At 37.4% G+C, this 128,551-nt stretch overlaps 1 protein-coding gene across 1 annotated transcript; it reads right to left on the bottom strand.

Moving 5' to 3' along the window:
- Positions 1–9,996: 9,996 nt before the first annotated feature.
- Positions 9,997–126,768, bottom strand: Snap25 (Synaptosomal-associated protein 25kDa). Its single transcript, XM_083118557.1, has 8 exons — positions 126,627–126,768; positions 45,300–45,396; positions 39,692–39,733; positions 38,262–38,310; positions 34,367–34,484; positions 32,046–32,174; positions 12,125–12,269; positions 9,997–10,600 (listed from the first exon to the last, which is right to left on the bottom strand). The coding sequence occupies exons 2-8, from the start codon at positions 45,387–45,389 to the stop codon at positions 10,535–10,537; spliced, it is 639 nt and encodes a 212-aa protein (XP_082974683.1). The 5' UTR covers positions 45,390–45,396; positions 126,627–126,768; the 3' UTR covers positions 9,997–10,534.
- Positions 126,769–128,551: the final 1,783 nt, after the last annotated feature.

The following is a 128,551-nucleotide window of genomic DNA, read 5'->3' as shown; positions in this document are numbered from 1 at the left end:
CTTCCACGTCGGACCACTGTTGCCTCGCTACTGGCGCCGGCCGGGATCTGTCCGCCTGGCATATGATTGATACGTCTTAGCTCTGCTGTGCTTGCGCAATTTACACGGCTCATTATCTTTACTTTCACGGGAAAAACATAGGGAAACTTATTTTCTGGATGCGTTTCGTAATTATCAGTAGAACCAGTCTTCTTGAGAACAACTTTAATCTTCACCAACTGTTCATTCCCTACATATCTAACACACAATGTGAGAATTGACTTTTAAGTTTGTGTCAAGATGCAGGAATTTGAATTCTTGTTGGAGGTTCGGGTTGAAACTTCATACACTCTTCTTGGCCATGCTTCTTTACTGCTCTACAAGTAACTGGACACGCACAAAACAATACAACCTGTGATGCGATCTAACATATGCTGTAAACTGCTGTCTGCTCAAACATTCTCGATTGTTACGAAGTGCTTGAAACACACTCCATCAGTTTTGCCACAGTGTTAGGCTTGATTCACATCTATGCTCAAGTAACGCTCAGATCACACTCTGCTCGTGGTCCTGCCAAATATTGTTGAATGATTCTTAAATAGAAGCATTCACACCTGGTGCTGTGGTCAAGGTTCGTTCCGATCACGCTTACCTTGGGGTCCGGTCATGATAAGGTGGAAAGAATATTTGACCGAAGCAAATGTTGCCGATTTCAAACCGAAAGTATATCAATAAACAGTATATTTTAATTGCCGACCTCCGTGGCCGAGTGGTCCCGAGTTCGAATCCCGACCTGGGCATGAGTGTTTGTGAGTGTCCATTCATCATGTCATCACCCGTCCCCATCTTCGCAAATTAGCCAAAAGTGGCACAAAAAGCAAAGTAAAATAAACTAAATCAATCAATCCGTGGCCAAGTAGTTAGCACAATGCGCTACGATGCGAGGTGCTCCGAATTCGAATCCTGGCCTGGGCATGGATGTTCTTTGTGATGTCTTTTCATCCATTTCATCATATCACAATGCATCCTTATACTCGCAATTAGTCAAAACTGGCAGAAAAGTGAAGTACCAAACCATTCAATCCCTGTTTTCGCAATTCTTTTTCTTCTTAATTTTCTTGTAATTAATTTTAGTGCTGTAACAGACGAGTCCGTCATTGAAAATCTCTTAAACAATGTACTTAGCACAATCGGCAAGCTTTTTATAAAGAAAAATTGGTTCACTCTGAAGAAACTCAACAGTGATTGAACCTTGACTAGAGGTATGCTTCACCGCTAGTGTGGATACCCCCTGACGGTGAGCAGAGCGTTAGGCGACAGTGATCTGAGCGTATATATGAATCAAGCCTTACAATGATGCTAGTTTTAAAATTTCATGAAAATTTTTAAAATTTTAGAATTGGCTTTCAAACTAACTCCTATAATTTTATGAAACAGGTGAAGTAGTGTTTTTTTAATAATATCGACGGGATGACTGGAACATGCCTCTGAAACGGGACTGTCCCAGTCAAAATGGGACTATGGTCACCCTACAAAAAGGTGTTGTGATGATCGAGCAGTATATGCAGTAGCTCGTACAACATGGCCGCTCCACTGTTGACTTCCACGTAGAAGAGCAATGAAGTGTTGTTCATTTTTTCGTGGTCAGAGGGAGTGAAACATCCTGAAATCTACAAATGTCGTGATGGAGCCCAATCAGCCTCTTAGAAATGAAGCCGGAGGCACATCGCTGGGTGGGGGGTGGCGAAAGGCTGCTGGAGTGTCGTACGGACCCCACCACTCCGTACGGTGGATGACACAAATGGACAAGGTCGGAAAATGTCCAGCCCGATCACCAGGTCCACCGTCACCATACCTGACACATCTGCTTGCTTCAGAGCCCAACCCCAGTTGAACAACTCGAGTCCCTCTTCAGCCGCAGCCTCCCGCTCCGAAACGAACCGTGGCCTCACACCACCGCAGCCGCACACTGCCAGGTGGGTGTGAGACCATGCCGATCGAGGCTGGACAGACGAACTGCGTGGGACAGCCATGGAATGAAGCTACGTGGGGGTATGTACGTCTGTTCAACTTCTAGGTCACCCCACATTGGTGTACACAAACACCATACGATCGTACGTAGTGTTCCCCGTCGGCTTGAGCAAGACGGACGAAGTATGTGTTGTGGATGAATGGGGCAAGAATGAAGGACGCTACATGTGTTCCACGATGACAACCCCCAGAGTACATGGCGCCACCTGACGGCAGTGGTCAGGTAGTGAAGAGCACAGTCACGGTTGGCTCGTGAACATCAGCTGATTGTACCACAGCGCCATGCGGACGTGTGGGCTGCAGGTGTCTGTTCTGCGTACACAGTGCCAGATTGGAAGTGCAGCATCAGGGAGCATGTCAGTGAAAGAGCCGGTGCGGTGGTGGTGTGCTTGACGTACGACAGTTGAGTACATTGTTTCGAAGCCGTTGTGACCAGTGTGCCTGTGTGTGCCACCTGTGCACTGGAGTACAGTATTCCATAATTGGCACTGTCCTCACCGTACCATGGAACGCTACACATTTGTAGAACTGAGGGACATGCTTTTTGTCCACGGCCTTGCAGATGGCAGCTGCACACCTGTATTGCGAACGGTATTCGGACAGACGACACCCCGACAGCATGTTGTTTTCGAACGTGCACCGTACCCTTGATGAATCGGGTGTGTTACGTGCAGGCCATCATGTCAGTGACCCAAGACATGTGCGCACCACGGCAGTCAAGGAGGACATACTTGCTCACGTGGACAACACACCGTCCACTAGCACCCATAGCATTGCACGTGCAGTGTGAGTATCCCAGTCGACAGTGTGGCGTGTCCTTCATGATGATCTGCTGTATCCTATCATCCACAGCGAGTCCACGTGTTGCTGGCTGGGGATTTCCCACGACATATGGAATTCTGTCAATGACTGTTGCAGTTTTATACCGATGATCCCCGTTTTTTGCACCATGTGATTTTCATGGACGAGGCATCATTCACCCGTGAGGGTATCTTCAATTGCCGAAACAGCCATATGTGGGATTATGAAAATCCACATGCAGCAGTCGAGGTGCACCATCAGACCCAGTTTGCAGTGAATATCTTAACAGATTATTATCAGTCCATACCTGCTGCCACCACGTTTAAATGGCTGCCTCTATCGCATCCTTCTTGCATCAGTCCTTCCAGAGCTGCTAGAAGATGTACCCCTCAACGTGCGACATTGCATGTGGTTGCAATTGGATGGAGCGCCTGCACATTTTGATGGCACAGTGCAAACCCTTTTGCACCGTACCTACCCACAGCGCTGGATCGGCAGAGTGGGCCCTGTCCCCTGGCCTGCATGTTCGCCTGACCTCACACCAATGGATTTCTTCTTGTGGAGCCATGTGAAAACACTCGTCTACGAGACCCCGGTGCCTGACCAGGAAACATTGGTAGCGCGGATACTTGCAGCATCAGCCGAGGGTGTGTACCATGCCAGGGATTTTTGACAGAGTTCGCCAGAATTTCCTGCAATGCTGCAATGCCTGCATTGAATGTGGTGGTCGTCAATTTGAGCAACTTTTGTAATAAACGTCAGTCCAGGGTACGACTACGTCCTACATACTATTCCTATCTGTAAGTGCACCTTTGCATGGCAATAAACCTCCTGTGCCCGTAGTTGCTGTGTTTGTCCTCCTGGTGCACAACCTCTGTGTGACATCCCCTCGTTGCTGCTATGGGGAATCAATCGTCCCACATTTGTTGTCTCCTTGGCAGGTACCATTCGCCGTCCGGTCCTCTTTCTCTTTTGTTGCACCGTGCTTTGCTCTTGCTGCGGTGTCTCCCCACTGTGTTTTTGGACTCCCATTTCTGCCCTGAACCATGTACGCGCCTGTTGCCTGTTGAGTGTCACAGACCACTTTGCTTGCATTCTCTGTGTGTTTCTTCATTCTACGTCATCCTCCCGTGGTTCTGCAACCCCACACTACTTTTCTCGACTGCACTGCTTCAGTCATGGTGTTTGTTTCCCGCTGTGCAATTGTTACTTCATGCTTCATTGCTTATTTTGCCCCTACCATTGTCGATCGCTACCCTTTTCCTTCACTTGTCTTGCGGGACACTCCTATTTTGTTTGTGGAACCCCATGTGCATGCGTTGCGCGGATGTCGCCTGGTGTTTTTCGGATGGGCGACTTTGGTGTTCCTTTTGACTTCTTTTGTTCCGCCTTTCTATCTTCACTGGTACTGGCTGTACAGTGGTGTGAAGTTCATTTTCACACTTTTTTGGCGTTGTCTAGCTCCTCACGGAGGCATCTTTCTTCGCAAAGTGGAAGGGGCACTTTCGTCTCTATTTCATGGGAGGTATCTGTGGTTTTGTTTGTACCCTACCTTTAGAATCACCCTGTATGTGTGTGTGTGTGTGTGTGTGTGTGTGTGTGTGTATATATATATATATATATATATATATATATATATATATATATATATGTGTGTATGTATGTCATCATGGTCACCATATTTGAACCTGGGCTACATATAGCTCTGACATGAACTGCTTACACTTTACGTCAACTATACCTCTTTCACTGCGATCTTACTTTTCAAAGAGCTTAGTTTGTGCTTTTTACTAATGTCCTTCTGGAAGGATCCTCAAATGTATAAGCATAATATCCTGAGTTGTGTTTCAATATTAGTGCTTGATGAATACATATACAGAGGTGGTCTCATAACATGATTACTTACAGCATAATTCACATTTAAACCTAAAAACAAATTTATAATACCCACCTATCTGTTTTCATGTGTAGTAGTTAGACCATAGTTGAGGAACAGCTCAAAAAGTAATGAAGTCCAGTTTTGGCATGCACTTACTGTTTTCCTCTAGCTTTCCCCACAGGTCGGTATTGCTGCCATGACCATTTTCATCTTCTTTTTCTTCTAAAAGAACCAAACCCAACCAGCCTAACCTAATCACCACAGATTATTTACTACCCGAAAAAGCTACCAGCCAATGGGAATGCTGAAACAGTTGTAGCAGCAATCACTACCTTCCCCACATAATGTGGCTTCGTCAAAGCAATATCAACAAGTTAATAAAAATAAAATACAATATGATTCTGTGCTGTAGTCTTATTTTTTTTTACTTTGTAATTCCTACATATTACTACGTGTCTGGAAAACAGAGGAAAGTCAGGAAAATGTCAGGAATTTACATGCATTCTGGAGTCTGCAGGAGAAAAAGTTGCAAAATGAACAAGCAGTTCACTTCCATTTCTGGAATTCCTGGAATTATTCGAGAATTATTTTCCCTGAATTCTACCAGCATTTTCCTCCATAGACGAGAAAAATTGCTACTTTCATTAATCCAAATCCCATTGAATTTATACATATTTACAAATGCCCTGAGATACGTTTTTCACAGTTTAGCTTTTATATTTATCGAGAAAGGAAAAGAAAGCATGGGAAATAAATCGGAATTCTCTCAATCTGTTTACTTTGTTAGTGTCCTTCGCAGAACAACCTATCTGACAGACAGAAGATTATTGCAAGATAAGATATCTAGAAGTTGATTAAGTAAATTTGAGTTCAAAATTCTTATACAATTAACATTTTTTCTTAGATTAGTGTATCCCATCTGATTATATGAAGTGACAAATGTAAACTCCGCACCTTAAATTAAATATTTTAAATATACATGGGTTGAAAATTTAATAGTGGCAACACTGCTGTATATACACCATGAAACGGAACCAGTACTTCTCACTTATGCCACATGTTAGTTTGATACCTAAGCTACCTCCCAGTAAATGGACTCTTCCTTCCAACACTAGGTGCATGCGCAATGACGAGAGGAATAGAGTATCGTTGGAGTTGGCGGTGTAATGTTGTGTAGTCCGAACCCCACTTATGTGAGAGGTCTGGTGATTCTTGCCATACCTCCAGGACAGACCGTCGGTGTGAAGTATTACTGTTCATTTTTGGAACATAACCTGTGACCTGTGTTGCGCAAGAAGAGGGGACACTTTCTGCTGAATCCTCCCATCATTTCGCAGGACAATGCTCGGTGCATGTAGCGCAACCTGTGGCTGATTTGTTAGCTCGATGGGGCTGGCAGGTGCTTTACCAGCTCCTGTGACTTTATTTTGATCCCTAAGGTGCAGCTATCGAGCTGTTCCAGAGATTCTCCAGGCAGTAACCCACTACGTTCAAACGGGTTGTTCACAATGTTGGTGACTACATCAAAGGGCTGTAAAAGTTTCACAGAGGTATATATCTCTTTCATATAATTTGTAAATTAATAGTTGCCACTATTAAATTTCCAACCCACGTATATACTCTTTAATTGAATTGAATTAGGATTTTTGGGTTACGTTGGAATCACACTGACCTTTTATATTGTTAATATGTTTGTGTGTGTATATGTGTGGGCGGTAATACGTATGGTTGAAATAGAGAAAACATCTGCTTGTACCCTTGAATTTTTGGGAGTTTGCCTTGAAAACTGGGAATTATACTTGAATTTTATCATGGCCCTAGAGTGGCCATCTTGTGCATACCATTCAAAAGCAACGTTGTTAGTGTAATTGTGTACATAACATAAACACCAATGGTTCTGCAAAGGGATACTCACTCGAAATTCGCATCATTTCATGACAAAACAGGCTGGGAAGTGCACCTCGCACCTTTCAGAAACATGAAAAATTACCATTACAATGTGTACATTTCATGTCAAAAACAAAATATGCATAGCTCTAGCTATTACATATACCAAAAAAGTAAATTTATAGAAAAACTTAAAATGTTCTGTGTTCTTTCTTTTGTCATGTTCTGATGTGCTGCTAGATTAATATGATGCCTAATTTTTTAGTCCCAGTCTATCAGTGTATGGTACGATTTCTTAAATTGAACACACACACACTCTTTCTCACATACACACACATACCTACATACCATAAAGAGGCAGTTAATTTTTCAACTAAATATTCTTATGATGCATGTGCAGATGTATGTACAAACATACTCGGATCAGTCTTCATAATTATACTTTATTGACATTTTAAGTACACATTAATTTTTTTTTCAAAATTATCTGTTTCTTTTCATTATTTATCATTGTTTTCTTCAAACATACACAAATAAGTCAGAGAAATTACAATGAAATATACTGGAAAAGTTGAACATTACTGGTTATTACACAATGGTTAGGTACTTAATAGACAAATATAATTGCCTTTAAGATAAACTGAATAACCAAAATGCACTTGCATTATACTTTTTCTTAAATTTTAGTTATTTTGTTCTTGGCTAACTCATATGCAGAAACAATCCTTGACGGTACTTGATGCTTTTCACATTGGAGCCAAAGAAACGTAAAGTTATAAATATTGAGTGTTTACATATTCATCCATATTTACTCAGTTGTGTTCTATTTTTTTTTCTAAAGACATAAAAACCTAATGTGATACGTTTCTTCCGAGATAATATACATTAGTGGGCAAAAACCCTTGTTTTCTTTCATCATCCTTCTTGTTCAGAAAATCAATTTCTATACTCTTATTCAAAGTCAGTTTTTACCAGCATAAAATTAAATGTCTATGTATTTGGTATATTGCTTTTGAAAATTATGATCGGAGCCACACATAAAAACAATAAGAAGTTGCATTTACCATTCAAAGGCAAGTGTGATATCACATAAAAATGATACATTATGTTCTACTTATGCCACTGTCAACAGATTCATATTAATAATTTCTACAAATAACACTGATTCTGAATTGCATATGCTTGTCCATAGAACTACTGACTTCTGCAAATTTTGAGGCTTAATGAAAATTTCTCTTTATATAAGAACACACATGTACACATATGAATGCATTTGTGTGTAATTGTGTACGCACATATGTTAGTCTTTAATCCTAAAATTATTGAAGACTTTCACTAGAAATATTTTGTCTTTATATAAACTATTTATTAAACAGAAATTATCAAATAACGTTATGAAAACAATTGAGAATATAAAAGTTAAAATGTGAATACAATTAGTTGACTAACAGATGAACTATACAGTCGAGGGAAATGGAAGAGAGAGAGAGAGAGAGAGAATATTGAAAATTATGTTTGGTGCCATGTGTACTACAATATCACTTTCATAGTTAAAATATATACTTTGTGTAACATATGGCTTCAAAAACATAAAATGTGCCTGTACATCACAAAGTGAGGATCATTTGAATGTATGAATACCAAATTAGGGGCACATATCCTCCAAATAATGCTTGTAAGTGAGAGATATAAGTTTTCCTGAACTTCACTTAATGTTCAGAATATCCTTTCCTCTAGTCTAACCTCCACTGAAACAAATCATTCAATACTCTACACATCCTCCTCATATGTAAATATTCTGGATAACATCTATTTACTTCTCCATCTTTTGTAATTCTATATTTCCCTGTAACCTAAAATGCATAAAAACTCAATGCCATTTTGTGTGAGTGTTTACTATTCCTATTTTAAATAACTGTATGCCATAATAATATTTATAAAATTTATTTCATATTTGGTTGAACCAGGATTTCTATTTTATTTTAATGATGTTGCTACTAACAAGAACATCATCTTTTTTTTAAAATTATTTTGTACAACTGTGTAAATATAGGGTGTATACATAACAACAGTAACATTCTTTCAATTCTGTAAATTATTCAAAGCCAAAAAGAATGTATTAAGCATGGCTTTTCTCATTAATTTTTAATGAGACTCAAATATATATAAAATTTTAATAAATATATGTTTCTCTATGTAGTGCTTTGCTTATTTCAATAATTTCTTATTACAAACAGTATTTTTCAACACAGACTCAATGTTTATCAACAATAGCTAAAAAATAGTGAAGCAATAAAAATTTGCTATATTTAAGAAATAATGTTGCTCAGAAATACTGCATCAGCCATAGATGAGTGAAATTTTCTTGTCAAGTCTAAAGCACCCGATAGCAAAAGAAATACTCTTCATCTACTTATTTTCAGTTCATAATTATTATTATTAAAGAATATAAACAGTTAAAAAGCAAAAAAAGTTCACCCACCATGGATATTTCTTAAAGATACAATTTTCATGCTTCACCATTTTCGTACATAACACATTATTAATTACTTACTTCAGAGTCTAAATTATACTTCTAACATAATTATCAATAGTAAAATTCACACAGTCTCTAGAAAAATCTACTTCTTTAAACAAAACAATCATTAAAAAGTAAGCTTCATACTATTTGACACAAAAGAGTGCTTCTTAATTTTTATAAGTTGTTATTTTGTAACAATTGCATACATTTCTCACTATTATGCTCCCATTTTTATAAATACTTATTATCTGCTTCTCATTATCAAACATAGCACCATTCTTTTATATACACTTTTCACTTAACCACATAATTACACTCATTTTTAAACCCTTGAATGCTTGCATATTGATTGCTTCAAGGAGCATCTTTTTAAAGCTGACAAGTTTCAGTATCTTACCTGATACTCCAGTCAACTGTCTGTTATCATTCAAATCTGACAAATTTTCTTCAATTTTATTATGTCTACAAAAAGGAAAGCATCATATATGCAATTTACTGAAGGTAAAAATATCAGCTAAAAACGTTCAAATTATAAGGAAAGAAAAGTACTAGCTTGAATGGATATTAACATAATTTCATAGGTAACAAGTAAATACTACAATTTATATACAAAATATGCGCATCTGTTCTATAACTTACCTACATTTATTATTATACAATTGTTTCATGGTGTAACAAACTATCTCACTATTTTTTTTAAATAATCAACAAGGTACATACTTTGTGCAGAATAATTACATATTGATTATGTTTATAGGTAGAGAACTGCATTTTAAGTTTTTTTTAAAATTCACATTTCAGTAGTCACAATCACATTGAATATGCTTGTATGAAGGATTAAAGTTACAGCTAATGCAACACATATGTAGATAAATCACTTTCCTAATACATGCATCTATGTTTTATCATAGATGCGTAGATGTGAATAATTATGTACACCCATCCCTTTGCTCAGTATGCACCGAAGTGCATTCCTTTCAAGGCCAGAAAGATAAAGGAAGAAGATTAAAGAACCCACTTCAGCATGGGTACTTCATCCTTCTAGTGAGAACAGCAATGCTCTATCAATGCTTGTCTTGATACTTAAAATATATTCAGATAAGTACTGTACGTCTTATTGTTTAAATAACAACAGTGTCTGTTAAATCATTACTAGAATTTGTATTATTGTAATAATCACAAAGTTGTGTCATGTTCAGAATCTATATCATGCAAGACTATATTAAGTTATATGAAACACACACCAAAGTTCTGTATGTTTGTTACTGAGTCTAGTAAGCGGCAAATTGACAATGAGTAACTGTATTCAGGAATAACTACTTAGTTTGATTTACAGTATAGCCTGTTTCTCAATCACTCAACATTATGTACATACTTTAGAGAAGTTTTCTTTTTTTTTTTTTTATCCACACCCGTATTACTTCTCAGCAGTTGGTTTATGATTTCAGTAGTTTTCCTGCCCTCTGGTTAGCCATGTTAATTCGCTCCCTATTAGATTCAGCCTGAAAAGTGGAAAAAATCGAATCATGATTTGGTACAAATATATGAATAGAGAACTTAAAATACACAGAGGTATATCAAATAATAGCAACACCTAAATCAAGTTTTAAATAGTAAGTGAAAGTGATAATGATGAATCATTACTTACTACAACACTGTACAGGGTGGCCTACATGTTATGTGTTTCTATTTTGCCTTTCATTCCAGATGGCCAAAACAAGCTCTTACAGTTTGGAAGAACTGCTAATTGCAAGTGTATGGACTCATTGATTGATTGATTTGGCTTATTTTACTTCACTTTTCTGCCACTTTTGGCTGATCACGAAGATGAGGATGAGTGATGATATGATGAAATTGATTGACACTCACAAGAACACCCATGTACAGGCCAGTGCTAAACACTGCCATGGAGGTCGGGTTTATGGGCCCATGGAACATGTGCAGCTGTGGCAGCATCGGTAGAGTGGGATACATAAATCTTACCAAGCAAATTGCCCGTCACTTTATTTCACACAGTGAGAGGGCATGCATAAAGATACATTCCTTAAAAACATGCAGGATGCAAGAAAAAAATTAATGGAAATGACTACATGGACAATTTGCTGAGCAATACCGTGCATCCAACTTTACTCATATCTTCTCTTTCCCCTCACCCCAAAAAAGGATTGTGGGTTTTGGGATTCTTTTGGAAGGTCATCTCCACAACCACCTTTTTAGTGGCCTGAGCACATCCACTGCTTTTTACATGTTTCCAGTCACATGAATTTCCTTCATGTCCTCTTTTAACCGAATTTGATTGTGTTTCCACTACAATATTATTCGTTCATTGTTATATCTTACTATGAAGCTCGATTGATCTTATGTGGTCTTTTCACTATCTGTACATTCAGAAACCCATACACTAGCCAGTCTTCCACACTGTAGAAACTTGTATTGGCCATCTGAAATGCATGATGACATAGATACACAACTTCATACAATGGTATGGGCTGTCAAGTTATTCAGACTGCCCAGTACAGTGTCCATTAGTATACAGGCAAAGTACTTCTTTTGAAGAATTGGGATATTATATATGTAGTACCCCCTTCAAAGCCCAAATATTTAGTCAAAAGGGGGATTTCCCCTTCAAAATAATTTTCCAACTTTTGACTCTGATAAATACAAACAAAAAAAGTTTTTTTTAATATATTTACCAACAGATTCATATTGAATGTAAGACATTCTGTTGCATCAGATTGAAAGCAGTCATAAATAGTAAATTATTGATGAACCTCTCCAGAAGCAATGGTGGAGTAATAATTTATATGGATAAAATAAATCTCCTTTTAATTAGATAACTAAAAATATTTTATGTTTTATAGATAGCATTTCTATATGTCCATGAAGACTATAAAAATACTAAATAATTGTTTAGCTTCTAAAATAAATGGAAGACACTAGCTATTTTCTGATAAACTGACATACGGTCAAAAATCACTATCAATCATGCAAAAATATATATCAAGGAAATAAATATTATTGTTTACCTTAACATTAATTCTATCGATCTGCCTGTTCTGGTTCTCTAATTCTGAACCCATATCAAGAGCCATATTTCGAAGATTTCCTACCATTGTATTAACTTGCACCATGTTATCTTCCATTTCATCTTCACGTGCATCATTTGTGATCCTGAAGAGAAAATTTGAAATATAAATAAATACAATTGGAATTTTCTTGAATGACAATTTGGGGGGGAAGTATAATTATTACAATCGCATGCATGCATGCACTCATTCACCAACCCACCCAACTAAACATATATACATACATATATATACATTCATATATTCATAACCACACATACACAAAATCAGTTAACACATTCAGTAGTATGAAGCTTTTCATTGGTTACATAATTATGGTGTTTCATTCACTGTGAGTAGTGTATAAGGTGGTAGTTTAATATTTCTCGTTATGACTGGCATATTAGTTAAATAACTCTTCTTGTGCATAAGCATTGGAGATGTATTGTACATGTATGTATACTCACTAACCTGCCAAACAACAAACACGTGTGAATCAAACCCTGCAAGAACTCAATTCAAATCTTGTGCAATATTGAGTTTGTATCCTAAAAGATGCAGATCACCTATAATCCATTTCTCATTACATAATAGGTAATTGGTAGAGGCATGCATTTTTCGTTTTTGACGAAAACAGGAAATGTGAAATAACATATTGTAATGTTAATTTTTCATGTTACCGAAAGGTGTGAGTTGCATTTTCCTACCCTGTTTTGTCACGAAATAATGCGAAATAGACTCTTAAACATGAAATTTAGAGTTTATTTACCGGCGCGTCACTTTCTGAAGTCAGAATTATCCTGAGAGTTACGCAATTCAAGGAAAATTGATTAATTCTACTGTAAATATTTTAGAAACAAAAATGGACCCCTTTATACAGGAATAAACTTACTATTCTGGTAACGACATAAATGTGCTATCAGAAAGGATATGTTTATTTTGCGTAGCTAGTGCAGTTTTTTAAATCAAATTTGGGATTATATTCACATTTTTTAAAACCCAAATGTAATTTTATATACCGCTTTTTCACCGCTATAACAGCAAAATTTTATTTTATTTACCGCTTTTGAACCTAAATTGACTCGGTTTTTGTACCGAAATTTTGCTTTATTTTTTACCAAAAATATGTGCCTCTAGTAATTGGACATAGATCGTCTTTATTTAACAAGTGTGCTTCAGCCTCTAGGGCTGCTTTTACAACCAACCCACAACCACATTTTAACTGGGTTATTACTGATCAGGATATAGTAGCGTACATGTGCATTTCCAAATTTTTTTTTTTTTAAGGGGAGGTACTTTTCTATCATTTATTTATTTTCTTCAGGACATCGACTCTATTCACGATCATTTATTTGGAATGACAGTGAGTTTGTGCTAGTAGCTATATGTTAATTCTAGGTTCCATATTCTTCTTAAGTAACGTTTTTGTAGCATTTTGAAAAGTTGCTATTTGCAAACTCCAACTACAAGATTTAGCACGAATATTAATTGCAATTTTACCTCATTATTATTATTCTTTACTTTTGGAGCATTCATCCATGACCTAACAGTTCTGGACTTCATTCTGCGACAGTGGCGGTAATTGGGTTCCAAAACCAGGGGGCAAGGTGCCAAAACTGGGGGGAGGGGGGGCAAAGACAGTTTCTTTCCCTTTGTAGAAACGTTTTAGCATAGTTCGGGGGCAAAAAGTAGGGGGGCAACTGCCCCCTTCGCCGCCACTGTTCTGGGGCATCTCATGAAAGTTGTTTACAAATATCACTCTCACTCAATTGAGCTTTGAAAGTACACAATATATAAACTTCAGTTTTGTTAATAATGCAAAATTCCTCTTTCTTAAACAGGGTTTCTGATAATGGTGCTAAGTGATCCCTGATTCAATTCCCAGTGAGGCTACATTTCATCGATTCATATTGCACTGTACAATATATTTCCAGTTCCGATTGACCCATCTGAGAGTAAAGTGGATTTAAAACTTTTTTCCTTTGAGAATGTTGTTCATCATATCCAATGCTGCAGTTCATTTCACAAGAATTATGCATGTCTCTGAGGTAATCTGTTGTAAAAAATATGTAATTTTCCTGTAATTGTCGACAATGTCATTTACAATTTATTGCTAAACAAAATGTGTCAGCTGACTTTGCAACACCATACATATTATGATATGACGATAAAAGAATAGCATGTTAAAACAGTTTTTCTTGATAAGGATGTCCGTATTTTGCTCAGTTGGTGAGAATATTTACAATCTCATCAAGTCAATTTTTTGTTTTAATTAACTATCTTTTATCATTTATCCAATAATATGCTGCATACATGTGTGCATGGATGTATATATATTTATATATATATATACATAAATATGTGTACATATGTATTTATTGTTATTTACAAATTAATTTAGAGTTATTCTAAAGCACTTCTTGGAATTATGATAAGAAAAATTTGGAAGCAAATAAATTTGGATAAATAGCATCTTACCATTCATATTAACTTTCTCTCAACTGAAACAAAGAAAGACAAGTGAGTATTTAGCATTGAAATTTGGAACAAGTTACAGGCTTAATTGTCAGTATTTTTTCCCCATGAAATCATCCTTTTTTACTGATTTCTTTTAACTGCCTTAGGGAAAATGTTTGGATGCATAATGGCGCTTTTTCTTAACAGAATACTAGAAACAATATTTTAATGTTGGTATATAATCTCTATATAATTGAACTCATAAGTGAATGATATTCACGAGCTTCTGTAACTCTGTAGACAGATATAGTAATGTGCAAATTTGATAATTGTATTCTGTGGTTGGTTGCCATGCAGTTCAGCCATGGAAGACAAAAACTGGCTGGAAAGATGTATTCCAAACATGAGAGAGGATGCAGGTAGAAACAAACACCCACCAAACTACCCTGTGATATTTCGTTTGTATAGATTTGCTTGTTTCGTTTATTATCGCTTGCTGTGGTGTATTTGTGATTTATGATATGACTTACAATTTGTAACATATGGTTTCAAAGTGGATAGAAGAAAACGGTGATGTTTTGTTACACATTCAACAAAACGAGCAAGTCAGATTGCTGCCATGTCGTCGTCTGTAACAAAGATGATTCGTCATGAAGCATATATTACTGTATTAGTGAATACTATCCTGATTAATGTTGTGTAAATTTGAGTTCGTTATTATATTTGCTAAGGAAATCAATTAAAATTGAATGATAAAGTTTCTGGTCAACAAACAAGTTAATCGACTAATGTGACGTGATGAATACTTTCCAGACATGATCCGTTTGCTGACATATGGATGTTTCTTTTTCTTTCATTCTGACCCCTTCCATAATTTGTAAATATTTCTCTACTTACTTTGCCAACGATGTTACTACATTTGAAACTTCATTGTTGTTTCCACAGAAGACGATTTTCACGAAACCCCTTCCTTCCCAAAATGCCATTGCTGCCACAGACCTCCAGGTACCAGACTGGAAACGTGAACCTTTTAACATGGGTTAACTTGAAGCCAAAAATTTCGAAGAAGGGGGATACTGTTATGGTGGCGAGCATAGCTTCATATTTCTACTTGTAACAACTATTTTGAAGGTTGTGAGTCATTGCACCACACAAGATTGCAATTTTTAAATTTACTAAGAAGTATATAACTCTACATATTACACTCCACTAATTTCTTCACAAAAATGAAAAGTTACCAAGCTCTAATGTACATCTCCACCATATTTCTACCCCCAGGACTATGCACGAGCAAAGATGCACAGCTTCAAACAAAGGCGCATCTCTTCCAGTCTGTAATTAGAGATCTGTGATTGCTGCCGTCACCCCTACTTTGACACTGAACAAGTCCAGTTGGCGCATGAGCACTTCTGTCCATGGTTTTGGCTAAGGCAGCCGGACAGTACTTGTCCACTGACCTTCCATTTGTAAATTTGTGTTAGCTTCTTGTTTATTCTTAAGGAAGAAACAAAGGAGTGCTTATGCTGTAGGAAAAACAATCTTTTTCTATCTCTGTGCCAACCACTTAAATAATTTATGACCTGCTGGTTGAACAAATGTAAAGGTCCACAGTTGTAAACATATTATTTTCAGATATACATGCTTTCTTCTTTTGTAAGTACAAAAAATCAAATTGTTCATGGAAAAGAAAAGGTTTCTTTTGGAAACTGAAATGAAATTATTTTTAAAATATGGCTGTGGACAATTACTTCGTTTCATCAGTCAAGACGCAAAAGCCACCTCTCAGTCATAAAAAGTCAGTTCTTTATATTTAGTGTGCCGGAGCAAACTATATTCACAAATTAGACTATTATTTCATCATGTTATAGTTCATCCAACTATCTCATGTTACTACTGTTCTCAGTGAAGAATGATATAGGTTTATTCAAAATTAACACAAACAAACAAATTGCGCATCCTTGCAAAAACTAAGCAAGTTATGTTGAGAGCAACCTGATACAAAATGACTTGTCTAGTTCATGTTTTCCATCTTTAAGTAATTAAACAGTCCCCTAGCATACAGTAAGAACATATCTCCCCACAGAACTTACAAATTTCAATGATTTTATAAGAAAACGTAAGATTTTTGCAGAAAAGCATATAAAAGGCATGTCTGTTGCAATATGTATGTACACAATTGAAAATATTCTCACATAATAGTTCCTTCAAAATTAGTAATCAGCTTATTGATCACAGTTTCACAGCACATTTCATCATAGTTCATTCTGCATTTTCAGGTCATTAACTTGTGTTGCGTGATTGGCAAACAATGGAACGGTGGAAGAGGCATACCACAGAATACACATACCTAATTTTGAAAGCCTTAACATTCTTTAGAAATACTTTTTTTTAGCTATATCTTACAGAAAATTGATAATGAATGATAGATAGCATTATTGCAAGGGTTGTTAGCAACTATATACCTGGCTCAGTGACCAAGCATATTGCGTAGTAGGCATTTGATCTTGCCACAAAATTCTCAGGTTCAAATCCCAGTCTAGGTATGGATGCTCTTTGAGAGTGTACTTTCGTCAATTTCATCTAATCGTCACCCATCCTCATTGTCCCAATTAGCAAGAAAGTGACAGAAAAGCAAACTGAATTAACAAAAATACAAATATACAGTAATTATATATTTTGGGAGGACATATTAAAACCTAAATATTTTATATTTAGTTAGATAAATGGTATTTTGCAAAGTTATTTGTCATCATGCCCTAAAAAATGTGAAGTTTGGCTTTACCCAACTGCATGACAAATGTTAGAAAATAAACTTCTATTTTCTGTAAGTACAAATAAACTTATAAGATTATGTATTTCAAAGAAAATTCGAAGTGTGGACTTCTCAAAAGCATTCCAATATAAAACAGGCTGGAATTTAACGTGCAATACTACATTACCTTAGCAGACTTTTGTCAAGTCTTGCTTTGCATCCACCATCAGCTCATACTCATCCATAAAATATTGGTAAACAATAAATAGGATATACAAACAATTCAGTAATAAATCAATTTTATACAATGTTCAATTAAACATTTCCTAAATTTACTTTTCTCCTTACGAAAGAAATAGCACATATTGAGAAAAAACTGGACAAATTATCTGTAGAAAGGCAGCGTTAGAAGATTGTCATTCCTAAATTAAGTTTTTGGATTGACAGAACGAAAGGAGGAGCCATATTGTATTACTTTTATCATCATCCCATTATACTGGAAATATTGTCAGTGCTAATGTCACTCCTTGTGCCAATCGACTCATTTCAGATATAGAAGTAAAGAAAAGTTGAGAATAAATGGTGATAGTGCAAATGACAATGAGAAAGCAAGATGGAATCTTCATCAGTTTTGAGTCAACAACAGAAACCAAAGTTAGTTCATATGTTAGTCTTCTGCTAAGATAATGTTATGTTCATCTAAGCAAATATAGAACAAAAAATAACCAAAATCTCAGATAACTATTCTTTGTACATACTTCAGAGCTGCAGCAGGTAACAATAGTCGTGTCACCCATTCTCAAATAAACAAAGAGAACAAGGTACATACACTCGGACAGAAATTAATTGTCAAAATTATACTAAGAATGAAAAGTTATAAATAACATTGATTTTCTGCATTTCAGAATATTTTACAACCATTTTCTGCAGAAATTATAAATGAAGGTCTGAATGAAATCCAAAGAAAGTCTGAATGTTTAGCAAGGTTTCAGACAACCAGGAGAAAAGGGAAATATTAAAAACTGTTTTAATATTTTCAGCAGAAAACATGAAGAAAAATATATCTAACTGTAACTGATTCAAAATGGGAATGTGTTGAATGAATTTATAAGATGATGCACACCAAACTGCAAACTGTTTCTGTAGCTCTCAGAAAAAGTATACAAACCTACGATGCATAATGTGTGTATTGTGTATCAATATATTTCACACATAAATTTTCTGTGCAATATTTTCTGAATGAACACATAGCAAAATTCCACTCTGCAACTCAATAGCATGCACCTAACAATCCCTTACACACTCCTGGAGATCTTAAGATTTCCGTAATTAACCTTTTCTTTCTTCACATATTGAGATAAATTGGACTAATGATTGTGTAATACATGATTTGTTTTCGAAAATATGGAAAGGTGAGGTTAATTTATATTTGTTTTTGATAATTTTGTCCTTGAAGGATGCTGTTAATTTCATGTGTCTTTCATATATTTCATCATTTTTGTTACTATGTAAATGTTTCAACATCTCTTAACTATCTATTTAATATATTCATAACTCTTGCCTGGATATTCACAGAATTATTGATAGAACAGTTTAAATAATTCGTGTGAGTACAAAGATTTCTCTTTAAGTGTCATCTCATATTTTTTCCTCAAAACCAATGTAATTCAATAAAAAAAACCTAAAGATTTTTCCTTTTTGAAAATAGTTCCATCATCTAAAATATTTGTAGATAAAATTATGAAAGTATATTGTGGCTGAGTAGACCCACACCCACAATTTGTAGCAATTGTAGGTTAAATATTCCATGATGTTATTACTACAAACTGATTTGTCTACAAAGTTCACACTGCAAGGCCTTCCTGATGGCATAGTGGTAATGTTCTCACCTTGTAAGCAAGGTGTCCTAGGTTTGATACCTGGTGGAGGCACATAGTGGTTTGAATCCCACTTTAAACTGTAGGTCCAGTCCAAATTAACCTGGCTGTGCTTAAAGTGGACTTAAAACAAAACTTATTACCGTTATCATTTCCCACTGTAAAGTAGATTGAAAATCTAAGTAAGTATCTTTGCATTTTATTTCGGAAATATTGTGCCAGGTATTTAGGTATACAGTGTTGGAAGAAGACAAATAATTGTTACAAGTTCTCTTCCTCACTTTTAACTGAAATAAATCTTTCCAAATATACTAGCACAATTTTATTAATATTTTCTGAAAGAAAAAGATGAGGTGCTTTTTGCCAGAAAGAGCTGTTTAAGTATGTATTGTTTTGTTTAAGTGAGAAATAAACTCTTCAGCCACAGTAAGAACCAAATATTAATCAAACCATTAGCAATTATCAACATGTATTCATTAATAGTACATCTATTCCAATTTAGGAAGTCAAGAGAAAATATTTTTTGGAAATAAAATGACATTTTATTGTGTAAAATGATAAAATGTACATAACCTAAACCCTGTACCAGCTAACTGTAGACAAGGAGAACAAGAACAAGTCTCTGCGCAAGTAGTGACACGAAACGGCTCCACCAATGAACAGTGAGAGAAGCGGGATTGCATAATGGGTGACTGGAGTTACGCGATTTCCCTGCTTTGCTCTGTAATTGTTGCAAACTTTTGAAAGCAGCAATACCGTACGCACATGGCAAACGGATCGTATTTTTGTCTCCAGGTCCATATGCTTGTTTAAGAATTTCTTAGAGAAATATTAGGGATAAAGCAGCAAGTGCAAACTTTGATAAGCCGTACATTTAGCGTCCGGACTAAGGTGTGGACCATACATCCGTACATGTCATGAAATGTCCGTACATGTACAGTTAGGACCGTGCGGTTGGCAATGCTGTGCTTTCTCCACTCAATTTCCCTTCTCCTCCTCCTCCTGCCGCTATGTGCGGCCCTGCTCCACAGTTAGCTGGGACAAAGTATATAAGTAGCGGTTGAATGCATAAACTGTTCTCCAATAATTGCAGCTACATTTGAATTCAACAAAAGGTTATTTGAAAATTGCTTGAATTTTTTTCATGTGTAGTTAGAAAGTTAAGAATAATCTATGCAGATAATGAAATTGAAAGCTGTATGCCAAAGTCCATTGATGTGAAATGTTTTGAGATAGTGTTGGTTGTTTCCAAGATATTAAAATATATTTTCATGAACCATCAATTAGTAAAATGTAACTAAACTCTGCCTACATGGAACATAGAGATAAATGACAAATACTGCATAAGAATCAACTTCATAAATATTCTCATATCCTATCAATAGTAAATTTTCTGGAAAAAAAATACTAGGATAAAGGACAATGTGTCATGCATGAAGGAAGAAGAAGAAGAAAGACAACAATGTGATGTAAGTGAAATTTCAGAAGTCAAAGCAGTGATAAAAGTTAATTTTCAAAGTAATGAGTGGTGTCTTAAGATGCCAAAGAGTGAATGAATTGGCAAGCTTTACACACACGGGAGAGCATAGAGCATCACAAAATATCATCCACAAAGAACATATGATATGCAGATAAAGAAAGATTAATGGGAGATTTTAGGAAGAAAAGAATATGTATAGTAGAAGGTGTGATTTTCTTTTTAAAAAATGCTTTGTCATTATCTATGATTATTACCATGTGATTTTTAACAATGTGCTATTAGGAAACATATTCCTTGTACCCTCTTTCTTCACCCTATCAGAATTACACTGATGCGTTCTCGTGGCGTGAAGTTTCCTTCCCCCTAAGTGTGAATTTGGATACCAGACAAAGAGATATCAAGGCCTTATTTACTACCACTACACTACTGAGTACAGCATGCAACATGCAATAATAGCTGTCAACCAAGATCTGGTAACCAAATGGAACTGTCCATTTAACAATAGTGTGGATAAAATATTCCATGGTTGGAGCCCTTCTTCCTGCATATTATTAAAAATTTTCCAAAAAAAGTTTCTGAAAAGAAAAGAATTAAGAAAGTATTTTGTAAATGTAAAATACATACAAATATGTAAGAAACATGCAAGAAAATTCCTGTATCAAGAAATCTTTTCCGAAATGTCTGGAACTCTGTAAGTGAAACATACTGTTTGAAGTATAAAGGTAATGAGAATTTATGTAATGAGTTAAATGTCAAGGATCAACAGAAGAGACAGCAGTAATTCTAAGCCCAAATTATTTGCTCCTGAATCCACTCTGAGGTTTAAAATCACATCATCCAAAGCTTTACAATTGTGAAGCTGGATCTAGACCAGGTGCAACTCGTGCAATGAATTTTGAAAATGACAAAATTTCAACAAGCACTTCATATATAACAAAACAAAAAAACAACATCAACATTGGTGTAATATATGCAGTAATTACTTAATTTTATTTTAAATTATTTATTTGGCAAAGCCTTAAGTGGAATAAATATCCATGTGTCTCAGATGTACTGACATTATTGTCATAATTATTGATTAACCAAATTTGATTATTTTTGAATTGAGATGAATGGTATTTTGTGTTCCCATAAGTGAATGCAAGAATTGAAAAAATACTTTGTCATATGTAGCAAAACTTGGATGGTGAGTGAAAATAAATGCACACACACATATTTGTACAATGGACTTCCCTATGGTGCAGTGGTAACATTGTTGCCGTATATTCAATATAATAAAAATATATTTAAAAAAATTATATATTAGGGTCGAAATTGAAAATGTACAGATGTAAAGGTTCTATTTAGACTACCTCATAAATTCTCTTTTATTCTCTCTTGTTGAGAGAGAATGTGATTGTAAAATTCATTGATAGTTTTTCCTTGAAACTGATACACATTGCAGTTTCAAAGTGATATGCAATTACTACATGCAGTGATCTAAGTGGGGGGAGGGGTGCAGGGGATGTTATTCCCCCAGCTAGGAGCTAGGAAGAATTACACAAAGCATCCCCAAGCTGACCCATTCACCCCATGTTAAAACATAGGAGCATCCCCACAGCTAGGCAAACATCCCCTACCTAACAATTTCCACTTTGAGCAGTGACTACACATAAGTGCATGATTAATCTCACACATTTCCAACATATCTCAACTGAACATTTTAAGTTTTGAAAATATTACTACTACTGCACATCCAATTATTGCAACAGAATTTACTGAAACAAATTCAAATTGTGAATTCAAGAACCTATATATTTTTTCATATGTCTATAGAAAAAATAATAGTGCTTTTGTTTCATAGTGTGTGCAATTTCAGATTTTTTTATTGTAGGTTACTCGTAAATAGTAGTATGTTTTTATCTATTTTTCTTTTGTACTTCAGCTAGGATGAAAAATGTGATTTTAAAATACAAAGCATAGGAGTTAGTAATGTGGGCTTAGAATAATTTCTGTTCCATTACTACAGTGTAAATGAAAGCAATCTTAGGAATCAAATTATTCAGTTGAAATTGAATGAATGACTCTGTAATTGGAGTTCTTCATTATCCATGAGTTTTCATTTGAATATTCCAAGGATTCTAGGATCCTCGAGATGAGAGAATTATGGAGTTCTGATGTCACAAAAATGACAAAATTTTCTGATGTTGGTCGTATTGTTACCATTAGTTACATTGAGAAAAATAACTTAATGAACATCCTAAGGTTATAAGACCATAGAGAAGAGTTGTTTCCCATCCTTATCATTACAAATGTAGGAAGAAATGGAAACTGTGGTAAAATACACAGCAAAATGTATTTCAATTGATATGGGGGTGAGATGATATTCTGATAAAAATAATGCCTTGTACCGTGTACTGTATCAGATTAATCAATATTGTGATATTTCAATCTTCAATCCTCAGAAACTTTCTGAACTAAGTTGTTTGTCATCTTGAGTTAGTCTCTTCAATGTTATCCACTCCATATGTAATCTTTTCTGTTCCTTCTCTTGATTTTTGGTTGATGTTATCTAATACACCATTTCATGATGTAAATGTAATAATTTATTTCCTTTTTCATTAATGTGAAGAAAGAAACTATCAATGGTGAGAATATAGAAATTGTACAAACAGGTAAAATGAAGATGATTACCAAAATGGCATCCTAAATGTATAAAAATTAGAGTTGGAAGTGCTGAGAAAAAACTGCTTTTTGGAGGGCAAAGAAAAAAAGTTCTTTCCATGGCTCCTTTGGTTGGGAAATGTATAGTTTTTTCCCAATTTTTCTCTATATATAGCAAGACACACTCTTTTCTGAGTTTTGAATGCAACCTTCACCATATACAGTAAAACTTCTCGTAATGGCCCCTCTGAATAGTGGACACAGTGCCGGATCTACAAGCCGCAAAACCCTGCAGTGGGGGGGGGGGGCCTCAGCAATTGAGTAGAGTGTTCGTATATACATATGTAAAAAATAAACATAGTTACTCAGGGGTACAGAAATGAATACAAGAGGTAAAGGTAAAGTCAGCCATAAAACCCCGCAATGCGGAGACAAGTAAGCCTTTAAGGGGCCCTCAGTCATTGACATAGTAGAGGGTTCGTATGTGGGTGTGTTAAAAATAAACTTAGTTATTCAGGGGTACAGAAACGAATACAATATATACAGGTAAAGATTAAAGTTAAAGTTCGTTGTGCATATAGCACCATACCATGAAGGCACATTTAGGGCATGTGGGCCCCACATATTTTCAATGTAGACCATCTTGTAGGTGATATGATCAGCACCATGCTGCGGCCACCTTAACCCCCTCCCCTACCCCGGGTACCATTTGATTTGAGGCTGGGTTGGCCCTAGAGCTGCCTTATGTGGGGACAAAGCCGGAAAAATTTCGACCTTAGATCACCCACCCCTGGTCTCCTGCATGGCAGTCAAACTAGAATCAGATCAGGCTAGAATTTCACGAGAAATGCAGTGGTGAAGGTTTCTTCAACCTATCTTTAACCAGGAAAAAGTTATGACTGCATGATTGTAACAAATGCATCATTTTCCAGTTGTGAGAAAACAGTGTGTGTATATATCACATCACCCCCTTCCCATTTAAAAAAAATTGAGTTGAATTCAATATAGAGGATGTCCGCTTGGAACACACCAATGTGGTTCCCCCTAAGCCTGACTGTTTCAATCATGACCAATTGTACCCAGCCTAACTCCTTTACTTTTTATAGGAGGTGTTAAGGGACTTTTGAATCACCCTCTAGGTCCTTATATGTGACAGTCAACATGAGATCGAGAATTACACACACATATATATAATGTATGTGCGTGTGTGTGTGTGTGTGTAAATGTAGGTAGGTAGAGGGGGTCTTCGGTAATATTTTGCAGGGGGGCCAAGATTTGTAGATCCAGCACTGAGTGGACACCTCTAAATTACGGACATTTTTAAATTCCCCGGCAGAAATACATGGGGTTTAATGGCAATATTACTTCTCAATAACGGACATTCTTAATAACGGACACGGACACTGAAAACTACCTCCCCAACGCAAATAAAACTTCTTAATAACAGACAGCCTGAAAGAAAACTGTCTCAATTCCTGAAATTCGACACAACAATGGCCAGTATTTCGAACTAGCGTGCATTGTTTCATGTTACACCGAACATATTTCTTTTTAAAAGTGCAGACAGTAGACAGTATTCTTTGTGGTTATCTTGAGAAGTGTGTGTCACTTCTGCTACGAAGTTGCAGAAATGCAAACGAGTGACTTTAAAGTAAAAAGTTGAAGTTGTCAACATCTATGAAAAGACAATTGTAAAGAACTTTAAGATTTAGAAAAATATAGATGATTATTTTGGATAATCTGGGTCTTGCCAGAAATAGTTATAGTCTATTGAAAATGAAAGAGCATTTTGAATGCAGTAATTTAACAAAGGATTACACTACGTGTACTGTATTTTCTTTTTTGAAATTTGTAATGTATGTAGGGATACTTTGGTAAATTTAAATTCACTGTATGTATTACAGTATTTTGTTCCTTGAATGTAGGAAAAAGGAACATTATGTTCATAAAGTACGTACTGTAATATGCTTATTCTATTGTGTAACATCCTACACTTTTTTCTGAATAGCGGACACTTCTTAATAATGGACATTTATTTTTCTCCCAGGCCTGTCTGTTATTGAGAAGTTTTGCGGTATTTCATAATTAGACAAAAAAGGACAGAACCGAACAATCATCTGTAGTTTCAAGAGATGACACATTAATTGCTAACACATCGGGGGAGGTGGTATATATAAAGTGGTGTGTCCAGAATTTTTGATAAAGGGTGGTTACATATAATTTTTTCAGTGGTCAGCCCTCATTTTACCATCTTTTCCTGCCTTTGATGTTCTTTTTTTTTTAAGGAACACTGGCCCAAAGGAGGAGTTATGACCCCCCAACCCCCCCCCCCCCATTGGGCATGCCACTGTGTGTGTTTGAATACAAAGTATAGTATAGTAGTTTTGTGTAATATTTATATTATTTCTGTTGGTATGCTACCAATAGTTGAACATTGTAGCAATTACATTTTTTCACACCACATCAATATACTAACCTTCAAGAACCTAGTTTGCTGCTCCATCATCTTAGTTACCAACAAAATATATTTAAATATCAACACAAAACTAGATTGTAAATGTGTTTCCTTATGAAAGGAACATTATACAAATTTGTTTCAAGGAAATTATCAGTTATTAAATAGCACCAGAGGTTTTTCTATGTGAATCTGGCACCATTACATAACTAGTTATCACCAGTCATAGTCTCTTTTTCTCACATTAAATGAAAGAGAAAGAAATGTTCCATTGATCCAAATGTTCTGGATTATTTTGATCTTTCCAGAAATATGTTTGTTTCTTGTATGTTGTGTTGCCACCAATATGCAGCTATTTCAGTATACTAATTTTGATGTTCTTACTGGTTCCTGCTGAATCTGTTCAAATTTTTATTCTCCATTCATACATCTGAACCATGCAGTACATTCATTTTTTCCATAACATCCATAGTTATGCAGTTTAGTAAAAGTCCTCCATCCGAATTATATTTTTCTCTTTTCCATGTTTTTTTATCACCTTTGATCAGGAAAAAAAATACTTCTGTTTTGTAGTCCTCCTCCAAACCAACTCCCAGGTTTAAAGACCACCTATTTGGAAACATCAAGATTCATCTCTATAACTTCTCACTTGTCCTGCACCATGATCATGCGATCTAAGGCGTCATGCTTTGGGCTCTGACTACAGGATGCGTGCAGGTTCGCGTCTCCTGGTGGAAGCTAACAACTTTTCTCTTGAGATTTTGGCCCGTGTATGGGACTGGTGTCCACTCACCATCGTGAGGAAATTGGGGAGTTACGAATGAGTAGTGTAACCCGGTCATGAAAACCTACAACGACGACTGTGGGTTCGTCGTGCTGACCTCATGTCACTCCGTAACTGGTTGGAAGTTCTTCCACCTTGGGTGAGTGAGTGAGTAGGTTCAGGTGGGAGTGAGGTCGGTAGTCAGTAGGTAGGCTCGGGCCCTGAATGGTCTGTTGCACCACAGGTTATTTTATTTCACTTCTCACCTCCTGTATTGCACAGCATATGTCCACACCTATGTTAGTACAGACCCACAAACAATTAAAACACTGATATTTTGTCATATCTATGTCACTTTAAAATCCGAGAAATAGAAATCTAAAAACAGTTAAGGTGGGTCATGTAAGAAGAAGTACGGTAATAGGCACATGATTTCTTCCTCGCTGTAGATAGCTGGAAGTGATCAGCAGTGACGTCACATGATGTTTAAAGTGTTGCCTGGTTTATCGTGCTTTCTTCTTATTCCTGTGGTCATTGTATGTGTGTTGAAAAAAACAAGATCTTGCATTCATTCTGATTGAGATTATTAATATTCCTTATTCTTTAATATAATATATGGGATTCAACATTATTTAAATAATGCTAATCTCTGTGAAACAACTTTTGCATGTATAATTTCAGTAGAAATAGACCGAGTTGGAATGATAAGTGGATTGTTACAAAGTCTGAATCTGATTTATTTATATTGTATTATATTTCATGTGGTTCTGAACAAAACTTTTTATGTAGACACAAATCTGCTATTTCTTTTTGGAGTCCAGCATTGATATTACAAGCTTGCACTTAAAAAGGCCTTTTTTATCCCTTTGTGTATTTGTTGAACATTTTTTTTGTCACTATTATCATCTCTAGAACTTTATCACAGCATTTCCATTCTGTTCCTTGTCCTGCAGTTTTCAATCTCTGTTTCAAACATATAATCTGAAAAAGATCAATTTGGCCTAAGCAGTGCCATAAGAAGTTTTTGGAATTAGTCTTCACATATTATCAATCTCTGATACAAATTTAAGTATTTTTGTACATGTGTGTTTTGTGACGTGCGTTACAAACACACTCAATACTCCATGGAATCCACATGTCTTTTATCCATAGCAAAGTTTAGGTTGAAAATACCATTTATGATTGACTTTCTTTTGATCTATCTGTGAATTCTTCTCAGTACGAAGCAAGCTATTTAAATTTCAAATATATGTCTTCTTCCCATCATAAAGCATTTTGAATAGCATAATTGTGCGGAACATCATGGTTAAGCTACAGAACATTTCAGATATTTCTTTTCTTCATAGATCCGTCTCATACCACTTCCTATTCCTACATAGTGATAAGTAATGCGGTAACATAACTAGTATGTTATTTGGTAGTACATTGCATTTTTGAAACTTTATGAATATAAATCCAAAATGTTTTTTTATTATTAAAATCATTATTTTTCACCTTACTTGATGAAACTCTTGAGTTAAATCCTTCTCTTGTTCAATTCAAAAGTAAAAACTGTTGGACCAAGTGAGATTTCTACTGATATCAGATAATAATTCCATTGTTTTATAAATTAAGATGAAATTATGAAATAAACACTGGCGATAGAAGGAAAATGAAGACCCTTCAGAATTGAAAAATAAACCCTTATCCTAAACTGGAAGTTTCATGAACATTTACTCACTTACTCAATGACATTTTTAAGAAAGAAGGTTGTCAGGATTTTGTGAACTCTTTTCTCCTTGTATGCTCACAAAATAATTTGTGTTATTTATTATTTATGATGGTTACATGTTGAATGAAAAAGTTTTCATTGTGGCCTCTCACACAAGAACTATGTTTCTAGGTTTAGTGACCCATGAGAATAGTAGTTGATGACAATAATGACCCATGCAGAGAATGACACTCAATATATATTCACATTAAATATTTTGCTATCATCATTTCAATGAAAAATAATGGAAGTGTTCTAAAAATGAAAGATTATTGATTTATTCTAAGTGTTGTTGGTTTTATGTAAAAAGCATGCATAAGATAAAAATAGTATTGGAGAAACTCCAATTAAAAAGTTAATATTGTATTGTAGAAGGTAATGTGTTATTAACACATTATATTTAAATTCACAATCAATGATGCAAGCAAAAGTTTACTGATTGTAAGAATTCTGAGTTAAAGGTATAACTGTGCAAGGACTATAACTTCAGGCTCTGGTATTGCATGGCACTTCCAAATAACTTAGTTATTAATCTAATCATGCATCCCCACAGCCTTCACTCGATTGTTTTACTCATTGAACTTTTGCCTTGGCAAATGTTTTTGGTGAATTTCTAAAAAACTATGTTTCACATTCTTCCCAGTAAGGATGTGACACTTATGATCAAAGCAGCACAGCCACAGAGTTAATAAACTACCACCCTTGTAGAGATTTCAGCAAAAAATGCAGGCTCAACCAGGACTCAACCTGGGTCTCTGGTATACCATGTCATTGCTATACCACTGAACTACCAAGCTGGTCTGGGTTCGCCTGATTTTTCGCTGTCACTGTTTACCTGTGTGGAATCGTCTCTGCTAGTGGTACCACAACGGGCAACATACCCTGTTGCGGTAGCACTGGCAGAGACTACTGGCTCGGTAGTTCAGTGGTAGAGAAATGATATGGTATGCCAGAGACCCAGGTTCGAGTCCTGGTTGAGCCTGCATTTTTTATCTGAAATCTCTACATAGTACATCTGGGTGTGCCATATCTTAGGTACCACCCATATGTTTTACATTAATTATAGGTTTCAGATTACTATATGGAAGAACATGAAATATCTGGCAATACTGTGTTCATAAATTCACTACAAACATAGTTTCTGGCAAAGTTGAAAATCCTGCAAGCAAAACAATTTACTGGAGAATGTGAGGGAAACCTGGATCAGATTGCCAACTAAATGATTATAGCACTATCATGAACACTCTAGTCCTAACATATAGTCCTGGTACAATCATATTTTTACTTAAAATTTCTACAAATGAATCCAATAAATAAAGCAAGGCATTATGTTATTGTGCAAAGAAAAGTAACTTGAAATTGTTACTTTTAGGAACAAACTTACCCAACACATGTTCATATTTCATCCTCATTAGATGAAAGTATGTCAATGACTTCATGCTCCAGATCCTTTCATATTTCCACTGGAATCCCATTTGGTCTGGTAGTTTTTCCACATTTCATCTTTACTAAGATCTCTCCACTTCTTTGCTCGCGGTGTCAGGAGCCGTTTGTTTCAAGAAACGTGTTCTATTTTCCACGCACACACACACACAATAATATAGGGATATGTGTGTGTGTGTGCGCGTACGTGTACAGTGAAACTAGGAAGGAAACCCATGAGGTTTGATGGGATACGAAAGGAATGTGAAAGAGGAAATACTCACCGAATATAGATTTTTTTTGTGTACAGTTTCACCGTATCTTCAGTAACAGATGAAAGAAGTTGAAGACAAGTTCTCATCAATGGTCTGTGTAAATGCAGGTAATGGAAAGTATGTTAAATGAATAAAGTAGCTTTATACAGGAAGATGTACCAATGCGTCAAATTTGACTCCACAAAATATATTTTAAAAAGACCATAAAAAATCTAGTATAATAAAATATTATAGAAGGTCTTGAAAATAGTGTAAATTACATATGTATGTGTTTGAGGAGTATGTAAAGCAAGATTGTCTAGGAGAAAGAATAGAGCATAAAGTGAATGAGTGAAATTTTTGTGCGACTAAAAAGCATTAAGAATTTGTCCATATTATGTCATTTTTACATACGGAGAGAGAATTTTTTTTGTTAAAAGTATTTCTTATACATGCTGGCATTGTTACAATAATTATGTAGAAAAACAAAGTTTTCCCACCCTTCAGAACTATTTAAGCAGTTGTTATTTTAAATTATTTAGGGTTTCATAACATGAGTTTTAATAAATATTAGGGAAAATAAAAATTAAACAGATTAAATCTGTTCATGTGGAAATGTGTCCAAAAATATATACAAATTAAAGTAAAAAGTAAAAAAAAAAGTAAAGTACTCCCCTGTGATTTGCACCATGCCATGAAGGCATATAGGCATATTAAAGTAGCTTTCTTAATTGCAATTATTAACAATTCATTTTTTTGCGAATACTATAGCATATGAATTAAATAAGTGGCAAGAAAGCACAATGATATCAGCAATTATTAACAATTCATTTTTTGCGAATACTATAGCATATGAATTAAATAAGTGGCAAGAAAGCACAATGATATCAGCAGGTATAAAAAAAATTCCATAACTATCAAAAATAAACAACACTGTCTCACTGTTAATGCCAGGTATTAATAACATACACCTTCATCTAAAGATGTTGCAGTATCTTAAATTTTGTCAGATAATAATACCATAAGACTTCAGATTCTACAAAAGGTAAAATTTTCATAAGTTGGGTATTATTTTGTGAAGTGTGATGTAGGTCTTGCACATAACATCTATGCAACATCTTTGGCTTACATTTTCATATTAAGGATATTACTACACATATACATTTCTGTATGTCGTTTGGTAATAAACTCTAAGTAAACTGAAGTTAAATAGGGCCTCCCTGATTGTAACGGGTAATGCCATCACCTTGTAATCAAGGGGTCTCATGTTTGATACCTGGTGGAGGCACATTGCACAGTATTTTGGATCAACTGTAGGTCCAGTCCCAATTAGCGTATCTGTGCATGAAGTGAACTCAAACCAAAAACTCAAACTAATGAAGTCAATGATACATGAACTTCAGTATATCTTCTAATTCAACATATTCTCATAAGTTAGTATTATTTTTAAGGAATTAGGAGCAAAATTTTGATTGAATGTCAGCATTGTTTAATTTTCTTGAAAATTCCCTCAGCTCATGTAATGTATGCTTGTAAGTTCTATTCTTTCTGTATATTTTCTCCACTTAATTGCACAGATACGAAGAGTGTGATAAAAGTTTTGATTATATTTAAGCAACTTCAATGATATATTAATCAAGATGTCAGATCTCTTTGGGGGAATATATTTATAAATATAAAAACATATTAAAAAAATTGAAAGATTGGATTAACACTGAACATCAAATCATGTTTTCAAACCAAAGTATGAAAGAAAATCAGTTGGTACAACATAAACAATTCTATAATTTTCGATTGTTTTTCAAAACTTCTAAAATACTTTATACATATATTTGACTTTTCTAAGTCAATAGAGAATTGGAATCTTGTGGTGTCAAGCTTTGAAGTGTTAGATCATCAACGTGAATCAAGCTACTGAAAACATTTAACAGATCTTCCACCACCCGTATATATACAGGCCATTGTTGAGATCTTGGCTCTCAAGCATTCAATTTGTAAACAGAATTTTTGAACTAAGATTAGTGCTTACTTTGCAATATATCCTGCTTGAGGTCCAAGCCCATTTCTTTCATCCATCACTCGTTGTGGTTGGTTATTCACAACCTTTCCATCATCAGTGTTCTTCCACGTTCCTTCATCTTCTTTAAATTGTGCTGATCTGAAAAATGGGAACATTGGTCATATTTTGAAAAATCTCTGAAGTATTATAACCTTGGTTTATTTGATCTCTCCAGTGACTGCAGCTTCCTATCTGTTGCCTAACCTCATGTAATACCTTCAAAAGAAGATTCATAATGAAGGAAGTTAATAATGTTTATTTCAGTAATGACATATATATATAGCGTAATTTGATTCAATCATTTATTTATTTCCATAATATTATGAAGCATTTTACTTTTCGTTTCTTAGTTTTCAATTGATAAATTTGGTACAAAGAAAGGAACAAAATAATTCAATCTTCCATATGTTAATTTTCAGTTTATAACAAGCTATTAGCCAATCCTTTCTTCTGCGAGGGTGCAATCTAAGGAAATTATCTATCCCATAGCGTTTGACACTGGAATCTATCAGGAGAGTAATGTACTCATTATTGAACATGGTAGGCTTTAGAGAAGGTTTGAAAATGATAAATGGGAAGATACTTTGTTTAGAGATTTCACACGATATCTTCTGAACACCCAATATATGGACACATTTATTCGATATATAATACGTTGTATGATGCTCAAATACGTAAGCAGAACAAAATTTGATAATTTTTCTAGGTAGTTTGTAATACTGGCTCCTCCATTGTTCATTGGAAGATTGAAACAGAATTATTGTGTGTTTTGCATAAAACTATCAGCTAAAGGTATTTTGGATTTTCTACCCTGCAGTTTCACCTCTAGTTGCAAATGGCAATACTTCATATATTAGAATTAGAATTTCTTTATTCATGGGCGAAGTTCAGCCTGTGGATGCTCTACCACTTAACACCAAGGTGCAGCACATATAATACTACAAGCACTATGTTGTTTCTTCTTGCCATGCTGGTTAGCATATCACCCTACAAAGACATGTATGCCTTCTTCGAATCGTCAATCAGCCATGGGTATTTCTTTATGTATGTTCTTTATCCCCTTCATCAATTCATTATTCATCCTAATTATTGTAGCATAAATATGATAAAAAATACAAAAAATGAACTAAAGAGAAAGTAGGGTACATACGAATTTATAAATACAATTTTGTTTTGAATACCATAATATGAACACAATGCAATGCCACTGCAGACTTTCTTATCTTATTCCAATTATTCAAAATGTATTAATATAAAGAAAAATTATTGCAGGGGTTGAAATATGTAAATTTTGATTGTACTTCTTTTTTGTTATTTACATGAGAATGGTTTGTGACTGGAAGCAGAGTTAGTTCAAATAATTTATATAATAATTTGTCCTTCTTGATTGAATGTAGACAGCAGTGGTATGAAGAATTAAATAAGAATAGATCTTCAAAATGATAGCATTGAGTACTTCAATTAGAAATATTAATGTTAGGAAGGAAGGAATTTGTAACTCACCTAAAATCACTTGTTCAATTTTGACCTTACGAAGATTTGAAATCGAATTTAATAATCCATTAACTGAAGTCATAAGGTAGCTCATGCCATCACAACTTTCATTCCTTATTCCTTAACTACTAAAGCATTTAAATGTCTCTGAGAATAACAATTCAATTTAAACTGAATTATTTGTATCATTTAAAAGGAATGTTATTAATGCTAGAAAATCTTCATAATCAATGTCTAAGATAGAAATACAAATCATTAAAGAAGTGAAAATGGTAGAAGTTCAGATTATTTAAGCAGAAAATTCAATCAGGTCTGAAAGATTGAATGATTTATTTTTATACATCAGTGATGTAGTGATCTATTGGAGGTAATGCGGTTAGTCAGGCATCATTATTTAATATATATCAAATAATGTTATATATATAAGTTTGAAATCAACAAATTGAAAAGAAACTGACCATGCATGGAACCTTGTGATAAAGATACAAACATATTCATATTAGAAAAAATTCAAATACAATTATAAAAATATCAATTTAGATGTGAAATCTAAAAAAAAATGTAATTGTTACTTTGAAATTAAGCCTTCATTTATACTAATAAGCCTACAAAATTTTTCACTTAGAAAGAAATTTTTTGTTCTTTTCATGTTGAGTACCATACTAATATTCTTTTAGCATTAAAACAATATTAGTCACATAGTAATTATGAATGTTGAATTCATAATTCTATTCTTGAAATTCATGTAACTTTTTATTTGTTTAATTTCTCAGTTAAAGGGTGTGCCCAGTACTTACTTGTTCCATGGAAGAACACACAAACCACAGCATTTCTCCATACCAGCCAAGTTTTTCTCAGCTTCTCGCATGTCTGCGTTGATCTGGTCCATTCCCTCCTCAATTCGCTCCAATTGTTCTGTAAAAGTTTGTGGTATTCTTTAATGATGCTGATACATTTACTTTCTCTAATATAATGTGCTGCCACATCAAATTCTTGATAAAACATTAAGAGATTAAGCATATATTGATGCTGACATGTGGTGACATATTTCATGAGTACTTGCTGATTTGAGCCCATCCTCTGAAATGTTCTCAAAATAAAGCAATAGTTTAATTATCACCATAATTTGTACAAGAAATGGAAAAATATGCATATACACGAATTTCTCAAAATTTAAAATGGGATTAGGATTTATGCATTTACTAAATTTTGAAATATGTTCAATTTATGTTTCTTAAAAAAAATCCTCCTTGGTAGATTAAAGAAAAATATTGTGAATCTGTTACTTTGGCATTAGTATTAAGTATGTGACTTTAGAGATATTATTTTTGAGAAGGGAAAGGTTGACACCCTTGTGTTCTTCATTAAGCATTTATTTTCCTGGTCCAAATCATAATCATGGTTGCAATCCAAGATAAACAAATGGTAGAGTCTAGGGAATGGATCCTGTAAACAGAACCAAAAGATTCACATCTTCACAAAAGGATCTGTTGCAAGGTACAAATGATGAAAATAACAAGAAAGCTTCAAGAATTATTACAAACTTTATAGCTATTTTTTGTAATAAAATAAATCACGATATAAACTTTATTATTTATGTTTGCTTCCAATTTAATATTACAAACTTCTCACTTGTCCGTCTCACATTAAATTTCAAATGAATTTAGAATGTTTCCAGCTTTATCTGCTCAGAAATTGTATCTAATTTTTGTGTGTGTGTGTGTATCATGAGTATTGCCAGAAATTTGTGTGGGGGGATCAGGCCATTGACAAAACTTGAATAATAAAAACAATAATAATAATTATTATTAGGGTTATGATTATTATTATACAATAATAACTATTAAAACTAATTAAAATAAAACAATTTTATTGCAAAATTATTATTATTGTTATTATTATTATTATGGGGAAATAATGTTAATTTCCTTGGGGAAACTTTGCTCTTTAATTCACCAGATGAGTGAATATCCAGCACAACTGTCTTGTATTATATTTTTACACATCATACAGTCAGTGTGCTGAAATACATAGTTGTTCTGTTTTGTTATTAACTTTTACACATCTCATTCAGGAAAAGAATCTTTAACGGTTAGAGAAACATTTGACTCATAAAATTTATGTTGTATGACCTCTTGCATAAAACACTTAACTTTTGGTATTTTGAAAGTTGTGGAATCATTTATTTTTTTGTTTAAATAGTAGTACTCGAGAACTTAGCCTGGTGCCTGTATTTTACACTCCATTTTTCTAATCTAATGTAGTTTCAACTTTGTTTACTCTTTTCGAATAGCAATACTTCCGCTGTAACAATAAAAATGAGCTTTCTGGTTTATTGTAACTTGAAATGAACATTGTCACTCTCCAGGTGGTGTCGGGCCAGGTGCGACCCTCCCCCCCTCTCCAATGCCCATGATATGTATGTGAAAGGAAGGAGAGCCAGAAGGGTTAAATAGGAGACATTCACTTGACACAGGAAAATTTAAAATTTTAAAAGACGCATTTGGTGGAAATGGAAGTGAGTGTTTGACCTGCAAAGTTGCAAGGTTCAGAGCAAAGATGCTTTGGATGGGGGAAGGAGAACATTTCAGAAAGAAACTCTGGACTTGTCTGGAAAGATGTTTCTGGTGTTGGGATCACTGTGGAGAATGTGGAGATGGGAACATAGTTTGTGTCTGATTTTTTTGAGGTGGGGTGGTATTGGGTGACAAGTACAAGGAAGCAGTTGGTGTCATATTTCTTGGTGGGAGTGTATGAGACAGCTCGGGTTATTTGTTTTGTGACCAAGGTAGAAGGATAACCATGGTTGACCAAGGCTTGGTGTAGGTGGAGGTTGTAGTTCTGTTGGGAGGTGGGTGAGTGTTGAGGTTATGTCCACATCTAGGAAGGTGATTTGATTGGTTGAGTGGGTCCAGGTTCACTTGATGGAACTGAAATGGTTGAGTTGGTCCAGGACAGTGGATATCAATGAAGCAAGTATACTGCGAGTATTGCCTTCCCAGACAAAACTATTTGTGTTACTTCACACACATTTCTGAGGCTATTTTTATTTCCCCTTGCTTCTGATTTCGAAGCTATATGCCATGGAAACACCCTGACAATAATAATAATTTGAATCAACTTGTTTTTTCCTGTCTGTGTTACCCACAATGGCAGGGTAAGAGGGTCACTATTTATATTTTGAGCCTAACAATGAAAAAACAGGAATTTGGCATTGAAAACTGCTTTATTGTTTTTCGAAGTATTCTCCTTTATGGTCAATACACTTTTGCATTCGTTAGAACCATTTGTCAAAGCAGTTTTTCCAATCTTCTTGAGACACCTCCATAATATGGTTTTTGAACGCATCAACGGCGTCTTCCGCCGACGAAAATCGTTGTCCACGCAATTTATTCTTGACATTCGGGAACAAGAAGAAGTCATTGGGTGCCAAATCAGGACTGTATGGTGGATGACCCATCAATTCGATTTTTTGACTGTTCATAAAGTCGGTTGTTAGACGAGATGTGTGACAGCTGGCATTGTCTTGATGAAGAATGATCCGGCGTTTGTTTGTTTACCGTATTTGACCGAAGACCTCTGGCAAACAAATTGTTGTGTACCATTCAGAGTTGACCGTTCTACGTTCCTCTAAAGGCACAGTTGCCACATGACCAGTTTTCCCGAAAAAAAAAACAGGCGACCATTTGTTTCGATGTGCTTCGAGCGCGAACAACTTTTGTTGGATTGGGTTCATCTTGAAACACCCATACAGTCGACTGCTGTTTACGTTCTGGCTCATATGCATATATCCATGATTCGTCACCTGTTACAAACTTATATACGTCTTTTGAAGCACCACGATTGTATTTATTGAGCATTTGTTTGCACCAATTGACGCGAGCGTATTTTTGAGTTTTTGGCAAATTGTGTGGGATCCAACGAGAACATACCTTTCTCACAGCTAAATGATCATGTAATATTTTATATATGCTGGTGGAACTAATGCCTATGGTTGCCTCAATCTCACAGTATGTCACATGACGATCTTGCAGTATTAGGTTTTGCACAGCATCAATGTTTTCTTGAACAACAACTGATTTTGGACGACCTTCGCGAATCTCGTCGGTGAGCGAATGGTGGCCACGATTAAATTCGTTATACCAGCGTTTCACAGTGGCAAAGGATGGGGCTTCATCGCCAAATGTGGAAGTAAGTTGATCGATGCACTCTTGTCTTGATAATCCACGTCGAAAATCGTAAAAAATCATCGCACGAGAATGTTCACGAGTTAATTCCATTTTATTGTTGTCGCGCAATCTCCAAGGCAACATAAACAACACAAATGAAGCTATTGACAAAATATTTGAAGTACGTTATGGTCAATAATGTCAGACGATTCCGTGCAAACGTCAAATCGCAACTAACTTCAATCAGTGTTGCCAAGGCTCAAGATATAAATAGTGACCCTCGTAGTAAGCACACACAATATGATCCAATTTAGTGCAAAAATAATACAAAAATATTATATGTTTGAAGTTTTTGTGCAGATATATTATTTCACCTTCCTCATTCAGTACAGTTATGTCTTTCACTTTTTTTTTACTGTGTTAGGATAAATGTCTGTGGTTATATATGATGCTTTGAAGGCTGAAATGAAATAATATGCAAGAAAAGAGAAAAGAAGAATGTAAAATGTTAGTAGCAACCTACCTCCCTGGTCATCAAGTGCGACCAGTGTACGAATGCCGGCCTCCTTGCTCTAAGCAGCACAAGAAAAAGGAGTATTATTTTTCTCAGAGAAATATTCTATTCTAATTCCTCAAATAAGTACACTACATTTATACATTAAATTTTGTTTTCATTATTTTTGTAATGACTGTGTTATCAGTTGAAAATCTTTACGAAGTTACATATTGCCGATGATACAATGACTGTGATCACAGATGCATATTTTAGTTCTGCAAAACTATGAACAATGCAAATCTCTTGATGACTTAGAAATTAGTATATCTGTCTTTATCTGCTAAAGAAATTCCTATTAGGCATAAAGAACTCAAGGATACATAATATAACTAGAAAGAGCTAAAATAATCAACAAGTGAAAAGTAACAAGAAAGAAGAGTAGTTGGTTCAATTTGACTGCAAATTGTAGTTTCTGAAGGGGACACTTATTTGACTTACTTCTATATTTAAGCATTTTCATTGATTTTCACATTACTAAGGCATGTACATTTTAATCAGCTTCTCCTTTTTACATTACATCCAAAGAACCATTCATGCAAACCAATAATTTATAGTTAGTTTTAATTTTTGCACTGAAATTAGTCCTTCTTCACTTCACTTTCTAATATTTGAAAAATATGATTACATGTTAAACAAATATTCATTCCTTATTATAATGCAGATGACTTCAAAAAATAATCCTATTTTATTATTTTACAGAATTGCATAATTAAAGAATTTTAGAAGGGGAGAAATCTTAATGAATAATAATATTTAAAAAAATTAACTCAGAATTGACAAATATATAAAAAAGTCATGTTTACGTCTGTATTTCTGCTGTATATAAAATAAAAATGCATTGAAATATGTACTCAAAATAGTTGAAAATGGATACAAAGACAATAAATTTCCTCGTTTCTTTTTTTAATGAATAAGAGTGCCTACCCCCATGCCAATTTTTTTGCCCCTGCACTAATATCTCTTAATGCAAAGCTTTGTCTACCAAGAGAAAATAAACTGTCCTTTCCACCCAATCGCCACTACCATAGGCACCGACTTTAGGGGGCCAAGATACTTTCTGTCTCCCCATCAGATTCCTCAAGCTCAAGAAGTATATTCATTATACATAAAAAAATATTGTTGTCAATCTTGACCCCCCCCCCTCCTTTCCGATATCGATATTTATTCCTTCATTTTTTATATATTTGTCAATTCTGAGTTAATTTTTTAAAATATTATTATTCATTAAGATTTCTCCCCCTTCTAAAATTCTTTAATTATGCAATTCTGTAAAATAATAAAATAGGATTATTTTTTGAAGTCATCTGGCCACTACTGATGAACACAATATGTGTGTTAAACTAATGAGTATTCAACTGCTAAGAAATATTCCAAATTTGTACAATAAGTTTTCTTACCTCCTCGCATAGTGACAGCATTCGACGTGTACTATCCAAAGACTGAAAAGATTAGAATAATATTAGATTGTTATCATTAAATGGCACTATAATGCATTATTTATTAGACCTTTCACATATAAATCTCCTGAAGTAAAATTGGTTAAATATAAATAAAGTACACTGTATATCAAAAATTATTGTAGGTAAATATTCACAGAAATTTTCATGAAATAATGTCATAATATTTAGTGGAGTTCTCGTGTATCTCTAAATTTACAGGGTGTCTAGATTGGAACTGGCAGATTACAAATCATTGCCATAATTTATTAAACAGAGGTAAATGCAGTTGCGTATCCTGGATTTTCATAAAGGGCACGCTGTACACAATTTTTGTAAAACGTATATATTATGGAATGGGGCATACGTATTCAATAGTTGACGATTTGCACATTAACATTACTAAATATTGTATAACGTATAAAGTAATGAAATATGGATAATAAAGTTCAAAACTCACCAGGTTTGATGTCTGATGTGGAAGTCTTCATAAAATTATAAAATCACTTGATATTTATAAACAGTTTATATTTACATTGGAGATTCACAATTTAGGTTTGTTTGGCTTATGCAAATAACATTATAGTAGAGGTCTAACTTACAATCAGATATTCAGGAACAAAAGACCAGACTTAATTAAAATAATTTAAATGTAAATTCTGCTCTTCTGTTTTGAACTGTAAATTCCCTTATAACATCTTCGTAAAATGAGGGCAATGCTTTAATTTTCAGAAGCAGCTCTTTTTCAATGGATAATATACCTAGAGCACTTAATCTTTCTTGCGATTGGGTTGCTCTAATATAATTATTAATTCTTCTTAATGCTGAAAAAGATCATTACACTGATGCAGTTGAAGCTGGTATTGACAAAATGAGTGTAGTCAACTTGTAAGTTTCACTCATAATGTTATGAATATGGTACTAGTTCATGTACAGGTTTATTTTCAAACTCGGGGGAAGAATAGAGAGAAATCAACTCATTCTTTAGCTTTACAAAGTCAAATAATAATAATAATAATAATAATAATCCTGTATCACACCCTCTGTTTCATTTTCCGTCATTTTTTAAAAATATTTCGGGAAAATACTGCACTAAGCCATGTGGAACTTTGAAAGAGGCCCAGAAATAAAAATAAACCAAACTTTCAACTAAATGTGCATTGCACTCTACCTCCAAGGAAAAAAACAATCACTGCCACCTCTTTGTTCAATGAAACAACAAGCATACTCTTCTCTGTAGCTGTCACCTCACCACATGCAGCCAATGCGATATTCACGCATTGTGAGGGGGAAAAAGTGGAGAGGGAAGTGAAGAAGCACACGAGCAGCGCTTGCCAACGTTAAAATCTTCCTTTGCTGATGCGGTCCATCCAACAGCTTGCTCTGCGACGACATTAATGAGCATTTCTACATTCTAATTTCTTCATATAGGAGAAGTATTTATTTTACATGAGAGCGCTCAACTAAGCTTATATTACATTTCTTGGATCTGAAGTGAAAGAAAGTAATAATTCTTTTCCCACAATTGACGCATGCACCCAGAATATGCCTCTGGGTAAATGTACAGTATGTGTTGGATGACTAAGAGGAACTGAGATTTTTTTCCAGGATTCATTACACATAGATTAATTGGATTGCATTACATTGGTGCTGCAGTTGCGAAAGTCAAAATGGCTTCTGCCCAAGAGAGAAAGAAAACAAGCCACATAGTGTTATGCCCAGATGAACTCCATTGTGCAAGTGCAGTGTAACTTTTGTCTTTCATCTTTGAATGACACTCCATCACATAATGCCATCAAAGCATGGAAGATACAGTTTCTGCCCACAGGACATGTGTTCAAATCCCATAGAAGTGGAAAACCCCAATGTGCACTAAAAATCATTGTCCCATATCCTTTGAGGTGTCGATCAGCATAGGAGATTCATATGTGTATATGCTTCAATAATTTGTAGTGTTGCAGTTGGCTCATTTGTTACCAACTGTTGTTTTCTAGATGGACGGTTCTCATCCACATTCTAGATGTGAAGTGAGAAATTACCAGAAGACAAAGTTCCCTGCTCGTTTGATTGGATCCATTGGACTAATTCCATGCCCCTTCCCCCTATTGCTGAACGGGGCTATCTAGGCTTCTTCTTCTAGGGGTATGTCAAGGAAGGGTTTATGCTGGCATCAAATCCATCACCCCTCCCCCTCCTAAGGAATTCATGTGTGCATACAATATGCCATTGCTTCTGTCATGTCTCAGATGGTAGAGAACACATGAAAGTAAATTGATTGCAACAAAAGGGTACATGTGATTTTGTGAATATTAGTTCTGCATGAACTTTTTTATCAATAAAACTTAGTGAATTTGTCTTCATTGCATGTCTTTATACTTATAGCCATTCAAAACGTGTCAGCCTCAATCCAGACACTCCACTCTACTAACCTAACCTAGTGATGTGATAACACTAACTTATTAGTAGGGTGGGTGAAATTTTTGTTGTTTCAACAACATTCAATACAGCTAAAAGTTGCATTACATGATAATACTGTAATATTGAAAATTTGAGCCCTCTAAATTAACTTTTCACCAGGGCGCAAAGGCCTCAAAATTTAAGGGAAACTAATATTTACACCTTTTTACTATTCTTTCGATCATAATGAAAATTGGTTTTCTGCAATATTTTCTTGTGTACTGAACCGAAAATGGATTAAAAAATGTGAGAATGTCAGAAATTGTCAATTATTCATGGAGGGTGAGTCGGGGTGGAACCTAATTTTGTTGTGAGAGTTGAAATTCCCATCTTAGATGATCAGAAAAGTTGTATCACATGTCCTTAACAAGTGATTGAAGTTAAATATATTGTATAACCAATATTAGGTAGCATATGAGGAGAGATTGCAATCTCCAATGCACCTATGAAAGAGATCTGCAACAACAGCAGATAGTGGCATGCATGGAGAAAATGAGTTTGGTGGATGCTACTACCTTCCTTCCTTTCGACAAATTTTCCTATAGAAAACATCAGGTGGGTAAAAAATAGACAAAAAAGGCAAAACAATTATGATGCAGAGTAGTTTGGATCAGTTGTTAGTATACACTACAACTATTTTATTATTTCAGAAGTTACAGAATAGAGACTTTTTAAAAGATTTTTCTACTTTGAGAAAGATAATGTAAAATTATGCAATAGTGTTTAATGCAAATGTTTTACAATCTTCAGCCTTTACTAAGAAATATGTGTGGTTAATATTATGGAAGTATTAACTTTTGGATGTAAGATTTTTATTATTTGCAATATGGCATGAAGAGCTAAAGGGAAAAGGCATGCAGATTAATATTGAAAAGAACAAAGTTATGTGGGCAACTAAAGAGGACAAAGAAAATGAAGTCCTAAACATAATATGTGATGGAGAGCAACTGGAAAAACTTGAAACATATGAATATCTAAGCACTGTCCTAAGCTGTGATGGGATAATAGATCAGGAGGTAATGAATAGGATGTAGAAGGCAGGTTCAGCATATTACCAAATGAGAAACACCTTAATGGGCAAGAGAGAGAGATCAGCACAAGAAGGAAAATGCAGCTTTACAACTCGATCCTTGTCCCCATCATGATGTATGGCACAGAGAGTCTACCACTCCAGGATAAACTTCTAAGCAAATTCCAAGCTATTGAGATGAAATATCTCAGAAGAGATAGGACGGAAATACTAGAAGGGATAAGGTATATAATGAGAGAATATAAGAGGAGGTAAAACAACAAAAGATAACAAGAGAGAAGTTGAAGTGGTTTGGATATGTGAATAGAATGAACAAAAACAGGAAAACAAAGCAAGTGATGGAAATGTGGGTTGAGGATATAGTATGAAGTGGTAGGTCAAGGAACACATCGGAGGATAGAATAGAAAAGATTGGAGTGAAGCATGGGAAAACAAAGATGAAGAGGATGAACCAAGATTGAGAGGAGTGGATGAGATGGACAGAACAAGGCACCCTGGTGCTTAGCAGCAGAAGGGAATAATGAAGAAGTGGAGAAGTTAATCATATATATATGATATAGAATAATTCAATTTCCTGACATATATATATATATAAAGAAGTATGAATTATTTTTAGAACCACAGGAGTAATTTTACTCTTATGAAATTCCTAAACTTACCTTTTAATATTTGGTGTTACACTTAATGCAAAGACAATGGAACATTTGAATAAAAAAAAACTTGGTGAAACTGCATTGACAATTGATTACACTCAGGCATTTCTCACTTGCTCAGTTTAGCATGCTCTAGGCAGAATATTAATCAACACAATCATTAGTGTTAACCCTCATAGAAGATTGCTCGTGATGTGAAAGAATAAAACAATACACATAAAATCATTCCATCAAAAAGTTGAATTAAAGACTTGAAGAAAAAGAATGATTATTCTACAAGAAAATCTGTGGAACGATATTTTCTCACTAACAAAATTGCAGAGCATCTCAAAATTTCACCCTAGCTATTTATGTGTCGCATTTCACTTAACTGAATTTTTGCTCATTTATTATATTTGCTAGTTTCAAAATAGAGAATTGATTCATTAATGATCTGGTTATCATGGCACATAAAAATCCTACAATGTGGGATTTAGTGGCCGCGGTGGCTCAGTCGGTAACGCGTCTGGCTACCATGCTCAAGGTCCAGGGTTCGATCCCCGGCCGGTTCAAATCCAGGAACTTTTCTAACGGTGGAAGCGGCCCCGGCGCCCACCCAGCGTCGAATAACATGGGTACCTGGGGGAAACCCTGGGGGGTAAAGGCGGTCAGGGGCGTGATGCTGATCACATCACCCCCACTCACGACCGGATCAAGAAAGTGTGGGGCATTACCCCCACACCCCCTATACGCCTTCATGGCGTGGTGCTATGCACAGGGGAACACTTTACCTTTACCTTTTGTGGGATTTAGTAATTATTATCATATTCATATTTTATTCATTCAGTTACAATCTTTTGCAGTTCATTTTAATCATTTTGAATGATCTGTAAGTTGGCACAATCAACACAGAAAAATCTCCCTGATAGAGCAAATATAAGTTATTTTTAAAACAGTCTTAAACAGTTAGCAAGGTAGTAATTTTCAAAATATTTTCCAGTTCAATTTTGCAAAGTTATATTTTGAAGTGAATTTAAAAGTAAATGTTGTTTGTAAGTGTTTTTGTTTTGACTTTCCTTGGAAGACTTTAGCAATGTTAAATATCATTTTGGGGCAATAAAATCAAAGCAAGAAATTAATAAAAGAATCTGTATGAAAAGTAACTTCACTTTTGTCTCATTTCAACCATAATTCAATTTCCTGTTTGGCATTTTCTCCTTAGTGTGAGCATGTTAATATGACTAAGGATACGTAACATTAATGAACATCTTATTATAGGTCAGAACCAAATTTTTAAATTTATTTGCCTCCTGTGTATTTAGTTATCCTTTTTTTTTCTTTCTTTTGCAAATCAATGTAAACTATAAATAATGTATTAAGAAAGTTTAACTTTTCATATACTTAAGTATAAGTCACAAGTAAGAACAGAGATGACTGAAATACAACCAACCTCATCTGTGACCTGCCCTGCTCTCATCTGCAGCTCCTGCAGCTCTGTGCGGGGCACCGCCCCGTTCTCAGCTGGTTCTGCAACCGGCATTTTGGTGCTACAAAAGACAAAAATAAATTTTACTATCTATAAAAGTTTGAAGGTAATACACAAAAAATATATTAATGCATCAGTGTACTAAATAACATAGGCAGCAAAACCATCCAGTCTGCATGGGATATGATCTGTTCAACATTCATGGTGTTACCATGATTCCAATATTTAAAGTCAATATTCACCGTTCATTAATTCTTTTGCTTTTATTTTTGTATGAGTAGCACTGACTTAAAATATCAATTAGGATATCTCTTAAACCTGGTCAAATTGAGAAACTCAGGTTGTCACTTTCTTCTTCTTTTTTTTGGTGGTCGGGTGAGATTCTAAATGCAATACTGTGTTGCTTATCTATTGCGTTTACATTAAATAAAAAATTCATACGTTTCATAAGAGAGATTTACACTCCAGAGGACTCTTAGTCTATCCGTATTATCATATACTGTATACTACACATTTTGTCACTTCCAGACGGAAATAATTATTGCCAGTAGCAACCATGAAACTTTGTTACCTGGATCTTATCTACAGCATACGAAATGCCGTTTTTCTAGAATTCGTAACGACATTGTTATGAGCAGAATGTCATTCAGAAAAAAATGTTCGTCTTCATGTTCCATAGAAACTGTGAAAGTTTATTGGTGATGTGCGGTAGCTTTCTGAGTACAACTATTTAAAGCAATGAATTATTTATATTGTTAAATTATTGTAGAACCTGGTTGTAAGATGATGTATTCAGAGTGAAATTGGAGAATGAAACCTAATAACAAGCACTGATAAACCAAGAACAAATTTAATTTCCCCGCAACTTGTATTACGCTTTGAAATTTGATTGAATTATCGCATTGAATTTCGTCATACTTGGACCCAGAATTGTACAAGCATTGTATACTTCGCATATCGGAAATACATTCATTCACTGACATGAGCTCTGGAGACAGCACGTGCTTTGTTCTCTGCCAGCCAGAGCCCGCCGTTTCCTTTGCGGGGAGAATTTGAACACTTGGTTGACACAACCACAGGGGAAGGCAACCGACACAAAGAGAACAGGTATTTCAGGTGCAGAACGGTGACGAATTTGCTCTGTAAGGACTTAAATGACTCTCTCTCATCATTTGCGTGCCCTTTCGAAGGACTCTTCCAGAAGCACAGTCACTCACTATTCTCGCACCAAGCATACGTTTGGCAACATCGACTCGTAGACGACAGACTGAATAGTGGCGGGAACTGTACCAGAATACACCTCCTGGCCTATAGATATGGTTTTAGCATATCTATTTTGTAGAAAAGTCTCGCGTCCGATAGCTTGTGGCCGTTCGTTTCTACGTTGCTTTGTGGGAGTGTGTGTGCATGTGTGTGTTCTTGTTGAATTTGTTTTTAAGTCCATTTGATGCACAGAGAGGATAATCGTGACTGGAAGTGGAATCCGAACCACTATGTCTCCACCAGGTATCGAATCTGTGACCCTTTGATTTCAAGGCAACGACGTTACCACTACGCCATCGATGAGGCCCCTGCCGTTTGTTTTCGAATCAACCCTTGGCATGCAGCTGTTACGCACTCCCCCACCCCCAGTAAGCAAAAAAAAATAAAAAAGAGTTAAATAAATGTTATTTGAGCCCAAAGATGCTTCTTATGGTCCTTAGGGGTATTAAACGTGACTGCCTTCCAGAAAATATCCCCCTCTGCCTCCTACCCCCCCCCCCTCCTCTCTTCCTCTCCTTGCACTCTCGCTTCTGGGAGATGTTTGGAACACGATTGCGTCTGTCTATAAATACCTCAAGGGCTCCGCAGGTATGTGGGTTTGCTAATTGAAAAAAGTAGTTATGGTTTATCCAAGACTGGGCGTTAAGTAAGTTCAGGAAATAGTTCTTGACCAATTTTACACAAGAATATTGTAGACGGCTCGGAAAATGGGCGGTAGGATATCGTGACATGTATGTCCAACAGTTAATTTGGGGATGTTATGGGGAAGATGTTATTGATTTGACATTTAGCTCATTGTAGGAACGGATGTACACTCCATTTCCCGATAGGAACGCCCAGAGATAATGGAAGGATGGGCAAATGGTTTTTCAACTATACATTTTATAATGGCGCTTAAGGCTCGGCTGGGCCTTTAGCAGACACCAAGGAAGTCGTTTTCAAAATTTTCTCTCCTTTCGAAAAGCCGTTGTGATATTCCAAAATCTGAAAAGTTGCATCTGCTTAGAATTCCATCTATAGCATTGACGTGAATCTCTGTATGGTTTGCTTTCGCTATTGTCTAGATCAGAGGCGTCTCGTGAACGCATGCGTTAATTGTGGGGAAAAGGACAGCTTGCTCTGCGACGACATTAATGAGCATTTTTACATTCTAATTTCTTCGTTTAAGACAAGTGTTTATTTTACACGAGATCGCTCAACTAAGCTTATATTACATTTCTTGAATCTGAAGTGAAAGAAAGTAATAATTCTTTTCCCACAATTGACGCAAGCGTCTCTGATTTCCGATACCCTAAGCAAGCTGTCCTTTTTCCCACAATTGACGCATGCGCAGAATGCACCGCCTGTGTTCACGAGACGCCTCTGGTCTAGATATTCGCAAGTCACCTGCAATAAAAATGGGACACCTAGATCCCGAAATACTCGTTTCCCATAAGGCGTTATGTTTGTTGCCTAACTCTACGGCGGTAAGTGGATTGTAGTAGTAATAGTTGAATAAATTCAATAGTTGAACAAGCTTACGTAGCCACGAAACTATTGCGAATATCTCGACAACAGTGAAAGCAACCTACACGAAGATTCGCGTAAATGATTTAGAATGAATTCTAAGCAGATGCAATTTTTCAGATTTTAGAATATCATAGAAGTTATTCAAAAGTAGAGGAAATTTAGAAAACGTCGGCTGAAGGTCCAGCCGAGCCTTAATAAGGGGGTGATTTATTCCTGCGTAAAGAGTGCGCTTGAAGAACAATTAAAGCACAACTTTCCCTTAGGGTAACGGAAATCAGAGACAAGGCGTCTGGTAATGCGGCGATGACAAAGGACAACAATAAAAATATTGCATTTTAAATATTTTAGAGAAGAAGTGAAAAAACAAGTCAGAATATTCGCATATTTGCGCGAAATTAGTCACGTGACATCATGAAAAAGCTAGAAATACGCAAGAGATTTGCTAAGTTTAGCGCATCGAAACGAGAGAGCCCAGTTCTACCCCCTTGCCCAACCGTCCCGTTACGTTTCCTGTTGAGTGCAATGTGTCAGGCGTACCAAGTCATCGCAGCAGGTCTGCGAATCCAAGGTCCTTCGACCGCTTGTCCCCTGCTCTTGAAGTTCTGGTCATGAGACCTTTTTTTCAGCCCCTATGTTTACAACCACGGCAGGGTTTCTGTAACGTCATCTAGATGAAACTTCTCCGAGTGTCTGCTATTCCCAACACTGTAAAGTATGCAACGCTATATACAACTTACACAGAATACATGGAAGTAAAGGTGCATAGAAAAAAAATATAAGTAAGAAAAAGCATAAATTTTCCCACGGTTAGTGTTGAAAAGAACTGGAAAAGGAGCCGTTCTGGATCCATTGTTGATCCGTTGTATGTCCTTCATAGTATTTCTCCTCTTAATTTTCTTGGATCCTGTGGTTCAAATATCGATTTCGGAAAAAACGTTCTTGCTTTACAAGACACGAAGTACTTCCTTTTGTTTTGTGTTTACTATGTGATTTAGTTTATTTTACTTTGCTTTTGTGTCAGTTTTGGCTAATCGCGAAGATGAGAATGAGTGGTGATACAATGAAATTGATGAAGGGGCACTCACAAACACCCATGCCCAGGCCAGAATTCGAACCCGGGACCCCTAACATCGTAGCGCGCTGTGCTAACCACTCCGCCACGGAGGCAGTTTGTTTAATACAACCTTGGTGACAATGAAGTTCGACCAGAAAGGAATACGTGATTAAATGCACAGAGGCATAGGCGGTGGAATGGGTGACCCGCAGAAGTGACGCATGTGTGTAAGAGGAGGCGTGTGAGCAGGCAAGAATCGTGATCCCAGAATGTTGCACCCAAGGTCACGTAAAGAACGAAAACGGGGAACTATACGCGTGACATTGAACTTCGACCAGGCACCAGACCCATACGGCAAATTCCAGATAGTGGCGCATTCGACGGAAGCATGACGTCACGGACACAATAAGGGAGTCCGCCGTATATAAGCGCGTGCTGTGCACCGAGGAACAGCAGTGCATCATCACCATGGCCAGGGGCAAACCTATTGACAACACCGTGAGGAGAAGAGTGGTGGAGTTGCAACGGGATGGACTCAGTGAACGGGAAATAGGGCGCCAACTGAACTTACCCAAGTCAACCGTCCACTGCATCATCAAACACCACCAAAATACGGGTACTACAGAGCCAGGTAAGGCCCCCGGTCGAAAACGCCTGCTGAGCGTGCGTGACCTACGGATATTTAGATGCTATATCCAGACCAACAATCATGTTTCTGTGGCCGAATTACGACTGTGGACTCGAGAATGCTTTCACATTGAAGTGTCCACCAGAACCATTCGCCGTTACCTACAGCGATGCGGTTACAGAGTGTACAAGGCGAAACGTAAACCCTTCCTTTCCATGTTGAACAAAGGCAGTCGACTACGGTGGGCACGAATGTACCGGGGATGGACATTTAGGCAGTGGAACAGGGTTTTGTGGACGGACGAATCCATTTTCAATGTTGTGTACGGCAAAATACGGAAAACAGTCATTTGTCGGAAGGAGGAACAGAATGAAGCAAAATCTTATGCACGTCGGGTACAGAAACCTGCGTCGGTGATGTTATGGGGATGCATGACGGCATCTGGGGTTGGCCCACTACACGTCCGTGAGGGCATTCTGAATGCACACGCCTATACACGCATACTGGAGCGGCATCTTCCCACAGTGCGAAGGCACCTATTCCACAGACGGCGTCTCATCTTTCAACACGACAATGCCAGGCCTCATACAGCGCGGCTGACAAGAGAATGGTTGACTCGCCATCACGTGCGAACTCTGTCATGGCCACCATCGAGTCCCGACCTCTCGCCCATTGAGAATGTGTGGCGTGTTCTTAAGCGACGTGTGCAACAGAGGGGACCCACGACAGTGGCTGCTCTTATCGCCTGCCTGCAGGAGGAATGGCACCGCATCGATGTGGAATACCTTGAACGACTCGTCCGCAGCATGCCCCGACGCATTGCCACAGTTATTCGCCGACAGGGCGGCGTCACACCATGGTAAACAGGATCCCCTCTAACAGTGGTCGAACTTCAATGTCACGTGTAGATGGACGAAAATGTTTTATTTTGTGTGGACACCATACATTGCTGCGTTGCAGTGGAAATTTATGTTTTTCTTTGTTCCATGTAGCCTGCTGAATAAAATATGTTCAGCATATGCATGTGTTCTCCTTCTTTCACAACGCACTCCTATATTTGTGACTGGTCGAACTTCATTGTCACTAAGGTTGTATGTTTACAAATGACAAGACTGATCAAGATTTTTCTGATCTCGAGGTGACAGACATACTCAGAGAGAACCTTTTTCCTAGCACATCTTACCTTCACACTAGAGATGGTAAAAAATATCAGGATTCCGGAAAATGTAAAATCTCGATTCGGAAATTTTACTGCCCGGATTTCGTAGGCAATCCGAATTTCGGAGAGAGAGAGTTTTAACATTTTTTTCTATTTTTCAAGTAGAATTTATCATCCAAGTCTCGTCTTCCTGATCATTTACTCCATAGAAAAAAATCTGGATTTGGCCATCCCTACTTCACATGTCATTAATCATTATAAATGTAGGAATAGCGCTTTTCTTCCGTCTCTTTGGTGTAATTCATAATAATTCGGATTTTAAATCACGTTTGTAATATTATAGTAAGAAACGTTAGCAACCTGAAATTTTATGTTTTTGATAGGATTTTCTTTCCCAATTTTCGGAACTTCTCATCGAACGGAAATGTGTGGTAAACAATCTCAGAATTTTTCGTGTTCTTGAGATAGTGTGGACATGTGCTTACACCACCGTGATATATTATTATCACTCAGATAATAGTATAATATGAATCTCATAACATATCGCATAACCTTGGCGTTTACCGTGAAGAAATATTGCGCCCTTCACCTGGTTGAAAGATTTAACATGACGTTTGGCAAGTCTTGCGATGACTACGTAAAAATGTCACGCTTCGCTACTGTCGGGAATGGTAGTTGTAACACCTGGTTTATATGGAATGGAATATTGTAAGTAGAAAGCTTGGAGCTGCCAATTGTGAAAATAAAATGTAAATATGCTTATGTACACGTTGCTCACTTCCAGAAACAGAAAAAAATCATGTTCGTTGGCAAGGTTATGTTAGTTTGTAAAGAGCGGAACGTGTGTCGGAAAGAGTAGGCCTATAGGCATAGACAAGAACAGCAAAGATACTTCAAAGCATACCCAAACAATCTAAAGTGGCACCATGGGTTCACTTGGCCGGTCTGTTTGTCTTTTAGAGTCAGCATTCAAACCCTTCAACACTTATTCATTACTCAGAAAGTACAACAGACACAGCGATAAAATTAGTGTTGCCCACGAGACGAGACTTTGGTCTGTCTCGTCTCGTGGAGTCTCGTCGAAATGCTGTCTCGTCTCGAAAATATTCGTTTGTCTTATGATACATGGTCAATCTCGTCTCGTCTCGAATTTTTAAAAGCCTGTCCCGTCTCGTCCCGTAGGCAACACTAGATAAAATGTGGGCTGAAAAATTTTATTAGCTTAATCAGATATTCGTTTGAAGTTTACTTTGTGCAGAGATAGGCTAAGCATTATTGGACCTACAGTACAGTTTAAAGTGGAATCCGAAGCACTGCGCAAGGTAACTTCACCAGGCATCGAACCGAGGATTTCAGCATTATATCGGCGGGCTCCGTGTAAGAGACAAAACGTGACGTTGCCGTGGCAAATCTACATTTTTTCGTTGTGCGTCTTTGCAAGAAGGAAGATGTCTATGCGGTTTACCGATATATCCTGTAATGTACAGTCACCGGCAATGGGACACATAGATCCTGAAATACTCGCTTCCTTGCACACTGTTATGTGTGTTGCCTAACTCTACGGTGGTCGTACAAGTTCCCATTGCAATTTGCTATTAAAATTGACTTTTTGGAGGAATGATACTAGTACCATAATTGCATATATATTCTTTCTGTCTTGCTTATTTTAGGCCGTTTTTCTACCTCTTTGGATAATCCCCGATGGCGTTGTGGTAACATCTTCGCCTTGTAATCAAGGGGTCCCGGGTTCGATACCTGGTGGAGGCACAAGTGGTTCGGATCCCACTTTAAACTGTAGGTCCAATTCCGATTTGCCTTCCTGTGCATAAAATGGACTCAAAAACCAAAAACTCAAACTCGGACTCTGTAACATAGGGAAACGTTAGTGTAGCTACTGCAGAAGGAAGGGAATTCTCTAGTTTATTCTTTCAATTCGAAGTCTCGCTCCCCTTTTCTCCCTCTCTATATATTCTGTGTGTGTGTGTGTGTGTGCAAACATACTAATTCTGAGTCGAAGAAAAAATGAATAAAAAGGGTTGGAGGCTTAACTGCATCAGTGAACATATGAACCGTCAACTATATAATTAATAATTTCAATGATTTTCCTTTAACTTCAGCGACGAAGCTCGAGGAGGACCACGGTAGGCCATGGCCTCCAGATAGCTGCACTCTCTCTCTGGATCCCTTCCATATATATTTTTTTTCTGGTTCACTACTGTTGAACTGCATTCCGAAAGGACAACAATTCCATGCAATCGCTACTCAATATGTAAATGCAGCATTTATTCATTAAACGTAAAATAGAGTAAGTATGGCAACACCGCACGCTTGCTGCGCAAAACAATCAATAGTTGGAAAGTCGCGCTACCGCATTGGGTTAACAGCGCCGCCAAGCGACGAATGCAAGAGATACTCTGCCTGGCAATGCTGCACCCCGGGAGTTTGTCCAGTCTCAGGAAGAAAGCAGAAATCCTGTAAATAAACATTAGATCATTAGGCGACTTAGATCTTTAAACCACGTTACATTAGATTTTGTTTCTGCGGTCGAGCCCTGCATGACAGCTATATTTTGAGGGGTCAAGTTGGTGTATTCCGCATTTCACGTTTGTTGACAAACAAACAAACATGTAGCTTTCGGAGAAATTATAGGAGAAGGATAATCGCAGATCTGTATAAATTAGCATTATTCAATATTTCAAAACACGTACAAAGTAAAGTATATTAGAAATTAACGAATACACAGATAGCACATTAAGTTTGCTTCAACGCTCAAACGCGCTTTGCCCTGCCAAGTGTGAGCTTGCAGCAACCTTGAATCAAGCGAAGTAGCTCTAGTTACCACGCGCCAAACTTGCAGCAAGCTTGCCAAGTGATGCCTGTCGCTCTTGCCCGCTCAAGATAAAATATCACTTCGCGAAGAATATGACACAAGAACAAGCTCGCAGCAAGCATGTTGTATCAAGCTCACCTTGACAAGCTATATGCAAGCTATGGTAAGCTTGACACAAGCTCGCGGCTGTCTGGGATATAATATGGCCATTGTTGTGTGCAATTAACTTTAAGATACGTGTACAATATATTGGAGTGTCCTTAGTGGCCGAGTACGTTAAGTTTTGGAGTTGCGATATCATGACCGAGGGTTCCTGGTTCGAATTCTGGTCTGGGCATGGGTGAGTGAATCTTATTTAATTTAATGTGATCGACATTCATCACATCCGTCGTAATTATCCAGAAGTTGTATAAAAAGGACCTAAAATAAGAAAAATGCATTGTGAATATATAAATTCTGGCGTTATGAAGTGAGGTAATTTTTTAAGTTCTGAAAAATAAATTATTTTTATCTGATGATTGTTAATAGCCTATTTCAGTTGTTAAAATCGTAAGTCAGTCGCGTGTGCCTGAGTTATTGAAGACATCCCAGAGTGATAGCAGCATACTTGTTGATAACTAGGACCCGGATAGTTATGCATTTTGCATACGCAAATGCATATTTTAAATGTTTTTATAAATGCATATTGCATATGCAAATGCATATATGAATCATGTACATAAACTTCTTGCATATTTTAGAGCCAACAACCACTACGAAAATTGTATTTGACTTCTGTACGTTGGGCGTATTGTCTTCATAATAAAATAACTTCCTATTTCCTCCCATCACTGCTGTTTATTCTCCATTTTCTTTTACAAAACAAGGAGATAAGAAATATTTCGTCGTCCTAAGAAATATTTCGTCGTCCTCACGAGAACACTCAACAATTACTCTTTTTGAGAGAGAAACGACAACAATGCAATGGATGATCTTAAACTGGACGTGTCTGATACTGTTGCCTTAAAATGCATCAAACTAGGCACGTAGCCAGGTGGAGGGCGGGGTGCTAAAGCCCCCTCTCCTAAAATCTGCAAATATCTAATTTAAATAGTGTATGGTGGTAATTAATTTTACTTCATTAGCAGGATTAAACATCTTGTTATACCGAGATATTCATCTTCTACCCTCCACTTTTGTGCCTTTGGCGTATCTTGATAAGGGATGAACCCCCCCCCCCCCGAAATACAATTCTGGCTATGGGCATATTTACAACGGTATCTTGTGAAGTAGAGATTTAAAATATTGTTGCCAAAAATAAAAGGAGTTTCAAGGTTAAAAATTTGAGATATCATGTAATCAAGTGCAATCATGATCTGCAAGGAATGTAATTTTCCATTCATTTATAGAACAGCAGTGTAAAGTAACCAAGAGTGTGTGGAAAATTTAGAACTGCAATTTTTACGTTTATTACATGCTAAATCGTGTGAGCTGAGAAAAGAAGAAATATCAGTTTACATGTAGAGTTTTTGCGGTACTGAAAGGAAACATTTTAAAGGAAAGGTGTTTTTCTAAAGTGCATATTTATTTGAATATTTTGCATCTTTTTAGTGCATATTTGCATTCACATTTTAGGTATTTTAAGTGCATAACTATCCGGGCCCTATTGATAACAGTCGCGCAAATTATGATATCGCAGTAGGCCCTTAAAAGAAAGACGCTTCGGACAGGAAAACGCTTCCCTTTGTGTTTACTGCAGGCCAATGGAGCTTTCACTCATATTTTTACGTCATTCTTCCCTATACAATTTTCTATCTGCCACCCCCTTTGCTACCAATTTGTTGCTTCTTTTATATTGTTTCCTTCTGATTCTTGTTACTTCCCCCATTCTCTCGTTTTCCTTCCCCATTTTTATTTTTCTCTCATCGCCCCATGCAACTCGGCGGCAACAAAAGGCGTTCCAATCGAACGGTGCTTGATAACGCCGAGCGCCGCTGGAAACAATATTTTAGCGGGCGTTGAGTTCTTTAATGACCAGAAGTGCCATATTTTGTACTCAACAAAACAAGGTTGCTTTTGAAGTTTTTAAAAGTACATTTTTTTTTCTATTTACACAGTGTGCTACGAGATTTACTAAGTTCAGCTTCCGAAATAATGACCCTTTTTCATAGTTTGAGGTCTTTTTCATGAACTGGACCTACAGTTTAAAGTGGTATCCGAACCACTATGTGCCGCCACCAGGTAACGAACCCGGGACCCCTTGATTACAAGGCAACGACATTACCACTATGCAATCGGAGAGGCACCAGAGCTATTTTGAGAACCTTTCTGTGGTTCGGATCACATTACAATTTTTCGTATTCCGAGAACGGGTACAAAGGGGTACCCATTGCCTTGAATAGAGCATTGTCATCGAGAAATGCAGTATATCACTATAGCAATGCGCAAGGAAGGACCTGGGGGCAGTTGTCCTCCCTAATATTTTCACTTAGAAATTCCGTGTAGAGGAATTTTGTCGCCGCTAATAAACATTTTCAAGCCGATGAAAGTTCCACGAAACGAGGGGCGGGGCATTATCGTTTTAATGTAATTGGTTGTGTCGGTGAGAAAATGAAGGCGTTTAAAACTCTTGACTAACTGAATGAAGACTAACATTGCAGGATAGGATATTTTCGTAAGACTGAAGTCCATTCTAATGTTGAACCAACAGTGTTTCATGTGCTTTCCAATATTTGTAAATATATGTGCATTCAATTCACAAGGGGGTGTGTAGTGAAGACATTTTAGTTTAAGAAGAGCGGCGAATTTTGTTTAGATTCGATTTTTGTTTACTTAGCACGTAAATATGAGTTCCATTTCCGCATCAGAGGGCTAAAGCATGTATGTAATTACGTCTAAAATTACACTAAATTTGCACAGGAATGGGATTTTCATGGGGTCTGGATCAACTGTAGATACGCATTAAAACCGAATTTGTAAGACTGTAAGATGGAGTGTAGTTTTTTCTTTCCTCGACTGAACTTTCATCAAGGTTTTTGTTCCCCTAATCAGAGTTTGTGCGCACGCCTATTGAGAAGAGAATTATAAGATGTTATCTCTGAAAATTCACTAACTTGTTTTACAGTTTAATTAGTCTTATTACCCAGTTTTCGAACACCACAAACCTATATTACTATAGAGTCGACCAGGCCTATTGACTTTCGCAGCACAAGTCACGTTCTGTGACCCGCGATGCCATTCCAAAATGGCGAATATGTCCCGTGTTTAACAGGGTACTGCAAAGTGCCCGAAAAAGCAGGCTGGCGATCCAGACGAGTTTTCTCTGCCTTTCATAATTCCAAACAAAAAAAAATATGATCTATCAATTTTTACATAACCACCTGGTGACATGCATACATACATACATGAGTGTGTACAAGGAGAGCCAAAATACCCAATACCCCCTTTGGATTGCAAACGTCGCTGTTAATTGTTGCTATTTCTGATTGTTGGTGTAGAGGGATAGCCTATATACGTATGTTGAAACCATGGGCGATGTGTCAACGTGTACTCTGGAAGAACAAATCGGAACGAGCACGTGCGCTCACGATCGACCTAAGACCTAACACCGGGAAGTCAATTACAGACATTCAAAACGATTTCACTGTAAGCATTGGTAAACCTGCCCCACCATAACCAACAATTTCACGATGGGAGAAGAAGCGTTTTTGTGACAGGTTCCACCCACTAATGGACTTACTTTATGCTACAGAAAAGGTAAGGGCATCACTGAAAGCAAAATTAATGATTGTCTATCAAAGATAGCTAGTCCCCGCTCAGCAAGACCATCAACAAGGTGAGGCTTTCGCGTCAGTTGAACGTTCACCTTAACAAGGGCCTTCGTAAGCGATCATAGGGATTAGCAGTTCAGTACACAACATTAAGAAGACATATGGCTAAAGGTTTACGTTCAAAGCAATTTAAATCTTCTTTCACAAACGAATTAAGTGATAATAACAGGGAGAACCGACATGAAGGTTGTGGGCAATTCGTACACTCTTTGCAAAGAATTCGTGCGCGTAAAAAAGTGACTTTCTCGGCTGAGTGTGCAATTTACTCTACTTCCAAACTTGATCCTCTTCTGCTGTGCGTAGTGTGAAGGATAAATTTCTAAATATATATACTGGGATGATACTAACGCAAGGAAAATATTTTCCCAATTGTGAACATAATAATTTGGTTTCCTATTAAATGTACCCATCATGGAACATAAATTACTTTCAATTTGGCTAGTATAGGGGATTCCTCAATTTCTTCACTTCGCTTGACTTCAATTCTATCTTTTTTTAAAAAATTATGATACTTCCTTCCAGTACTGTAATAGTCCCAAAATTTTCAGAGGGTATACGCTAATTTTCGAGAAATTTAACTGGAGACCGTGGTGTTTTCATTAATTTTGGGTTTTGTTTCCATTAAACGTAAGAGTAAAATCATTTAACTTCTACAAAGGGAAAATCCATTGATTGTAGAATACTGATGATGTTGATGATGATATACTCATGATTAGCACAAAAGAGGTATTTACAATAGAGAAGGGATTTTAAAAATAAAATTAAAAAATATGAAACTCGTATTTTAATGACTGCATTTAAACGTAAAGGCTACAGTACTCGAAAACACTCCAAAGTGCCTTTTTTGATACGCCACCACACTTGTGAATAGAACGTGTCGCACAAACTCTTGAATTAGTGTAATTTACAGCATGGTAGTTTTCCAGCCATATCTTCACATATTTCTGAATCTGAAACTGATGATTGGTGGACCTTATGAGCATGCTGTTCCCAATCACATGAAATCATAAGTATTTGACTGTAATAATCTCATTGGAGTAACGGCCAAATGACATAAGCAAATAAACGAAACGAAAATAGAAGGTATACGCTAATGAGTAAGATTAACCAGAGGGTATACGGCGTATACCCTCGACTACAGCCCTGCATCCTTCCAGAAAAGAAAGTGTTAAGTGAAATTACATTCTGTGCAAGGGTATCCCTGGACGTTGTCACTTGCTTAATTTTACATTGCACAATAACTTGGACTTATTTAAATTATCTACACTTTTACCATGAAAATTATGCACTATATTTATACAGTACTATGAATGAGCTCCGAAAGTTTGAAAGTAAGTATCCAGAATCTTGCAATCTACATCAAGAATCGAGATTGTGTGGTGAGCCTTCCTTAATCCGTTTCCACGCAGAGTCATCAACAAGAAAACTCAAAGTATCGAATGTGGACTGTCCACCTGGTATCCAGACACAGTCCTAAATTCATCATTGCTACTCTACCGATTTTGAAATTCTCAAAACTAGTAAGTCTTCAGCATAATTTCTGATCAGCAAATTTCATCTACGAGTCCCCACACAGCCAACCCGCAACGTAAAGCTCTTTCACAATCCCACCACAAGGCTCTTCCTTCTACAGCGGTCTCTTTTCTGCAGGCTTCCTCGCTCATATAATAACCTGCTTCCAAATGTTGACATACTCTTACCAGAGCACAATATCAGAAAATTGTTAACAATGAATGTGTAATCTTATTTTTTTCTGTGCCGTCTTGTACTCTATTGTTTTATTGTTATTGTTTTTTTTTTTTGCTGTAACTGTTTCAGTATAAAATGGTCATTCTGTACTGTATCTGAAACTTCTACTAAATAAATAATTAAGACCAAAGAGGACTTTACTAATTCTTGACTATGTTGTTGCATTAATACTTTCTTCATGGTCACTTAGATATTTTATCTATTTACAAGTAATGAATAATGTAGGAAGCTTTATTTTCAACTATCACAAAGAAACTCACTTGGTTATATCTTCGCTGCTTCATCATGTTTCCAATGCTTCGTTGGGCTGAGTTACTGAGTTAAGATCTGCAACTGTGAAGCTATAAAGCTACCCAAATCTCTGTCACATTCAAATCATACCATGGCATAAATTAATAAAACATTCCCAGTAACTCTCGCCTGATCTGAGAGATCAATAGCTAATCCGTTCTTCCGAGAAATTTGCCGAAATAAATCCGGCCGAAGCGTTCGACCGAACTGGCTAATTTGAATGCACGAATGGAGTGAACCCCTTCCGGTTGATTGAATCGCAGCACTGGCCAGGGAGAAAAGAGAACTGAAGCACATTCTCTGCAGACGTACAATTTTCCTCCAACTTTCTGTGTGCCCTTTGTTCTAGAGAGAAATGTTGAAAATCACTTTCAAGTTTCCGATAACCAATGTTACAAGTCATGCTGCAAAATCATATATTATACAATTTTAGGAAAGTTGGTGACATATGGTGCCGGTGCAAAGAGCGCTTTAAAATAAATTCTTTGTTTTGTTTTAAATTCACTTTGTGCACAGAGAGGCTAATCGGGAGTAAACCTACAGTTTAAAATGGGATCCGAACCACTATTTATCTCCACCGGGTATCGAAACCCAGAACCCCTTTATTACAAAGCGACGACGTTACTGCTTCCCTATCGGTGAGGCCCTCAAAATAAAATAAACCAAGAGAATATTCACGAACAGAACGCAGATTCACAGTGACAACCATATGCGGCAGTGCACGAACTTTACTCTCGCGCTCATTCGTAACGTATTATGTATGTTTTAGTACTTTCATGAATTCCTTCCACAAGAATCCATGTTAGTTATACGCACATACACAGTAAGAGCGGATATATTTCATTGGGCGACGTGTGGTTAGCACATAGAGTCCCATTGCCGCTGTTTTCTGGCTTTCGAGACAGGAGCCCGCTACTTCTTCTTTTCAAGCTCTCCAATGGTCCTCATGACGCTGGGTGAATGTCGAAATTTTGGGGCGCCCACCGGGAATCGAACAAGGGACTGCTCGCAACAAAGACGAGAGCGCTAACCATTTGGATACGAGGTAGCCAACATGATAACGTAAACATGGATTTTTTTTACTAACTGCAATTTTACAATATATATATATTTCACAAGATGTACAAGATTCAATCGTCATTTTACTGGAGGGTGTAAAATGCCGAAAATCCGATTTACCTCCCCCCGAGAGGGTTGGAATTGTAAAAGTAGCTGCTTTCTACATAGAGGCGGGATAAACCGTAAAATATTATGCAATTACCGTTTTAAACGTAAAAGTTTAACGTTAAAAGTCGTTCAAAAATAAAAAAAATGGAAATTGGAGGACATTTTAAGGAGATTTTGCATTTCCTACTTTTGTTTTTCCCGAATTTTTTACCGCCATCATTTGAAAATTTATATTTCCTCAATATTTCGGGAGAGGCTGTAATCGCATCCCCTCCCTCATGGGTACGCCAAAGGTTGATATGGGCGGATGAAAACGACCGTCGCATAAGGGTACTTTTCCCTGGTTTTGCTGATTAGTGCCCTAAAAACGAATTCATTCAATTGATCACAACTATTTCACCCTTTTTTCATTGGAAAATTTTTATTGCCTGGATAGACATTTTTTGGCCTTTCAATATAGTTTCTTTGAGTATGAAATACCTCTTCTAGGCATTTATTGTACAATTTTCTACTTTTACACCAACAACAGAAATTATACTAATTATTAACTATGTTGTTCCATTAACAAAAATACTTTCTTCACGACCACTTAGATATTCGATTGATTTGGAAGTAATGAATAATGTAGTAAGATTTATTTCCAACTATCACAGTTGCTCGGTTCTCCATCCGCCCCCATGGCATTAAACACTTCCTTGCCAGAACATCTGTCCTCGCAGCCCGCATTCACCGTGCCTGAGCCTTCATTCCATGAAAGGAAGGCCATGATTACGCCCTCAAGGCCAAGGTAGAATTACGACATACCCTCTGTTGTAAGCAACAGACTTGTAGGTGGAGATAATATAACGAAAGAAAGTGGATGCTATTACTGCTTCTCCATGATGAAAGGTTCCAGGTTTCGATACGTAGTGTGGAGGTAGAGCTCCACACATTTACATTCTCTATCATGGTTAAGGTGATGTACGTTCGGCAGACTTTGCTTGATTTGATTGATTGAATTGCTTCATTTTACTTCGCTTTTCTTCCATTTTTGGATATTCACGGAGATGAGGATGTTCCCTGGCGTCGTAGCGCGCTGTGCTAGGCACGGAATTCGGCTGCAGCCTTTGCCTCTCAGGTGTTTATTTATAAGTGAGATGCGAGCTCCAGAGTCTCTCATGCAGCGTAGAAAATAACCCAACTTGAGAGCATTCACTCAACCCGGGAATCGAACCCATTTTCCCCGCGTTACAGTTAGGTGCCCTGTGCAAAGCCGGATCATCGTGACTTTGCTTAGGTAAAACATATTAACTCGAACAATATGTGTATGGCAAAATCTAGAAATACAGGATTAAATTATTATTTAATTAAAAACATGATTCTACATATTATTTGTAGACTGAGTTACCTCTCTTTGGCCCGTGAACAGTCCACATGAAGTGCACATGGTGGTGTAACATTCATTCTCTTAGGCTTATTCCACACCGAACTGTCAAGTGACAAGTGGAAGGACATGGGACCACGCCAAAGTGATGACTGCCAAGTGACTGGCGTCATAAACTGCACACGCCTAGCCACTCTTCTTTCCAGTTTGAAAAAGCACTGACTACGCATGCAGAACAAACAGACCGAAGTGAAGTGATACGAGCTAAAGAAAGGCGGCCCGATAGCACCCAAGTAACAAGTGGCGTGTGCAGCGTCTAATGTGAAAGGTGCTATTTGTTTCTTAAGATTTTTTCCAATAGATGTTCCGCTCTCATATCGCGTGCCGCAACTAGTTACTCCGGCGTGGAAACAGTCCTGAGGGAACGTGCATCGCCCGTGGGTGGTGTGGAAATTGATAAGTAAGCGACGATATTCTTGCATCGAACGTAGTGGAATGTCGTTCAATACCACGAACTCTTCCATTGATAGTTGCGACACGGCGTTTCTTCTCCCTCGGTCACGAACACGGCCGTCTTACACGCAAAGCACATTCTTTATTTCTTCATACTCCGCAACTCTGAACTTGTTGAGGTAATTGTTAATGTATCATTGTAAGTTGTAGTAGTCTACACAGATCATGTATATGTATGCAATGCTCTTGTTCGTCAACTGCCAAGTGAAGCTCTACGAGTAATAGTCCAGTGAGAATGCCTTAATTTTATTTTCTTAACTAACAAATACAATTTTACATTTTGTGTGAATGGATCCGAAACAACATCTTATTTGGTGGAAAATGTAAAGGGCGCGTTCACTTCTCGAAAATTTTAGAGAACGGTTTACACAGACTTTATTGATAATATGCCTAATCGCACGGCCATGAAAATAGGCGGCTGGGCAGAATTGCGCTGGTACCACATATGGGGAAAGCAAAGCGAGAGCGGGACAAAAGTCGCTGGTTCCAGCGCAGTGTGTGGCAACGTCAACCGGGCTGCGTTACCTAGTTCGAGCGACAGACCGACCTCTCTCCGGGGCTCTTTCAAGTCTCATTCGATACATAGCTGGTGATCGTGTGAATTGAAAGTTCACAAAGACCACAGAAATGGAGTCCAATTTTTACAACGAGATCCTTCATACTCTTAAACCTCCGAACACACGGAGTTGTGCTCCGGCGTAGCAACAATGCAAATTTCTGCCACCCACCTCATTTCATGACCGTATGTTTAATAAGATTATATCTTGTATTTCGATTCCCTTTCCCACTTTCTGTTAAAAACTTCTCAATGAAATTATTCCACCCCCACCCTCCGGCATGTACGCTCTGACATTCGCAATGCACGCACATTGTTGCATGCAGAAGAAGGTTCAATTGAATTTAGTTCAATTACTCTTTATTAAAGGAGGGCAAGGTTCAGCCTGCGGTCGTCCTACTACCTAAGGTTGGTTTAACTATTCGCGTGCCTCACATGTACTCATAATATATGAGTGAATTAATGACATATGGTTCGCACATGCACTCCAATATAATTGACCATTACAGTGATACTATCTAATTAGGGTATCTGTATCGAATTTAAGTTTTTATCGAAGATATGCCGGTATTTTCACCGTTACCCACAATCATGGGATCGATAAAGACTGGGACAAAGTGAGCCAAGATGTAGGTCTGAAAGAATACTTTCATCGTAAAATAAAAATCAATAAAACATGCATTTTATATTCGAGACGGCTGTAAAGTAATAGTTCCGGTGCTTTCGTTGAAAAGGATTTACGAAGCTGTGATATTTTGTTTCTTATATTGAACTCAATGAAACGCAGTGGTATTGAGACACTACACTAACAGGTCTTCATTTAGTGTGACGAAGGTTAAGGAATAAAGATTTCTTCCGCACGATCTCATATTCCCTCCACCCTCACTTCGTTTTCCAATATATCTTCAGTGGTTTCACAACACGCCGTCATCAGTGTGAGGAGACTCTCCAATGGCGTCATGTTTTGGTTTGCACATCTTCCGTTATTGGCATTGGTTCCGTTGTCGCTGAGTTCATTGTTATGGAGACTTGTTTGGATAGAATAGCACCCGGATCAAGATTCATGTAAATGGGGAATGTCGGTAAAAGACTTGGAAGGGAAATAGGATTTTGCCTTTCTTGCCTTTACCCTCGATCGGTGATATACAACACATACATACATGCATATACACAATGTATTATAATTAATTAATTCATAACTATATATTAATATTTGGTATTAAAAAAGAGAATAATACGTAGTTTAAGAATAAGAATAACATGCAAAGTTAATTTACGTCTTCCATTAATTAACTGGCCCAACATTTCGCGCTCGCATTGTATGAATACCCACAGAATATTAGAAGTGCAAATCACAACGATCTTCATATATATTTGAATATACAACTCAGATTATGAAACATGCTCGCCATTGCAGAAGATATCCATTTATATTTCTTCAGAAATTTTCCAACATTTCCGTTGTCTCGAAATAAGTCGTAGCATCTTCATAAATAGAAAACTTGACTGAAGATTGAAACTTGTCACTAGCCTAAATCTACGATGCTTCCAAACAAAACACCCCATACGTTAATATGTAACAAACTGTTTCATGCTGAAACCCAGTACTCCGTCACGACTTTGCACCTTTGATGTGAAGTCAAAGGATGCTGAAAAGAAACTACCTTCACTCACAGTAGGTGTTATTAATAAGTTATTCCTTACTCTCAGGCTGGAAGATGTTGAGAAGCCGGTGCCCAAACACGTCTGAGAGTATTTCACACTGAAATTTATGCTGGAGGACACTAGTACCCTTTCCCCGACATTCTAATTCTTCTTGTGACGTCAGTCCAATTTCTAGACCTCGGAATTTTAGGCTCGAAAATAATTAAATTTTAGACGCCTAAAATAGGCTTTAAAAGTAAAAAATTGGGCTCTAAAAATTAAAAATTAGACCATAAAGTAGCTCTTAAATTACATTATACATAGTGCTATAAAAACCAACAGATTGAATGAATTTTTATTCTTACACGAACGTTCATGTTTTGAAAGAGATATATTAAACAAAAATTACAGCACTTCAGCTACAATTTTAATCCAACATGTAATTTTAATTATATAACTTGGTTTTCATAACTATCAACACAGTATACTATTGATTTTTTTTTTCCAAATTTTTGTCCTGTAGAATCATTTTAAAGGTAGGAAAAGATATTTCGACAGAGAGAGATGTTAAAGGTGTAAAGTTCAAGTTACTGAAAGTCTTCATGTTCACTTCTGCACGAATGTCTTAACTTTCACCCATGAAACTCATGCTACATGATTCAGAAAGTGAAACCCATGGATTTTTCTTAGTAACATTCTTCCACTTCGATATTACTTTCTTAAGCTTTCAGCTGTCCGTACACGATCAAATGAAACACAAACAACAAATTGAATTCCATGCTTAAAGGAAGTAACGTCAAAGCATACGTCATGTTTTTCCTCGAATTTATTGTTGACGTTCAAGAATTATTATTTAGGAACGGTTTTAAATAAAGCCTATCAAGACAGACTGTCGCCCAATCACAGCACTTGCTTTGAATCGATATAAAAAAAAGCATTCAGGCACAGAATACTATTTATTTGGATTCTGTGGTGTAAAGAAAGCGACGCGGAAAGTGTAAATACGCGGATATAACTTGCTAGAAAGGAATTACATGACGAGCCATGGAACATTCTTGTCAGTATTTATTTGTATATTTCTAAAGGAGAGAGTGATGTGATAATTCATTAGATTCGACCAACAACCATATTATATTTTACGTGTTGTTGATCGTAAATTGCATTTTAGACAAACAAAATGAAAAACAACTACCTATACATCTGTATAAAATCATATTTTGTGAAGTTCATTATAATCACACAGTGTGTCTGGCGTTGCAGATTATATTCATAATACCAAGAAAACACGTTACACTAGTTTCGAGTTTCTGTTTGCTTTGTTATTGTTATTTAGGTCGCTTTTCTGCTACTTTTGGCTAGTTGCGATGATGAGGATGAGCGATGATATGGTGAAATTGACTACTTAACGCGCTCGGCTTCTGTTTCCTTTGGAATGAAAATTATATGTGTTACAATTAATTGTGTTTTTTTTTTTAGTTTCCGAACACACTGCTACCTTTGAGAAAAGGGTGAAATCGTTTTCAAATGTTTCTTTGATCGAGTACGAGTACAGTTTCAGACCATTCGACTTTCCAATAATAGCGTTGTTCAAAGACCAAAGAGTTTGTTGGGTCATGATTGCTCCGTTTCAAATTGGTTGAATCGTGTGTGGACGGTTTTATACGTTTACTGAATAGCCTTGAAACTGTGAAGACCACAACTCCTCAAGCACACCGGCGAAAACAACACAAGGGACTATGGCTTCGTTTGTTACGCTGTGGCATTAGCGAAATCTGGGTCCGATCTGTTTTCATATTTACATGCGTGAGTTCATGATATTACCCCGCCTCCATCGATCTGCTGCCCACGTCGCTTGCATTCGAGAGATCGATCGGCCTGCTTCCTTCCCCTGCAAAGCACCAATTGTTTAAGCAGGCGAGCAGATGGATTTACTCAAGCAAGCAGAAAATGCAACTGATCCCCTTCGCGATATCTTTTTGGCGCGACAATATCTGTCCGCAGCGCAACCGGCCGGCACGTTTTCAGGGTCCCCTCCGTCTCACGTAATGTTTAGAGTTGCCTGGGCTATCGATTCAACGCCACTCTCCTGCGAGTGCATCGCAGGCTGTTTCGACGGAGACTGGGTTTTCATGCACTTTAGCTGCACGTTGGCGACAAGGTTAGCCTTTGCAGATTCTCATTTTAAGTGCCTGTATGTAGAGAGTGTTTTGTTTGTCTTCCCTCCTTCACGTTACAAAACGGACAAAGCTGCGTGTGCCGACTAAACTCTGTGACTATGCACAACTAATCTGTATTTACACTTAGCTTGTTTTACGTACAAGTTCAGCCCCGCGAGCCCACCTAAGGCGAAGGCACCAGCTTGTTGAAGTACAGTCACCGGCAATAAAATGGGATACCTAGATCCTGAAATACCCGCTTCCCTGCAATGCTTAAAGAAAACTTCAATAGCAATTTTTTCAATAGGAAAATCGACTATCGCCGCGGAGTTAGCCAACACACAATGCAGGAGGTTAGCGGATATTTCAGAATATAGCCGTCCCATTTTTATTGCCGATGACTGTACATATCTAACCATTCGTCGGAAGAATTCATTCTCAAGGAACTTAATATCGAGATTTTTTTTACTCGTACCAATCAAACTACACCCATATATGGATAGAGAAAAAGTTGTATCTGACATTATTTCCTCCTTTTCAAACCTACGCCAAGGGCCCCGGGTTCGAATCCCGCTCGGGCTTGGTTGTTTGTGAATGTTCATTCATCAATCTCATAATTTCATCACTCATCCGCATCTTCGCAAATTAGCCAAGAGGCACAAAACGCGAAGTAAAATTAACTCAATCAATCAATCAAACCCCACATGTTGGCCAGAATGTTCAACACCACCCACCCCCTAGACAGGAGTGCCGCGCGGTACCCCTGGATATGTGGAGCGTGCGCCACTGGCAAAGATGGTAATGAATTACATGAAATAGAAGAAGGGATAAATACAAGGAACATTCATGCCGAGGTCTGTTTACGAACCCAGAACCTTCGTGAAGAGATTATGAGTAAATCACTCAAGGCGACTTGGAACCTGGCACACAGATGATCAATTTGTTAAAAATTTGGCAGATTGGCCAATCAGAATATTTTTATCGGTCTGATAGCTCTATTGGTACACTAAAATTTATCTTCCTTGTTCGCTAGATTCTTACAAATCTACCAAGATGAGAAAAATCCCGGCAAACTAAAGTACACAGTCAGTTGTTTTCTCCTCTCGCTTCCCCTTCGCTTTGCCCGAGTGTCCCCGTGTTGCCATATCTGAATTTTACCTCCCTCGCTTTGTTGTTTAAATAATCATCCAAGGTTAACATGACGTCTTTACTTTCGCCGTGTACGGTTTTCCCCTTCATGCTGATACAAACACTTGACTGAATAAAGGTGACGACGATGTGTTGAAAAACGCCACACAGTTTGGCAAAACTTGGCAGGATTACAATGCAAGCATCTGATTGCATCGCCCACGTTCCCTCCGATCGCTTACAATTGAACATTCGAAAACAGCGCCACAGAGGTTTACTCTTCTTGGTAAAGCTATAAATAAGCCACGTATTTTCATTTTAGGCCTATTAGTTATCAGCTCCCAAAATTCCACATTTGTATCTTTACATGTTTCTGAGATAAAGATATCTCACCATATTGTAGATAGTCTGATTATTGCCTCTTGTTGACGGACAGACCGATCGATTTATGAAATGTCTTATTAAGCTAGAACTTCGTTCTTCTTTCAGTCCATAAAAGTAGTAGTTTCTGAGTAATTGATAGGAATCGAATGGTTGCAATATTGACCCAAGCAGCGAAGTGAACTACCCAATCGAGAATTTAAATGCATCAAGCTGTTATTTTACAAGTCCTTCGGTAATCGTGATTACATTTTTTTTGATTTGTTGTTTTAAGTTTACTTTATGCACAGTAAGTCTAATCGGGCCTGGACCTACAGTTTAAAGTTGGATCCGAACCACTTGCGCCTCCACCGGGTATCGGACCCGAGACCCCTTAATTACAAGGCGAAGACGCTTCCACTGCGCCATCGGAGAGGCCAATCGTCATTACATGATGAACGAGTAACTTATGAAGGAGGAAAGTTCAAATTCGTGCATAAATCCCAATTCTTCCTACCCAGAAACAGAAGACTCTGGTAAATTGGCAGCTTCCGTAATTCTAGTGGTTAAGATTATTCGCAATGTGAGCAATAAAATTCAATAGCTTTGCAAGGTTATGCTGTTAGTAATCTCCTCGCCCCATCCGCTTCCCTATATATCGGAGTATTGTGTCATTCTGTCTAGTATTGTAATGCATCTGCAGTACCACGTGATTCAGTGCCAGCAGAGAAAACTGAAACTTGAACGTTCCAATCACGTGGGAATTTCATATCATTTTAATCTGATATATCACCTGCCACTCTCCTCTTCATTGAGCCTCGGCTCGCCTTTCAAGCAGCTCCCACGCCCTCGCCTCACCAGGGCGACCCTGCACTCCAATCCTAAGGTCAGCCTCGCCTCACGCGACAGTACATAATTTACATCCCGTCCCCTCCATCACTTTCCAGGCTGAAGTCAGTCATGATAGGACCTCAATGAAACATTTAAATTTATACTGACATCCCTAAATATGTATGGTAAGTGTACATAAATAGCTTCGGTGCTTGAGAATGCCTAACGATTTTTGCAATATGTTAATAGTTATCTGCATGATATAAAAGAAGTGAGCAATTTTCCATGCCTTTATAGAGAACACACACGCAAGTAGTATAATTGAAAATAGTATATTTCTAAATTATTCCTCACTTCTGATATTTATCGGAACTGAGTTTTACGTTTTAATTTTTCTATGATACATACTGAATTTTGAAGTTCTTAATATTTGACTAGTATTTCACACACTGGTATTAACACGGTTAATGGGAGTGTGAGATAGATTTGCAACGAATAGTTCCTTAAAATGAAGAAATAGTAGTGAATTTCTGTAATTATACAGCAACGAACACTACAACTGCACAAAAAAAGTTTTGAAAAAAGAGAAGAAGAAGCTGCCTATTCCCCCGTAGTTGTTGGCCCTTCCAAATCCAGGCACAGTGCGACCTTCGCCACTGTCACATTATCAAGCTGGACGTTTCCATTCCCATTCCATATTGTCGTTTTGTCCTGGCACATGATCTTGATTTCTGGAATACTTTCGAGCCTCATAGCCTCATGCACAACACAATCCACAAGTCTATATAGATCAGATAGGTCAGTGGATCTCAATATTCGTGACACCACCACTTGGTATTTTTTTTTTTTAATGTCGATGGCCTGATATCAACAATTTTACTCGAAATTGCCTTTCTAATTTTAAACTTTATACATTAATTAATATATATCGCCGTGGTTTTCACATCGCGCTACGACGCCAGGGGTCCCGGGTTCGAATCCCGGCCTGGGCATGGATGTTTATGAGTGTCCATTCACCAATTCCATCATATCATCACTCATCCCCATCTTCGCAAATTAGCCAAAAGTGGCACAAACAATCGAAGTAAAATAAAGCCAATCAATCAATCAATTTTTCTATAATCATAAAGAGTTATAGTTCGATTATATCTTTGCTTGTTGACAAATAAAATTACGTTCAATTAGTTGTCAACCACTGGATCTAACTAAATCTTTTAGTTTCCCGAGGCCAACATCATTAAATTAATTTGGTAACTGCTTGTTGCATTTTGAACAAGAAAAAATCGAAGTTTATTACAGTATTTCCACTACAATATATTTTTTTAATGAAAATTGCTGCGCAAACTAAAATATCATATATCAGGAAAACCTCTCGCGGCCCTGTAAGATTGATGACAGGGACCGATACCGGGCTGCGGTCCAACAGTTGAGAAACACTGATATAGATAAGTACATACACATAACAGAACCATCCTCCTAAAAACAGAGAGCTTTGATACGATGCAATTAAAACATCAGTGGGAAAAGTCGAAATTAGTCACAGTCATAATTCACTGATTCATATCAACAAGAAACAATTGTGCATGTTCTGCTTCCAAATATAGAATTATAACTGTAACAATAAAATATAATGACCTGGCACTGCTAAAATATTACTGTGTATTCTCTGGAAGTTTTACAATCGTCTTTTCTTTGTTCGTCGTCAAGGCAATTGCAAATGTGTGATATTGACCGTATATATATCGTGGTATTCTCCACAAGAAACTGACTTATTGATTTCTATCTTCCGTTTCATTAAATTATGTTACTCAAGTTTCACTGCTGAAAGCCAATTTCTAATTCTATAGGAAATCCCCTTTCTTGGAATCGATGAGGGCGGAATTCCTCCGGGAACGAAGATATCCAATCGCCCCATGCCATTTCTTGGGAAAAGAAGAGGAACATCAAGTGGTATGCAGCATTTGTGATAAACCTATTACTGCAAACGGGTTCGATAAGCTTTTGATCGTCAAGTTACAACGATTTGATGATTTCTGACGCGGCTTGGAGCACCCACATTCCACTCCAGGTATTTTCTACGTTCACATCCTTATATTAATATAAATGTATGGGCACACAGATATAAGTAAGCGCCCGCAGAGGAAAGGGTCTATACCGGTCAGTTACCCCCAGAGAATGGAAAAGCTGCTTCCTCCATCGTCTTATGGCATGTAAATATAAAGTGCCCAAGTGTACAGATCACAGCTCTGTCACCCGTGGGTACCCAACGAACAAATATTTGGAAGCAATTAAACGATCGCAGCACTTTGTCAAAGTATTGGCACTGTATTAAATTAATATTATTGAAAGTTTGCAAAGAAATACATATATATGTTTTTCTCTCTCCCTTTCTTCGCAATGCTGTGATTTCTCTAAGAGTAACATCAAGTGAAAATGTGTTTCTTATAAACAATAATCATGATGAGGTATACAAGGTGCCGAGCAATGATTATGCAGAAGAATGTTCTTACAAGTAGTTCTATCGCAATTTAACCTGCTTTACATTCGTAGATTTTGCCTGCTTTCAATATTTTATGGCACAAAAAACAACATTCAAAATACGGCCGGCGCTATTCCTGACCTTCAATAACATACAATCGCGAGTAAGTTTCGAGAACTTGCTTGTCTGATTGGCTGTTTCAAACGGCTGCTTTGACGTTCTGGAAAGGCAACCCCAATCACGACGCCTACTTCCCTTATTAACGCGACAGCCTATGTAGAGGAAGAAGTTCGCACCCGGAAACTACAAAGGCTCTGGTATAAAAACGTTTCAAACTTTAACATTTTCACTATGAATACAAATTTATATTCAAATTCATGTAAAACATAATAGAATCTGATGAAGTTATTGAACATAATATGTTCGCTTTACACAATGCGGATAGACATGCTTCTTTCTTTCCTTCGTTTTTTTGAAGTACGTAAGTAGTTACTTCTAGCACAGTACAAATAATAGTTAATTTTTTAGGAATTATAACTGTAACTAGTTACTTTTAAGAGTACTTACTCTTAAAAGTAACTAGTTATAACTACTCTTAAAAGTAACTAGCTGTATCTCAGAGTTACCTTTTTGCAATTACTTAATACACTTAAATTGAAATTTTGTAACATGTTGGAAGAGCTAAATTTGGCATCTATTTCCAACTATGTATCTTCTCTGGATGCTAAGGTGAAAGGATTTAATGGAATCGCCTAAGGTAAGGAAGCCAGTCTTCGTTCCATGATAAATTTAGTAGGACATGCACGGTGTATTGCAAGTTGTCATTTCTTCAGTGTTTTGATTGATTTTCTGCCTTTATTTGGAACGTTGTGTTTGAGTAAAATAAAATGAAGTATCATTCGAGAAAATATGACTTCTTGTTCCATCGTTTTATTTGTAAATATAGGCTATCAGGACTTATATTATGTACGAGAAATAAGTCTTCACATGTTTATTTTATTGCAATTAATAACTGATTGTGTGTAATTTGTTTACAAGAAAATTTCTAGCATAAAGTAACTGTAAAAGTAACTTAGAGTTACTTTTAAGTACCAATAACTGAGTTTTAGTAACTGTAATTCAGTTACTTTTTCAATCTAAAAGTTTGTTCCACCTGACATCCGGCCCATTCCCAGCGATGCATCGTGCTGCGGGACCTTTCATTACGGCATTGGAGTCAGGTAGTTTATTTTTAACGCCCCTTCATATTAAGGCGAGAGGAGCTACATTGCAGAGAACCGAGGGACACTGTCGCACGACGTGGCTCTGGGAACTCGGAGCTGGCTGGCACTCTGCCCACTGCGTTCGCTCCGGGTCGATAAGTGCCGCGGCCGGATTTCTCAAGGCCTTCGCTCTACGGAAATCTCCGTTGCGTATGGCGGAAAAACAAAGGGAAGGCTTCCAACCTAATTTCACTCCAGAGAGAGAATCTTCGCTCACTTTCAGTTTTCTCAAGGCCTGCATCTCATTAAAACGTTTGTCATCTCGTAAGATCTTCATTTCAAGCAATTTTTCAGGTTTTCCATGCAACTTTTGCTTTCGTTTTATCCTGAACCATCGTTTAAATTCAACTCCAAGTAGGCCATTTCGGACATGGAAAAGTATTCAACCACGTAGGAACAGATACATTTTGACCGGTTTTTTATATGTGCACCGATTTGTTGCATTCATTGTTTCATATTTACTGGTTTATTCTATAGCTTAATAATTTATTTTTTATAAATATTTATGAATATCTCTTTAGCGTAACAAGAACGTAAATTGTAAATTCTAAACTTTCGTCGCGGAAATTGAAAGTTTTCCAACTTGAAGCAAGTTGACCAATTTCCTCACATGTAATAGCAGACCAGTCCACCATGTATATCAACTTCAGTTCAAAGTTCTTGTAACTTGCAGTTTCCAAGTGATGTCTTTAAACTCCTCCGAGTTGAGTTTTGTTTCTTAATTCCAAAAGATAGTCCACACAGCGATTTGGAATTATTTCTTGCTATCTTAGAAATGTTGACAGGTTTTATTTCACTGAAATGGAACACTACACCAATACTCCCTGGTATAACATTTTCTGTTCAAGAGCTCTAAATTTACGATAGTTTATGTGGTTACAAAATTTGTAATTTATGCTCCTTGACCATCAAACTCCTTCACAAACACACACATCCCTCTTAAACCACGCATTACATTTCAAAGTTTTTTAAAGCTAAATTGTAGCTCATCTGATGCCGTAACCCTCGTATGTTTTATTCTGCAAGTTTTAGAAATATAGACTACATACTGTCTTGAAAAGTCGAAAATGAGCAAAAGTTTATATATGTATGTTTGTGTGTTTACACACACACACACATACCGGGTATCGCCGTTCAACATCGAAATATCTTCACAGAATCTAGAGGACATAAGTAAGGCAAACTACTTTTCTTAATAATACAAGTATTTGCTCGTTGAAGCTTACGACCTCTCCAAAAACGTTTTTCCGAACCTTTATGTATGCAACTACGCAGCACATTTTGTATTAATTTCATTTGGTGTACAGAGTGGCTAATCGGGACGGTATATTCTCTACCTCTGTCTCTGTCGCTTTCCATCTATAATTAAATACATTTTGAAGATCCGAAGTGTTTTCTAGTATATTTAACTCTGTTGCTAAAAATGAATGTGTGCTGCGAAATGAAGGAAATCCCTGCCTAAGCCTCGGCTGCTGCTGCTGCAGCGTCAACGGCCTCTCCGCATGAGAATCAATACGAGCGGCGCCTTTTACTCTCGCATCTCTTCAATAGAGGAAGAGCAAGGAGCAGCCAGGAAGAGGCAATCGACGCTTCGCCAAGAGCTGAGATTGCTCTCAAAGCGTGTCAGTCGAACACAAATGCTACACTTAGCCTTTGTTGGTGCTAGATCGTCCATGTTTGATATATTCAGGGATGACATTTGAAGGGAGACGAGGATGAATTCATCCCTCTGGCTGCGAACTTTTCTCCCTTCGGGGAAGCGTTACATGCACATATAATTTCAACAGTATCTCAATGCCTCCTAAGAAATTTCTTGAATTTTCCTCAAGTGGATTTTTTCCAAATACCAGAGTATACATATTTGCTTATTTCTAATCATTAGGGTTTCTTTTTTTGGTAGAGAATAAATATTTCTTCACTCAAAATCTGGAATTTCTGCTGGAAGTTACTAAATAATACTTTTCACATATAAAATAAAAAATAATTTTGTAAACAAATAAGTCGCTCTTGGCCATAATTTCGAGCCAAAAGTTGAACAAAATAGAAATGATTGTTGATGCGCTTTTGAATGGCGTCAACACGCGGGGGAGGTAAAAAGTAATAACGTCACAACTTCACGCTGCAGTGAGCTTTAAATAGCCTCTGCAGGTTAAATATCTGACAAATATTCTATGTAGAAAAATTGAGACTACTGTAATAACGTCGATTCACGTAATAAGCCTTTGAGGATTTTTTTGCAAATCAATGTCTCGTGTTTGTATTTAAAATTGGATTTTATTGTAATTTTATTTGAGAAAGGTAGTTTGAATTATTGGCTATAGTGCCCGTCGCTCACATCCCATCCATGAGTCCCAGTACATATTAAAATTTCATAATGAGCTGGGCTTATAAACTTCTTCCACATCTTAAACACTTTTTGTACTTCTATTGTCGTCTGGGATGCATGATGGGAACTAATTCACACACTTTTCACATACTGTTTATGGAAATTTTCCACTATTTAGGTAGTTTTCAAGAATTAACTCAAAATTACATCAGAGTGTTATCATTTCATAATTGTCTGCTGGATTTTGGATTATTATTTTTCTGTTGACCCAAGGGAAGTTCCTCAGAGCCGATTTGATTCTTAGGTATAAAGGTGTGTATTCTGAAGCAGTTAGAGTTTTCTTTTTCCTTTCAAATGGGAGATATTTTCCATTCAATGTTTTTTCTTTCATATGATTTGAAGTTGGCAGAACTTCTTCATTGTTGGAATTTAAAACTACAATGACTGACAGCTCTGCAACAAAATAAGCGAGTGTTTGCTGTTGGAATGATCTGGTGCGGGGCACACCCAGCTTTCAACAATCGCCCAAACTAAATGCTAAGAGCTATATGACCTGCCTCTCCAAACCTAATCACATATGCATTATTAGACCTAAGTGGAATTGCAGGTCAGGAATTGTTAGGTTGGGAGGGCCAGGTTTAGCGCTCATAGCATTTAGTTGGGTGTGCCCCGACACCAGACCCGGAGAAGGACACAATGGGCCGATCAACCGCTTGGTGCTTAGGTGTGTGGAGGATGTGATATTATTACCGTTGTCCAAGATTGACTACTTTGTTGATAGGGACAAAATTGGAAAAGAAGAGGAAGAAGAAAGGCCAATTCTAGATAATCATCCTTTCATTTTGTCGGAGAGAGACGTTCCGGTTTTGCATTTACCAAATCTGGCGGCCATGTTTAGTCGTTACGGTTAATCGAGACGGTTGGAATAAGTGTTTGATGCTCCAGCACATACTTTCTGATATTCCTACTTAATACTTCAATATATATCACAAGGTTTTATAAAATGCGTTGCCCTCCATACACTTCAACCTCCAGGGAACTTTACTGAAATTCGTTCGCAAATCCAATAAATTTAATGGAGATACGCTGTGTTCTTTCTTATTTTTTACGACGCCGTGTCCCCACGGAGCTGGGAAGTTATGGATCACGGTTCGCTGCGAAGGCCTTGTCAGTTTGCCCGTCACGCGACCAACGGAGCACCTCATGGATATTTAAGCTCTGATCCAGAAACCTTGCCAGCGAAAAGATGAAGTTGTTTGCGAATTAAAATTCCATAGGCTTTGCGAGCGGAGGAATCCAAACGATGGGGATGGCCACCGCTTCTAATTAGAGATCCCCGCAGGCCCTGGAAGGAGGAAGATCCCCTCCTGCACCGGGACTGCGCGAGAGAGACAAATGGAGCTCTGCATAATTCCTCGGCGTACTGCATTTCTCTCGCATGACGCCCACCGTTTTTGCAAAAACTTTTCTCTTTCTGCTCCGGAAATACATGACATCGCGACCTTCTCTTCTCAAGCGTAAAGTTCCCCTTCGTGCACTGCAGCGTGTCATTAATGCACATAGTGTGATGTATGACCGCCTGTCCTATAGCTCGCTTCCTGCCTGATGGCAAGTCGCCAAGTGAGAATGTGATTCTCTGAATGTTAGTGACACTAGTTCTACATTAGCATGCAATGTTAATTGGACAATATCCATTGTCTAGTGCTTTTAACTATACTTATTCTAACACTATGTTTCAGGAGAGAGCTCCTCTCCACTCGTCTTCAGGTGAAATTTCTTTTCCGGTGGTGGGAATCGAGCCTACGTAAGACCTGTGTTTTTACTACAAATTCCACGGCTCCCCCCCCCCCCGAATTCTGTACTAAATTTGGCTTCATTTATGCTACTGTTTCTAATTTTTGGGGAGAGTGGACCATATTTGCTTGAATTCTACACTGGGATGACTTGTAGGTTTTTTTGGCCATTGCTATGAAAATGAAAGAAACAGCCTTCATAGCAATAGTCCAGAACCTCATAAGTCATCCAAGCGTAGTGTTAGAATAAGTACAGTTTAAATCACTATGCAATGGATAATGTCCACTTAAAATTGCATGCTAAGTAAGAAGGTGGATAGTCCCGACTTCCGCGAGGACTGTGAATAAAATAGGCGAGGACTTGGGGAAGAGTTAGTTGTGGGTTGTGAATAATAAGTGATCTTTTGCAAGTAGCAACCTCTAATTTAGCGCGAACTAGTGTGCCAGCAGCTGCAGGTATGTGTTTCCTTTATGTATGGGTCCGATTTCTCCAGTAAATAGCGTATCACAATTTAGTGTCGGTTTCTTTTCCTTCTTCTTATTTGAATGCTTGATGCAGAATCACTCAAGGATGCTTCCCGAACATCCCGGTCATTTTCCTTCACGCAAACCGCCCGAAGGGGCTCTGCACATGGTGTACATGTTCTTCCGGTTTGTTTGATTACCACTTCGACCAAAGAATTATTTGAACCACTATTTAGACCCTTCATCGTTCTCGCGTCCTGTATGGAAAAGGCACCAGTAGGTGACACCCTTAAGGAATTTTCTTTGCATTATACTCGTATTATCAGTGATTGTTTAGAAATACTTTCACTTAATCCGTCCTCTTCTACCGTGCGGTGTAGAGATTTTACAGAATGATCGCCATCTGTTCCTGTTTTGCACTAGATCTTGCATTTCTTTCCAGTCGCTGCCCCTCACTTCCACAGCTCTCTTTGCATCATCTTCCCACACTTTTCCAGGTGTTCATCTTGGTCTTGTCCCATGCATTTTCACTTCGTAGACAGCTTTGGCTACGTGCATTCCAGCCATTCTCTTCACGAAACCATCTTAGTTGGCTCTGTTCTACTTTTTCTAGTAAAGGAGAAACTCTCAAACAATTTCTTATGGTTTGATTTCTCACCCGATCTCTTCTTGTTTTTCCTTCTATCTTACGCAAGAATCTCATTTCCATTGTCTGCAGTTTACTTTGGTGTTTTGATGTTAATGCCCAGAACTGTGCAGAATCGTACGTATGTATATAGTTTTATTCACTGCGAGTTTTGTGGACTTTATTTCCTTTTTATTGATGAAGTTTCTCTTCAAGGCATTAAATAAGCGTCCTGCTACTTGTATTCTGCTGTTAATTTTATTGTCTATTTTACCATCTTGTTGTAGTGTTGCTCCCAAATATTTGAAGTTCTAATTCTTGATTTTAAGGTATATTTTATGCTCTACCTATTCTCTTGCTATTGTCATGGTCTTTGTTTTAATGTCATTTATTCTCATCCCATATCTTAGGAGTTCTTTATTCCAGATTTTCATGTTATATTGTAGATTTTTCTCAGAGTTTCCTAAAATTAGGATATCGCTTGTGTATGCAAAATGTGACAGTTGTAGTAGGCTCATGTTTTTATATTCTAGCTGTAACTTTTTTACTCTTTTGTTACATTCTTTTATTACTGCATCCATCAATATGATGAAAAGGAGGGGATTCAGTATACATCCTTGTTTCAAGCCTCTTCTTATTTCAAACTCTTCTGATTTAGCATTTCCAGTTCTAATATAGTTACGGCATTTTGTATACAGACTCTGTGTGGCTTATAGCACATATTTCTCTACTCCTCTTTGCTTTAGGATTTGCCCAGATCTTTGCCCTAGGTATGGCGTCAAAGGCTTTTTCTAGATCTATGAAGGCTATGTGTACTGTTTTTCAAAATTGTATGGCTTTCTCGCTAATTTGGCGTATGCTGAAAATGAGATCCTATGTGTTTCTTCCAGGACAGAATCCATGTTGAGCCTCGTCTTGATTGGGTTCCGTTCATGGGCGTCCGGAAGGGGGGGCAAGGGGGGGCCATGGCCCCCCCCCTGGAAAACGAAAGTCAACCAAAAATTACATATTTCACACATTAAATTTAATTTCAGCCACAATGTGTGTGTTAATTATTGTACGAACATGATAAATTCAAAGCAATGTTTTTTGAGGGATGAACACTATTATTGGGGAAAATATGCCATGTTGCCCCCCCTGGAAAAAAATACCTTCCTTGCCCCTCCCTGGAAAAAATCCTGCGGACGTCCATGGTTCCGTTCAAATCTCCCTAATTTCAATTAATCGTAGAAAAGAAAGTATGAATGATAGAGCAATGAAATTTCAGAGAATTGAAGAAAAACTCATAAATTTTATTCTCCACACACTAATACACCTCCACATGTGCCCCATTGGTGGCACGAACAATATCCAGTCTGTATTCAACTTCTTGCCATGTTCTCTCCAACATGTCACCTGTTACTGTTGCAATCGTATCACGTATGCGGGTTCCTAACTCTAGGATGTTATTCACTGGAGTCGCAAACACACGATCCTTGACGTAACTCGAGAGGAAGAAGTCCAGCGGAGTGAGGTCAGGTGAACGTGTCCATAGCGTCCAATCCAGCGATTAGAAATTGTCGAATTGAAAGACCTCCGAACATCCAGACTCCAGTGTGGGAGCCCCATTTGGTTGAGCAACTACCTGGGGTACACAAGTACACAGAGCCTGTTACTGTATCTTCATTGAAAACAAACGTACCGATGACCCTGTCCATCATTAGACCACACCAATTATTGAATTTTGGGCTATCGCGGACATGTTCTCTGTACACATGGTGGGTTTTTAGATCCCCAGATCCGTACGTTATGCCGGTTGACAATCCCCGACACGTGAAACGTTGCTTCGTCTGAAAACAGGACGTTGTCAAGGAAGTGAGGATTCATGTCGATACGCTGCAGCATTTCCATGCCAAATTCTTTGCGACGCGGCTTATCATCTGACTTCAATTGTTGCACAACCTGCACTTTATACGGATACAACCTAAGCCGCTTGTGCAGAACTCGATGCATTATCATTGGAGGTACATTGTATTGCCTAGATGCCTGGCGGATGGATTTACCCGGGCTTCTCTGAAACCCCGCTGGAATATCTTCCACCTTTTCCTCCGACACACGACGCCGAGCTCCACCAGATCGTTTTGGGGCACTGCCGGTTGTTAGAAACTTACTTAACCACAGCCTAATTGATTTAGCATCAGGTGCAACTCCTCCGTACACTCGTCTGAAATTTCGTTGCGTTGCAATCACAGATTTTGTCTCAGCATACCACACCACTGCCTGCGCGAGTTGTTGAACAAAACTTGAAGATCTGGCCTTTCATTTGGTGTTACAGTTATTTCACAATTCATCGTACTTCGTTCACAGTAATTAATTGAAATTAGGGAGATTTGAACGGAACACTCCGTACCGTATATAGTTGTTAAGCGTGATTCCAGTATTCAAGCATAATTTTTCTCTGGGACACTGAGTAACGAAATCCCTCTGTGGTTTTTATATTTTCTATTGTCTCTTTTTTTTAAATATTGGTATTATGATACTGATACTGACTTGCCAATCCTCTGGTATTCTACTCTTCTTCCGTTAAGCAGCATTTGTTTACCTTCTATTCTCATGTATCTCAACATCTCTGGTGTTATCTCATCATGGCCTGCTGACTTTCCTAGCTTCATATTTTTAATAGCCTCATCCAGTTCGCCTATGGTTATCACATTTTGATCCTCTTCCTCTATTCCGTTTCCGTTTTCATCGTTTCACAAGTTCTCCTCTTGCTCTTCCCTTTCCCCGTTTTGATCTTCCTCTGTGGTCAACAGTTCCTCAAAATGTTCTTTCCATCTTGTCATTGTTTTCTTCGTCAGTTAATAGGATGACATTTTTACTCTCGATAAATTTCAATGGGCAATCTTTATCTTGCCTTATAGCCTTTAGTATTCTGTAGAACAGTTTCTGGTTTTCATTAAAATTCGTCTCTAATTTCTTCCCAAAATTTTCCCAAGCTTTACCATTTCTTTAACAGTAGTTTTTTGTTTCTTGTATTCTTCGTATGCGTTAACTTATCTCTTATTCAAGTATTTCTTCCAGAGCTCTTTTTTTTCTATTGACTTGTTCCTTGATTTTTTCTGTCCACCACGCTGTTCTCTTTTGCTGTCTTCCTACTTTCATCTTTCCACATGCTTTTGTTGCTGCTTCAAGAATGATTCGTGTAAAATTTTGCCATGTCTAATGTACCCCCACCATAGGTTTTCTCCGAATAGTGAGTTTTAGGGATTTTTTTGGTTGCCTGATTGGTATGTTGGAGGCGTGTATCTGCAATAGAGGAAAATGGCATTCGGGCTGTATGTACAAAGATGGGAAACAAATAAACATTAGAATCCTGCGTTTATTATTTTATTGGGTGTTCCTACTTTTACAATCTTTATGATTAGTTACAAGAATAAAAAGTGAAACACATATATACTAAGAAGTATATTAAAAAACTTTAATTTTCATATATTTTTCAGAGTTATTGAAAAAAGTAAAGAACAAAAATAAGTTTGTGAATAGACTGTCAAGCACAATTTTGGATTTTTTATTGTAAATCTTCAGAGTTTCTACTGAGAAAGATGTGTCTGCATAGCCTGATACAGTTTCTTGATGTCTGGTTGTGCACTTGAAAGTTTCAAACGGAGATTCGGCTCCAAATTTAGTCTATTAATGGTTTTGAATGATTATTTTATTTCAAAACACATGAAAGCAAGATAAGTGTCAGTGATCAAATCAGCCTTATTTTCCTGATGAGTTTTAAAGCTATGAAGTGTGCTCTTCACACCTGCAGCAAAAATGTTGTCGTGTGGGTATTTTCTACATTTCTCTTCCGAGCTGCTCACGTAGCCCCTTCAAGTCGCTCATGTACCCCTGGGGATACGCGTACCACAGTTTGAGAACCACTGCTCTAGAGTATTTGAAGTATCATTTATTTCCTGTATTTTCTGTTGGATTTCTTCTTGGTATATTTGCCTTGTATTTTTATCTATCAGTTTATGGTTCATTATTTTCTACCTTATGTTATTTGTATTTGATTCTTTCCCAAAGATTCCAAAATTGTTTAGAAATACATGCACGATTATATACAATCAGAGATTCCTTCCACACTCATAATATTGGAAATTTGGAAATGTTACGTGCCTTCACTTACCTTACTCTGTTTTTTAAAAACCTTGTAAGATGTTAGTCTTTGACATGCTTAGTTGTAGATAAGTTCAGTAGTTCACATGATTTGTTGTTATGAAAAATACATTCTAATACAGTTATGTGTAGAAATTTTTAACTATTATCATGTTAGATTACAACAACTTGACTAAGGATACAACTTGCTTTCCAAATGAAAGTAGTTTTAAAGAAAACATAGGCCTGCCTGCCACATTTATCCATCGCAGACACAATCCCGCCACGTTCTACGATTTTGACAATTGTTCCAGGAAATATATGTTTATAACAAGTAAATACAACAAATTTACCTCCGTGCTTAAAACCGAAAAGGTTCAAATTTGGAGATAGAAAACCTTGTGAGGGGTTGTGCTATTTCGTAAAGTTTGTCTCGACTCATAACAGGACATGAATTGTTAACTATAACCACAGACAATATATATTTATCTGTGCTATAACTGACACCCCCTGGAAACCAATAGAGAGAGCCGTAAAGATGCTGAAGTTGCAGACACAAGTGTTATCTTTCAAATTAATGGTGTACAGTGTTAACAACATTTTTAGTAACTTTTTAGTTTGCAGAGGGGATCTCAACAACAAAAAATATAAGGCATATTGTGTTCAGTACGTGACATCAATGCCATACTACGCCTATCTCATTAAGGTAACCCGATTGTTGGAGAATGCAAAAATGAGCTTGAGAAGAAAGTTTAGTTGCCAAAAAGGAAAGTTTAGTTTCAAGAACAATCGTAAAAGCAATGTAATAATGAATGGAATAATTCTGTTCCCAGGCACGCAGTCTGCAGCTCTACCAAGAAGAGAAAACCCCCCGTGAACTCGGGAACTAAAATGGACAGTCTTCGGTTTCCTCCTATCGCTTCCCTTTGGCTCTATGTTACCACATTCATTGCACTCGAATGTGTCGAGGAACAGGATGTCATCCCGTGGTGTTTTGCGTGCAAGTGCAACGAATATGCGCTTTATTTATTTATATAGATTTACCTTACGTGTATTTACACTGAGTAAAGATGAAGGCAACGAGTTTATGACAGCGCTGCACATTTTCCCAACGCTTAGATGGGGAATCTGATGATTGCATCACCCACTCTCCACCCGCTCTCGTAGATTTGAAATCTCGACGACCATGCCACAGGATTTTTCTCTTCGTGATACAGATTTAAGTTTCCATTTATTTTTTAAAAAATATTACGCGCTATAAATGTAGATGTTATCTACAGTTTTTCCACCCTTACAAAAAAATCTTCCTTTTTTGTCATGGCAAATCCTCCTTGATAACAATGCCCCTGGACCATCATAATTGCAGCCTTGCTGAAGAGAGATAAATTGACATTAAACAGCTCCCATCGATAATCAATTGTTCCAATATTTGTCCTTCGTCAGTTCCAATTTCCCTTGCACCAGTCTGCCTATTGTGTCGGCAGCTCGACCAGCCGGCGGCGAAAGGTCAAAGCCAGCTTGAAAGCGATGTGGGGGGGGGACTTGGTGTTGTTGGGACTCGAGTGCCAGACAGCAGAGCCAGGATAAATACGCTTAGGATAATTTCATTAGAACATACATTTTGCTCTTAATTTCCCAAGTTACAGTACTTCTTCCTCTTGAAGATTGTGAACAATCGAACTATAGCATAACGTTGTGTTTTACGCAGAATATAAGAGACGCTTGAAAAACTTAAAAAAGCATGCATGAGTTTGAAAATAATAAGTATAGATTGAAGCTTTCAATCACTCTGTCACTGATTTAATGATGTACAGTGACAGGCAATAAAATTGGGACACCTAGATCCTGAAACACTCACTTCCCTGCAAGGCGTTATGTGTGTTGCCTAACTCTATGGTAGAAGTTGCCTTTGAAACTTTCTTTTAAATCCACTTACCTCCGTAGAGTTAGGCAACACATATAACGCCTTGCAGTGGAGCAAGTGTTTCAGGTCCTGGATGTCCCATTTTTATTGTCTGTGACTGTACATATGAGACGTTTCGAATATTAAAGGAGAAATAGACAGAGTTTCCTCCAGGTAACCACTTTATACGCCGCTGGGTGGACGCCGGAGCCGATTGAACAGGTGGAAAATTGAACCATGGTCTCTTGTATGGTAATCAGATGCCCAAACGTTTTTTTTTTTTAAATGTTTGAAAAGGAATACTCCTAAGCGGCAGTATCCTCCGATTTTCACATTGTTATCAATTTTCACACGTATCAATTTTCTCTCATTTTCTCTGTATTCTCATTGGGACAAACACAAACATCCATGCCTTACCAGGGATTCGAACCCGGGACCTTTGGTGTCGTAGCGCGCTGTTCTAACCACTCCGCCACGGAGGTCGACGGCGACAGCTACCGCGGCTGAAAAACTGCTGATTCCCGCAACTTGTATTTAGCTAGTTCGCCCTTACTTTGCGCAACGCCTCATATTTGCTTGATGTAATCCATCTTAGCAAATACTTAATGCAAGTACGTAAATATGAATATGTTATTGTGCCTACCTTAGTGGTGGAGTGGTTAGCACAACGCGCTACGACGCCACGGGTCCAGGGTTCAAATCCTGGTTGTTCTTCATCACTTTTCATCATATCATCCTCATCTTGGCGATAATCCAAAAAGTGGGAGAAAGTGAAGTAAAATAAAATAAAATCCATTAATCAATATCTTTCACGCAGCATTAATATAAATTGCAAATTGTTTGCAAAAGGCCAAAGCTGTTTGCTGTAAATTAAACGCGCGCGTAAATTACGGCAAGTTGCTTAATTACAGTTACCATATGCTTTTTCTGATGCATGTCTCCGTTAAGGTCAAACAGAATCGGAAATGGAGTAAGTACATCGTAGTAATCCTTTGCAATGTTATCTCATAATATTTACAGTAACTTCCCCATGTCATAGAGGATTGCACTGGCCATGAAGAAGAAGAAGCATAGAATATTTTTTTCTATTATAGCAGGGGCGTATAGGATATTTGGACAGTTGTGTTTAAAATGGCCATTAAACAAATTCTTGAGGATAAGGCAGAATGTTATTGATTTATGGAGTTTCTAGAATATTAGTAGAAACAAAATGTTTAGTATATCGTACAGGGCCGTCCCTAGTGGGAGGTAACAAGAGCACTTGCTCGAAAGGCCACGTAAGTGGAATGTTACTTAAAATTTCAATTGTGTTAATTTGTAATTAATAAAGTTAAATATTGAAATAGGAAATGGAAATGTGTTAATGTAATATATGGTAGAAGTATACTCTTCATTTTTCTAAATTTTTAGCTCTAGTATACATTGAATAATCGATAGAGTCGCGTGTATGCATTTATTAGATATAGTGCACATTGCATAATTTCATCATTATCTGATGTTGATAATGTCATACTTTGCATAATCTATCAAATTTATGGCTGTGCAGGTAAACGAATATAGTATTTAAGATTGATGTGTGAATATAATTATATTTGTATGTAGGATTTATATAATATGGATTCTTTATTATCCGCGGATCTATTACACTGATAACAATAGGTGTTCTTTATAGATTTTGAAGCGTTGAATTCGAAAAATAGATTAACTTTTGATGATTGGCTCTCGTTCCCATGTTATACGATGAAACATAACAAAAGATCTGCATATGTTGTATACTGAGGCTTTGTATGCTTTTGAAGTTTAGTAAATGTAACAACGCCACAATACCTTAATATTTCTACAAAATTGCTTATAAGTGGATTGAATAGAAGGCTAACATAATTTTAATCCATACCAAGTTGTGAAGTAAAGCCAATTAGTTTTCCATGCCATTTTAACTCGCGAAATTGTATATCTGAAGAAGGTGTATTTTGGAGTTCCTGTTACATTTTCTTGTGACGGCTTTCGAAACTACTACTGTACTTTCGCGATGTCTCGTATACTTATTAACAGCTAATGCTCACACAGGTTGTGATAGTGAAGTGTCGAAACCGTCCACTTCAGATTATCCTACATATCAGCCAATTTTTTTCCTTTGGGTGAACCATATAAAGCAGTGGCGGAGCGTGACCTTTCCAACAGTGTAAGCCTAGCATGACGAAGGCTATTTCCCGTTGTGCTTATTTTTGGGCTGACATGGTTAGTGATTTATCCACACACATCGACCCCTCCCCCCCCAATTTTTTCAGAACACTTCCCTGGAATTTTTCACCAAATCAAAAATTCTGGATATCTGATAATTAAATCAGTGTTATTCCTATCACAATGAGTAACGTATCGATAAAAAATATGCAAAGTTAGATAAAACGAATAATAATAATAATAATATAATAATAAACAAACGAAAACAGAAGGAAACAGAAAAGTGCTGAATACTTTTTACAACCGCATAACCAAGTATCAGCTCCGTATCATGAATCGCAAAATCGGCGCACTTTATTTTTCGTTTCTGTTACTATGTCTGCTAGAGAAGGAAGGGGTGGGCCTTCCCATACTTACTTTGGGCCTTCCTATGTCCACAAGTTTCTTCTTGGCAGCAAAATCCTTGCTGGACAACGGTGTCTTCAACAAGTTCTCCACCCCACCGCACAATCACACTCATTTTATTCCATAATGCACTTCACTACTGTATCACACCACAGCACAGGGACGACATTCCGCTTTTCAATAGATGGAATTCGCAAAAGCAATACCTCGAGACTTTAACAAACACACAGCAAGAAGGGGGAAACAAAAAGAAACCAGATCCAAAATCGGTCACTGCTCAAAGCAGTGATCTTTCGGACTGTGAGGGGAATATCCCTTTCGGATATAAATAAATTCCCTCTCTTGCCTTAAAATTCCCTATATTTAGTAAAAAAAAAATACAATATAAAATATAAAAGAAATTCTTACAAATTGTAGGGATATATCCAGAAATTTCTATCAAAGGACATGTAAGTGCTTTCTTAGGATAGTGTAAAAGCAAATCTAGCACCTAAAAGATCAGAAACAGGCTTTTCGTGCGTTGTTCGAAGAGTGTTTGAATCACGGACTATGTAATTAATAATATTTGGTTCACATTTGACATGAAATTTGTAAAATTGGTTCAATCTTCAGTTTTCATTAACATTTATGTATTTATTTACTTATTTATTTCACTTTTTAGCTCAATTATTACCAGCTGAGTTCATACATAAACGGAAAACAGAGATCTTAATATGTCTAATGTTTATGCTCTCCTACAAGTGAAAAACAGAAACAACAAGAATTTAGCACATCAATGTGTATCTAATTTTCCCGTATCCCGCTCATTTCTAGGTTTCTCCTTTTTCCCCTTCCTGTTAGTTTTTTGCTTCAGAATTCCATGTTCCTGGAAAAAAAAACCTCCATGAAGCACCACCGGCTCAAATTTCCTTTGCAGTCAACCATTCATACCCGACAACTCTGGAGCCCCTCCTCTTGCAGGACCTGTGTCTCGCGGGCGCGTATTCAGTGAAGCCAACCCAAGCATAATGGTGCAAAATCTCGCACAAGTTTAAAAAGTCGTTTGTAAGTTGGAGATATAAATAAAACAACAGGGCCGCTTTTCGTTGTAGTTGAATTTTCTCAAACTTTTCACATAACATGGAACCCATGCCGTTTGGTTGAACCATTCGAATTTATATTTGTTTTTGTTATAAATTAATATTTATAATATGAAAATCCCAGAACAATTTAGTAGTATGTAGCATAATTTCGGAGTTTAAACGACCCCATGGATGTCCAGAAGGGGCAAGGGGAGGAGACACTTCCTGAAAAATGAATGTCAACCATTTTCACACATATAATTTCATTTCAGTCACATCAAATTGTTAATTGTTGTAAGGGCGTTGCAGAAAAATGTTAACTTCAAATTGAATTAGCATATTTTGAGAAGGGAAATATACCTAGTTTACCCCAACCCCTGAAAAAAATACTTTGCTTAATCCTCCCTGGTGGAAAGAAATACTGCGGACGTCCATGAACAACACTTTTTCTAAACATGAGGTTTGCAACGCTGCTAGTAGTGGGGTTTACGGTACGGACAGCGCAACTTTTAAGTGTAGAAAAGGCGAGGCTATTTGATTGAACAATCAGATTTGCTTACACTTAAAACAATGCCAAGATGGGGCTTGTACCCCAATTCTTCAGGTGTGATATGCTCTGATTTTTAAGAAATTCTGAATTTCTAGTGTAGAAAAGGCGAGGGCTCAACAGATAGATTTACCCATACTTAAAACAATGCCAAGAGGGGCCTATACCCCAATTCTTCCAGTGTGATATGCTCTTAATTTTAAGAATTTTGAATTCTAGTGTAGAAAGGGTGAAAGCCTCTCAGACAGATTTGCTTATACTTAAAATTATGCCAAGTTCCCATATGATCTTATTGCTTATAGTGTGTTTTTCTGTCAAAATCCCAGGAATTGAATTTTAGTGTAGCTCAGATTGATTCTGCCATGTATATTAATATAAAGCTTATAGTTACTGGGTTCTGAGGCCCAGTGGAGTGTGGTGCATGGTTTTTATTGCCTTGCAATTAGGAGGCCTCTGGGTTTGAGTCCTGATAAAATGTGAAGCCTCTCCTGATGGCAAAATGTTAATATTGTTGCTTTGTAAGCAAAAGGCTCGGGTTTGAGTCCTGATAAAATGTAAAGCCTCTCCTGATGGCAAAATGTTAATATTGTTGTCTTGTAAACAAGGGGCTCCGGGTTCGAGTCCTCATAAAATATTTAAGATTGAAAACATGTGGCAAAATAATATGTCCACAAGTGAGATTTTGAGAATAGTTGATATACAACTCCCAGATCTGAAAACCTGGTAAAAAGTGTTTTATAATAATATATTGTACAAAAAACTGAATTTTCTTATTTTCTCATGTTTTATAACCACCTCCTCAATACAATAGGAGAAGAGCGGGTAAGCATTTGCGTGCTTTGCCGGCACGCAAAAGACACGCTAGAAGGGAGCATTAATGATTTTTCTGTATGATTCACTGAAGGGGTCATGTACATGCAACATGCAACATGTAAAAGTGTAACAAAGATTATTGAGATAAAAACATATTTTCACACAGTGGCAATGAACTGTACCCCCCTCGTGCTGAAAGCAATTCCATTCTGATAATATGAGCCTAGGCAAAGACTTGGAAAATATTAAGGCAGTTCAAAATCCAATTTTGTCTGCATAAGGGTCTCAGAACCCAGTAAAATGTGGGCATATTCCATTTGGAGACGTGTTAATATTGTGGCATTGTAATCAGAGGCTTTGGGTTCGAGTCCTGATATAAGATTGAAATATATGCAACTGCCCACACATAAGATATTCACTGCTAGCTGATAAACAGTTGAGGTTTGTATGTTGTATAATAGTAAAACTATCACTAAAACTTAGTTACTGCTGTTGTTTGGGTATAAAAGCACCAGCTCAGCTATTAACTGCTGAACCCAACTGATATTTTTATTAAGTATAAAGTTTGGAATTGAAGCCCAGAAAATCTTATATAATAAACAACAAGAAAAAATGCCAAAACAAAAATATTGCAATCAGTGTAATAAAAATATATCTAGTTCTCATTGGGCTAGGCATTGCAGTATTTGTGACTCTAAGAAATGCAGAAAAGCTACTAAAATGTGTCCAAGATGCCATAAAATATTAAGCAAGGCATATTACAAAAGGCATAAGTGTAATTCTTATGTACAGTCATCAGCATTGCCCCCGCAACCATCTACTTCTGGTCTGAAAAGAAAACACGAAGCACCTGTTAATGCTTCACCTGCAAAGCAGCCACGCTATGAACCCATCCGTAGCAGTTTTAATGCCCAACTTAGGGATTACCGGTTTGTATCAGAGCCAAGATGTGGTATTGAGAATTTTTTGAATAGAATAAATTCTAATCTCCAGGCAATTCTTAATGCACAAAATGGCTCTTATAAGCTGTCCCTCAAATTGTTTGTACAATATAAGAAGCCAAATGGCACAAAATTTACACAGCCCCACATAACAGAAACTGTACCTGTATATTCAAATGCAAATTCAGACACAATAATAGGCAGCTTGATAAATCAACTGAATATTAAACACTCTGAATTTGCGGCAAAAGAGTCAGGATGGAGCCTATGCGGTTCATCACACAAGCTCTATGTTAATATTTCTGAATTCGCTCCATTACAAGGATCCACTTATGTGCCATTGCCTGCTAATATCAAAAACAAAAGAGCCGTGGTCAATATAAAAAACACCGACCAGAAATGCTTTTTGTGGTGTATATTAGCTGCTTTGTATCCAGTTTCAAGGGATCCTCAGAGAATAACTTATTACAAACAACATGAGCACGATTTTGACGATGTAATGGAGGGTTTGGAATATCCAATGTCTGTTCAGAATATTGATAAATTTGAAAAAAAGGCCAGGCACATCAATGGCAAACAATTATCTATTAATGTATTTACTTGTTCCACTGGCAATTGCTTGATAGATCCTCTCAGAATCAGTACAATTGATGATGAATCTGCTATTCCAATTGATTTGCTCTTAATTGAAGGAGATGATACATATCATTATACTCTGATAAAAAATCTTGAAGCTTTAGTGAGAACACAACTAGACAAAACTCATACAATATTTAAGTTGTGCAGAAGATGTTTAACTGTATTTGATGGTCAAAAAATGGTGAAGGGGGTTCGGGAAGAGAATGCAGAAATTGCTAAAAACAAGTTAATTGAGCATCTGAAATACTGTGGCAATCATAAACCTGTTCATATGGTGATGCCCAATCCAAGTGAAAATTGCAAATTCAAAAAGTATGAAGCCTTGTTGGAACACCCAGCATTTATTGTCTATGATTTCGAATCGAACCTCAAACCTCTTGCATTCTGTAGCCCAGATCCAGAAGAATCTTCAAGTACACCATACCAGTTACATAAACCTTCCAGCTTTTGTTATGTGGTTGTACGGGATGGTATTGTTACCAAAAAAGATTCATACATGGGACCAGATGCCATCAAAATATTTGCACATAGAATAGAAAATGAGTGCCGTGACATAGCATCTAACATCTTATTAAAATCAAAGCCTATGTTGCCTTTAACAGAGGAACAGATTGAGGATTTCAACAAAGCAGAAAAATGCCCGGTATGTGATTGTGAATTTTCAGATACAAATATCAAGGTAAAACACCATTCTCATACAGATGGTCGATATAAACAGGCACTGTGTAATAGCTGTAATATTAAGATCAAGAGACCAAGATTTATCCCCATATTTTGCCATGGAGCATCCAATTATGATTTCCATCATCTGATCAGGTACGAGGGGTTTGAGAAGCAGAATTTAAACATTTTAGCTGAAAATGATGAAAAATATATATCTATTAGCAAGATAATTAAAGTTGATGGTGTTCCTATTCACATAAGATTTCTTGATTCTTACAGATTTTTACCTGCTAGCCTGGCTACACTGGCCTCTCAATTATCTGATGATCAATTCAAAATCACACGTGCCTTGTTTCCAGATCTGGACCTGAAATTAATTAGGCGGAAGGGTGTATATCCATACGACTATGTTACAGATTTTTCTAAATTTGATGAGTGTTCCCTGCCACCACAAGAAGCATTTTATAGCAAAATCAGAGGATCTGGAATTACTGATGAAGATTATCACCATGCTCAGTTGATGTGGAACGATTTAAAATGCAAGACATTTGGTGATTATCACATGGCATATTTAAAACTTGATGTCACTCTCTTAGCTGATATATTGCAAGCATTCAGAAAATCTTCCATGCAAAATTATGGACTGGACCCAGTGTATTTTTACAGTGCCCCGGGCCTAGCATGGGCTGCAATGTTTTTCAACACCAAAAAGCCATTGGATCTAATCCAAGATCAAGATATGTATCTGTTTATGGAGAAATGTATAAGAGGAGGGATGGTGCAATGTTCCCAGAGATATGCCAGAGCAAATAACAAGCATATGCCTGATTATGATCCAGCACGGCCATCAAATTATATACTTTATGTGGATGCAAACAACCTCTATGGTCATGCTATGATGCAAAAACTGGCATATGCAGAGCTTGAATGGGTTGAAGATTTCAATATTGAAGATCTTCAGGACTTTGATGACAGTGAATATGGCCTCTTCTTAGAGACTGAACCGATATTTCCAGATCATTTGCACAATAAATTTTCTGATCTGCCCCCAATTCCCGAGGTTCAGTGCCCACCTGGCTCTAAACAGAAGAAGCTCATGATGACTCTGGAGCCAAAACAGGGATATGTCATATATTACAAAAACCTCCAGTTCCTGATGAAGCATGGTGTTCAAGTGACCAAAGTTGGAAAAGTTTTGAGGTTCAGGCACTCAGAATGGTTGAAACCATACATTGATACAAACACCGAGCTTCGAACATCTGCAAAGAGCCAATTTGATAAGAGCTTGTTTAAATTGATGGTGAATTCAGTGTATGGCAAAACAATTGAAAATGTCAGAAAACATACCGATGTTAAAATAATTACTGACCCCAGCCGGAGCAAAAAATTGGTTGCAAAGCCCAACTTCAATTACAGAAGAATTTATGATGAGCACATGGCACTTTTCAACATGATGAAAACAAAGATCAAGTTTGATAAACCTATTTATGTAGGGGCTGTGATATTGGAATTGTCCAAATTACATATGTTAATATTATATTATGATGTGCTGAAACCTTTTTATGGTGATCGTGTAAAATTATTGTACATGGACACGGATAGTTTTATTCTTGAAATTCAAACAGAAGATGTTTATCAAGATATGTCACAGCCTGAATTGTTTCAATATTTTGATACCAGTGAACATACAAAGATTCAACCCCACAACAAAAAGGTGCCTGGCAAGTTAAAAGATGAGACACTTGGTGATGTTATTGTGGAATTTGCTGGGTTAAGTGCCAAGATGTACAGTTTTAAAACATGTAGTGGTGCTGTTGCCAAAAAAGCCAAGGGCGTTGGCAGAGTAACTGTGGAAAAAGAGCTTGTATTTGAAGATTATGAAAATTGCATCAAATCCCAGAATTCAATCAGAACATCAGAAAATAGAATTCAGAGTGAGAATCACTTGCTGACTAGCAATATTGTAACAAAAGTGGCCCTGGACCCACATGATGACAAGAGATGCATTTTATCATGCGGCATGCATACTTTACCTTGGGGGCATTGTAATTTGAAAAGTGGCAAACAATGCCCAATTACAGAGCATGATTTGAAATAAATAAACATGCCTATGAACTTATTTGGGTTCAAAAAACAGGCTATTATGGACCTGCCAACACCACAAGCCTCTCCTGATTTACAATCTGTAATGTCTAAACTGAGTGGCTTGTTAATTATTCATCTGAACAGCATACTTACAGATAATGATGATGAAACAGGTAAAACATTGTACATATTTAACAATAATTTAAATCATTACCAATTACCTGTAGGTGGGCAATTGCAATTTATTACAACCCCTGAGGGTGATGTCAAGATTTCAGTAGGGAGAAATATTTATAGAATTAAGCACTCAAACATGGTTTCTGGCACTGTATATACTGTTTCTGCTGGTGACTGCTTATATATTGAGGTCCCTGGATCTTATGACAAGCTTATACCCTTTTTTATAGAATTAAGAATCAGATACTCTATAATAAATAACCAGTAAAACAAAATGCCTAATGATATATTTGGCCATACAAGACATGAAGATCACAGTGATGAGATTCTGATGCTTGATGTCAGAGTCAAGAAATTAAGAAGTGATTTACAAGCTTTACAAACCACACTCAATGCCAGTCTTCAATTAGAAATTACAAATTTGCAATCACAATGCATGGACCCTCTTCTTAAAATTGATTCTGAACTCAAAGTGCTGCTTCAGAAATATACTGACTTGGCCACATTAGATAATTTTCAAAGTTTAGAAGAAGCTGTTGCAGCTCTTCAGGCCAAATTTAAGACCCAGGCCACCAATTCTGAGCAATTGAAACAACAATTGGAAGAGCAGATAAATAATGTCCAGGCACAGCTCCAAACAATTGTCAAAAGCATAAAATCACAGGAAGATTTTGATCTAGTCATTTCTACTCTAAAGGAACAGATTCAGTCACTCCAGATACCTAACCTGGATCCTCTGCACAATGCCATAGCCGAGGTTAAAGAAAAAATTGAGACACTTGAAAATTTTATGAACAACTTGCCATCTTCTGATGCTTTGAATGCAATAACTCGGAGTGTTGCCAATATCAAGCTGCAACTTGAAACATATGAAGATTTTGGAAAAATTCAAAGTACCATAACCCATCTTGAAGGTACAATAGCAGCAGTGCAAAGTGATTTGGCAAATGCACTAGAAACTCGCCTGCCCGGGATTGTAGATACACTTGTCAGTGTCCAGCAACAGATCACAAAGCTTGAAAACCTCAACACTGAATCTGAGCTATCTCATTTTCATCACTTGATCGATGATATCCAAACAAAACTTGAAATTTTACAACGATCAACACCCTCTCAGGCAGATATAGCCCTGCTCCAAAATGCTATGCAAAATGTGGCTGATGCATCTGAATTAAACAATGTGAAATTGGCACTTGAATCTTTGCAAAATACAGTATCAAATCTTCCCACATCACAGGAACTTAAAAATATTAAGAGAGCTGTGAATCGCATATTGAAATCAGAAGATATCAAGAATATCCAATCAGAGATCAAACAACTCACTCAGACAGTGGCCACTCTACCAACCAATCAACATATTAATGAACTGCATGCCCTGTTTGAGGATATCAGAAGACAAGTCCATGATCTTACTGCTCAAAATTCGAAATTGGCAGTTGTTGAAAATTTGCAGCAAATTGTAGCTAATATCAAGCAACAGCTAGGAACCATGGAATCCAATCAAGCAAATGCTCTGTCTGTTTTTGCCACCCAGCTTCAAGAGATTGTGCAACAATACAAGAAACTTATTGTGGACATAAAAATCAAGCCAGGCCATGATGATGTTGTTAGGACCATCAATGAGCACCTTGAATCTGTAACAAGCAGATTGCTTACAGCAGAAAAGGAAATAACAGGCATAATCGAGAATCCAAAACATACAGTAATTCTTGAATTGTACAGCATTCCCAACAAAGAATATGATTCTCCATTTACACCAGGTGGCAAAATATATATGCTGTCCCCTGCACAATTTTATTACCAGTTTTTTGTTGGGGGCACATTGAGACCAATCAAGATCAAATATTGGCATCAGCCACAGGCACACCACTACCCCACCTTATCAATAACAAATGCTGATAACAAAGTGAAAATCACCAGTGTAGAGTTAGAGGATTTTACCGACCCCAATACATTAGAAACAGCCTATACTGAAGATGATGGCTCTTTGGAATTTAAAATACATATTGGGGACAAATTATATTTAGAAAATCCTGCAGTCTCAGCTGCTGAACACCCCATAGTTGCAATATTCTTGTTTACATACTAGTAGTGGGGTTTACGGTACGGACAGCGCAACTTTTAAGTGTAGAAAAGGCGAGGCTATTTGATTGAACAATCAGATTTGCTTACACTTAAAACAATGCCAAGATGGGGCCTGTACCCCAATTCTTCAGGTGTGATATGCTCTGATTTTTAAGAAATTCTGAATTTCTAGTGTAGAAAAGGCGAGGGCTCAACAGATAGATTTACCCATACTTAAAACAATGCCAAGAGGGGCCTATACCCCAATTCTTCCAGTGTGATATGCTCTTAATTTTAAGAATTTTGAATTCTAGTGTAGAAAGGGTGAAAGCCTCTCAGACAGATTTGCTTATACTTAAAACTATGCCAAGTTCCCATATGATCTTATTGCTTATAGTGTGTTTTTCTGTCAAAATCCCAGGAATTGAATTTTAGTGTAGAAATGGTGATCCCCCCCCCCTCAGATTGATTCTGCCATGTATATTAATATAAAGCTTATAGTTACTGGGTTCTGAGGCCCAGTGGAGTGTGGTGCATGGTTTTTATTGCCTTGCAATCAGGAGGCCTCTGGGTTTGAGTCCTGATAAAATGTGAAGCCTCTCCTGATGGCAAAATGTTAATATTGTTGTTTTGTAACCAAAAGGCTCGGGTTTGAGTCCTGATAAAATGTAAAGCCTCTCCTGATGGCAAAATGTTAATATTGTTGTCTTGTAAACAAGGGGCTTTGGGTTCGAGTCCTGATAGATTGAAATATATACAACTGCCCACACATAAGATATTCACTGCTAGCTGATAATACAGTTGAGGTTTGTGTGTTGTACAACAGGATAATAGAACAAATATCTTCTAGAACTGCTCCGTGACTCTCTCATTTCTTACATCATAAACATATGATTTTTCTCCTATGAGAATAACGCTACAAATGGTGTCTTCGGGTAAAGCCTCGTGGAATTCACAGATAATTTTAATGTTTGTCCTGTCATTAACCACAACCTGTTTCCTTTTTGAAGTGTTAATTACAAACATGGGTCTCCGTGCTTTGAATTCATCTGGTGAGTAATACATATCAGTACAGCCAGTAGTGACACGCTTGAAGGAAGAAAATGCCTCATATAATTTGAGAAAATCATCCTTGGAAATGTCTAAATTGTAATTTTCTCTAGGAAAAACCTCATTTCTGCCATTTTTAAGATATATGTTCTTGATGTTGCAGTTATCAAATCTACTTGAATTTTTTTCCTGATTGTTGTGTCTTCCAGTCTGAAACAGTACCACCACAAAATCAGGCATGTCATATTGTATACTGGAGAATGAATTTGTAGCATCAAACTCATAATATGTGCCAGATGCAGGCTTCTGTACGCATTGATATGTGTAAAATTGCAGAGGAATTTGTGGATTTTTTATTATATCTGCTTTGTATTTAAGAGCGTAACTGGCCTCATATTCAACAACAGGGATTCTTAGCTCCATAGTCTGAATAATGCATTTGCCTTCATCAGGTAGGGTATTAGGCATAGCTTCTCCTGTAGTGTTTAATGTACTGTACCTCATCAAAGCATTATTATCATTGGCAGCTCTTCTAAATGTAATTCTTAACCCGCCCTTCCACATAATTTCTTTGTAATCCGAGAAGAATCCTGGCAACAGGCGCATCGGGAACAGCACTGTGTGATTTTTAGATAATATCTTATCACCAGCCTCAAATCCGCCTATTTTGTAGTATGAAGCCTCTGTTTTGGATAATTTTAGAGTGGCCAAAGCCGTGGAGGTAATGCCGGGATAATCTATTCTGTTTATAACAACGCCATGCTTTCTGATCTCAATTTCAGAGAACAGATGCGGCACAAAATTGTCTACAAGTCTTATGTTTGAATTTGCCGGATAATCTGTTCCATCGAGCTTTACAACATCAAACTTGATGTATAGATCTGCTCTGTGAGGGTGTATAAATCCGTCCCCTACATCAAGATCTACCTCAACCTCCGTGTTGGGTTGATTTAAATTTGCAAATGTCCTCCTGTTTGGGGGGAATGATTGTAGCTCATAACTCTCAATATTTTCCATTGTATGTATTTTTATTTAAATGTTAATCTCTATGATAGCAGTTGTTGTGGCTCCAGCAAAATCAACTAATTCTTCTTTTTCATTAGTGACCATCAACTCAATGTAATCTATTCTATTATGGCACACAGGAAAATATAATGTTGGGGATGGATTGTAGATGATGGGCTCCATGAATTCGGAATTAGGTTTGAATGTTGCAATGATACCAGTTTGTTTGTGAGTGCCTATGCCATTTGATTTGGTGATCATACCCTCAGCCACATTACAGTGAATATTCAGAGTCTCTATGGCTAAGAATTTGGGTATATTCATAGCAGTGTGTTTGATGCCTGGTTCGAGTTTTGTGTTGTTCTCAAAGCCTAACAGCTCTCCTATAGTACCCAGATGCACTGTTTCTGTAGCAGATACAATCTCTACTCTGTGAGTGACAGAATTTTGACTTAATACTACACCTCTGGGTAATTGAGCATTTAGAGTGGACAGATTATATTGCCCTGGAGTGATGACAATTTTTTGATCCCCTACTGCAATTGTATTGTTGTGGTGCGTAATATTAGGTATCAAGTACATGCCGTAAAATGCTCTGAGAGCTATTGTTTTGGGATACACTATGTCATCATGCAATTTGAGTTTCAATATTGAATTTTGGCTGGTGAGATGGAATACCCCCATGATGTTTCAGATACCACAAGGCTTTTTGAAAATTTTCAATTGATGGTTTATTTATTTGAGACATATATCTGAGAACAGATAAACACAGATGTCCACAATTAACATTTTTGAAATTTTGAACACGGGCATTATTGTAATAAAGATTAGTTGATTTTAGATATTTTACTAAATTTTCAGGAGGAACACCTCCAAATGAATCAAACACAAATGCCTCATTGTTTAAATATTTAAGATAACAAATCCAGTGAGTGCCCTGATTTTTGTACTCATCCAAATTAACAATGCCACACTCTCTGTTGAGTGGTTGTTCCGGTAAAGAATCAGACATGTACACACCCCTAAAATGTTTGATGCCCAGTGGCTTGATTAAAGCTTCAATATCTTGGTTTGTAAGCGGCTCTTGTTTTTTTTAAACTTATTCATGGCTCTCTTAACACCTTTGCCTTTTTTCTCCATTGCCAGGTTATGGCGCCTCTGCTCATCTAATTCTGCCCTATTCTTTTTGGCATCTATTACTGTTTTTGCTATGGCAGCTGATCCCCCAGCCAAGCTCCCAACAGCCCCCAGAGCTGCTAAGATGGCAGGGATAGTAAATATGAATCCCCCCACATGTGATTTTTTCCTGGATTGCTGTAATTTTTTTAATTGGGGGGTACTAAGCAACAATTTCATACCATGTCCCTTTGCAATACAAGAGCTTTTTTTCTTGCGCTGCTTTTTGGTCAAAAGACTATCAATAGTTTTAAGAGATTTGAGACCTGCATAAGGTATTTGATACATAACACCCTTGGCCTTCATTGTAGGTTTATTATATACATGTTCACAACCCCCACCCCAGTTTTTGTTTGGTGCTCATAGCTATGGTGGTTCCCAATGCTGATATTCTTTCACTCAAAGAAGCATCTTTGCTTACAAATCTACCAAATGCTGCCTCTTCTAATTTCTTGTCTGCAACATGTCTCTTGTCAAGATCAGAATGTGTGTTGTATGCTATGTCATGGTCTCTACAAGCAGCATCTAGGGGATTTACACCAGGGTCCCCTCTGTTTAATCTATGATCCAATTTTGTGCCTGGGCCACAATACTGATAGCCTGGAATGTGTAGTTCAAATGGCAGCTTGTTTATAATGTCATTAACTAATCCCCGACCCTCAGAGATATTCCAAAATTTGGGGGGTAGAGTATTAATAATTTTTATGAGATATCCAATCCCCTTAGGGTCATTCACTATAAAATTAGACAATTTTGTGCTTATCATGTCCATAATTCCAACCTTTTCATTGTAAAAATTGTTGTTGCCAGCATTTTCCTCCCCAGCTATCACCAGCAACCTATCCACAAGTTTCCTGACATCATCAACCCACACAAATTCTTTGGGCAGGGTGTTGTATTGTTTGATTCCACTGCCAGTCTTGATCTGTGACCATATGGGCTTGATTAAGTTGTTATATTTTGCCCCACTGCTCGACTTCACTCTTTTTTGTGTGGGATCATTGTTCTGGTATAGAGCATCTGATTTTATTAATATTTCTTTGTAGTGCTCATAATCTTGATCTGTATAGCTGCCAGGCCTTTTCCTAGTCATCAGTTCCCACAATCCAGGTGTGCCGGGATATTTAACAAAACCACCTTTTTCTCCGAGACGAGATTCTGAATATACAATCAGATCATCTCCCATAAAAGTTACTCTGAAATTGCCAATTCTATGAATGATGCTCCCGTCAAGCTCTGTGTCGGCATATAAGCCAAAGACCTCATCTTTGTTGTCTTTAGGTGTGGTTAAATATTTTTGTGCAAGAAGACCCAATTCAATAGGATCCTGAGTAGCTTCAATTCTTCTAGGAGCAACAGGACTAGGTGTATGAATACTGGAAAGTGGGGTAAATGGATAATCTAATATGTTTCTTGCAGCTACAGGTACAAGCTCTGTGATCAAATCTTGATTCTGCTCTGTAACAGTTTTGATATTCTTACCTAAATTATTAATAGCATCAATGACAGGCTGTTCTGTTTGTTTGTGTTTTTCATAAATTCCCCGGTTCTCTGATTTCCATCCCTTAAATCTTTTTACAAGATAATCTCTTAACTTAAGATCATCAATGACTGGTCGTTTCATGGTTATTTATATATGTTTCAACGTCTAGAAAATCGTTGATTTTATTTCTGTATTTTCCAGTATTAGGTGTTCTTGTCATATCAATTGTGACAAAGCCATAACTGTCCTGGTTCCAGCACCTACTGCAAAACTTGGAAAAATCATTGTAGCTCAAGTCCCCACCTACATATTCATCATGTATGTGTTTGAGGTTTGTATGATCTTGATGAAACACACATATAAAATTGCTGTTGTCTCGGATCAGCTGCTTCGGTATTTTAGAAAAAGTCTGTGCCAGGTAGAAGCAATCAATGTTTTTGTGCCGGCCCTGTGTAAAGAAATTTCTAACCTTGTTTTGATTATCCAGTATAACATCATCAAACACAACAACAGAATTATCGAGACATTCATCAAGTGGCTTAACATCTGGTTCAAAAGTGGCAATATCCAATCCATCATATAGCTTCATCAGCTGCTGATATTTTAATTGTTCCAAGCTCTTAGAGAAGACATACAAGTGCCTGTTTTTCCAGTCTAACCAGTTGGGGGCCAATAAAAAATTATCAACTATTAGTGTAGTTTTACCACAAGCAGATGGCCCAACAATAAGACACCTAATATTATCAGGCAGCAAGTTGCCATTTCTCTTATTCTGCTGTTCAGGTTCTGGCAGCCTTTTTATAACATCCCAGGTGCTCATATTATCACTTTGTCTGCATCGATCCAGCTGTTTTCCGGATGACCCAGCCATTTGACAAATAACTTGTTGCCTTTCCTGCGGATGATTTTTTCTATGAGATATGTGTCAGGCTGTTTAGTTTTGCTGAGCTCTTGTTCATAGAATCGGCCTTTGAGAATTTCTCCTCGATGATCCTTTATTATATATGTGTTAAGGGTCCCGGGTTTAACTTGAACCACTGTAAATAATTCGGTGCTCCAGTTTCTTGTAAAGCCTCTTTTGAATAAGTGCTTATATTTGCTGATTCTTACTTGATCACCTACCTTGTATTTGGCTTTTCTTGTTGTTGGCTGGTATCTAGGATAATAAACAGTCCTGATCAATTTTTGCTCATCAGATGAAGTTACTTCAGAGGGTTTCATGTTGATTGTGGAATGGACCGAGTTGTTATATTTATGTAGAAGTTCTGGAAGAATATTAAGCCATTTATAATTACCTTGAAGTGTAAATTGTTTATACATAAGATTTTTTAAGGTTCTGTTGAATCTCTCTACAATTGAGGCCTTGAGATCACTGTAACTCGAGTAATGTTTTATTGCCTGGCTTTTAATAAATTGTTGGAACACTGAATTATAAAATTCTTTTCCATTATCTGTTTGCAAATAGCGCGGGGATCTTCCTGAATGATTGATGATTGTCCTGAAGGCTTCTGTAACACATTTTCCAGTCTTGGATTTGAGTGGCAGAGCCCAGGCAAATTTTGAAAATGTGTCTATCACAGTAAGTAGATACTTGTAGCCCTTGTTGATTTTGTCTAAGTTTTTCAACTGTCCAGTTGCCATTTCAATCAAGTCGCTCTGCCATAAATCATCTATGCCCTTTGTGACTACTGGCAGTCTCTTATAATTATGTCTGGCCTGTCTGTGTAATTCATCAACAATAATTTGTCTAGACATAATATGAAAACAAGAATATTGCAACTATGGGGTGTTCCGCAGCTGATACTACAGGATTTTCTAAATATAATTTGTCTCCAATATGTATTTTAAATTCCAGAGATCCATCATCTTCAGTATAGGCTGTTTCTAATGTATTGGGGTCTGTAAAATCCTCTAACTCTACACTGGTGATTTTTACTTTGTTCTCAGCATTTGTTATTGATAAGGTAGGGTAGTGGTGTGCCTGTGGCTGATGCCAATATTTGATCTTGATTGGTCTCAGTGTGCCCCCAACAAAAAACTGGTAATAAAATTGTGCAGGGGACAGCATATATATTTTGCCACCTGGTGTAAATGGAGAATCATATTCTTTGTTGGGGATGCTGTACAATTCAAGAATTACTGAATGTTTTGGATTCTCGATTATGCCTGTTATTTCTTTTTCTGCTGTGAGCAATCTGCTTGTTACAGATTCAAGGTGCTCATTGATGGTCCTAACAACATCATCATGGCCTGGCTTGATCTTTATGTCCACAATAAGTTTCTTGTATTGTTGCACAATCTCTTGTAGCTGGGTGGCAAAAACAGACAGAGCATTTGCTTGATTGGATTCCATGGTCCCTAGCTGTTGCTTGATATTGGCTACAATTTGTTGCAAATTTTCAACAACTGCCAATTTTGAATTTTGAGCAGTAAGATCATGGACCTGTCTTCTGATATCCTCAAACAGGGCATGCAGTTCATTAATATGTTGATTGGTTGGTAGAGTGGCCACTGTCTGAGTGAGTTGTTTGATCTCTGTCTGGATATTCTTGATATCTTCTGATTTCAATATCCGATTCACTGCTCTCTTAATATTTTTAAGTTCCTGTGATGTGGGAAGATTTGATACTGTATTTTGCAAAAATTCAAGTGCCAATTTTACATTGTTTAATTCAGATGCATCAGCCACATTTTGCATAGCATTTTGGAGCAGGGCTATATCTGCCTGAGAGGGTGTTGATCGTTGTAAAATTTCAAGTTTTGTTTGGATATCATCGATCAAGTGATGAAAATGAGATAGTTCAGATTCAGTGTTGAGGTTTTCAAGCTTTGTGATCTGTTCCTGGACACTGACAAGTGTGTCTACAATCCCGGGCAGGCGAGTTTCTTGTACATTTGCCAAATCACTTTGCACTGCTGCTATGGTGCCTTCAAGATGGGTTATGGTACTTTGAATTTTTCCAAAATCTTCATATGTTTCAAGTTGCAGCTTGATGTTTGCTACACTCCGAGTTATTGCATTCAAAGCATCAGAAGATGGCAAGTTGTTCATAAAATTTTCAAGCGTCTCAATTTTTTCTTTAACCTCGGCTATGGCATTGTGTAGAGGATCCAGGTTAGGTATCTGGAGTGATTGAATCTGTTCTTTTAGAGTGGAAATCACTAGATCAAAATCTTCTTGTGATTTTATGCTTTTGACAATTGTTTGGAGCTGTGCCTGGACATTATTTATCTGCTCTTCCAATTGCTGTTTCAATTGCTCAGAGTTGGTAGCCTGGGTCTTAAATTTGGCTTGAAGAGCTGCTACAGCTTCTTCTAAACTTTGAAAATTATCCAATGTTGCCAAATCAGTATATTTCTGAAGCAGCAGTTTGAGTTCAGAATCAATTTTAAGAAGAGGGTCCATGCATTGTGATTGCAAATTTGTAATTTCTAATTGAAGACTGGCATTGAGTGTGGTTTGTAAAGCTTGTAAATCACTTCTTAATTTCTTGACTCTGACATCGAGCATAAGAATCTCATCACTGTGATCTTCATGTCTTGTATGGCCAAATATATCATTAGGCATTTTCTTTTAGTGGTTATTTATTATAGAGTATCTGATTCTTAATTCTATAAAAAAGGGTATAAGCTTGTCATATGATCCCGGGACCTCAATATATAAGCAGTCACCAGCAGAAACAGTATATACAGTGCCAGAAACCATGTTTGAGTGCTTAATTCTATAAATATTTCTCCCTACTGAAATCTTGACATCACCCTCAGGGGTTGTAATAAATTGCAATTGCCCACCTACAGGTAATTGGTAATGATTTAAATTATTGTTAAATATGTACAATATTTTACCTGTTTCTTCATCATTATCTGTAAGTATGCTGTTCAGATGAATAATTAACAAGCCACTCAGTTTAGACATTACAGATTGTAAATCAGGAGAGGGTTGTGGTGTCGGCAGGTCCATAATAGCCTGTTTTTTGAACCCAAATAAGTTCATAGGCATGTTTATTTATTTCAAATCATGCTCTGTAATTGGGCATTGTTTGCCACTTTTCAAATCACAATGCCCCCAAGGTAAAGTATGCATGCCGCATGATAAAATGCATCTCTTGTCATCATGTGGGTCCAGGGCCACTTTTGTTACAATATTGCTAGTCAGCAAGTGATTCTCACTCTGAATTCTATTTTCTGATGTTCTGATTGAATTCTGGGATTTGATGCAATTTTCATAATCTTCAAATACAAGCTCTTTTTCCACAGTTACTCTGCCAACGCCCTTGGCTTTTTTGGCAACAGCACCACTACATGTTTTAAAACTGTACATCTTGGCACTTAACCCAGCAAATTCCACAATAACATCACCAAGTGTCTCATCTTTTAACTTGCCAGGCACCTTTTTGTTGTGGGGTTGAATCTTTGTATGTTCACTGGTATCAAAATATTGAAACAATTCAGGCTGTGACATATCTTGATAAACATCTTCTGTTTGAATTTCAAGAATAAAACTATCCGTGTCCATGTACAATAATTTTACACGATCACCATAAAAAGGTTTCAGCACATCATAATATAATATTAACATATGTAATTTGGACAATTCCAATATCACAGCCCCTACATAAATAGGTTTATCAAACTTGATCTTTGTTTTCATCATGTTGAAAAGTGCCATGTGCTCATCATAAATTCTTCTGTAATTGAAGTTGGGCTTTGCAACCAATTTTTTGCTCCGGCTGGGGTCAGTAATTATTTTAACATCGGTATGTTTTCTGACATTTTCAATTGTTTTGCCATACACTGAATTCACCATCAATTTAAACAAGCTCTTATCAAATTGGCTCTTTGCAGATGTTCGAAGCTCGGTGTTTGTATCAATGTATGGTTTCAACCATTCTGAGTGCCTGAACCTCAAAACTTTTCCAACTTTGGTCACTTGAACACCATGCTTCATCAGGAACTGGAGGTTTTTGTAATATATGACATATCCCTGTTTTGGCTCCAGAGTCATCATGAGCTTCTTCTGTTTAGAGCCAGGTGGGCACTGAACCTCGGGAATTGGGGGCAGATCAGAAAATTTGTTGTGCAAATGATCTGGAAATATCGGTTCAGTCTCTAAGAAGAGGCCATATTCACTGTCATCAAAGTCCTGAAGATCTTCAATATTGAAATTTTCAACCCATTCAAGCTCTGCATATGCCAGTTTTTGCATCATAGCATGACCATAGAGGTTGTTTGCATCCACATAAAGTATATAATTTGATGGCCGTGCTGGGTCATAATCAGGCATATGCTTGTTATTTGCTCTGGCATATCTCTGGGAACATTGCACCATCCCTCCTCTTATACATTTCTCCATAAACAGATACATATCTTGATCTTGGATTAGATCCAATGGCTTTTTGGTGTTGAAAAACATTGCAGCCCATGCTAGGCCCGGGGCACTGTAAAAATACACTGGGTCCAGTCCATAATTTTGCATGGAAGATTTTCTGAATGCTTGCAATATATCAGCTAAGAGAGTGACATCAAGTTTCAAATAAGCCATGTGGTAATCACCAAATGTCTTGCATTTTAAACTGTTCCACATCAATTTGGCATGGTGATAATCTTCATCAGTGATTCCAGATCCTCTGATTTTGCTGTAAAATGCTTCTTGTGGTGGCAGAGAACACTCATCAAATTTAGAAAAATCTGTAACATAGTCATATGGATATACACCCTTCCGCCTAATTAATTTCAGGTCCTGATTTGGAAACATTGCACGTGTGATTTTCAAGTCATCATCAGATAATTGAGTGGTCAGTGTGGCCAGGCTAGCAGATAAAAATCTGTAAGAATCAAGAAATCTTATGTGAATAGGAACACCATCAACTTTAATTATCTTGCTAATAGATATATATTTTTCATCATTTTCAGCTAAAATGTTTAAATTCTGCTTCTCAAACCCCTCGTACCTGATCAGATGATGGAAATCATAATTGGATGCTCCATGGCAAAATATGGGGACAAATCTTGGTCTCTTGATCTTAATATTACAGCTATTACACAGGGCCTGTTTATATCGACCATCTGTATGAGAATGGTGATGAACCTTGATATTTGTATCTGAAAATTCAGAATCACATACCGGGCATTTTTCTGCTTTGTTGAAATCCTCAATCTGTTCCTCTGTTAAAGGCAACATGGGTTTTGATTTTAATAAGACATTAGATGCTATGTCACGGCACTCATTTTCTATTCTTTGTGCAAATTCTTTGATGGCATTTGGTCCCTTGTATGAATATTCTTTAATAACAACACCATCCTGTACAACTACATAACAAAAGCTGGAAGGTTCATGTAGCTGGTACGGTGTAATTGATGATTCTTCTGGATCTGGGCTACAGAATGCAAGAGATTTGAGATTTGATTCAGAATCCCAGACAATATATGCTGGGTGTTCCAACAAGGCTTCATACTTTTTGAATTCTGCTTTTTCACTTGGATTGGGCATCACCATATGAACAGGTTTATGATTGCCACAGTATTTCAGATGCTCAATTAACTTGTTTTTAGCAATTTCTGCATTCTCTTCCCGAACCCCCTTCACCATTTTTTGACCATCAAATACAGTTAAACATCTTCTGCACAACTTAAATATTGTATGAGTTTTGTCTAGTTGTGTTCTCACTAAAGCTTCAAGATTATGTATCAGAGTGTAATGATATGTATCATCCCCTTCAATTAAGAGCAGATCAATCGGAATAGCAGATTCATCATCAAGTGTACTGATTCTGAGAGGTGCTATCAAGCAATTGCCAGTGGAACAAGTAAATACATTAATAGATAATTGTCTACCATTCATATCCCTGGCTCTTTTTTCAAATCTGTCAATATTCTGAACAGACATTGGATATTCCAAACCCTCCATTGCATCGTCAAAATCATGTTCATGCTGTTTGTAATAAGTTATTCTCTGAGGATCCCTTGAAACTGGATACAAAGCAGCTAATATACACCACAAAAAGCATTTCTGGTCGGTGTTTTTTATATTGACCACGGCTCTTTTGTTTTTGATATTAGCAGGCAATGGCGCATAAGTAGATCCTTGTAATGGAGTGAATTCAGAAATATTAACATAGAGCTTGTGTGATGAACCGCATAGGCTCCATCCTGATTCTTTTGCCGCAAATTCAGAGTGTTTAATGTTCAGTTGATTTATCAAGCTGTTTATTATTGTGTCTGAATTTGCATTTGAATATACAGGTACAGTTTCTGTTATGTGGGGCTGTGTAAATTTTGTGCCGTTTGGTTTCTTATATTGTACAAACAATTTGAGGGAGAGCTTATAAGAGCCATTTTGTGCATTAAGAATTGCCTGGAGATTAGAATTTATTCTATTCAAAAAATTCTCAATACCACATCTTGGCTCTGATACAAACCGGTAATCCCTAAGTTGGGCATTAAAACTGCTACGGATGGGTTCATAGCGTGGCTGCTTTGCAGGTGAAGCATTAACAGGTGCTTCGTATTTTCTTTTCAGACCAGAAGTAGATGGTTGCGGGGGCAATGCTGATGACTGTACATAAGAATTACACTTATGCCTTTTGTAATATGCCTTGCTTAATATTTTATGGCATCTTGGACACATTTTAGTAGCTTTTCTGCATTTCTTAGAGTCACAAATACTGCAATGCCTAGCCCAATGAGAACTAGATATATTTTTATTACACTGATTGCAATATTTTTGTTTTGGCATTTTTTCTTGTTGTTTATTATATAAGATTTTCTGGGCTTCAATTCCAAACTTTATACTTAATAAAAATATCAGTTGGGTTCAGCAGTTAATAGCTGAGCTGGTGCTTTTATACCCAAACAACAGCAGTAACTAGGTTTTGGTGATAGTTTTGCTGTTGTACAACATACAAACCTCAACTGTTTATCAGCTAGCAGTGAATATCTTATGTGTGGGCAGTTGCATATATTTCAATCTTATATCAGGACTCGAACCCAATGCCTCTGATTACAATGCCACAATATTAACACGTCTCCAAATGGAATATGCCCACATTTTACTGGGTTCTGAGACCCTTATGCAGACAAAATTGGATTTTGAACTGCCTTAATATTTTCCAAGTCTTTGCCTAGGCTCATATTATCAGAATGGAATTGCTTTCAGCACGAGGGGGGTACAGTTCATTGCCACTGTGTGAAAATATGTACTTTTATCTCAATAATCTTTGTTACACTTTTACATGTTGCATGTTGCATGTACATGACCCCTTCAGTGAATCATACAGAAAAATCATTAATGCTCCCTTCTAGCGTGTCTCTTGCGTGCCGGCAAAGCACGCAAATGCTTACCCGCTCTTCTCCTATTGTATTGAGGAGGTGGTTATAAAACATGAGAAAATAAGAAAATTCAGTTTTTTGTACAATATATTATTATAAAACACTTTTTACCAGGTTTTCAGATCTGGGAGTTGTATATCAACTATTCTCAAAATCTCACTTGTGGACATATTATTTTGCCACATGTTTTCAATCTTAAATATTTTATGAGGACTCGAACCCAAAGCCCCTTGTTTACAAGACAACAATATTAACATTTTGCCATCAGGAGAGGCTTTACATTTTATCAGGACTCAAACCCGAGCCTTTTGCTTACAAAACAACAATATTAACATTTTGCCATCAGGAGAGGCTTCACATTTTATCAGGACTCAAACCCAGAGGCCTCCTGATTGCAAGGCAATAAAAACCATGCACCACACTCCACTGGGCCTCAGAACCCAGTAACTATAAGCTTTATATTAATATACATGGCAGAATCAATCTGAAACACTAAAATTCAATTCCTGGGATTTTGACAGAAAAACACACTATAAGCAATAAGATCATATGGGAACTTGGCATAGTTTTAAGTATAAGCAAATCTGTCTGAGAGGCTTTCACCCTTTCTACACTAGAATTCAAAATTCTTAAAATTAAGAGCATATCACACTGGAAGAATTGGGGTATAGGCCCCTCTTGGCATTGTTTTAAGTATGGGTAAATCTATCTGTTGAGCCCTCGCCTTTTCTACACTAGAAATTCAGAATTTCTTAAAAATCAGAGCATATCACACCTGAAGAATTGGGGTACAGGCCCCATCTTGGCATTGTTTTAAGTGTAAGCAAATCTGATTGTTCAATCAAATAGCCTCGCCTTTTCTACACTTAAAAGTTGCGCTGTCCGTACCGTAAACCCCACTACTCATACTATGTCTAGACAAATTATTGTTGATGAATTACACAGACAGGCCAGACATAATTTTAAGAGACTCCCAGTAGTCACAAAGGGCATAGATGATTTATGGCAGAGCGACTTGATTGAAATGGCAACTGGACAGTTGAAAAACTTAGACAAAATCAACAAGGGCTACAAGTATCTACTCACTGTCATAGACACATTTTCAAAATTTGCCTGGGCTGTGCCACTCAAATCCAAGACTGGAAAATGTGTTACAGAAGCCATCAGAACAATCATCAATCATTCAGGAAGATCACCGCGCTATTTGCAAACAGATAATGGCAAAGAATTTTATAATTCTGTGTTTCAACAATTTGTTAAAAGCCAGGCAATAAAACATTACTCGAGTTACAGTGATCTCAAGGCCTCAATTGTAGAGAGATTCAACAGAACCTTAAAAAATCTTATGTATAAACAATTTACACTTCAAGGTAATTATAAATGGCTTAATATTCTTCCAGAACTTCTACATAAATATAACAACTCGGTCCATTCCACAATCAACATGAAACCCTCTGAAGTAACTTCATCTGATGAGCAAAAATTGATCAGGACTGTTTATTATCCTAGATACCAGCCAACAACAAGAAGGGCCAAATACAGGGTGGGTGATCAAGTAAGAATCAGCAAATATAAGCACTTATTCAAAAGAGGCTTTACAAGAAACTGGAGCACCGAATTATTTACAGTGGTTCAAGTTAAACCCGGGACCCTTAACACATATATAATAAAAGATCACCGAGGAGAAATTCTCAAAGGCAGATTCTATGAACAAGAGCTCAGCAAAACTAAGCAGCCTGACACATATCTCATAGAAAAAATCATCCGCAGGAAAGGCAACAAGTTATTTGTCAAATGGCTGGGTCATCCGGAAAACAGCTGGATCGATGCAGACAAAGTGATAATATGAGCACCTGGGATGTTATAAAAAGGCTGCCAGAACCTGAACAGCAGAATAAGAGAAATGGCAACTTGCTGCCTGATAATATTAGGTGTCTTATTGTTGGGCCATCGGCTTGTGGTAAAACTACACTAATAGTTGATAATTTTTTATTGGCACCCAACTGGTTAGACTGGAAAAACAGGCACTTGTATGTTTTCTCTAAGAGCTTGGAACAATTAAAATATCAGCAGCTGATGAAGCTATATGATGGATTGGATATTGCCACTTTTGAACCAGATGTTAAGCCACTTGATGAATGTCTCGATAATTCTGTTGTTGTGTTTGATGATGTTATACTGGATAATCAAAACAAGGTTAGAAATTTCTTTACACAGGGCCGGCACAAAAACATTGATTGCTTCTACCTGGCACAGACTTTTTCTAAAATACCGAAGCAGCTGATCCGAGACAACAGCAATTTTATATGTGTGTTTCATCAAGATCATACAAACCTCAAACACATACATGATGAATATGTAGGTGGGGACTTGAGCTACAATGATTTTTCCAAGTTTTGCAGTAGGTGCTGGAACCAGGACAGTTATGGCTTTGTCACAATTGATATGACAAGAACACCTAATACTGGAAAATACAGAAACAAAATCAACGATTTTCTAGACGTTGAAACATATATAAATAACCATGAAACGACCAGTCATTGATGATCTTAAGTTAAGAGATTATCTTGTAAAAAGATTTAAGGGATGGAAATCAGAGAACCGTGGAATTTATGAAAAACACAAACAAACAGAACAGCCTGTCATTGATGCTATTAATAATTTAGGTAAGAATATCAAAACTGTTACAGAGCAAAATCAAGATTTGATCACAGAGCTTGTACCTGTAGCTGCTAGGAACATATTAGATTATCCATTCACCCCACTTTCCAGTATTCATACACCTAGTCCTGTTGCTCCTAGAAGAATTGAGGCTAGTCAGGATCCTATTGAATTGGGTCTTCTTGCTCAAAAATATTTAACCACACCTAAAGACAATAAAGATGAGGTGTTTGGCTTATATGCCGACACAGAGCTTGACGGGAGCATCATACATAGGATTGGCAATTTCAGAGTAACTTTTATGGGAGATGATATAATTGTTTATTCAGAATCTCGTCTCGGAGAAAAAGGTGGTTTTGTTAAGTACCCCGGAACACCTGGGTTGTGGGAACTGATGACTAGGAAGAGACCTGGCAGCTATACAGATCAAGATTATGAGGATTACAAGGAAATATTAATAAAATCAGATGCTCTATACCAGAACAATGATCCCACACAAAAAAGAGTCAAGTCGAGCAGTGGAGCAAAATACAACAATTTAATCAAGCCCATATGGTCACAGATCAAGACTGGCAGTGGAATCAAACAATACAACACCCTGCCCAAAGAATTTGTGTGGGTTGATGATGTCAGGAAACTTGTGGATAGGTTGCTGGTGATAGCTGGGGAGGAAAATGCTGGGAACCACAATTTTTACAATGAAAAGGTTGGAATTATGGACATGATAAGCACAAAATTGTCTAATTTTATAGTGAATGACCCTAAGGGGATTGGATATCTCATAAAAATTATTAATACTCTACCCCCCAAATTTTGGAATGTTTCTGAGGGTCGGGGGTTGGTTAATGACATTATAAACAAGCTGCCATTTGAACTACACATTCCAGGCTATCAGTATTGTGGTCCAGGCACAAAATTGGATCATAGATTAAACAGAGGTGATCCTGGTGTAAATCCCCTAGATGCTGCTTGTAGAGACCATGACATAGCATACAACACACATACTGATCTTGACAAGAGACATGTTGCAGACAAGAAATTAGAAGAGGCTGCATTTGGTAGATTTGTAAGCAAAGATGCATCTTTGAGTGAAAAAATAGCAGCATTGGGAACCACCATAGCTATGAGCACCAAACAAAAACTGGGGTGGGGGCTGTGAATATATATATAATAAACCTAGGATGAAGGCCAAGGGTGTTATGTATCAAATACCTTATGCAGGTCTCAAATCTCTTAAAACTATTGACAGTCTTTTGACCAAAAAGCAGCGGAAGAAAAAAAGCTCTTGTATTGCAAAGGGACATGGTATGAAATTGTTGCTTAGTACCCCCCAATTAAAAAAATTACAGCAATCAAGAAAAAAATCACATACAGGGGGTTTCATATTTACTATCCCTGCCATCTTAGCTGCTCTCGGGGCTGTTGGGAGCTTGGCTGGGGGATCAGCTGCCATAGCAAAAACAGTAATAGATGCCAAGAAAAATAGGGCAGAATTAGATGAGCAGAGGCGCCATAACCTGGCCATGGAGAAAAAGGGCAAAGGTGTTAAGAGAGCCATGAATAAGTTTAAAAAAAACAAGAGCCGCTTACAAACCAAGATATTGAAGCTTTAATCAAGCCACTGGGCATCAAACATTTTAGAGGTGTGTACATGTCTGATTCTTTACCAGAGCAACCACTCAACAAAGAGTATGGCATTGTTAATTTGGATGAGTACAAAAATCAGGGCACTCACTGGATTTGTTATCTTAAATATTTAAAAAATGAGGCATTTGTGTTTGATTCATTTGGAGGTGATCCACCTGAAAATTTAGTAAAATATCTAAAATCAGCTAATCTTTATTACAATAATGCCCGTGTTCAAAACTTCAAAGATGTTAATTGCGGACATTTGTGTTTATCAGTTCTTAGATATATGTCTCAAATAAATAAACCATCAATTGAAAATTTTCAAAAAGCCTTGTGGTATTTGAAACATCATGGGGGTATTCCATCTCACCAGCCAAAATTCAATATTGAAACTCAAATTGCATGATGACATAGTGTATCCCAAAACAATAGCTCTCAGAGCATTTTACGGCATGTACCTAATCCCTAATATTACACACCACAACAACATAATTGCAATAGGGGATCAAAAAATTGTCATCACTCCAGGGCAATATAATCTGTCCACTCTAAATGCTCAATTACCCAGAGGTGTGGTGTTAACTCAAAATTCTGTCACTCACAGAGTAGAAATTGTATCTGCTACAGAAACAGTGCATCTGGGTACTATAGGAGAGCTGTTGGGATTTGAGAACAACACGAAACTCGAAGCGGCCATCAAACACACTGCTATGAATATACCTAAATTCTTAGCCATAGAGACTCTGAATATTCACTGTAATGTAGCCGAGGGTATGATCACCAAATCAAATGGCATAGGCACTCACAAACAAACCGGCATCATTGCAACATTCAAACCTAATTCCGAATTCATGGAGCCAATCATCTACAATCCATCCCCAACATTATATTTTCCTGTGTGCCATAACAGAATAGATTATATTGAATTGATAGTCACTAATGAAAAAGAAGAATTAGTTGATTTTGCTGGAGCCACAACAACTGCTATCATAGAGATTAATATTTAAATAAAAATACATACAATGGAAAATATTGAGAGTTATGAGCTACAATCATTCCCTCCAAACAGGAGGACATTTGCAAATTTAAATCAACCCAACACGGAAATCGAGGTTGATCTTGATGTAGGGGATGGCTTTATACACCCCCACAGAGCAGATCTATACATCAAATTTGATGTTGTAAAGCTGGATGGAACAGATTACCCTGCAAATTCAAATATAAGACTTGTAGATAATTTTGTACCGCATCTGTTCTCTGAAATTGAGATCAGAAAGCATGGTGTTGTTATAAACAGAATAGATTATCCCGGCATTACCTCCACGGCTTTGGCTACATTAAAATTATCCAAAACAGAGGCTCCATACTACAAAATAGGGGGATTTGAAGCTGGTGATAAGATATTATCTAAGAACCACACAGTGCTATTTCCCATGCGCCTGTTGCCAGGATTCTTCTCGGATTACAAAGAAATTATGTGGAAAGGCGGTTTAAGAATCACATTTAGAAGAGCTGCCAATGATAATAATGCTTTGATGAGGTACAGCACATTAAATTCTACAGGGGAAGCTCTGCCCAATACCCTACCTGATGAAGGCAAATGCATTATTCAGACTATGGAGCTAAGAATTCCAGTTGTTGAATATGAAGCCAGTTACGCTCTTAAATACAAAGCAGATATCCTAAAAAATCCACAGATTCCTCTGCAATTTTACACATATCAATGCGTACAGAAGCCTGCCGCTGGTACTTATTATGAATTTGATGCTACAAATTCATTCTCCAGTATACAATACGACATGCCTGATTTTGTGGTGGTACTGTTTCAGACTGGAAGACACAACAATCAGGAAAAAAATTCAAGTAGATTTGATAACTGCAACATCAAGAACATATATCTTAAAAATGGCAGAAATGAGGTTTTTCCTAGAGAAAATTACAATTTAGACATTTCCAAGGATGATTTTCTCAAATTATATGAGGCATTTTCTTCCTTCAAGCGTGTCACTACTGGCAGTACTGATATGTATTACTCACCAGATGAATTCAAAGCACGGAGACCCATGTTTGTAATTAACACTTCAAAAAGGAAACAAGTTGTGGTGAATGACAGAACAAACATTAAAATTATCTGTGAATTCCACGAGGCTTTACCCGAAGACACCATTTGTAGCGTTATTCTCATAGGAGAAAAATCATATGTTTATGATGTAAGAAATGAGAGAGTCACGGAGCAGTTCTAGAAGATATTTGTTCTATTATCCTGTTGTACAACACACAAACCTCAACTGTATTATCAGCTAGCAGTGAATATCTTATGTGTGGGCAGTTGTATATATTTCAATCTTATATGAGGACTCGAACCCGGAGCCCCTTGTTTACAAGACAACAATATTAACATTTTGCCATCAGGAGAGGCTTTACATTTTATCAGGACTCAAACCCGAGCCTTTTGCTTACAAAACAACAATATTAACATTTTGCCATCAGGAGAGGCTTCACATTTTATCAGAACTCAAACCCAGAGGCCTCCTAATTGCAAGGCAATAAAAACCATGCACCACACTCCACTGGGCCTCAGAACCCAGTAACTATAAGCTTTATATTAATATACATGGCAGAATCAATCTGAGCTACACTAAAATTCAATTCCTGGGATTTTGACAGAAAAACACACTATAAGCAATAAGATCATATGGGAACTTGGCATAATTTTAAGTATAAGCAAATCTGTCTGAGAGGCTTTCACCCTTTCTACACTAGAATTCAAAATTCTTAAAATTAAGAGCATATCACACTGGAAGAATTGGGGTATAGGCCCCTCTTGGCATTGTTTTAAGTATGGGTAAATCTATCTGTTGAGCCCTCGCCTTTTCTACACTAGAAATTCAGAATTTCTTAAAAATCAGAGCATATCACACCTGAAGAATTGGGGTACAAGCCCCATCTTGGCATTGTTTTAAGTGTAAGCAAATCTGATTGTTCAATCAAATAGCCTCGCCTTTTCTACACTTAAAAGTTGCGCTGTCCGTACCGTAAACCCCACTACTGCTGCTGTAAGCCTCTGCCCGTAGGTTTACACACCTAGGGTTTCGACGCGCTCTTCTCCCTATATTCCTTGCTCTTCTCCTGCCAGATACGGTGGGCGACGGTAGGCACTGCTCCTCCGCGGTCAGAAATTTGTAAGGCAACATTCAGACGGCTTACAACTTTCCCAAAGCAAAAGGCGGGAGTTCTCATGTGCCATCTGGTGCTGAAGTTTTGCAATCTAACAAACAGGATCTCGAAGACTGGTATCGGGCCGACATGAACTTTGAAGTTTTTACGAATTTTGCCATATAATTACATACATTTTACTAGAACTAATAAAGTGTAAGCCCGGCTTACACGGCTTACATGGACGCTCCGCGCCTGATATAAAGGGATTCAAGGTGAACGTAGGGATCGTAAAGGTACGCGGGACTGCCAAAGTCTAATGCTGAACTGTTTAGCTTCACAATTTCAGCAAATTAATATTCTGGCTGGCGTAGCGAGTCTGTCTGCATTTCGGGCACGTCAAAAATCTTGAAGAATTGTTTGATGAAGTCATTTAACTTAAAATACAAATCAGATGAATGGAAGCTTTTTTTTGACTCTCCCAAGATAAGTCTAAATCTTATGAGAAACTAGTTTACAACATGAAACATGTATTTTCTTAACTGCCCTGAGCGAAGAACACAGCGAGCTGTTCCACAAGGTCATTTCTACTAACAACATAACATGTTATGAAACAGCGATAGAAATGCAGGTGGAATGCTTGTTGGCAGATATCTGTGGTGTCTTACAGAAAAAGACATCGGAGGTTTCATACATGCGGCACGCGAAGAGACAGCGAATGGAAACAGGAACATCCTTGCCTTGTCTTCCACAAGACATAATATCATACATGTATAACAGAAATGTCGATTTATCTTGTAAACTAGAGCCAATGGTGAATTCTGGTTGTCTGTTTTGGATTCAGCAGCCGAAAATATATAAAGAAAACCCACTTTCGTTTTCGTAAAAAACTAAAGGTTTAAATTTGGATGTCAGTGTTACCCACGGATAAAGGGACACCACTATAAATCATTTGTTTACTAAACTGCTTCTCCTGTTTAAGACAATAATTTTATGAAATATTTATGGATGAATTTCAGATTGAAAACAAAACTTCACTTTAAATATATCGTTGATACTTTCATGTTTACGACAGAATTAAATCTTTCATGAATCAAGGCCCTCAATTTATTTCTGAGACAGGAAACCTGTCCCCAGATTGTCACGAGACGCTTGCAGCCTTTCGCAATGTATCACATGCAAACACCAACAGCCCGTAATTCACTTGCTCAATACTCGCACAGGAACGCTTTGTGGCGAAGATCTAGCGCTGGAAACGCGCGTGGAAATGCAAATAGCTTCTCGGCGGTCGTCAGAATTTTGGGCGATCGAAGCGGTATCCTTGGCAACGAGTCGTTGGCTAAGTGTGAATGTCCCATTTCGTGTTTATGTTGGAGGTTTCTGACGCCAAAATACCTCGTTTTCCGCCTCGTTAGGCGACTGGGAGCGATTAACGCTCCGCCCTTTTGATTTCTATCCTTTGCTTGCGAAGTACGGAGAGACGCTTGCAACAGAAATGTAACTTTGGTAACTTTAAGTGCATGGAAGATTGCCAAACAGACTTTGTTTACCTTCCAGTGCATTGAGAATCCGGCTCGGTAGCAGGGCGCGTTAAGTGGTCGAGTTTTGATATCGCCACCGAAGTTCCCACGTTTGAGTCCCGACCTGGCATGGGTGTTCTTTGTGAATATCCCTTCATCAATTTTATCTAATTATCATTCACACTCATCACCGATATTTGTCAAAAGTTGTGACGTAAAATGACAAAAATTCTACCTTGAAAGGAAGTTTATGCTAACTTAATATGCTCATTTATATTTATTTATCGAACTGGAGGAAACTCTGTAAAGGGTAAAGGTGGCCAGGGGCGCGATGCTGATCACATCACCTCTACCTTCGGCCGTGATAAAAAAAAGTGTGGTGCCCTAACTCCACACCCCCCTATACGCCTTCATGGCGTGGTGCAAAGCACACACAGGGGAGCACTTTACTTTACTTTTACATACTGATTTTAAATGTGTGATGACACACAAACAGAAACAGAAAATTTTTGATTTTGCTTCGCGAAGAAGAAAATATATTACTAATAAAAGAAACTTTCTAATAGACAATGTGTAGTTCGCAGTAAGTAATTTCAATTTGTTGTAAATTGTACGAGGGGTGTCCCATAAGTAGTGAGCCTGGTAGGGTTCCCATAGTTCAATCTGAAAATAATTTGGGGATTTGAAATAGCAATTCTTTTTAAGTGTATATGAAAATCGGTGTCCAGTTCGAACCATCCTATTCGTCTTTGCAGAAGCTAGAAGTGTGCTAAGTGCGTAACGTCAGAAAAATTAAGAGAGAAGAGATACGAGCAGTGATCAATTATCTGTTGAAAAAGAGGTTGAGTCCCAACGAAATCCATGAGGATATGATGACAACATTAGGAGAGGATGCTCCATCCTCTGCCACAGTGAAGAGATGGGTAGCCGAATTTAAGCGGGGGAGAGTGAGTGTGGAAGATGGCCATTGCCCAGGCAGGCCAGTGGAGATGGTGACACAAGAAAATGTAGAGAAAGTGCACAAGATTATTCTTGCAGACAGACGTGTGACTATGCGATATATTGCAGAGGAAATGAAGATGTCCAAATCAACAGTGGAGCGCATTGTGGATGACCAGTAGGGGATGAAAAAGGTTTCTTCGCGTTGGGTTCCAAAACTTGTGACAAGTGAACAAAAGTTGACAAGACGCATGATCTCAGAACGAAATCTTGAGCTGTCCCAGGCCGATCCAGACTGATTTGTTGAACGACTTGTGACTGTTGCGAAACTTGGGCTCATTACTATCTACCGGAGTCAAAGCAGGCATCAAAACAGTGGAAACATCCCTGCTCCCCCACCCCAAAGAAGGCAAAGTCTGGTCTCTCTGCTGGGAAAGTGATGACGACAGCCTTCTGGGACTGTAAGGGTGTTTTGTTGGTCGATCATCTCCGAAAGGGAAACAACATGACAGGAGCATTATGCTTCCCTGGTGAGGCAATTACGGGGTGTGTTGAAGACTAAGCGACGGAGAAAGCTCTCTAAAGGAGTGATTCTGCATCAGGATAATGCACGTGTTCACACATCGCTTGTTGCGATGGCAATCATCCGTGATTGTGGTTTAGAATTGTTGGAACATCCCCCTTATTCACCCGATCTTGCTCCATCAAACTTTCATCTCTTCCGTAACTGAAAAAAACTTTGGGCGATGTGCATTATCAGTGTGATGATGACATCATCAGTGCTGTGGGTGACTATTTTGCAAGCCTTGAGGAAAGCTTTTATGATACTTTGATAAAAGCACTGCAGAAGCATTGACAAAAGTGTGTTGACCTGCAGGAAGACTACGTAGAAAAATAGGTTGCTATTGTGGTCCCATCTTGTTCCCTTCTAGGTTAGGCTCGCTACTTATGGGACACCCCTCGTATTACGGAAATGAAATTACAATGTTCAATTGTTCTATGTTATTACTTTTGTTAGAAGTCACTCATATTGGGTTTGAATGCAAAACGTTATGACATGTGGGCAAGCGATGCAGTGATATTGCATTTCAGCCAGGACTAAGGTGGAGTGATCACATTAACCATTAGTTTGTTAGTGAGATTGCACATCTAAAGCTAAAATTTTTAATTTAAAGTATTGACTAAAGAGAGAATCTTTCATAGGGTTGACATCACAAGTTAACCATAATACAGAGACTGAAATTAAACAAATTGTCAAAACTTTAAAACTGTTTCTAGTAATCTATATTACATTATCATATGCGGACATAACCCTCAACCAGGGTGTCACGGCATGCAATGGGGCACATTCATGGGAGAATTATTGTTGTAATTGCACAGAGAGATCTAGAAGACACTTATACAGAAAAATGCATATTTGCTACATGAAGGCATTGAAACAAATGGTGTGCCATGGAACTTATCACAGATAGCAATGGAGGGTGGGAATTTGCAGTGACATGATGGAGTCTAAATTAGAGATGCGCCGATATGAAAATGGCTGCTGGCGTAATTCATTGGAAAAGTAAAATTGCATTCTTTTAAGTGCGGAGACTCGCCAATGGTAATGTAGTTGCTCTGTTATTAAGGGGTCCCGGCTTCGATACCCTGTGGAGGCAATAGTGGTCGGATCCGTTTAAAATGAAGATTCAGTTCCGATTAACCTATTTGTGCATAAAGGGAACTTTAAAATTCAAGAAGCTATTATATGTGGAATGTTTACTAATAGTCCTCAAGACCAAAAATCTTAATCAGAGTCGGATGCCTCAATTTTTAAAATACCTCTAAGGACAATCAGTGTAAAACCTTTGATAGCACTGATTCAAGATTTTATATTTAATTTTTAAACTATTTTTGAAAATTCAATGTATATACAGGGTGTCTCAAAAGTAATAGCGCAAACTGACGCAGGTGAAAGTACACGATAATAAAAGCAAGAAAGTATCAGTAAACATGGGTCTGCAAACGAGTCGTTTTCGAATGTGTGATTACAAAACGCCACCGACTTCATTGTTTGTAAACGTCGTCCTAGTTGATAAAATACCAATAATACAGTACAGGAGATCTCATTGCTTTTATTGAACCTCGGACCGCGCAAGGAGTAAAGCACTCGGTGTTTACAAAATGCAATCAATGACGGCTTGTAACCACACATTCGCACACATTATTAGTATTTTACCAACTAGGACGACGTTTACAAACAATGAAGTCAGGCGGCTTGTAATCACACATTCGCGATCATCTCGAAAACGGCTCGTTTGCAGACCCATGTTTACTGAGACTTTTTGCTTCTATTATCGTGTACTTTCACCTGTGTCAGTTTGCGCTATTACTTATGAGCCACCCTGTATGTGAAACAGACAACTACTTGATCTGAAATATTAGCTCATAGGCATCCTTTGGTACGGATAGCTCCTTCTAAAACTATAAATTGGAAATCAGTGGAATAAAATCTCTTTATGGATCAAATGGACACGTTCAAATAGCTCGTTAAGGAGCAGATAAAAATAACATGAACAACAGATGCCAATTGTCCTAGTTTGTGTCTGTAGTTCAGTTATCGTAACTCTTTAGCTACGGCTCTTTATTTCGAATAATGAGTCAAATATGAGTTTCTTCCTATGTTCAGCCATCCATTTTGTAAATGTATACGTAATTATGTGATCAATATAAATAGAATGAACCGTGACGTGAAATAAAGAAATATGCAATACAGTCTTACTAGGTGCCGGATTATTTTTCACTCTGTCGGTTATTGTTGGAGTAGAAAAAACTAGGAAGTACAAAACCTTTCTTTCCTCATTTCATCGATTGATTGATTTGATTCATTTCACATCGTTTTTTTACTTTTGGCTAATCGCGAATATGAGGATGAATGGTGATATGAATCGACGAGAGGATAAACACACATGGACAGTACAAATCCTCTGAGGGATTTCGCCGTGAGCCCAGACGACATAACCTCTTTGGCCGTCAACATTCCAGTTACCGGAGTGTGCCACGTTGAAGTGGGGTTGATTTTTTGGGGTCCTTCTCCAAAGCTCCTTACAGCCCCACTTCTCTCATTACATTCCTCCCGCTCAATCATCTCACCCTAGTAGCTATTTCGTGCCGACTGAATAAACTTTATAGTTTCGATTTAAAAAAAAAACAATATTTTAAACTGATAATGGACTGACTATTGGTCTAGTCACAGACTTTCATGTATGGATATATCGGTTAACAATTGATTGATTGATTGATTTGTTGTTTTAAGTCCACTTTATGCACAGTAAGGCTAATCGGGACTGGAGCTACAGTTTAAAGTGAAATCCGAACAACTTGTGCCTCCAGCGGGTTTCGAACCCGAGACCCCTTGATTACAAGTCTACGACGCTACCACTGCGCCATCGGGGAGGCCCTTATATCGGTTAACAAGTAGTATACACTCGTACTTCAATATCATTTCCATGAAAAGTAATACAGAACGTTTTGAGATAATGTGTCGCCAAACTCCGTTTCCATGACTGCAATGTACGCGCTCGATTGATTGATTTGATTTATTTTACTTCGCATTTTATGCCACTTTTGTCTTATTTTCGAAGATGGGTATGAGTGATGATACGATAAGATGAATACACACTCACAAACATCCATGCTCAGGCTGGGATTCGAACCCGGGACCCCTGGCGTCGTAGCGCGATGTGGTAACCACTCCGCCACGGGGCCGGCGTACGCGCTCGAGTCATATTTGTATTTATGTGTTGAATACGAAGTTTCTAATGTTCCATGTTGAGGGAAGCAATTATGCTTAAACGAATCTACTTCGTGTTACTTCGAATTGTCCAATCGTAAGTATACAAGACTTCACGTTTTTTATTTCGCATGAATCCTTGATTTTATCTACACGTACAAGAGCGATAATGTAGTATAATTATTAACCGAAACGCACTTTAGAAAACCTATTTCGTCTAGATACTTCCTCTGGTGATCTTTTTCTGTAAAACAGAGACAATGGCAGATGACTTTGTATTCAAGATAGTCTCACACTTCCAACACAAGATCAAAACATGTTCAGAAAAGTTCACTTGTAGATAATTGTGTTAGGATGGGTGGAAAGCATCTCACGATATGTAACAAGAAGATAACATTACGATGCTCATGTGGTAGCTAACCAGATCTTACTGTGGATCTGATCTGATACAGCAAGAAAAGTCTAATCGGATTCCGAATTATCATTTCGGAAGTGGCAAGATTCCAAGTTGCTGGTTTTCATTGACACTACACTACTGTAATATATCATATCACATCCGCCTTCAAGTAAAGAATAAAGAAGTTCATCGTAAGTGCAACTACTGTTGAAATTACCATGTATCTCGATCGATGACCAGCAAGGAATGATAAATGTCGATACTGGCGAAAGAAAGAACCTTGAGTAATGTTTTGAAGAATGAAGTTGTGGTGCATTAAAGGCTGAGGCTCGGCATTTTTATAATGAACCCCAAATGAAGATTCTATAAAATTATGTACAAACAACACACACACACACACACACACACACACATACACATGGCCATCAGAACCTAAGCAACCAGTAGAAGAGCAAAATGGTCGCGATCACTAGGAAGTAGTGAATAGAAGCTTAAATGGAAAGTAGCGCATTGGCAGTCAAGAATGGAACAACTAATTTTTAATACGTGTTCTTGTACATATCTCGCTTTTTTTTGGAAATGGCGATAGAACTTTGTTACGGAACTATTTATAATTAAAGTAGAAAAATGTCCATCAATTTGAGACATAACCTTCGAAGAATAGAGTATTAAGGAATTTAAAGAAACCGTAGAGGGGGTTTGGACGTTCTTATCTTCCTAGTACAAGGATGAAAATAATAGATACGTAAAACAAAAAAATAATAATGTTCATTCATGATTACAAGGCTTTTAATAATCCTGCACCTTGTTTTAAAGTAATTAGATACAGCTGTGACATCTTTGCCGAATTGACTATTCGCAACTGATCATCGTATTACCTTTTCGTAACCGACAACTCGGGTCGTCGCGAGCTGGTTGGTCAGCATACTCCTTCCCGGAACGTTTAAACTAAGAATATTTCATAACTGTTAATATCTATACATAGAAGAGTTTTTGAAGTTATGCTACACCTACTATTCACTTATGAAATTTAGTAATCCTTGAAATTCAAATATATCGCCAGGGGTCCCGGGTTCGAATCCCGGCCTGGGCATGGGTGTTCTTTGTGAGTGTCCTTTCATCAATTTCATCATATCATCACTCATCCTCGCCGTCGCGATTAGCCCAAAGTGGCAGAAGAATGGCGCTAAATAAAGAAATCAGAGCCATAAAACCAAATCAAATATATTGCTTCATGCCTATGTTAAGACTTCTCCTTCTACTAGAAAATATGTTATATCACTTCAGATACCAAACAACTGACCAAAATCGAAAGCCAGCCGGAATGATTATGATCATGCACGAGTTATATAGCAGAATAATGAAAAATCATTAAAATGTTCCCTGTATTTAATGAATTAAAAAGAAAAGGAAGTTTTTCTGTAAATAATTATGCGCATAGTGTAATGACAATATAATTTAAACATTCTAAGGTCTAAACATTTTCAATCGCTTAATAAATAACACAGCTGTTACTACAGTTCCATGCTAAATCTGAACCACTTAAAGCTAAATTTTTACCGGAAATTGTACCAAGACGCTATATTATAAGAATGATCTTAAACTATTGAATCTCGTGATTATCAGGAAGGAACGTTAGATTGATTGGTTTTCAGATTGTACGTACTTATCTATTGAAAAAATCGAGATAATGAGTATACCGGCAGAGTCTGTTCTAAATCTATTTTGTCTTCAGATAGAACAATAGAGACTAAACCTACTGGATCACTGCACTTCTCCCTACATCTGGAATCTATCCCGAAACCCTTGATTGCAACGCTACAGTGTCAGTTACTGTTCTATCGTGGAGAACTCACATATCTCTTACGAACGAGCATCTGTATGTAATACGAGAGCTTGAGTTTTGTATTTGTATAGTTTATTTTCATTGCCTCTCCACCTCTTTTACGTCCGCCGTGACGATGAAGATTAATCATATTTCTATGAAATTGATGAAGAACTCCCACACAAAGGATATGCGCACCAAGACCTGGACTTCAATCCAGAACCTTCGATGACGAAATCTTCATTCGAGCCCTCAAGATGCTCAGCAACCGATGTGGTTATGAAAGCTTTCATAAAATACCTAGTATATGTATTTGCCACTATTATCTATTCTATTGTCTTGCATTGACTTTTATTCTAGAGTTGTACTGTTTGATTTGTGAACAGATTGTTTTTGCAAGAGGTGGTTTCGTAATTTCTCATTGAATTATGTTTAATATTCTCCTAACAAAGCATCAGCCACAAGCTCTGTGATATGTGATTTGATTGTAAGGACTGAGAAGAGCTCTAGTCATTTATTTCCAGTCATATCTTCCAGAGTAACTGCCTCTGTTGACAAATAAAATTTATAGCACTTTTCTTTGCTTTATTTTTTGTGACATTAGGAACAGACGGATATTTTTTATTCCAGCTAACAACGCCATTGTAATATATCAAATGCAGTATTTTTTATGAAAATAATAACCATGAATAATCAAGGGATCCCAGGTTCGATACCCGGTAGAGGCACACAGTGGTTTAGATCCCACTTTAAACTGTAGGACCAGTCTCAATTAGTCTCTCTGTGCATAAAGTGAACTTGATACAACAGATTTAAATATTCAATAACGATCAATAGCTATTGTTAATATAAATTGAGGACTAAAAGTGGTAAATGTTGTAAGTGCCAAAGCGAAAGTGTTGGGAAATCGCATCGTTCCGCACATCAGCTCGTAAGAACGTGCACACTAGTGACCTCTTTACACGCCCTTTGAACTACTTAGAGGGCTACCAGCGACATTTTACGTTTACCACATTATAGACATGGCACATTTCACAGTTTAACGTGGAAAACTGTGTTTGAATTATTGAGCACTTACAGCGTTTACCAATTTTAGTCTTCAATTCTTAACTACATTGATGGTTTTTATACTTTTCCTGTGTGAAACCTAAGCTGGAACGTGCATTTATCATTGAAAAATATAAGCAATTAGATTTGATTTAATTTTTCCTATTTAGCGTCGCTTTTCCACCACTTTTCGGCTAATCGCGAAAAATGGAAGCAATGCTCTTACCACTGACAAAACATTGAATAACATTTTGAGGCTCTTAAATTACATCTCAAAAAGTATAGCATAATATTTAGAGAATGACGAAAATGTTCTAAACATTTAAGATGATGCTGTAATATAATCTTGCCCATGTTGTGCTTATAGCTGTGTGCTTACCCTTCGTAAATAGAATCAGAGCGGATGACATTGAAACATAAAGTACCTGTATCATTTAACAGATTGATAAACTCCTTTTTTTCTCTCAAACTTTCGAACGCTTTCTTTCTTGTAGTTATATTCAAGTCTTCTACCGTAAAAGCCACAGAAAATATAATTTCAACGCATAGAATACGTGAAAGAAGTATGAATCTCTGATCTTACTATACAGAGAAACGAATTGATTGTGAAGCTCTTAAGATAAGGATCTCTCTGCGCAGGAGGTAGCCAATTGCGACGCACTGTGAGTCAAGGGAAAATACAAAAAACAGTTATGTTAATATATCCATGTAGGTTTCTAAAGTGCTTGTTGTGAGGACCTACCTTAGCTGCTTCGAAGGGTTCTATAGAAGGGCTCCTGCTTGCTCAACCGGACTCCCTTGAACTGGTAGCTTCCTCTTCGAAATGCTTCCACTGCTTCACCATCGGTGGCTCCGCTGTGTCTACATCGAGCGGCCGAGCGAATGTCTTGCAGGAAAAGGTTGCCATCTCGGTCGCCCGTTTTTCGCCCAAATGTTGCAACTTCCCTCTAGATTTCCCTCCAACGATTGCGAAATCTTAGTTGCTGAAAGTGCGTCGTTCGTCGTGGAGCTATTTATTGCAAGGGAGCAAGCACGGATCCCCACTAACAGTGGCACTTAAAGTTAACAAAAGGCGAGGGACAAATTGGTTAATATATCTCTGTGCGGATGCTTGTTTCATGAACCGTATAGTATCGATTATCCAAGCGGGATTCGTCCGCACCGAAGTCGTTTTCCATGTGCATAGGGAGGTGGCGGGGTTCGCTCCCCCATGGCGTAGAGGAGAATTTCTAGGGCGGAATAAATGAGGCAGTTCTTTCAAGCATTTCCCGCATCTACATTAAACGCAGGAACCTGGACCCTTGCCACGGCCCACGACTGTCCGGAAACATGCGAAGATAACACGACTATTGATTTAGTTATACTCCTTGACCTTGAATCTTGAAATATTCCTGAAGTAATTATATGCTCTGTAAGATAGTGATGTTCGTAAGATAATTTCTTTCACAACTAACTAAGTCATTCCGCAGGCAATTCACATTAGATAATTCGTTGGCAATACATTTATATAAAATAAAAGTAGGCTTCTTATTTCCTTATTATGATGTTCTATACACTTTTACTCATTGCACGTTTTCAATTTTGACTTTAATTTTATATTTAATCTCTCAGACGCAATCTAAAGTAGGAAATAAATATTTATAATGTAATGTCTGAAACTTTCATAAAGAATTAACTTGAAACGACACATTGATACATTAAGGATATTGTGTAAATATTACACTTTTTAAGCTAAATTTGCACTAAGAAATGTTAAAAATAAAGTTTGTGATTTTAATCTACTATTTGTTTCAATATTAATTTTCAGGAACTTTATTTCTGTACTCCATGTAATAATCAACCATGCAATGTTATAATCTAGTGCTTGTGCTATAATATAATCAAGACAAATTCATGATGGTATCTGTAATTAAATTGCATGTATCTCTCTCAATTCCTCCCCTCTCTCTATCTCTATCCCTATCTATATATTTATAACTATCAATCAATCTATATATTTATCTTTGCATCTATATCTATCTCCTCCTTCAATTGCACAGTTCATCATCCACGTTTTGGCTTTGAGTTCTGGCATGTGTTTAAAGAGTTCCTTTATAAATTTCATCTCATCACCTTTCGCAGTTTTCGTCTCGATTAAGCTGGAGAGGTAGAAAAGTTAAGTTAAGTAAGTAAATTGAAAATACCTTGTCCTTTCGTTCTCCCACTTCCTCCTCCCCCACGCTGACAGAGACGCAAATTATTAGCCTCACGACAGAACTATCTCTCCTTAAGTTTTATATTTTCATTGAACCTGCGGTACCAGAATATGCTTTAATAGATTGAAGCTTTACGTATTAAAACCTCGAACAGCCTAAACAACACCTAAATATTTCGTGATAAGGTTTAAACCAGAAATATTATCTCGTCTTTCCTGTGAAAAACCTTTCAGCAAGTCTTCCGATTGCAGCATATTTTCCGGTAGGCGGATCTGCATCGGCGTGTCTTGGATACGGTTCATGTCGCGACAGAGAGCGCCTGTGCTGTGTCAACCCAACGCACTCGAATGTCGTGTGGGTTGCATACTAATCAGGCATCCTGCTGCATGCATTACGTCAGCTGTGTAGAACCATTCACGATCTCACCTTCAGGTTGGAATGAGAGCCTGGGTATGTCGTACCGGTAGTGTTC

This window comes from Lepisma saccharinum, chromosome 3 (genome assembly GCF_977018435.1).
Source record: "Lepisma saccharinum chromosome 3, izLepSacc3.1, whole genome shotgun sequence".
NCBI classification, from domain to species: Eukaryota; Metazoa; Arthropoda; class Insecta; order Zygentoma; family Lepismatidae; genus Lepisma; species Lepisma saccharinum.
The sequence above is the reverse complement of the archived record's forward strand: the minus strand, read 5'-3'. Positions and strand labels throughout refer to the sequence as shown.

Coding starts and splice junctions, on each gene's coding strand:
- Snap25 (XM_083118557.1), bottom strand. CDS start 45,389: ATGCCGGTTGCAGAACCAGCTGAGAACGGGGCGGTGCCCCGCACAGAG. Junction 39,734..45,299: donor CAGGGCAGGTCACAGATGAG/GTTGGTTGTATT, acceptor TAATCTTTTCAG/TCTTTGGATAGTACACGTCG. Junction 10,601..12,124: donor TCGATAGAATTAATGTTAAG/GTAAACAATAAT, acceptor TCCACTTTTCAG/GCTGAATCTAATAGGGAGCG.